General features: G+C 41.8%; 2 protein-coding genes across 5 annotated transcripts; one reads left to right on the top strand and one right to left on the bottom strand.

The window, feature by feature from the left end:
• Positions 1 to 45,394: 45,394 nt before the first annotated feature.
• mettl15 (methyltransferase like 15) lies at positions 45,395 to 105,984 on the bottom strand. The gene is given in 7 exon segments (XM_041870197.2): positions 45,395 to 46,825; positions 46,828 to 47,142; positions 52,174 to 52,352; positions 55,463 to 55,654; positions 61,718 to 61,854; positions 105,066 to 105,314; positions 105,583 to 105,984. Coding segments are annotated over 6 exon segments (1,182 nt in total). The 5' UTR covers positions 105,312 to 105,314; positions 105,583 to 105,984; the 3' UTR covers positions 45,395 to 46,712.
• Positions 105,985 to 106,068: 84 nt separating this feature from the next.
• kif18a (kinesin family member 18A) lies at positions 106,069 to 132,019 on the top strand. Of its 4 annotated transcripts, none has more exons than XM_041870194.2 (18): positions 106,069 to 106,128; positions 106,565 to 106,897; positions 107,213 to 107,370; positions 107,551 to 107,655; positions 107,799 to 107,909; positions 108,033 to 108,230; positions 110,772 to 110,951; positions 111,193 to 111,267; positions 111,464 to 111,573; positions 112,404 to 112,566; positions 112,768 to 112,932; positions 114,098 to 114,219; positions 116,674 to 116,942; positions 119,847 to 119,906; positions 127,166 to 127,571; positions 128,010 to 128,099; positions 128,207 to 128,304; positions 131,278 to 132,017. In XM_041870194.2, exons 2-18 carry the CDS (start codon positions 106,588 to 106,590, stop codon positions 131,412 to 131,414), a joined length of 2,757 nt encoding a protein of 918 aa, XP_041726128.2. In that variant the 5' UTR covers positions 106,069 to 106,128; positions 106,565 to 106,587; the 3' UTR covers positions 131,415 to 132,017. The 4 variants fall into 4 exon arrangements, with proteins under 4 accessions (XP_041726128.2, XP_045073102.1, XP_041726129.2 ...); XM_045217167.1 differs by having other exon boundaries at positions 106,102 to 106,186; positions 128,210 to 128,304; positions 131,278 to 132,019; XM_041870195.2 differs by having other exon boundaries at positions 106,102 to 106,186; positions 110,775 to 110,951; positions 131,278 to 132,018.
• Positions 132,020 to 144,179: the final 12,160 nt, after the last annotated feature.

Genomic DNA, 144,179 nt, shown 5'->3' with positions numbered 1-144,179 from the left:
ACGTTTGGCCCAAGTTAAACAATTTAAAGGCAATGCTACCAAATACTAATTGAGTGTATGTAAACTTCTGACCCACTGGGAATGTGATGAAACAAATAAAAGCTTAAATAAATAATTCTCTCTACTATTATTCTGACATTTCACATTCTTAAAATAAAGTGGTGATCCTAACTGACCTAAGACAGGGAATTTTCAGGAATTGTGAAAAACGGAGTTTAAATGTATTTGGCTAAGGTGTATGTAAACTTCCGACTTCAACTGTATATTCACATCACCAAATAATTGATTAAAACACACTGTTTTGCTATAAAGGTCTACAGTAGCCTCAACAGCACTTTGTAGGGTAGAACCATGGTGTAGCCAGAGGACAGCTCATTTCCGTCCTCCTCTGGGTAGACTGACTTCAATACAAAACCTAGGAGGCTCATGGTTCTCACCCCCTTCCATAGACTTACACAGTAATTATGACAACTTCCGGAGAACGTCCTCCAACCTATCAGAGCTCTTGCAGCATAGACTGACATGTTGTTCACCCAATCAAAGGATTGGAGAATGAATCTAGTACTGAAAGCATAAGCTACAGCTAGCTAGCACTGTAGTGCATAACATGTGGTGAGTAGTTGACTCAAAGAGAGAGAAAGACAATAGTTGAACAGTTTTGAACAAATACATTTCTTTAAAAAAAATTAAGGAGAAGTAAGAGAGAGAGAGAGAGCGCGCTATATTTTTTGCATTTTTTGTTCGCTTTCACATTTACTTAGCTAGCGAATGCAATTAGCTAGTTTAGCCTACTCAAACACCCAGCTCAAACAGATAGGGATGCTATGTTAGCTAGCTGGCTATGGCTATCCAACGCTGGTCAAGGTCAATATAAATTTATTGCCATAGGGGCCCGCCGGTGTAACTGCTAAACTGCTTGCTGACTGTACACTGTACTGCATGATTGTATCGGGTTTACTAACACGTTAGTTCTAGTAGCTACAATGATGTAGGTAGGCTGTGTGTAGCGGTTAGCGGTTATGATATGAAGGTTGGAAAGATTTTTTCGCCTGGTCACAGACAGCTGGGGGCAATGCAAATAGTCCGGGTAGCCATTTGATTAGCTGTTCAGGAGTCTTATGACTTGGGAGTAGAAACTGTTAAGAAGACTTTTGGACCTAGACTTGGCGCTCCGGTACCGCTTGCCGTGCGGTAGCAGAGAGAACAGTCTATGACTAGGGTGAATGGAGTCATTGACAATTTTTAGGGCCTTCCTCTGACACCACCTGGTATTGAGCTCCTGGATGGCAGGAAGCTTGGCCCCAGTGATGTACTGGGCCGTACGCACTACCCTCTGTAGTGCCTTGCGGTCGGAGGCCGAGCAGTTGCCATACCAGGCGGTGATGCAACCAGTCAGGATGCTCTCGATGGTGCAGCTGTAGAACTTTTTGAGGATCTGAGGACCCATGCCAAATCTTTTCAGTCTCCTGAGGGGGAATAGTCTTTGTCGTGCCCTCTTCACGACTGTCTTGGTGTGTTTGGACCATGATAGTTTGTTGGTGTTGTGGACACCAAGGAACTTGAAGCTCTTAACCTGCTCCACTACAGCCCTGTCGATGAGAATGGGGCTGTGCTCAGTCCTCCTTTTCCTGTAGTCCACAATCATCTCCTTTGTCTTGATCTCGTTGAGGGAGAGGTTGTTATCCTGGCACCACACGGCCAGGTCTCTGACCTCCTCCTTTTAGGCTCTCTCATCGTTGTCAGTGATCTGGCCTACCACTGTTGTGTCATCGGCAAACTTAATGATGGTGTTGGAGTCGTGCCTGGCCATGCAGTCATGGGTGAAAAGGGAGTACAGGAGGGACCCCCATGTTGAGGATCAGTGTGGCAGATGTGTTGTTACCTACCCTTACCAAATGGGGGCAGCCCGTCAGGAAGTCCAGGATCCAGTTGCAGAGGGAGGTGTTTAGTCCCAGGGTCCTTAGCTTAGTGATGAGCTTTGACGGCACTATGGTGTTGAATGCTGAGCTGCAGTCAATGAATAGCATTCTCACATAGGTGTTCCTTTTGTCCAGGTAGGAAAGGGCAGTGTGGAGTGCAATAGAGATTGCATCATCTGTGGATCTGTTGGGGCGGTATGCAAATTGGAGTGGGTCTAGCGTTTCTGGGATAATGGTGTTGATGTGAGCCATGACCAGCCTTTCAAAGCACTTCATGGCTACAGACGTGAGTGCTATGGGTCGGTAGTCATTTAGGCAGGTTACCTTAGTGTTCTTGGGCACAGGCCACTAGGAACGCGGCCTCTGGATAAGCGTTTTCCTGTTTGCTTATGGCCTTATACAGCTCATTGAGTGTGGTCTTAGCGCCAGCATCGGTTTGTGGCGGTAAATAGACAACAACGAAAAATATAGATGAAAACTCTCTAGGTAAATAGTGTGGTCTACAGCTTATCATGAGATACTCTACCTCAGGCAAGCAAAACCTTGAGACTTCCTTAATATTAGATTTCATCTATTTTGTTATCCAATCATTGGCTAATCGGACTAATGGTAGAGGCAGATTACCCACTCGCCGTTGGATCCTTACAAGGCACCCTGACCTACGTCCCCGATATCTCAGTCTCTTTCTCTTGCAAAGGACGGGGATTTGGGCCTTGTCGGGTGTCTGAAGTAAATCCTTCGGGTCCGACTCGTTAAAGAAAAAAATATTCGTCCAGTACGAGGTGAGTAATCGCTGTCCTGATATCCAGAAGCTCTTTTCGGTCATAAGAGACGGTGGCAGAAACATTATGTACAAAATAAGTTACAAATAATGTGAAAAAACACACACAATAGCACAATTGGTTAGGAGCCCGCAAAACGGCAGCCATCTCCTCCGGCGCCATTACTTAATAATGGTAAAAGTGATGTGAGTGTAGCCCTTTCCTGCCGTCAAATGACCAAATCGCCATCTAGTGGCCTCATGGGTGGAATGTTATTAATATTTTTCCAAATTTCATTATTAATAAACATAAATTTTTTTAAATAGCAGAAAATGCAGTTTTTCTATGTCAAATGGTTTTGTTATATTTTAGTATTCTGTGATGTGATAAAGTGTAATATTGGGATGCAAACTCAAAATTGCATACATTTTAACTCTATATCTGACATGCTACAGGTGTCTTATTTTTTTTAAAGACCACAACCATGTGTGTGAGGTGTATATTTCTGTTTCAAAGTAGATTTGTTCAAGACTACCAATAAATACTCTGTGTGACCCTGATTTAGCCCACGGCAGTAAAAGGTTAGCCCCAGTGACACTTGACCCAGGAAGAGTTAAGAATTAAATCAAGGAGGAACGACTTAAGAAATGGTGAGGTATGAGGCTGAGGACGTCCTAAAATAGACACTGTATTTAATTTTCAACTATTTTGGTTAATACTGATTTAGTTGTTCTTCCTTGTGAATGTTGGTTTTCCTTGTGAAGGTTATCATCAGTTTCAGATGTTTTCTTTTTTTCCCAACCACATAGTCATAAAATGTGTGTTCTATATACAGTCCAACAATTGGATGGACAAGAACCTCAGGGCAAGCTCAACACACCCATTGAGGTGAAATTAAGGTTTATGGTGTATTGGAAAATTACCTTCAAAGTCTCTGTCTGCTGGTGTGCAGAAGAACACATTGTTCAGAGGTTAGCACAGCAGGTGACTGACCCAGCATACTGTAAGTGACAGACCACCTACTGTACAGAACACGCGAAGCTAGGGTTAGGGTTAGCGCTAGTTCATTTGTCATGAATCTTACAACATATTTTCTAAGAAAGAGCTAATAATAAACTGTTGAGTAAGAGTTATTAAATAATCACTTTGAAATGTGTATTTAATGCTGGCTTTAAATTCCATTAATTATAATTGTAATATATGGTAATTATACTCCGAAATTATAATTTTTGGGCAACACTTTTTTAATGAGGGAAAAATGATTAATCTAGTTAGAAGTTACCTTTGGACCACGCAGATCCCCTGTGCCCATGAATCAGAGGATGAGTCATCTTCATTTATAAAATGCTCTGCTACAGCATTAGGAAATGTGGTCTGTGAAATGAATTTAAATCTCATACTTATTATACCAAAATCATAGCCTTGTGATGCACTCAGGGTGAAGTCAACATCTGACACGGTGATTCAAAAAGGGACGGAAACACACTCATATTGAGGAACAACACAATACATAAACATAATCAGGAAATAATACATGATTCAAGGCGAGTTCTAACATGCAACATTAGATTACCTCTGTCGTTGCCAGTCTAAGAATAGCAGCTACTGTATAGGATACTGTATATACTGAGTAGCAGCTACTGTTTACATTACATAGAGTGATTCTAAACAGTATCACTTGATTTCTTAACCATGAACAAAACATTTATATCATACCATTTGTGGCAGCTGCAGGTGAAATCATACGCTGTAGATTGTCATATTGCTCATTAATACTGCAATGTTCTCCAATATGTACCTAATGACTTAATGATACTGTATTGGTAGACTATTTGGAGTGAATTATGTATTCTATTTCTAGATTAGAGACATTGTTGTGTCTCACTTCAGACAATTTTGACGCATGACTTTCACAACATGGTTAGTAAATACTAGTGTGTATACCTTGCTAGAGATGAAAATAAGAACAAGCTCAGGCATATTTCATGAATTGTTAGCTTTAGCTAACTTATTAGTTCCACACTTGTTAAACAAAAAATACACGAAAAAAAACTGTTACATCTTTTCAACACTCATTATCATATTTCTAATGAGCTGCTGTAGCAATGCATTCATTTACAAAGTAACGTAACATTTTTTTAAAAATGTTCTGCATTCAATTTAAGTCTTGTTAGTTCCAGGATGACGCCTTACCAGGTCCCAGAGGCAGGGTGAGCTGCTGCATTTCTCTATTTATTTTCTGAATGAAAAGCTAAAAATACACATCGTATTTTATGAATGAAAGGCTAAAAATACAGCTCACATTCATCCATTCCCTGCTGCCTCCTCTCTCTCTCTCTCTCTCTCTCTCTCTCTCTCTCTCTCTCTCTCTCTCTCTCTCTCTCTCTCTCTCTCTCTCTCTCTCTCTCTCTCTCTCTCTCTCTCTCTCTCTCTCTCTCTCTCTCTCTCTCTCTCTCTCTCTCTCTCTCTCTCTCTCTCTCTCTCTCTCTCTCTCTCTCTCTCTCTCTCTCTCTCTCTCTCTCTCTCTCTCTCTCTCTCTCTCTCTCTCTCTCTCTCTCTCTCTCTCTCTCTCTCTCTCTCTCTCTCTCTCTCTCTCCATATCACTGGAGCTCTAAGATCCAATGGATGACACTCTGCAGCTCACCCCCAGACATATTAATTTCCTTGATGTACGTATACATTATCACCTGATCTATAAAGACCCAGCCAGCAGTACTAGTCCTCAGGGCCTGCAGGGAATGAGAAACTTGTAAGTTTCCATCGCTGTGTCTGTAGTTTAAGCACATGCCCATATTCTTAATAATAGCTGCATGCCCTGCCTCTCACATTCATCTTTGTGATTGGGCAGAGATGCTCAGTTTGCACAAATTATTGTAATTTCCCTCCTCATGCAACCCATTAAATGGCCCTTTACATTCCTGCCTCCTGTAACTACTACAGAAGAGACTTCCTGTGGATGACAACAAGGATCAGACTAAATACTGGAATAGCTAGTGGGGATTGTATGGCCTGCATTGTCAATATTAATTAAGATTAATCCAAGATGGCATAGCAGTGCGGTCGTGTACTATGTTGTGTCCTCGTGTAAATAGCCTGTTTCTTTGTTTTTTTAATCTTTTTTCGTATATATTTCTCTATCTCACTTTCCATCCTTAACTAAATATACTTTCCTGCAACCCGCCTCACCCAATGTGGAACGGATTCTATTATTTCTTCATACCTTTTATCAAGAACCCACGGCTGAAACTAGCCAGCTAGCCAGTTAGCTAGCTACTTGCTATTAGCTATTCCTATTAGCCACCATTAGCGGTCTTCACCACCGTGGCCTGCACTACCTACCAGCCAGCTCTAGCCTGGACAATTATTGGCCAGTCTGCACAGCGTGCTATCGACCCAGAGCATTTAGGATTTTCTGCCGGAATCACTGATATCCACCTCTCTGTCAACCGGACGGGACCTCCTAGTGTCGACACGGAGCCCCGCCGATCCATCACGACTGGTCTGCCGACGTAATCGTCTGATGTGGTTTCAACAGGCTTCCCGTTGCGACGACCACGAAGATCCATCTGCTAGCACCGGCCCACTAGCACACGCAATCATCAGCCGTGCCTCCTGCTCGCCTGTGCTGTAGCAGCCTACGAACTGCTCCCGGACTTACCGATTGCTGTTCACTGGACCTTATGATCACTCAGCTACACATCTGATGGCCGCTGGACTGTTCCTTTACACGGTACCCCATCCTGTTTATCTGTTTAGCCTCAGCCCAAACTTTCGTCGCCATTACCAGTTGTTGTCTTAGCCCTCTCGAATAACACCTGTGATCGCGTTATGCCTCTCTCCCATGTCAATATGCCTAGCCTATTGCTGTTTGGGTTAGTTGTTATTGTACTATTTCACTGTAAAGCCCCCAGTCCAGCTCAACCTGCCTCAGTTAGCTTCTTTGATGGATATTGACCTCATTCCATCAGTAGAGGATGCCTGGATGTTCTTTAAAAGTGCTTTCCTCTCCATCTTAAATAAGCATGCCCCATTCAAAAAATTCAGAACTAAGAACATGTATAGCCCGTGGTTCACCCCAGACTTGATTGCCCTTGACCAGCACAAAAACATCCTGTGGCGTACTGCATTAGGATCGAACAGCCCCCGTGATATGCAACTTTTCAGGGAAGTCAGGAACCAATATACACAATCAGTTAGGAAAGCAAAGGCTAGCTTTTTCAAACAGAAATTTGCATCCTGTAGCACTAACTCCAAAACGTTTTGGGACACTTTAAAGTCCATGGAGAATAAAAGCACCTCCTCCGAGCTACCCACTGCACTGAGGCTAGGAAACACTCTCACCACCGATAAATCGAGAATTTCAACAAGCATTTTGCCACGGCTGGCCATGCTTTCCACCTGGCTACCCCTACCCCGGCCACCAGCTCTGCAACTTGCCCATGCCCCCCCCGCTTCTCCTTCACCCAAATTCAGATAGCTGATGTCCTGAAAGAGCTGCAAAATCTGGACCCCTACAAATCAGCTGGGCTAGATAATCTGGACCCTTTCTTTCTAAAATTAGCCGCCGATATTTTCGCAACCCCTATTACTAGCCTGTTCAACCTCTCTTTCTATCGTCTGAGATCCCCAGAGATTGGAAAGCTGCCGCGGTCATCCCCCTCTTCAAAGGGGGTGACACTCTAGATCCAAACTGTTACAGACCTATATCCATCCTACCCTGCCTTTCGAAAGTATTTGAAAGCCAAGTGAACAAACAGATCACCGACCACTTCGAATCCCACCGTATCTTTTCCGCTATGCAATCTGGTTTCCGAGCTGGTCATGGGTGCACCTCAGCCACGCTAAAGGTCCTAAACGATATAATAACCGCGATTGATAAAAGACAGTACTGTGCAGCCGTCTTTATCGACCTGGCCAAGGCTTTTGACTCTGTCAATCACAGCATTCTTATTGGCAGACTAAATAGCCTTGGTTTCTCAACTGACTGCCTCGCCTGGTTCACCAACTACTTTTCAGATAGAGTTCAATGTGTCAAATCGGAGGGCCTGTTGTCTGGACCTCTGGCAGTCTCAATGGGGGTGCCACAGGGTTCAATTCTCGGGCCGACTCTATTCTCTGTGTATATCAATGATGTCGCTCTTGCTGCTGGTGACTCTCAGATCCACCTCTACGCAGACGACACCATTTTGTATACATCTGGCCCTTCATTGGACACTGTGTTAACAAACCTCCAAAGGAGCTTCAATGCCATACAACACTCCTTCTGTGGCCTCCAACTGCTCTTAAACGCTAGTAAAACCAAATGCATGCTCTTCAATCGAACGCTGCTTGCACCCGCCTGCCCGACTAGAATCACTACTCTCGGCATGTCTGACTTAGAATATGTGGACAACTACAAATACCTAGGTGTCTGGTTAGACCGTAAACTCTCCTTCCAGACTCACATTAAGCATCTCCAATCCAAAGTTAAATCTAGAATCGGCTTCCTGTTTCGCAACAAAGCCTCCTTCACTCATGCTTCTAAACATGCCCTCGTAAAACTGACTATCCTACTGATCCTTGACTTCGGCGATGTCATTTACAAAATAGCTCAAAACACTCAACTCAGCAAATTGGATGGAGTCTATCACAGTGCCATCCGCTTTGTCACCAAAGCCCCATATACTACCCACCATTGTGACCTGTACGCTCTCGTTGGATGGCCCTCACTACATATTCATCACCAAACCAACTGGCTCCAGGTCATCTATATATCACTTCTAGGCAAATCCCCGCCTTATCGTAGCTCATTGGTCACCATAGCAACACCCACCCGTAGTATGCGCTCCAGCAGGTATATCTCACTGGTCATCCCCAAAGCCAACACCTCCTTTGGCCGCCATTCCTTCCAGTTCTCTGCTGCAAATGACTGGAACGAACTACAAAAATCTCTGTAGCTGTAGACACTTATCTCCCTCATTAACTTTAAGCATCAGTTGTCAGAGCAGCTTACCGATCACTGTACCTGTACACAGCCCATCTGTAATTAGCCCACCCAACTACCTCATCCCCATATTGTTATTTACATTGTTATTTATTTTGCTCATTTGCACCCCAGTATCTCTATTTGCACATCATCTTCTGCACATCTATCACTCCAGTGTTAATACTAAATTGTAATTATTTTGCACTATGGCCTATTTATTGCCTTACCTCCATAACTTACTACATTTGCAGACACTGTATATAGATTTTCTATTTTCTATTGTGTTATTGACTGTACGTTTTTGTTTATTCCATATGTAACTCTGTGTTGTTGTTGTTTTTATCGCACTGCTTTGCTTTATCTTGGCCAGGTCGCAGTTGTAAATGAGAACTTGTTCTCAACTGGCTTACCTGGTTAAATAAATAAAAAATAAAAATAAAATATCATGAAAATTGATATAATTATCGTGTATTGCTTTTTACCACACGATACCATCCCAGACTGATTTTTGTTCTCATTGAACTGCACTGCACACCATAGTGCTTTATTCTTTATTTGGTAGCCAGTTGTTGTAGGGGTTAATAGCCCTAATTTAACTATCCTCCTACAATTCAATATGTCATGCAAGTGACGCATACCTATCAGGGTTGGGGTCAATTCCATTTCCATTCCAGTCAATTCAGAAAGTAAACCAAATTCCAAATCCAAATGTTCCTCATTGAAAAGCATTGAAAATAATTTGAATTTGAGTGTACTTCCTGAATTGACTGGAATTTAAATGGAATTTACCCCAACTCTGGTTCCTCCATCATACTTCCGTGTTCATGTCCCTGGTCTTTTGAATGGGCTTCAAGATTATATCATCAAATTCATGAAAACGTGGTCATACACTGAGTATACCAAACATTAGGAACACCTTCCTAATACACCTTCCCCACACACACACACACACACTCTTTTGCCTTCAGAACAGCCTCAATTCGTCGGGGCATGGACTCTACAAGCTGTCGAAAGCATTCCACAGGGATGCAGGCCCATGTTGACTCCAATGCTTCCCACAGTTGTGTCAAGTTGGCTGGATGTCCTTTGGGTGGTGGAGCATTCTTGATATGCACGGGAAACTGTTGAGCGTGTAAAACCCAGCAGTGTTGCAGTTCTTGACACAAACCGGTGCATCTGGCACCTACTACCATACCTCGTTCCAAGGCACTTACATTTTTTGTCTTTCCCATTCACCCTCTGAATGGAACACATACCCAATCCATGTCTCTCTCAAGGCTTAAAGATCATGTTTTAACCTGTCTCCTCCCTTTCGTCTACACTGATTGAAGTGCATTTAACAAGTGACATCAATAAGGGGTCATAGCTTTCACCTGGATTCACCTGGTCAGTCATGGAAAGAGCAGGTGTTCTTAATGTTTTGTATACTCAGTGTATAAGATATATATACAATTATATTCATGTTTGTGGATGAATTTACTTCTGCTAGATGCTTTTAATGACGTTTTTATGCTGAAGAACATTCAAAAAGCCTACAAAATTTGTAAAACTACAAGGCTACTTGCCACGTCACTTGCATGGCGTATTGTCTCTTAAGATCAATATGCTAAATTCAATGTAAATTCATTCAATGACCTTTAAATCAAGTCGGTACACTCTGCACAACTGCACACATTACGAACATAACTTTGGTTAAATTTTTTTCATCTTAATTAAGAGAACATATATGAACTCAATCCCGTTTAATTTCTAACCTCTCTCATTACTTGTGTATGAAGACATGGTGCCTAAAGGTTCTGTTCCTGTAATTAAGTTGCCATTAGCAATACAAACCGAGACACCATTCCAAAGGCCTGATGCATGGAAATATTGTTGGAGGGAGAATGTAAAAGTACGAAAATATTTAAGTGCTCAGGCTTGCATAAAAAAAAAATATTTAATGAAAATCCCTGTCCTCTGTGTTAGCTCTCAGTGTGGGTGACACACTCCAATGCTGGCATAACATACTTCCCTTGACCCAGTTGATCTGAGGGTATTTACATAAGACTCATTCAGAAATATATTTCTCAGTCCTGAAAAATGTAAACTGTCATTAGCTGGCCTTGGCTTGCTGTGCACAATTCAGTATGCCTTGCCAGATCCCACTACATAGCATGACAAGTTTCAATATTTACATTCCTCATTGTCATAAAAAATGCCCCAGACTCAACAAAATGGAGAGTACATTGTGTGGAGCTCTGGCTATGTTCTTAAAAAGGAAACTGTTCTTTCCAGGCAGTCATCTTCTGAATGTGGAGAATGTTATGATGTCACCTTGAGGAGTCCAAGGAACCCAGGAATGATCAATCTCTGTCTTGTAACCACTTCAATGTCTTTGGTCAATGCTGTATGCCTTATTAATTCTGAGAATACTTGTCTCAGTTACTTTAATTGTCTTCTGAGGTAATCTCCTGAGATAAATTTACCAGAGACTTGGTGAGGATTAGGTTTAGTATGTGAACACTAATGGTAATACATAAATCAAACATGTTTATTGTGTTTTTCCATTAATTCCGAATGCATTAGGTTGAAGTATATGTTCACACATATATAAGCAAAGATGATCTGTTGTATATACTGTAGTGCTTTTTCACTGACATTTGTCTTGCAAAACTAGGACGTTCCCAGAAACAGAATATCACAAGAGACAGACTATTTACAACTGGGACAGTCCCCTAAAATCGGGACAGCCTGGTCAGCCTATTTTCGTGGCGTAGTTGGCAGTTCTACAGAAATACTCTGTTATAGGTCCATAAACACCACCATGCTCTAAACATGGAATCCATTGTAGAGTTAAACTGCAAAAGTGATGATAGATCAACATTTCTTTATGATTTACAATAAATACAAGTTCTTATATTGTCCAATGCTACATGTACAGTGCCGTCAAAAAGTATTCATGCTCCTTGACTTATTCCACATTGTTAAAGCCTTAATTCAAAATGGATAAAATAAAAACATGTCTCACTCATCTACACACAAAACCCCATAATGTTTTTAGAAATGTTTGCTAATTTATTGAAAATGAAATACAGAAATATCTCATTTACAAAATAATTCACACCCCTGAGTAAATACATGTTATAATCACCTTTGGCAGCGATTACAGCTGTGAGTCTTTTTGGGTAAGACTCTAAGAGCTTTGCACACCTGGATTGTACGATATTTGCGCATTATTCTTTTCAAAATTCTTCAAACTCTGTCAAATTGGTTGTCGATCACTGCTAGACAACCATTTCTTGCCATAGATTTTCAAGCAGATTTAACTCAAAACTGTAACTCGGTCACTCAGGAACATTCACTGTCTTCTTGGTAAGTAACTCCAGTGTAGATTTGGCCTTGTGTTTTAGGTTAATGTACTGAGGAAAGGTGAATTCATCTCCCATTGTCTGGTGGAAAGTAGACTGAACCAGGTTTTCCTCTAGGATTTTGCCTGTACTTAGTTCCATTCCATTTCTTTTTTATCCTGAAAAACTCCCCTTAACGATTACAAGCATACCCATAACATGCTGCAGCCATCACTACTGTATGCTTGAAAATAGGGATGGTGGTACTCAGTAATGTGTTGTATTGGATTTGGCCCAAACATAACACTATGTATTCAGGACAAAAAGTGATTTGTTTTGCCACATTTCTTGCAGTATTAATTTAGTGCCTTGTTGCAAACAGGATGCATGTTTTGGAATATTTATTTTCTGTCCAGGCTTCCTCCTTTTCACTCTGTCAATTGGGTTAGTATTGTGGAGTAACTACAATGTTGTTGATCCATCCTCAGTTTTCTCCTATCATAGCCATTAAACTCTGTAACTGTTTTAAAGTCACCATTGGGTTCCTTCTTCTCCCGCAACTGAGTTAGGAAGGACACCTGTATCTTTGTAGTGACTGAGTGTATGATACACCATCCAAAGTGTAATTAATAACTTCACCATGCTCAAAGAGATATTCAATGTCTGCTTTTGTTTGTATTTTTACCCATATACCAATAGATGCCCTTCTTTGCAAGGCATTGGAAAACCTCCCTGGTCTTTGTGGTTGAATCTATGTTTGAAATTCACTGCTCGACTGAGGGACCTTACAGATAATTGTATGTGTGGGGTACAGAAATTAGGTAGTCATTCCAAAATCATGTTAAACACTATTATTACACACAGAGTGAGTCCATGCAACTTATTATTTGACTTGCTACAAACATTTTTACTCCTTAACTTATTTAAGCTTGCCGCAACAAAGGGGTTGAATACTTATTGACTCAAGAAATTCCAGCTTTTCATTTTTAATTAATTTGAAAACAAATTGAAAAACATAATTCCGCTTTGACATTATAGGGTATTGGGGTAGTGACAAAAAATCTCAATTTAATCCACTTTAAATTCAGGCTGTAACATAACAAAATGTGGAAAAATTCAAGGGGTGTGAAAACTTTCTGAAGTCACTGTATGTTTTTTCCTCTTCTATTGGCTATATTACCTGCACATTAATATTGCCTGACCCCCCAAATCTGTCCTGTTTGTACTGTATTTGCGTATTTGCATGGGTCAGCATGCACCCACGCAGAGGGTTTAACAAACGGAAAGCCTCTGAAGCAGTTATGTGTTTCTCAGCAGATGGATAGCTTGTGCAAAGTATAGCATGAAAAAACCATAGAGTTTGAGGTAGTTTCTGCCAACCATAGACTGCTGGGAAACTGGAGCAGGAGCCATCAGGAACATGGGGGGGGGGCCTTAGAATGCAGATTTTGAAGTCAGCCAAAGGAGAAAAAGTAAAAAATGAGAGGTCTGGTTTGTAATAAGTCCAAGGCCTCCTGCTCAGGATGTTCACACAGCTTCTGCAAGCTGTAGGGTTTCTGGAACCACTTTGCTAGTTGGCCCTCTCAAAACTTCATACACTTTTTTGCTGATCTTTAGTTTCTTTAACAACTATGCCGTTGTGCGTCCACAGAGGTTTCAAACGCCCTTTGAGTGTGCACTCTGACAGACCTTGATGATAGCTTACTAAACACCTACAGTCATAATCATCTGACTTATCGGTCACAGGGATTCCATTGGTATTTCATAGGTGGTGGATTTGTCCCCAAAATTGGTAACTTTTCCGTAAGCATATTAAGAGCATCTGTTCAATCCCCACTATGATGTGCCTTATATTCAAACTATTATTGAGAACTATAAGAACATTCTACAGGACACAGCTAGTCGTTCAATGTGAACTGAATGCATAAGATAAATAACAACAATTTATGATTCAATTGTTGTAGCATTGTGGCCATACACCAGGCTGACAATAAAATCCAATGTTCTCTGGGGTTCTATAGTTTGAAGTCTGATTGTGTCTTGACAGCATCTACAGTAATATGAAAGTTATTAGTATTCCACCAGAGGTCATCACTAGGTTTTGACCTCTTGGCATAATGGCTTACTGTAGGTGTTGGACTGAGAGATGCAGGGTTGCAGATTCGAGTCCAGCTGGGTGTGAGGAACTTGACATAATGAAGAACGGAGATGCTGTGTGGCGTGGGTAGTGAAGCGTGCGTAGCACAACACCAGCAACTTTCTCAATGGCTGACGTACGAAGGGTCATCAAGCATGGTCCTCTATGTTTTCTACCTTTGTTCTCTCAATTAGATATACACGTTGTGTTCAGCAAAATGACTGTATTGGATTATTTCATAATCTTCTATTTCATGGTCATTTCTATTTTCTATTGATGTTTAATTATTGTTATAAAAGTAGTTTTTCTCTCACTGGGGATGTTTGTTTGCAATTGAATGGTAATACACCCTACCAGAGCTTCTCCTTCCAGTCACATAGATGGTGTCTAGTGTGCTGTATGACTCATATCTAAGCCCCACTGCAGAGTATTGGATGTGATATGAATATTTATCAAGTGAACAATTCCTAAAAGTCACCCATGTCTAGTGTTTGTCCTCTTACCATTGCATCTTCAGAACTGTCTGCTTGCGTAAGCCACACCAGTAGAAATGTATTTTAGCTCTTCTGAACCATACCCTGCTTATAAACATTTGTTTATGGAACAATTTTGTTTGTGTTTATTTTTACCTGCACATTACTGTATAAGAGACTGTGGCACCTATTTAACGTTTATGTGGATGACGTCAAAAATGAATATAGGATCGATCTGTAAATGTTTTTGTTGCTTGCATCAAAGTTGAATCTATATGCTGGATTGAGGAAAAAAGCATGAAACCTATTAGCAATTAGTCTGCAATTTAGTTACATCAAATTGAAAGGTGACCAATCTGATACAATCCTCATAAAAACATAGAATATTTGGTACCTACATGATCTAAATCTGACCAATGTTTTATCTTTATATTTATGGCTCAATGTATTTACAGCACATGATTCATCACCAGACAAAAAGTCTACAAATAGTCTACATACCCAAAATATCAAAACAGTATGTGACTCATTTTAAAAGCAATATTTATTCTATAGTTCCTCCAGTTGAACCTAAAAGTGAACACTATTCTTGTGTTTCTGTGTATCTCTTGAGATGGGAGGATGAAACTGACCAACTGAAATAACTGTTGTTTGACGTCACTACTTTATTTTTAGACAGTAATATTTGGGTGTGGAAGTGCCTTTTCATGTCAGTACAAATGCACAACATACACACTCAGATGCACACATCTTTCACTCTCTGACTCACACACAGACAGACAAACAATCACACACACAACCACACAAAAACACAGGTCAAAAATGATTGTATAAAATAAATAATAAAACTACTTATTGTATGCTCGAATTCTTTTTGAAAATTATATTATTTTATACTAATACAATCGCTAAAATAAGTAATCATTTATTTCTCAAAAAGATAGTGATAAAAATTACTGGCACGTCTGTTTTCAATACCTTTTAATACCTCACCTTGCGAGGATAATGGCACTAAGCCTTTTTAAAAAATGTATACGTTTGGAGAACACATTAGGAGGGATCTTAGACCATTCCTCCATAGACAGTTGAAGTCGGAAGTTTACATACACCTTAGCCAAATACATTTAAACTCAGTTTTACACAATTCCTGACATTTAATCCTAGTAAAAATTCCCTGTCTTAGGTCAGTTAGGATCACCACTTTATTTTAAGAATGTGAAATGTCAGAATAATAGTAGAGCGAATGATTTATTTCAGCTTTTATTTATTTCATCACATTCCCAGTGGGTCAGAAGTTTACATACACTCAATTAGTATTTGGTAGCATTGCATTTAAATTGTTTAACTTGGGTCAAACGTTTCGGGTAGCCTTCCACAAGCTTCCCACAATAAGTTGGGTGAATCTTGGCCCATTCCTCCTGACAGAGCTGGTGTAACTGAGTCAGGTCTGTAGGCCTCGTTGCTCGCACACGCTTTTTTAGTTCTGCCCACACATTTTCTATAGGATTGAGGTCAGGGCTTTGTGATGGCCACTCCAATACCTTGACTTTGTTGTCCTTAAGCCATTTTGCCACAATTTTGGAAGTATGCTTGGGGTCATTGTCCATTTGGAAGACCCATTTGTGACCAAGCTTTAACTTCCTGACTGATGTCTTGAGATGTTGCTTCAATATATCCACATAATTGTCCTTCCTCATGATGCCATCTATTTTGTGAAGTGCACCAGACCCTCCTGCAGCAAAGCACCCCCACAGCATGATGCTGCCACCCCCGTGCTTCACGGTTGGGATGGTGTTCTTCGGCTTGCAAGTACCCCCTTTTTCCTCCAAACATAACAATGGTCATTATGGCCAAACAGTTCTATTTTTTGTTTCATCAGACCAGAGGACATTTCTCCAAAAAGTACGATCTTTGTCCCCATGTGCAGTTGCAAACCGTAGTCTGGCTTTTTTATGGCGGTTTTGGAGCAGTGGCTTCTTCCTTGCCGAGTGGCCTTTCAGGTTATGTCGATATAGGACTTGTTTTACTGTGGATATAGATACTTTTGTACCTGTTTCCTCCAGCATCTTCACAAGGTCCTTTGCTGTTGTTCTGGGATTGATTTGCACTTTTTGCACCAAAGTACGTTCATCTCTAGGAGACAGAACGCGTCTCCTTCCTGAGCGGTACGACGGCTGCGTGGTCCCATGGTGTTTATACTTGCGTACTATTGTTTGTACAGATGAACGTGGTACCTTCAGGCGTTTGGAAATTGCTCCCAAGGATGAACCAGACTTGTGGAGGTCTACAATTATTTTTCTGAGGTCTTGGCTGATTTCCTTTGATTTTCCCATGATGTCAAGCAAAGAGGCAATGAGTTTGAAGGTAGGCCTTGAAATACATCCACAGGTACACCTCCAATTGACTCAAATGATGTCAATTAGCCTATCAGAAGCTTCTAAAGCCATGACATCATTTTCTGGAATTTTACAAGCTGTTTAAAGGCACAGTCAACTTAGTCTATGTAAACTTCTGACCCACTGGAATTGTGATACAGTGAATTATTAGTGAAATAATCTGTCTGTAAACAATTGTTGGAAAAATTACTTGTGTCATGCACAAAGTAGATGTCCTAACCGACTTGCCAAAACGATAGTTTGTTAACAAGAAATGTGTGGAGTTTTAATGACTCCAACCAAAGTGTATGTAAACTTCCAACTTCATCTGTATAATCTTTCCAGATCCTTGATATCCTTAGTCTGCGCTTATTGACTGCCCTCTACAATTTCAACCGCTGAGATGGCCATTGCAAAATGTTGATTTTATGGTCAATTAACCATTTCTTTGTGGATTTTGATGTGTGCTAGGGGTTATTGTCTTGCTGGAAGATCCACCACTGGTGTGCGTGGCCAAAGAGATCTATTTTCATGTCATCCAACAAATGTAAATGCCTGGAGATTTCTAAATGGCATTGTCATAGCCACAGAAAATAGGGGTGCTGAGGGTGCTGCAGCAGCCCCTGATAAAAAAATATACATATATACATTACCAGTCAAAAGTTTGGACACACCTACTCATTCCAGGGTTTTTCTTTATTTTTTACTATTTTCTACATTGTAGAATAATAGTGATGACCTCAAAACTATGAAATAACACATATGGAATCATGCAGCACTCCATCACTCTCCTTCTTGGTCAAATAGCCTTTACACAGCCTGGAGGTGTTTTGGGTCATTGTCCTGTTGAAAAACAAATGATAGTCCCGCTAAGCGCAAACCAGATGGGATGGCGTATCACTGCAGAATGCTGTGGTAGCCATGCTGGTTAAGTGTGCCTTGAATTCTAAATGAATCACAGACAGTGTCACCAGCAAAGCACCCCCACACTATAACACCTCCTCCTCCATGCTTCACGGTGGGAACCACACATGCAGAGGTCATCCGTTCACCAATCCTGTGTCTCACAAAGACACGGCGGTTGGAACCAAAAATGGAGGGACAGATTTCCACTGGTCTAATCTCCATTGCTTGTGTTTCTTGGCCCAAGCAAGTATCTTCTTATTATTGGTGTTTATTTGCAGCAATTCGACCATGAAGGCCTGATTCACGCAGTCTCCTCTGAAGAGTTGATGTTGAGATGTGTCTGTTACTTGAACTCTGTGAAGCATTTATTTGGGCTGCAATTTCTGAGGCTGTTAACTCTAATGAACTTATCCTCTGCAGCAGAGGTAACTCTGGGTCTTCCTGTCCTGTGGCGGTCCTCATGAGAGCCAGTTTCATCATAGCGCTTGATGGTTTTTGCGACTGCACTTGAAGAAACTTTAAAAGTTCTAGACATTTTCCGTATTAACTGATCTTCATGTCTTAAAGTAATGATGGACTGTTGTTTCTCTTTGCTTATTTGAGTTGTTCTTGCCATAATATGACTTGGTCTTTTACCAAATAGGGCTATCTTCTGTATACCACCCCTACCTTGTCACTACACAACTGATTGGCTCAAACGCATTAAGAAGGAAATAAATTCCACAAATTAACTTTTAAGACCTGTTAATTGAAATGCATTCCAGGTGACTACCTCATGAAGCTGGTTGAGAGAATGCCAAGAGTGTGCAAAGCTGTCATCAAGGCAAAGGGTGGCTATTTGAAGAATCTCAAATATAAAATATATTTTGATTTGTTTAACACTTTTTTGGTTACTACATGATTCCATGTGTGTTATTTCATAGTTTTGATGTCTTCACTATTATTCTACAATTTATAAATTGTCTGGTAGTGTATATATAATGTTATTATTGTTAGTGCACTAGGCCTTTATTACTCCTGTATGAGCAGAGAAAAATACTTGTCAACAGAGTGGAGAAAAATACTCCTTACCACTCCCGTTTTCTTGGTAACATGTTTTTTTCCCACCACAAACACCCACGAAAAAAATATTTCAAAAATCCCACAAAAAAAATTTGGGTCTCAAGGAGGATATGAAGAAAATAACCCCATACCTACTGTAAAATATGGTGGTGGATCTTTGGGGCTATTTTGCTTCCACTGGACCTGGGGCCCTTGTTAAGGTCAACGGCATCATGAACTTTACCAAGTACAAGGACATGTATAGTGTAGAGAATGATTGTACCATCTAAACCGCTGTGAAATATCTTGTCAATAACCAAAAATATGGTATTTTCAGCTGTTTGAAGCTGGTGTACAAAACCAAAAGTAAAAGACGCAAAAACGAAACTTAAGAATGGGAAGCATAGAAATAGTGCACAAAGAACAGATCTACCGCTTCAAAGAACAGATCGACTGCGTTCAATGAGGATGACAGATCTATAACTCCCATTTCTATGTGAATTTGGTCGGTTATTACTGACTGTATATACAGTACACAGTGCTATTCCATCTATTTAAATGTTACACTTACTGTATTCCAATCAACTTTGCTCACTGTGAGTGCTTTTATCAGAATCATATGCCCTCCACCTTTTTTAACTTACTCTTCAGAATTTAGCGGTCAAAATCTTCAAAACTGACACCCTGTTCCATGTGTGGGTCTGGGGTTTGATTAGCATAGGGGCATAAATTGACAACATAAAACAGCCCTTGGAAACCCTATTGCACCAATCATTTGACTAAAATAGTAACTGTATTGTAGACTATTCTAATGCGGTGTGCTCAAAAGACCCTTGTCCCTTTTTGAAAATGAAATGTTCACTTCCAGAGAGAGGGAGTTTTTCCAGGTCTCAGAATGTCAGTCATCTTCCTCTTTCCTCTCTCCTTTTCCCGCTCCTATTTCCTCTATTCCTGGCACACTATTCATACCTCAGCAACACTTTTCACTTTCCTGATTAACAGTCCAACTGAGAAACTCAGTCTTTTCTCCCCCCGTCATTTTTAAAGAACCATTCCTAAGCCATATGCAGTACTTGTTTGTGTGACAGCTCAGTGTGTGTAATTGTAAACTCCCTGCGTGTCTGAGTCTTTGTGTGTGCATCTCACCTAAATGGAATAGTAGACCAGAATGGATTTCAGTCAGTAGGGGGAGAAAACACTTCACCCAGCTCTCAATCGCCAAGCACTTCTTCCTGTGTCTCTCCCCTCTTCATTCTCTCCCCACCACAATAGGCAACACCATGAGTCAGGAAAATGTGCGTTATCACAAGTGGCATGGCGAGCCTCACAGGCAGACTCAGAGTGTGTACGTGGTAAAAACATGCTTGCTATCCCTTACTTTATAATAAATGAGAAACTTCCCTGACAATGGTTGTGTTTGAGCGTTCCATTTTGCACCTCTGGGAACTGATCTGGTGGGTTCCAAGAGGACCTTAAAAGTTATTTGTCCTCGCTGTTTCTTAGTGGTTGTCTCACACACACACACACAACACAATAATGGTGTGCCTCTGAACACACTATACGTGTATGTTCGACACCAACCAACACACTGCTGATTGGTGTATCTAAATTTCACAGTGCCTCCGTTACACATCGTTTTTAAGTCAGTCGCTATGGAGTTTTGTTTCCGCTATAAAGACAAGGTCTTATGTGTGTTAACTCATTGCATCAGTCATGTAAAAAAACTTGAACACATTCTGGTCTTGTCTAAGATGAGGAAGTTGTCTCCTTGCCTACATACTGTACATGATAAAATCAATGCGCTCATCCAGCTAACGTAAAGCGCTCATCGTGTCAGACTGATGAAGTATGGATGGAGTAGTCACCCCACTGCCTGAGATGATTGATCATGATGGGTGTAATTCTCTTTGGCTTTGAAACCCCTCATCCAGCCACTGCCCCATATTTTCTTCTCCTCTCCAACCTGTTTAACTGTGACCCAAACACATTAGCTCTTAGCCTAATTGACTCCCTCAGCATAACGCTCACTTGCAAAGTTTATAGAATGAATTATGATGTGGTCTGGAAACATGAGGACTATGGTTGATTAATCTCTGACACTCATTCATTTTCGACGTATGTTTTCATAAGGGCCTCCTGCCAAACTGCTCCTGTTCAGAGGCCTATGCTCTGTAAAAACAGGGTTATTTGTATTAGTCAAAGATACCATTTCTTTTCCATACACCGTTTGAGGATATTTTGTAACTTCTATTTCCTTTTATTGTATTGCAAATGTTTTCTTTTCTTCAGTATTGCATATCTCTGGCTCTCTGGCTGAGCGGCTACTATAAAATGGACATTTGTATTAGAAGCATTGTTTTACCTCTCCTGGGCTGTTGCACACTTGTGTGCGATATGGAGATTTAATTGCTAGCTAATTTTTTTAGATGACATTTCTCAATCAAATGCGTTAGTCATCCAAAGTGCCTAACAAGAACCCAGGCCTATACCTTAAAAGAGCAAGCTGAAGGGCCAGGGGAGGGCAGAGGATAGGAGGCAAGGCCAGCTAGAGGGTAGAGCTGGTGTCAAGGCTGGGTCAGGGGCAGCTTTCAGGGCAGGAAACAGGAAGCAAGCAGGGCAGTGCAAGACCAACCGGAGGCAGAGTAGGCAAACTAATCACGCCAAGGTTATAGTTGTTAAGCGTCTCTGGTCACACTTTACATTCAGTGGCCCTAAAACCTGTGTATTTACATAATAATAATAATGTGGGTACACATTGTTACATAGTTGGCCTACTTACAAACTGGCTTGCAGAATTTCAAGAGCATCTTTGTTCGAACGTTTGATAGCATTGTCAGTAGGGAATTTTATGGAATGTACCTTTAGGGCTCCATTTTAACAAACCTAACGCAATGGTAAATCTTAGCGCTGGCAGTAGCATTATGGGCGCAGTAGCTGGTGGTGACGCGAAAGGGATGGGTTTTGATAAATAAACAAGTTGTAGGTGTGTCGAGGCTTGGCCCCTTACTGGCCAATCAGAACGTGCTCCATGGCTAAATACAGTATGTGGTTGCTTCAAGTTGTGTATTTATGGTCTTGTATTGTGTTGTCAACAACTCCAATTCAAATGTCCATTATAGACTAGTTAGCAAATATGGGGCAGGCTATTTAACTATGTTAAACATGTTTGCAGTCCACATTGTTCTAATTGCATCGCTTCAATATGGAAATACATTGTTAAACATAGGCTATAGCATTCGCACTGATATATGGGCTAGGCCTACTGTAAATTGCAGTCTGGACATGGATATGCCAAATGTAGTCAATAAGCAAGATTAAATTCACTAGGCTATTGATAAGGCCTAAAAAGATCATAGTGTATAATTCTCATTTTAAAAAAATGTGTTGGTATTTTACCCCCTTTTTCTCCCCAATTTCTATCTTGTCTCATCGCTGCAACTCCCCAACGGACTGTGGAGGCGAAGGTCGAGTCATGCGTCCTCCGAAACATGACCCACCAAACCGCGCTTCTTAACACCTGCCCGCTTAACCCGGAAGCCAGCCGCACTAATGTGTCGGAGGAAACACCGTTCAACTGACGACCGAGGTCAGCCTGCAGGCGCCCGGCCCACCACAAGGAGTCGCTAGAGCGCGACAAGCCAAGTAAAGCCCCCCTGGCCAAACCCTCCCCTAACCCGGAAAACGCTGGGCCAATTGTGCGCCGCCCTATGGAACTCCCGATCACGGCTGGTTGTGATACAGCTCGGGATCGAACCCGGGTCTTTGCGGAGGCCCCAAATTATAATAAAAACAAAACAACAACTTGTTATAGGCTGTGTCTAAATACAGTTAGAGGCACCATAATTGCTCCCTGTGGTCGTATAATACAGACAAGGCAACTTAGACTATGGACAGTTTTACAAAAATACTAACTTTTCACAGGAGCTGGAAGGATAAAGATCCAATATAAAGAGAAAGGGGGAATTCCACTCACCATTATACTGCATCATGGAACCATCTTACAGATCATATCTGCAATTCTCCAAAAATAGCAGACAAAATTGCATTCAAGCCATGTACGTTCTCACCATAAACCCATGGACAGTGAATCTTTCGAATAAGTTTGGTTTTTAATCAAATTAAACGAAAAACAATCAATCCGTTTTTTTTTACCAACTACAATATTTCTAAATAGGATCGGGTCAGAAGCATGATATCATAAATCGCTTCTCTCGTTCCATGGCACCATGTGCACACGTAGGCCTAAATGTCTTTACGCATTACATTCACACATCTATACAAAATAATAAGCTCCTGTCAATTGTATCGTTGCCTATGTGCGAGGCAGATTCTCAAAAAAATCTGAAGTTGATAAACAGACGCACCAACGCTACAAAACCAGCCTTGATTAAGGGGAGGGTCGGCTATTGTCACGCCTACTCCTGCTCCCTCCCTCCGGTGCTCGACATTGCCGGTCTACTAACCACCGTTCCTGGCAACCCACATTGCGCACACCTGGCAACATTCATGGCGCAAACCTGCTCCCCATCGTTAAGCACACCTGGACTTTATCACCACCCTGATTACTTTCCCTTCATATAGCCCTCAGTTGCCAGTTGGTTTGGTTACGTTCAGTACGCATCTCCTGTTTTGTATTATCTTTATTATTATTATTAATAAACTCACCTTCTGCACCTGCTTCCTGACTCCCTGCGTATACATTACAGAATACTGCCTCAGAAATTATGGAACCAACAGAAGATTACACCATCTTCAAGACGGTCGAGGAACAGGGTCATCTATTCCACCAACACCACGACCAGCTGGCTCTACTGGGTACGACCATGAAGGAGGTCCTCCGTGTTCTCCACTGCCTCGACACCACCAGCAAGGTTCTCCATACCTCTGATGGAGGGCCTCCTACCACGGGTCATCACAGTGAGCCAGTCCCCCAGCCTACCCAGCCGTCCGCCCAGGTCAGCGATGCCGGACTGTCCCTTCCGGAGAAGTATGACAGCACTCCATCAAATGCCGTGGCTTCCTACTCCAGTGCTCCCTCTATTTCACCTATTAGACGGAGCCCCCACCACCGAGAGGTCCAAGGTTGCCATGGTAATTTCCCTGCTGACCGGAAGGGCGTTGGAGTGGGCTACGGCTGTCTGGGAGAGAGGAGAGGAGGAGCTGGGTTCCTATGAGAGGTTCATGGCTCTGTTCAGGGTGGTCTTAGACCATCCTCCAGAGGGCAGAGAGGGAGGCGAGCAACTTCTCCAACTCCAGCAGGGTGCCCAGACCACTGCAGAGTACGCCCTCACCTTTGGGACTGTGGCAGCCTCCAGCGGATGGAATGAGCTGGTGCTCCGCACTCTATTCCGCAGTGGACTACGCGAAGAGGTCCAGACTGAGTTGGCATGTCGGGATGACAACATATCCTTGGATGCTCTCATACATCTGGATAACCTTCTTCGGGAGCGCCACTCACCTCCCTCCTTTGGCTGTCCTGAGACAGAGCCTGAACCAATGGAGGTAGGGGCCACACACCTCTCCTACAGCTCTAGTGGACTCCGGTGCCGCAGGGACCAGGCCCTCGCCTCCTCCCTGAACTTAACTTCACACCTGCTCTCCTCTCCTTTTCCTGTCCAAGCCCTGGATATGCAACCATTGGGATCCGGCACAATTACGCACATCACAGCACCACTCAACGTGGGACCCAAGCACCAGGAAAGCCTTCCCTTCCTCATCACCGCACCCATACACAAAGTCATCCTGGGCCTACCGTGGCTCCAACTTCATAACCACACCATCTCCTGGTCAAAGATGATAATCACTGCCTGGGGACCAGGATGCCGGAGGACCTGCTTTCCCACACCCTTTGGTTACATGTCGGTGGAGGGCCCTGTGAGTGTCCTCCAGCCCATCAATCGGTCCTCCCGTATCATTGGCCCCGTGTTTTGCCCTCCAGAGCGCATCTACATCCCCACGGAGGTGAGAGATCGGTTGTTGACTTTGGCACACACATCCCTCACCGCTGGACACCCAGGTATCACCCGCACCATCCAATCCCTCTCCGATTAAATAGCGGTGGCCCACTATGTCAACTCATGTTCGGTATGTCCTCAATCCAAATCTCCCCGGCACGCTCCAGCAGGGAAACTACTTCCCCTTCCCATGCCTCAGCGGCCTTGGTCACATCTGTACATAGACTTTGTAACGGATCTCCCCCTTTCTGATGGTTTTACCACTATTCTGGTTGTTGTTGACAGATTCTCTAAATCCTGCCATTTTATCTCTCTCTGGCCTACCCACCGCTCTCCAGGTCGCTGAGGCACTATTCCAGCAGGTCTTCTGGCACTATGGCCTTCCGGAGGACATCGTTTCCGACCGTGGTCCCCAATTCACGTCGCGGGTCTGGAAAGCCTTTATGGAGAAGCTGGGGCCATGGTCAGCCTCACATCCGGGTACTGGCCTCAGTCTAAGGGGCAGGTGGAGAGGACCACCCAGGAGCTGGGGAGGTTCCTAAGGAGTCACTGCCAGGACCGGCAGGGGGAGTGGGCCCGGTTCCTTCCCTGGGCGGAATATGCCCAGAACTCACTTCGTCACTCCTCCACCGGGCTGACTCCCTTCCAGTGCATCCTGGGATATCAGCCGGCCCTGGCTCCGTGGACTTCAAGCCAGACCGAGGCCCCTGCAGTGGACGAGTGGTTCTGGCGTCAGAAGGATCAGGCTGACTGTCACCGCAGTGAGGCTCCCGTGTTCCATCCTGGTGATCATGTCTGGCTCTCCACCAGGAACCTCCCTCTCCGCCTGCCCTGCCAGAAGCTGAGCCCCCAGTTTGTGGGGCCCTCAAGGTCCTCCGGAGGGTCAACTACCGGATCACACCCTCCTCTCATGTTTCCCTCAGGCTGGTGGTTCCTGTTCCCCTGGCTGATGTTGTCCCCCGCGACACCCCTCCGCCTCCCCTGGACGTTGAGGGGACTCCTGACGTTGTGGGGGTCGGCTCCAGTACCTGGTGGACTGGGAGGGGTACGGTCCTGAGGAGCGCTCTTGGGTCCCGGTGGCAGACATCCTGGACCCCAACATCATCTGGAATTTCTATCTCCACCGACCGGCCCGCTCCTCGCCCTCGGGGCCGTCCTCCTGACTGGCGTCGTCCTGCGGCTGGAGCCGCGTGTCAGGGGTGGGGGGGGTACTGTCACGCCTACTCCTACTCCCTCCCTCCGGCGCTCAACGTCGCCGGTCTACTAACCACCGGTCCTGGCAACCATCATTGCGCACACCTGCTCCCCATCGTTAAGCACACCTGGACTTCATCACCACCCTGATTACTCTCCCTTCATATAGCCCTCAGTTGCCTCAGTCATCAGGCAGTATTGATTTTGGTTACGTTCAGTACACATCTCCTGTTTTGTACTATCATCATGTTTATTATTGTTAAACTCACCTTCTGCACCTGCTTCCTGACTCCCTGCGTATACAGCTATGCTGGGTTGTTAATCAAATTAAATTAAATGGGGGGAACCCAACAGTTTTTTATGTTTCTAAATACTAGATTCACTGACACAAGTCACATCTCTCCTTCCATGGCACTGTGCGTCATGGCTGGATAGCCTGTGCTTCCATCTCTCAAAATCCATCACATTATAAACTGTGTTACTGTTACGACCTGCTTTTTGTGGGTCTTAACTTCCCATTAGCGCTGCATGAAATTCTCACTTTTGGCTTGTTAAGGACACATCTCAAATATTACCACCCCTCCCACCTCAGCGCAAGCAAGCTGATGTTACTGTAGACTGGTAAATTGCTGAACCTGGCGTTAGGGCTGGAAAATACCAGTGTGCCAGTTTTTACATGACAAATTGTAAACTAATGTGCGTTTGACACTTGCGCCTCCTTAGCGCCAGCTGAAAATATAGCCCTTAAAGTGTTATGTAGTTGTTTAGGGCATTCCAATTTTAAGGACTTCCCTACTAATAGATTAAGGACACAAGTCATTTGTAACCGAGCGGCTATGTATGGAAAGACATTTAAGAAAAGTGACACTAGTATTTGGAATGTTTTGCATTCTGTTACCTTACATGAACGGAATGCATCCTAAATCACATGGAGGCATATACATAGATAGGGGTTACGTAGCATCACCCCTCACACACATACATACACATCCTCTGCCATCTTCTGCATTTTAATTGTCTCGCTGTTTGAAGTAACTCAAAGTGAATATGTGATTTGTCAATTGATTTTTTTCCTCCCAGGCTATGAATAAAACACTTTAATTATTGATGTGCTGACGTCAGACGTCCGTTTGAATGTTGTATGTGGTGCAGACCTCTTTCTCCGGGCTGGCTACTTCCCCTCCCCTCACATACTCCCCCTATCTGACACCCCTACCTGGCATTAATGGAACTCTCAGCGCTTACGTTGCAGGCAGCTTGCAGAGAGGCATCAACCAATGAGAAGGCGGCGCCAGGCACGAGGAGGACGGGGCATTCACAAGCGTTGAATAATAATAAAAAATGAGTCTCTCTCTGCTGCATTCCCCTCCGCTAGAGGCTTGTCTATGCCATCAGAGTGGTGTAACTCTCTGGAGCAGCTGGCTCCTATGGTAAACTGCATCTCAAAGAGCACTGCTATGATTTGGCTGATTATGATTTCTCAGATCATAGCATCATATTCTCTGGGACATACTTATTTTCCCCTAATGTTTTTTAGAAAGAAAAAAGTGGATATGGCACAATGAATAAAATCAAGAACACTTCATCTATCTGTTCATCTTTTATTCACATGCATTTTACCTTTGGTCAACACATTTAATATGTTATATTACAAGTTACATTGCCTCATTATGTTATGCAATCATAACATAATGAGGCAATTGGCAGAAAAAGTTTCCCTTCACTACAAAATGCTAACATTTTGTTAATATCAAAATGTGATTTTTGTTATTCACTTTGAATAACTGAAATATATTTGAAAGATTCCATTTGAATATCTGAGGGATGTTAGTGTTGAATGGCCAGCTTAGCAATGCATGCACCAGTGTGGAAATTGGGGGACAAATGATGAATACCAAATCTGTCAACGGGATCAATGGGTGACATTCGGCCAATAGGGTGCGTGTGAATAATTGACTGGGTGAAACATTAGGCCTAGTTCTTGCTCGGTCAGCGTGCCTTGTACAAACTTCAGGTGGAGAGAAGAGTAAGCTCACAAAAATGCACTCTTAACACATACCTATCTCTAAGATTGATATTCAGAATATCATTTTGATGTTGACGTGTCCTTTAAAAATAATAAAGAATGTTATCTACCAGCTGGTTTTGATTGGAAATAGTATACAGTGATCTGCACATACTTCCTTCTTTCTAATGAATGACATGGCCATTTATGAGAGAGAGAGAATAAGAGCTCCGCTTAGATCCCCCAGACATTCTGGCAAGCATATCTGTGTGTCTGTACATTTTTATTTGTGTGATTTGATGCTGCGGTCAATTTGATGAAACATAGTGTGTGTTTTTGTTTTGTGTGTGTGTGTGTGTGTGTGTGTGTGTGTGTGTGTGTGTGTGTGAGAGAGAGAGAGAGAGAGAGAGAGAGAGAGAGAGAGAGAGAGAGAGAGAGAGAGAGAGAGAGAGAGAGAGAGAGAGAGAGAGAGAGAGAGAGAGAGAGAGAGAGAGAGAGAGAGAGAGAGAGAGAGAGAGAGAGAGAGAGAGAGAGAGAGAGAGGTGGTTAAATTCTACCACCTAAAAGGAAGCGATTCCCAAACCTTCCATAACAATGCCATCACCTACAGAGAGATTAACCTGGAGAAGAGTCCCCTAAGCAAGCTGGTCCTGGGGCTCTGTTCACAAACACAAACATAATTCACAGAGCCCCAGGACAGCAACACAAATATACCCAACCAAATCATGAGAAAACAAAAAGAGAATTACTTGACACATTTGAAAGAATTTACAAAAAATCAGAGCAAACTAGAATGCTATTTGGCCCTAAACAGAGAGTACACAGTGGCAGAATACCTGACCACTGTGACTTACCCAAAATTAAGGAAATATTTGACTATGTACAGACTCAGTGAGCGTAGCCTTGCTATTGAGAATGGCCACCGTAGGCAGACCTGGCTCTCAAGAGAAGACAGGCTATGTGCACACTTCCCACAAAATGAGGTGGAAACTGAGCTGCACTTCCTAACTTCCTACCAAATGAAAAGAACAAAAGAACAAACACCATCGTAAATACAACCTATACTTATGTTTATTTATTTTCCTTTTTGTACTTTAACTATTTGCACATCATTATAACACTGTATATAGACATAATATGACATTTGAAATGTTTTTATTACTTTGGAATTTTTGTGAGTGTAATGTTTACTGTTAATGTTTTATTGTTTATTTCACTTGCTTTGGCAATGTAAACATATGTTTTCCATGCAAATAAAGCCCTTAAATTGAATTGAATTGAAATAGAAAAATTGAGAGAGAGAGAGAGAGAGAGAGAGAGAGAGAGAGAGAGAGAGAGAGAGAGAGAGAGAGAGAGAGAGAGAGAGAGAGAGAGAGAGAGAGAGAGAGAGAGAGAGAGAGAGGAAGATATAGACTGACAACTCCATCCACTACAGATAGAAGGAAGGTAGAAGTTTATAGTTGTTGCTTTTAATAGGTTTTGAAGAGCCTATTCAGAGCTCATAGAAAAACCAGACTCATTTCATTCTGCTGCCCAGTCCCAATAAGACCTAGGATTGGAGAAAAGAATGGAATGTTGTTCCAAGGTCTCGTGAATTAGACGGATAAGAAATAGGGGAGAGGAAAGTGGGAGTGAGCAAAAGTTTGAGTTACAGCACAAGTACGCAACTATGTTCACTATTTCACATATTAAAGGTGTGATCCATACGCTTGCCCCGGCCGACACTTTCTATAAATAACTTGATTGCATAATGAAACTCAATCGCGTTTGAATTGTCTATAGGTGTTTAACTATGTTGTTACTGTAGCACCATAATAAACATTTTAACCTCTTAAGGATCTGACCCTTTTTTTCAATTTTCGCCTAAAATGACATACCTTACATAAATTAATGTAGGAGAATATAACACATTAGATCTGGTAAAAACCAAGGGTTAATCGCTGCATAGCATTACTTTTTACAGTTGTAATAAACAATGGCAGAAAGCTGCATCTTTTTAGATGGCCTGTCTGTAATGAGGACTGCAAGGCCCTCTATTAAACATAATGAAAATAAACACCAATTAGGGCATTTTACACACTCAAGATAGAGATGGGCTCTCTGAAATAAGTGATGAAGGAGATTCAAGCACTTAAAGGACTGTTGAGGAGAGCTCATAAAAATATGCTAAACAGGCTGAAGGACATATGACAAGCTACAGATGCTGATGATGAGTAATCCTGGAGTCAATCATCTTTTTATCCTTTTATATTCATTATTTACAATCAATGGCCGGCTCAGGGAAAACTGTTCTGAGGGGCGGTGGGGGTGAGAAGGGAGGGTTATGTGTCTGTGCTTGTTTTGAAAGTGCCTATCTCTGTTAATGATGGGTGAATCATCCCGGCCCCCCCTTCCCACCACTAGCAGCATACAAGCTACTAATGAGCTCCTTATCAGCATCAAGTTTTTATTTTATTTATTTTTGTCATTTTAGCAGATGCTCTTATCCAGAGCGACTTACAGTTAGTGAGTGCATACATTTTTCATACTGGCCCCCCATGGGAATCGAACCCACAACCCTGGCGTTGCAAACGCCATGCTCTACCAACTGAGCTACACGGGACCTGAGCTACACTCTGGTCACATATAAATGTGCATTTGCTCTCTAACCTGGTAAATCCATAGAAATTCTGACTGGAGGATAATATGTTGGCTGTTGCTGTACATATTAACATCTAGCCATCAGCAGCAACATGAAGGGTGTCCCAGCTAGCACATTTGGTTCTTCGGAAGTTGTGGGAACGTATGTTTTTAGTTTCACACTGGTTGAGGGGACGAAGCCATACGTTTCCTGACAGTAAAACTGAACATTTTTTAAACGTTCTGAGAACAGAAGTGAACATTTTGCCTGTTCTGGGAATGTTTATTTTTAGGTTGCAGGGAGGTTCTGAGAACGTTTTACTCTGGTCCCTTGAATGTTTTCCTGGGAGGTTTAATCTACACTCTGAGAACGGAAATTATAGGTTATTTGGAGGTTTTTGAATAACGTCCTTAAAACTTTTACAGAATTTTTCAATAAGACTTTTAATAACACTGTTAGCTTATTTTGGGTTAACATTTTTGAACTCCAAGCACAGATCGGACAAATGGAAATGCATTTCCTTAGGCATTAATCATTTATTTTTTATTGTGACAGCATGAGTGAGATTCAAACCTATAATCTTCTGCTCTCTATAAATGGAATTAGTCCACTGCGCCACCAGAATGGAACTAGCATGCCATGTTTCTTCACGCATACAAAGCTGTTCATTTCAGTCTATTCTAACAGACCCCATTTCAAAGGAAACAAGCACTCATTAAATGTGCAATATGCAGAAATTGCTCTGCCATTTCCTGGTTGCTAAAATTCTAATAGTTCGCCTAATTTCAGTTTATGTGACAAAACAAGCAATGGATAGTGTTGAGAATCATTGTACCATTTAAACTGCTGTGAAATATATTTTCAATAACCAAATATATTGTATTCTCAGCTGTTTGAAGCTGGTGTACAAAACCAAAAGTAAAAGACACAAAAACTAAACGTAAGAACAGGAAGCATAGAAATAGCGCACATAGAACACATCTACCGCTTCTTAGACTTGCTTTCGATGAGAATTACATATTTATAACTCACACTTCTATGTGAATTTGGTCGGGTCGCCCAAAAAGTTACATATTGCAGCTTTAAGATCAGGTGGGGCCAATTAGTGGGTGCGGCCAACACACCTGAACACACTTAACAAGCTAGAGAGTTTTGTTGATGCTGAGAATGGAATGTATATGTTTTTAAATAACATTCTTAGAACATTCTCCAAACATTACTACAGTTTTCTTGTGGTTTTTATGGAAAGTTTTCTTAAAGTGCACTGAACAATTTGAGAACATTACTTTAAATAGAACAATGAGGAAACCTCTAGGAAACACTGAAATTCCCACAGAAGAATGTTGTTTCTTAAGTTTCTCTGAACTATTTGAGAACATTCCCAATGTCAAACCAGTTGGAGAACGTTCCTAGAACATTACCAAAATTAAATGTAATCATATTTGAACTTTTAGAAAATGTTGTGTTAAAGTAATGAAATACCAAGAAAATTGTTTTTTTTGTCAAGTTCCTTAAATGTGCTGAGAATGTTCCAAAGCCACCAACTATCCTGCACCTTTCCCAGAAAGTAATAATAAGACAACCACTCTCTCAGCAAGCTCTAAACGTACAATCATCACCTTGAAAATGAAGATTAGGGGCTTGATTCAATCCAAGCCGGAAGGCAGTATTTACCGCTCTTGTTCCAATGGTCAAATTCACTCACAGATTGGTCTTGGGTACTGTATAAAAACCTACAACTACTACCAGGACGACTCCTCTCACAGGTATGCTTTCACGTTTCAGAATTAGAAGTGGGTGGGCACGGGATGAATATTGTCAATAAAGGATTTGAAAAAATGTATACAGTACCAGTCAAAAGTTTGGACACACCGACTCATTCAAGGGTATTTCTTAATTTTTACTATTTTCTACATTGTAGAATAATAGTGAAGACATCAAAACTATGAAATAACACATATGGAATCATGTAGCAACCCAAAAAAGTTATATACAAATCAAAATATATTTTATATTTGAGATTCTTCAAATAGCCACCTTTTACCTTTATGACAGCTTTGCACATACTTGGCATTCTCTCAACCAGAGTCACCTGGAATGCTTTTCCAACAGTCTTGAAGGAGTTCCCACATATGCTGAGCACTTGTTGGCTGCTTTGCCTTCACTCTGCCGTCCGACTCATCCCAAACCATCTCAATTGAGTTGAGGTCGGGGGATTGTGGAGGCCAGGTCATCTGATGCAGCACTCCATCACTCTCCTTCTTGGTCAAATAGCCCTTAACAGCCTGGAGGTGTGTTGGGTCATTGTCCTGTTGAAAAACAAATGATAGTCCCACTAAGCCCAAACCAGATGGGATGGCGTATCACTGCAGAATGCTGTGGTAGCCATGCTGGTTAAGTGTGCCTTGAATTTTAAATAAATCACAGACAATGTCACCAGCAAAGCACCCCCACACCATAACACCTCCTCCTCCATGATTTACGGTGGGGACTACACATGCGGAGACCATCGGTTCACCCACACCGCGTCTTACAAAGACACGGAGGTTGGAACCAAAAATCTCCAACTTGGACTCCAGACCAAAGGACACATTTCCACAGCTCTAATATCCATTGCTCGTGTTTCTTGGCCCAAGCAGGTCTCTTCTTATTGTTGGTGTCCTTTAGTAGTGGTTTCTTTGCAGCAATTCAACCATGAAGGCCTGATTCACACAGTCCCCTCTGAACAGTTGATGTTGAGATAAGGGGTGGCGGTCTGTGTATATTTGTAAACAACAGCTGGTGCACGAAATCTGATATTAAGGAAGTCTCTAGGTTTTGCTCGCCTGAGGTAGAGTATCTCATGATAAGCTGTTGACCACACTATTTACCAAGATAGTTGGTATATTTTTCGTAGCTGACGCAGATGTTAAGCTACAGGACTGTTTTGCTAGCACAGACTGCAATATGTTCCGGGATTCTTCCGATGGCATTGAGGAGTACACCACATCAGTCACTGGCTTCATCAATAAGTGCATCGATGACGTCGTCCCCAGTGACCGTACGTACAGTTGAAGTCGGAAGTTTACATACACCTTAGCCAACTACATTTAAACTCAGTTTTTCACATTTCCTGACATTTAATCCTAGTAATAATTCCCTTTCTTGGTCTGTTAGGATCACCACTTTATTTTAAGAATGTGAAATGTCAGAATAATAGTAGAGAGAATGATTTATTTCAGCTTTTATTTATTTCATCACATTTCCAGTGGGTCAGAAGTTTACATACACTCAATTAGTATTTGGTAGCATTGCCTTTAAATTGTTTAACTTGGGTCCAACGTTTCGGGTAGCCTTCCACAAGCTTCCCACAATAAGTTGGGTGAATTTTGGCCCATTCCTCCTGACAGAGCTGGTGTAACTGAGTCAGGTTTGTAGGCCTCCTTGCTCGCACACGCTTTTTCAGTTCTGCCCACACATTTTCTATAGGATTGAGGTCAGGGCTTTGTGATGGCCACTCCAATACCTTGACTTTGTTGTCCTTAAGCCATTTTGCCACAACTTTGGAAGTATGCTTGGGGTCATTGTCCATTTGGAAGACCCATTTGCAACCAACCTTTAACTTCCTGACTGATGTCTTGAGATGTTGCTTCAATATATCCACATAATTTTCCTTCTTCATGATGCCATCTATTTTGTGAAGTGCACCAGACCCTCCTGCAGCAAAGCACCCCCACAGCATGATGCTGCCACCCCTGTGCTTCACGGTTGGGATGGTGTTCTTCGGCTTGCAAGCCACTCCTTTTTCCTCCAAACATAACGATGGTCATTATGGCCAAACAGTTATATTTTTGTTTCATCAGACCAGATGACATTTCTCCAAAAAGTACGATCTTTGTCCCCATGTGCAGTTGCAAACCATAGTCTGGCTTTTTTATGGCGGTTTTGGAGCAGTGGCTTCTTCCTTGCTGAGCGGCCTTTCAGGTTATGTCGATGTAGGACTTGTTTTACTGTGGATATAGATACTTTTGTACCCGATTCCACCAGCATCTTCACAAGGTCCTTTGCTGTTGTTCTGGGATTGATTTGCACTTTTCGCACCAAAGTACGTTCATCTCTAGGAGACGCGTCTCCTTCCTGAGCGATATGACGGCTGCGTGGTCCCATGGTGTTTATACTTGCGTACTATTGTTTGTACAGATGAACATGGTACCTTCAGGCGTTTGGGAATTGCTCCCAAGGATGAACCAGACTTGTGGAGGTCTACAAATTTTTTTATGAGGTCTTGGCTTATTTCTTTTGATTTTCCCATGATGTCATCCACAGGTACACCTCCAATTGACTCAAATGATGTTAATTAGCCTATCAGAAGCTTCTAAAGCCATGACATAATTTTCTGGAATTTTCCAAACTGTTTAAAGGCACAGTCAACTTAGTGTATGTAAACTTCTGCCCCACTAGAATTGTGATACAGTGAATTATAAGTGAAATAATATGTCTGTAAACAATTATTGGAAAAACTACTTGTGTCATGCAGAAAGTAGATGTCCTAACCGACTTGCCAAAACTATAGTTTGTTAACAAGAAATGTGTGGAGTGGTTGAAAAACTAGTTTTAATAAATAAATAATAATATGCCATTTAGCAGACGCTTTTATCCAAAGCGACTTACAGTCATGCGTGCATACATTTTTGTGTATGGGTGGTCCCGGGGATCGAACCCACTACCTTGGCGTTACAAGCGCCGTGCTCTACCAGCTGAGCTACAGAGGACCACAAGAAATGTGTGGAGTGTTAACAAGAAATGTGTGGAGTGGTTGAAAAACAAGTTTTAATGACTCCAACCTAAGTGTCTGTAAACTTCCGACTTAAACTGTACATACCCCCACCAGAAGCAGGCAACATCTGCACTGAGCTAAAGGGTAGAGCTGCCACTTTCAAGGAGCGGGACTCTAACCCGGACGCTTACAAGACATTTCTTGAACTGCATTGTTGGTTAAGGGCTTGTAAGTAATCACTTCACGGTAAGGTCTACACCTGTTGTATTTGGCGCATTTGACAAATAACATTTGATTTTATCTGATTTAGCTCTAGAGAAACTGTGCTATGTGCATATTGACCTCACAGAACCGCTAGCGTTTCATCATTCCATCGCCATACCGTTTATTGCAACACTTAGACATTTCTGTTTCATGTTTGATACAATACATTTTCATTTACCATTTCTTACCCTCTGAGTGGGTGGGATGTTTATTGTGCACATGAACGTTCGCAAGACTCATGAGGTAGAAGTTATTTATTTACACTGAACAAAAATATAAACTCATGTTTGTGCCCATGTTTCATGAGCTGAAATAAAATTTCGCAGAAATGTTCTATAAGCACAAAAAGCTTATTTCTCTCACATTTTGTGCACAAATGTCTTTACATCCCTGTTAGTGAGCATTTCTCCTTTGCCAAGATAATCCATCCACCTGACAGGTGTGGCATATCAAGAAGCTGATTAAACAGCATGATCATTACACAGGTGCACCTTGTGCTGGGGACAATAAAAGGCCACTCTAAAATGTGCAGTTTTGTCACTCATGTTTTGAGGGAGCATGCAATTAATTTCTCAACAATAAGCCGCCTCCAACGTCGTTTTAAGAGAATTTGGCAGTATGTCCAACTGGCCTCACAACAGCAGACCACGTGTATGGCGTCGTGTGGGCGAGCGGTTTGCTGATGTTAACGTTGTGAGTACCCCCATGGTGGCAGTGGGGTTATGGTATGGGCAGGCATAAGCTACCGACAACGAACACAATTGCATTTTATGCACAGAAATACCATGAGGAGATCCTGAGGCCCATTGTGAGGTAATTTTTTAAAGGTATCTGTGACCAACAGATGCATATCTGTATTCCCATTCATGTGAAATCCATAGATTAGGGCCTAATGAATTTATTTAAATTGACTGATTTCCTCATATGAACTGTAACTCAGTAAATTGCGTTTATATTTTTGTTCAGTATAATTTCCTTTGTTCATATTTCCCAGGTTATGTTAAGAGTTACGTGTGTCTCTGTCATTCTGGATGTGCATAATAGGAGTGCCTGCGCACTACGCTTTGGAGCTTTCCGTTGAATAAGATACAATTATTGTTCCATGTATGAATGGTGATGAAATATCATTAATAATCATAAATTCTGATTAAGATTAATGTACCAATGTAACAATGGATGTGGAAATTGTATTTTACATTGTAGAACCAGTTTATTGGTTGTAATTGCCAAATGGGTAATTGTATGGTCCTGGGAGGGGCCAAGTGCTTATGTACTGTACCTGTTTGAGCTCCTATTAGACAGATTCGATTTGGTTTCTCAAGGGGAGGCTCCAACTATGGGTAACTGCATACTTGGAGCGTGTCTAAAAGTGGGCATTGCAAAAGAAGTGGGTGGCTCAACAGCGATGGGTGTAAAATCAGCGCTCCATTATTGGTTAGGCCGGCCATAGTTAGGTGCACCGCTGTTCAGCTTAATGTTTACGTAGCAGGTTAGGAGAATTAACGTGGCAAGTTATGATAATTAATGTAGCAGGTTAGGATAATTAATGTAGCAGGTTAGTATAATTAACGTGGCAGGTTAGAGAGTGAGGTTAAGGTTAAGAAAATGGTTAGGCGTAGCTAAAATGCATAGGATGTTAGGATAATTAACGTGGCAGGTTAAGAGAATGATGTTAAGGTTAGGAAAAGGTTTAGGATTAGGCTTAGCTAAAATGCTACAGTTTTCAACAAATCGACTTTAGCCACGCAAAACAGTCTTGAGTGGTATCAAATCTGCCCAATTAGCTGATTCGCTTTCCATACACCCACTGCTGTTGACATGCCCACTTTCAGACACACTCCATGTATGCAGTTACCCATGACTCGGAGGCTGTGCACCCTTTACCTGTGTCTGTTCAGATAGAACAGGTTAAGCCTGATACAGATGCTATTTCTTTGGCTATTGCCCATGTATATTTTGTAAATCTACTTGTATATTTTGTATCTGGCACTTTCACTATTGGATCACCAAGACCTATAAATAAATCTACACTCTGAGCACGTCAACCTGCCTTGCCTTCTGCTGATTTCATCCCCTTACGACTGCTACAAGGTCCCTATTTTACAATTACATAATCAAAATGTGCTGTAGACAAAATAATCAAAAGGGCTGTATGGTAGCCTCAATAAATAGACAAAGATTTGTAGTCGAACAAGTCATTGCATGTATAGATTTTTTTTTTACTTGACTTGAAAAAACTTGTGACAACTTGACTTGTGCTTAGAATGCACGACTTGGACTTCACTCAACTCGACCCGTTTTACTTGCGACTCGGACCTTGTGACTTGGTCCCACCATACTGAACCCCTCCCTTGACATGATGTAGAGTCATCACGATTTCAATGGTAGAGTTGAACCGCTAGGGGCAAAAAGAGCTAGATTTACTACAAAAATACCAATATATATCACTTTTGCAAGGAACTGTCAAAATGAAGACCAGAATTGACGTCTGGTTTTCCATTAATTTATTTTCCATTTTTATGAAAGTTACTCTTTAAGGCCAGGATTCAATCAGATTAGAGTTAACCCGTGATAACCAACAAACGCATAGCATATCATTGCTTTTGTTTAGGCGATGTCGGAGGTTTAACTGCTTTGGAGCTGTCAAATCAGTGAGCGGCTGCTGTTGCGGTCATTGTGACGAAACCACACCCATCCTTATATCCCACCCGCGTTAGAAGTTCAGAATGAGAACGTGTAGGATATACAGAAATGACACTCAAATGTAAAATCATGAAACAAAATAAGGATTTATATCAGCCTAATCGAGGTGTAATGGCCTAATATTCTGAACAATAACCCCTCCAAAGATTGAAAGGTAGCTGTAATCATCGGAAGGCATATGAATCCCAAAACATCAGCAGAACAACAAGAATGGATGGTAGTCATGTCTCAGTATGCACTTTGGGCTGCAAAATGTTCCATGACGGGTTCTTCACAAAGAATAAATGTAAAATAAATATCCAATATGGAAAGCACCTCCACACCACACCTGTCAACTCCCACTGCTTGCCCTTCTACAGTACATTTAGTGTTTTAAGCAGAAGGGTACAGCACACACCTGTATTCGAGTGTGATACGCTCTGGATAAGAGCGTCTGCCCAGAGCGTCTGAATGACTAAAATGTAAATGTAAACGATACAACGCGTCACTCAATCAACAGCTATTACCTAACACCTGAAAACAATGAAACATCCTGTCAAGCTCCAGATATTCTCTTTTGTTTTTAGCAGTGTCCTCACTTTTTGAGCTCCCAAACAGAAAGTGAACAGCTTGAGTGCTGGCCTTGAAGAATAATAAGGACGGGGAGGCTGATGTGCACCTCTCTCCCCTGTGAGCTTGCCTGCCTGTGAGGAGGAGACGGAGAGAGATAGGACTGGCGTACGCCACAGATGAAGTGATCCTCGTGAGGAGGAGGAGGCACATTGAAGCAGATGCAGAGAAATGTGAGAGGGTGTCAGTGAGACTGGTGATGACGCGCTCATGGCTGCGGAGAACTGGCGAGGCCGCGGACCTGGCTCTGACTCACCTCATCCCCACGAGGCCTCCTGGCTGACGTCACTCGGCGCGCTGTGGCATTTTCTCTGCTTCAACTTCACTTGCAGGCAGGCACACTTGAGCCCTCGCCTCTAAAAGACTCACACAAATGTGTACACTCCCTCCTGCAGTCTCACTCACTCACAGCCTCTTCGTTTTTCTCTGCCATATTGCTGTTTATTACACGTGCACACTCTTTCTGTCTACCAAATGATTCCCTCTTAACCCTGAGCCAAAACCTTTTGGCTGCTGAGTGCTGGAAACACGTGAATGGCTGGGTATATAGCCATTTTACCATGTCTACAAGATCAAATTAAATGAAAAACAATCACACTGGACTAGATCACCAACTGTTTTCTCCAAAAAATTTACAGTTTTAGTCCGTTTGCCACCTACGCACAGGGCTCATGATGCAATAGTTGCATCACATGATTCAATAGGGTTTGGGCTGACCAATTTGGTTTATACCTTTAGTAAGTTGGGGAGAACGTCACTGGTTTTACTACTCAGGGGAAAGTGAATGTGCTGTGCATCAAAGGACCATGATGCTGCAGGTTTGTGTACATTGGTGGCCTCTCCTTTTGAATGAAAACTATGCAAGAGAACAACACACACAAACATCACATGTTAACAAAGCATAGAACAGTAAGAGGCAGGGGTACATTGCAATTAAATCATAAGTGGGCCTCCTCAGATGTGGAAATTGTACATTATTATCTCGCCTGGCAAATAATGCATCAGTGGTAATTGCAGTTGCACTTACGACTTGTTTTGATCAATTACTTGTAATCAGCAATAATCATATAATTTGCCTGGTAGAAACCAGAAATACCAACGACTATTCCGCTCTCTCTTTTTGACCTACCTCTCTCCCTCCCTTTTTCTTTCTTTCTGGTAAAATGTCAAGCATGAGGTAAAATAACCAACTGCCTGATTCAATGGTAATTGTATCTGTTAATAATTAATAAGGACAGTCTTAGTCATGCTGCTGGGCTGCAAGAGTGAATGTATTGATGTGGAATATTAGACTAAAAATCATTGTGTTAAAACTGTGATGGAAATACAGTAGTTGTAGCTGTGTGTGTGTGTACAAGTGTGTGCATGTGATTCAGTCAGAGGAGGCTAGTAGGAGGAACTATAGGAGGACAGGCTCATTGTAATGGCTGGAATGGAATAAATGGTGGTTTCCATGGAATAAAATGGGTTACATATGTTTGATGTGTTTATACCGTTCCATTTATTCCATTCCAGCCATTACAATGAGCCCATCCTCCTATAGCTCTTACATTTACATTTTAGTCATTTAGCAGACGCTCTTATCCAGAGCAACTTACAGTTAGTGAGTGCATACATTTTTCTTTTTTTTCATACTGGCCCCCCGTGGGAATCGAACCCACAACCCTGGCATTGCAAACGCCATGCTCACAGGACAATTATTTATTTATGTCCCGACTCATTTACATTTAAGTCATTTAGCAGACGCTCTTATCCAGAGCAACTTACAAATTGGTGCATTCAACTTAGGATAGCCAGTGGGACAACCACTTTTTTAAACATTTTTATGGGGGGTGGGGGAGGGGTAGAAGGATTACTGTTATACCATTCCATTATTAGTTTTTGACCAATCAGGATCACCCATCTCTCGGCGTCGGTTACAAAGCGGAGAGCTTAATTTCATTTGGGGCAGCTGTTGGTTTGTGCTGTGACTCAGGCCTGTGGCGGCCAAGGAGCCGATGACCATCTGGCCAAGAGGGTCCTCATTGGTCATGTTTATTTGTCCTCCACATTTTGACCAGTGAAGGCTGCTGAGGGAAGGACGGCTCACAATAATGGCTGGAATGGCATGAATGGAATGTCATGAAACATGGAAACCTTGTGTTTGATACCATTCCACTCCAGCCATTGCCACAAGCTCATCCTCCCCAATTAAGGTGCCACCAACCTCCTGTGATTTTGACCCATAGCAAAAAAAATTTTTGGTCTTTGACACTTGATCATGCTGTCCCATGAATCATTTCAGCTACACCATGCCCCACAGTGGAATAACATAGAACTGATCTCAAGTGTTTCAATTCACCTGGGACCAGATTGATTCTGGTAACCCCGTGGATCAAACAGACAAGGTGACAATGTAAAATGAGGGAGGAGTATTCATAAATACATAAAAGTTTTAACAGAGGAGTGGAGGAATCATAGGAACCTTCCCTCTCATCATCTAATTAAATGCTCCATCACAGCTCAGAAATCCAACACCAGGGATCATTAACAGTCTCTTTGGCCCTGATTAAAAAGGAATCACCCTCCCCGCTAACTGCATTAGAGTTCACTAACGATGAGAGACAGATGTCGTGGCCATTACAGACAGACCACAGGACTCCTGTTCGTACACTGCTCCAGCAATCTGACACACCAACAGGGTAGCTGCTGATAAGATGCCAGGAGAGACCAGTTTGAGGAGGACTCCATTTGGGCCGTACAGGAGGATGTGCTGCTTGGTCTGGAGTAAATGACACCTTCAACAAACCCTGTCATTACCTAAGGGTGATTGTTTTGTCTGCAACCTCCAATTCACTGTCATCTTAAAATGGTGCGTGGTGAGAGCCCATGGACTGCCACTGGGAATATTACAGACCGCAGTGCAGACGTGATAATGGAGCCAAAGTGGAGGGGCCGCAGGACTGAGTCAGAGGCCCCCACTGTGAGGAAGATTATTTTATTTTGCCGCCACTATCCAATACGTTGCCTCATTGGTGTTGATTACTGATAGCTCCTGGTTTCTGGGCTTTGTCATTCCCCACTGTGCCAAAGAAACCTCCTGTCAGTGTGATTTCCTTTATAGCACCGGACTATTTTGTTATTTTAACAAACAACCAATAACAAAAATAACCCATCTCAATTTATCTATTCCCATGTACGAAAATATATAGCATTTTTCAGAACTCAAAATTCAGAAATTGACTTTGGTGAAGCCTTAACCCAAATACTTTTTCCTTGAGAATAGACATACTGTGTTTAAAAGCTAGGGCACATCTAGGACTAAGAGTTTTTCCTGACTACGTAACCTCAGGCCTGGAGAATTTACTGATGAGGAAAAACTCCTGGCCCCAAATCCTATAGTAATGTCTGTGCCCTGTGTAAATTACTGTTATAGACTGTGCACAAGGTTTTCCTCTAGCTCTGGGACTTCTCAGCCTGTCCAGTATGTTGATCATTATTATATGAGCAGAGTGGTGTGGAATTCAATCCATTCATACAGTCCACTGGGGAGTCGGTGACCTGTCTCCAGGGTATCTACTCTCCTGAGACGAGACCATACTACCTCAGGTCACTATGTCATCTGACAATGCAGAGAGGTGCATTCTATTACAGGTGAGAATAAAATAGATTATTTGAGAACGGACTGAGTCAGAGTGGGGATATTTATGGTTGGGTTCAGGGCATTAGCTATGCATTCTCAGGAGGGGGAGGACTTCATAAACTACTATTTGAATTTAATATTTTATTATCCATATCCAAGTTTTTAATTGAAAGTCAGCAAAATGAAGCAGAAGCCTCCCCTACAGTAGCTGTGCTCCCCGGCTCTGCTTCAATATGTCTGTCTCCTCCCACAGCCCCTGCGTCATTCACAAAAATCATTCAAATGGCTTTGACCTCAAAGCCTTTTTCATTGAGAAATCTTTTTATAGCAGGAGCAAGAGAGACGGGCGGGGAGTGAGTGAGTGAGAGCAGAAGGGTGGGAGTTGTTGGGGGGAGGGGGTTCGGAGACTGTGCTGTCCCTACCTGACTAGCAATGTACTCTGAGCCACTGCTTCTCTCTATCGCTCAGAGGGGGAGCCATTGGCCGGCACGTGTGTCTGTTTCATCACGTGTGACGAGCTATTAGCCAAGATACATATCTCTTCTGCCTCTGATAGTGAAAAATTGTCTGGAGCAAGCAACAGTCAGACTGTTCAACTATTGAACAGTAAGCCATTGGCTGGAATAGCCCTCTGTTTACGGATTGGCTAGAGAAGGCTTTTTGGCTCAAGTTACAGCAGTGCAGACAGGTTGAGTGAAACAGTGAGCTAGTCTCGGAAACAGGCTAAAATACTTCAGCTCCTTTGTTCATCTCCCAAGCATGCACAGCACACACACGTATGTACTGTAGAGCTCAGATTCCATTGGTGGGCCCCGTGTAGCTCAGTTGGTAGAGCATGGCGCTTGCAACGCCAGGGTTGTGGGTTCGATTCCCACGGGGGGCCAGTATGAAAAAAATTATAAAAAATGTATGCACTCACTAACTGTAAGTCGCTCTGGATAAGAGCGTCTGCTAAATGCCTAAAATGTAAATGTAAAATGTTGGGTCATGGGCATGTCTTCAATCATTGACGTTTTCCCAATTTCAAGAGGATGTCATTTTTTCAGCCATACGCATTGAATCTTAACAGGATTCTACATGCTTGTGAATGCAATTTTTTCATTAAATGCATATTTCATATATTTTATTTTCTTTCATTCTATACTCCCTTTCTCAAAGCTATGGCTAGTGTTCCAAGACTTGTTATTATAAATATAATTTCCCTTTTCCAAGGTGACTCGACAGCAGGGATCCAGCGTGCACACCCCACCTCCACAAATAGCCTACCCCCCACCACCATACCATCTCCACTCAGCCCACTCAGGATTTCACATAATGGACAAAAGGTGTCTAATTATGGCTAATTAGAATAAATGCAAGCATGATTCTCATTACTAGCCCATTTATTCTGTTGACTCACAATTTTAATTGGTACATTAAAAGAAACACTGCACGCAAAGTCAGGGTGGAGTTAGGCGATGAATGTATTACTTTTGGTCTAGAATGAGCAGCCCAAAGCGAATGCACAGAGCAGGAAACAGGAAGTGCTACTAGGCTCACGTGTTACTAGGCTCACGTGACAAAACTTTCATTGTAAATGTAGCCAAATTTGTGGAAACATCTGGAAAAGTGTCAAATCATTGTTAATGTAGAAAGCATCCAGATCCATTCATATCCTTATCCTTTGGCTCCGGACAGACAGACTTCATCCAATATTGTCAAGGCTCTCTAATCTATTCCTTATTTTTTAGACGTATACCAAACAACCAAAGCATTCACAGAGAAAGGGACTGGATTTCATTTTTTATTTGCATTCAGTTACAATTTCCCTCTGTAATACCTTTCTCAGAAAACTGAGGTGAGTTAAGAAATCGGTTTTGTGAGTTTGTTCCTATGGCAACTTACCCAATACACACCTTTTGTTAGTACATGGGGACGGACGTGTGTAACTCTGAGAGACTTAGCCAGAAACGGGCTCTGAGAATTGATTAACATCTTCCTGGTAGGTATTACTTATTACTTGGTAGTAATTCAATCCATGGATTGATACATGGCTGTTAATAATAGAGCAATTTATCCCAACGACTGTTTACTTAAGCCACTGTTTCCATGGTAATTGAGAACATACAGGCACAGGTTAGTCTCATTTACAACCACTGACATATCTCCTTTATGCTCATCTCCCTCCACACAAGATTAACTCAATTGATGTTCACAATGTAGTTTACAAGTCTTAATGTTACCAAATCAGGATCCATGACCAAGAGCATGTAGTGTAAAACAGAACACTGACAACAATTGTTGACAGCTATATGTAATACAAGAGACTTGTTGATAGATTTGAGTGTAAAGAAGAATGTGGAATTTGCAATATGTTTCAGAGGGGTCACTAGTAAAATACAAAAGGTGACACAGGTTACGAGACGTGGGGAGAAACAAAGAAAATATTGTTAAATTGGTTGGACAAACTTGGAGTACTGAAGAAAGATTTAATTTGGTCAGGTGGCAGAGAGGGTGTACAGGAAGGAGGCAGATGATGGCGTGATGATGTGTACAGGTGCTGGCGGGTGGATATCTATAGAATAATTTATGGTTGGAATTGTATCCAGTTGCACGATTATGAGTCAGTTATATTGTGGTCATCAAAGGGAAAGAGTCACATTTTGAGTTTTGTTTTTTGAATTTCAGATTACACACACCAGGTGTTCCATGTCTGAATAATTCCTGATTAGAGGGGAGGAATGAAAATCAGCAGAACCTCTGACCTCAAATTCCAGATTGTAGAGTAGGGGGTCTTCAGAGTAAGGGGCTTAGAACCCTTGGACCATCCATTAAAGAACAGATCAAAACCATTCTTATTTCAAACTGAATTCAAATAACCCTGACGACTGTGTGACGTCGACCGACCTCAAAGGGAGGGGCGTCCAAATTCTACATACGCCATCGTTTCGCAGAAGATTAAAACAGCAAACACATTTAGACACAGTTAAATGTTACTTCTGCTGTTTAGTTTCCAAGGTAACAAGAAGTGTATATTTAGAGTGTACAGAACGAGGCAGAGGGGAAGAAAAGTGTTGATCCTCTTGATGGAACAATTACAAATAGACAAAGTCCAATAGTACAGATCAAAACACCTTATCTGTTAACAGTTGGAGAAGGCTCATGAACGAAACAGTCATCCGCTCATTCACCGCCACTTGTGACAGTTGAGTCACTTGGTATTTAAAGACATTACTGATTCATGCAGTGCAGTGCAGTACAGTACACATTTGTCCAAAACTACCTAGGAAGTTGTCATCTCATTGCTGGGGAATACAGACATCAGTGAGGGAGGTTAGTGCCTACATCCGTTGATCTGGCTACTCACCATTCGGTTGGAGGCAACATCGTTCTGATTAATTCATTAGTCAAAAGAGCAAAGACATTATGGGTTCAGCCAACGGGGAGAACTGAGGAAACTCAGAATACAAGACAGAACTGTTACTGTATGCAACTGTGTCAGCTCATCCATAAAGTAATGTGTGAGTGAGAGAGTGAGTGAGAGATTGAGAGTGAGAGAGAGACTTTTGTATTTTGTGTCTCTGGCTTCAGCCAGGTTGAAGATACCCAGATTAGAATCTTTCAAAAAATAAAACAGACTCATGGAACCAGCGCCGTTGCTAACTAGCATAGCTGGCCCCTTTGTTTTTGAATTATTTCTCATTTATGCAAAGAGTTATGGGATACTAGAATCCTCGTCTTAACCTTTATCTTCTTCAACTTGGGCTTTAGCACAATTGTGTTTCCTATATTTCAAGTAGTGTACACAAGTCACTTAAACTAAATTAAATACTCAGTACCAACACACAGTATACGATGAACTAAGGAGCACATGCCTAGATGGATTGTTGACTGTTAGTGCATGGCAGTTGAATTCCAGTCAGCCTCAGTGTTCCACCATTAACAAGGCACTTGTTCTGTATGTCACCCGACCGACACCAGTGAGACCGTGCCTGGATATGATCAGTATGGTGGTGTCTGACAAAGACCAGCCTGGTGGTTCTGTGGTTCAGTCAAAACAAGGAGGATTTAATTGGTGCAGGTTGAGGCCAAGTTCCAGAGGGTTATTGTTTGAATGCTGCCCTGAGTTTGGCTGAGCGTCCTCGTGGGTTCTCCAGTACATCTTCTGCCTGTGGCGTCAGCACCCCTCTCTGCAGGTCAACCCAGTGACCACTGTCCCTTTCCCCATCTTTCTCTTCTTCCTCTCTTCCTCCCATCGCTTGACTCTCTGACGGAGATTCCGACGGGGTGGGGCACCTAAATCCTCTCCATGGAGAAATCGCTTTACCAAGCGGTCCTCTAGTGAATGGAAGGTCAGCACACAGAGCCGGCCGCCAGGTTTAAGCATAGTCTGAGCAGTGCAGAGTCCAGCATGCAGTTCATTCAGCTCATCGTTGACAAACATACGCAGCGCCTGAAATGTCTTGGTGGCAATGTGCGAGGGCCGCTGAAGCCGATCTTTGCGGGCATAGAGAGCGCCGGCTGCAAAAGATCCTAGAGACAAAGAAATGCTTTTATTTTAAATAAATCAAACAAATTACATGACATCAATCAAGCATGTTATTCATCTGGAGAGCAGCATACCTGAAATGTTTCACATTCTATCCAGGAGACTCATGGTTCTCAGCAACAGACCAGAAACAGAAGTCTCACAGCTGTGTAATGACTCTTAGTTTTTAACCACACTTCCAGTCTGAATAAGCCCCACTCACAGCCACATTTTACCATATCCTGTCCAGGCGGCAGCTTTAATATGTGATTGACAATGACAGTAAGTAAAACCTGTAAATAAACAGGTGCTTGTGATAATACTTGAAAATAAAGTTGTGGCTCTCTTTCAGATTACTCTCTCTTCATCCCCCCCTATTGCTAGAAATGGCCTATAATGATTGCCTTTGCTTGTACTGTTTGATGACGCGGTGTTCAGACAGACTGTGTTCAAACAAGCTCAGATGGTCATGTTTGCATTTTGTACTGTTTGAAGTGCCACAAAACAATCTGTGCTGGGTTAAGAGCACAACCACTCCTCCCTGCTCCCTGGCACTGATTGACAGGGAAGGGCTCCAGACTGCAGTGCCTTCCAGGCTGCTGAAGCACTGCTCTGTTTCCTATCTGGAGCTTTGGTGTCCCCTGTCCAGAGTAATGCCAGCATTGACGTAGGACCCAGCCCATGTGTGTATGTGAGAGGAGAAGACAGGAAGGGAGGGAGAGGAGAGAGAGGAGAGGAGAGGAGAGGAGAGGAGAGGAGAGGAGAGGAGAGGAGAGGAGAGGAGAGGAGAGGAGAGAGAGAGAGAGAGAGAGCGGGAGAGAGACCGCAAGCAAGAGGGAGAGAGAGAAAGAGAGAGGGGGAGGGGGAGAGGTGGCAAGGGAGAGAGAGCAGTGTGGCATTTCTCTCCTCCTGCGCTCAACAGCACTGAGTGTGAGTCACCCAGCAATCAATAGAAAAACCTGCTCCCCGGCCGTGGCCCAGCCTCACCAAGTTGTGCTCTCTCTCTCTAATTCATCTTTCAAGGGTCCCACAGCTAGAGCGCATGAGAAAGAAATAAGCAAAGATGCCACAAAGCAGCAGACTGGGAAAAGCAAACACAAATCTAGCTATATCCAAACAATCTCATTGATCAACTGAACAGGCTGAACAAATAGCATTGCCAAACAGACACCAAATCCTCCAGACCTGTTGGAGGCAGCGGAGCTCTAAAACCCCTCTGGGATGTAGTGGTTATTCCTTTTTTATAAGACTGATCACTTTGTCTTCATCGCTAATGGATAAATAATAGTCGAAAAAATATACCTTTGTCTAATGTTATTCGATACAACCATGACATAAAATCTGGAAGAATGCCAAAAAAAAGGGAACTTTGGCAAGATCGAGCAGAATTGGTTTAAAATAGATACCAAGACGAGTTTTCACTTGCTGAGTTGCAAGATTATATAGAGTGCGAGGAAACAAGTTAAAAGGATGCTGGGTGGAGCGAGTGGCACCCAACCACTGGTGGTCTTGGTGACTCAGCTCTCCAAGGAAAACCATCGCCATAGTCAGTGCCATCACCTAATCTATCATTCCACTGACTCTTAGCTAAGGACTGAGAAAGGATGGCAACACACTAAGTAGCAGTTAGAATAGCCAGGTAAATGGATGCACACCGGGATATCCTGCTCCAATAACTGTAGCACAGCTCATTATTAATGAAGAATTTAGTCTAAGAAACAGAAGAATGCCCTTGTTTAAATACATTTTTTCTCCAGGTGATGTTACCCCTGGTGATTGTCTGGTCTGAAGGCTGACATGATGGAGTCTATGTCTTGCTATAAAATGAAAGGGTATCGCTGCTGGTTCACTACTGTTGAGCTGTTTAGACTCAAGGTAGATGTTTTTTCCATCTTATTTGTGTTTCTATAAAGGGGGTCAGGGAAAGGCATTCACGTCACAATCATATTACAGCAATTACTTCTCAATAAGGACAGTATTGCACTGTGGAACAATACACCACTAAATATAAGATGGATCCAAATTACATGGCTTCATTTGGAGTCCTGGAAGAACCATTCCTAGGCAGCCATTCGCTGCATGTTTATGCACAAGAGTATTTCAGAGTGATGCTTCATTATTAGTTCATAAATCCTGTGTTCTATAAAGCAGTGAGGCACTTGAGGATGTATTACATCATGAATATTGTCAGGGCTTGAGGCATGAGTGCAATTGACTGCTCGTGAACTCTCCATGGAGCTTGGGCTTGTGCCGTGGTGATTATTAGTTTTTGTGAGCTGAAACCACCACCTCATTCACGGTCTGTGGTTAGTGAAACACCAATGCCAAATGTCACCAAGTTGCAGACACCAACATCGCTAGGAATGATGGCTCAATCATCACATGCAGATGACGATTATTTTGAGGTTGTTTTACATTGGAAAGTGTGATTTAGAAATCAACACAGTGTTGCAATGCTAAGGGATATTAATTTGTAATTGAAGAAAACAAGGGTGTCCAATTAGCTGGGCAAACTTCACACTGACACACTGCATTTATTGCCAGGCTAACAGCCATTACTAACTGCATCCATCACGAGTGAATGTTGGGTTGGGGGGTGAAAGGCCGCACACTCCTACAACAGTCAATCATGTTATCCTCACTAGCTGCGTCCATCACCATATCAAGCATGTGCCTGTTCACTCTGCTGCATTAACTCTCAACAACTTGAGTCCATTTGAGATGCATTTCCCAAGAGGCAGCCAGTGAGCCCCATGCACTCTCAATGTTTAGTGGTTAGATACACCACTCTGACCCACTGAATAACAGAGCCTATATGGCAGGGGTAGGCAACTAGATTCATCCGCGGGCCTATTTGTGTCGGAGCGGATGATCAGAGGGCCGGAACATTATTATTATAATTTTTTACACTGCAGATTGACCACATCTAAGACTAAAAAGAGATTGTATTTTAAAATAACAATAATGTCATACCTTGATTACATTGAGACATGATCACATAACTTGTTCTATTTTCGTGGGAATTAAACTAATTTTCAGCTGAATTCCTGGTGATTTTACAGTGTTATTTGACAAAGAACCCCCCCCAATTTAAAAATTTTTTTTTTACTAAAAACTTGTTGCTGACCAATAATATATATGGGCTAAATGGCTTGCTCTCCATAATAATATTGTTAGAAGTTCTTTCAACAAAAAAATATATATATATTTAAATGAGGGAAAAATTCGCAATTCCATGGTAGGGCTGATGTGACAGTCATCCCCCCAATTATTATTTTTTGGGGACCTCAGTCAGCCACAGCTGTGTGGGTTTACACAAAGGAAGGAAGAGAGAGACAGGGGGATGGATGGAGGGATGGAGTGAGTGAGTGGGGGGAGCGAAAGGCTCCCAAGGCACCTGTCATTATGGTGTCTCAACACCTTCAACAACCCAACCACCACTGCTTCATTTGTAACAAAATAGATGCTGGGGTGCAAGCGAGAGGGGGTAGGGAGGGCTCATTAGGCATTACTGTTGACTCTGGCAGGGAATGGGGTGGGGGAGGGGGACAATCGGCTTAGAATGTATATATTGGAGCCATAACTGAAGCAAAACTGCATGATTGTGTTATGCAAATGTAGGTAAGCAAAACACACAATTATTTCAAATAGTCTAATATTTCATCTGTTAGTGGATTGTTGCCATTGTTTATCACACCCCAAACATGTATTGTTGTATTCATATCAATTTATATAAACTATGGGTCGGTTAAGTCATATTTATTTGACTGCTTTGTCTATTTCTGTATTGTTTTTCTCCTCATGACATCAGACCCATGTCCTTTAGCTAGCTTTGCTAAACAGGAATACAAACAGATTCATCAAATTCAAAAACATTTAGGAATTACGTTCAGTACACTCTGAATGGCTCTATTGAGGCAGGAACAACTTGATTTAGTACGTCTCTACATTTTCATAATACAGGCCAATGGAAAGGAGATGGAGGAGGCGGGGCTACTACTCCTTATAGAAGAGCTGCAGAGCTATTGGTAGCAAACACAGACAGTGGCAGTGTTGAGCCCTGGCTCAAAATAAGCCCTGCACCCCAACATGGCCAAACAGTCTGGAAGTCTTCCTGCCACTGTAGTCTATGGGGCTTAAGAGATCTGCACCCAGCTCTAAGTGTGCCTGCAAAAAGGTTGACAGAGATGGAGAGAGAAAAAGAAAGAGAGACCCGTCCAATAACCCTATAGCACACTGTCATTATGGTCCTGAACACCCCCAACCGTCACGCTACAAAGTGTGCCCCCTTCCACAAATACAACCTCCCCCCTCCGCCCACATAGCATTCTTCCCTAGGCAACGGTGTCACCAGCAGCCTAGCTGACCCGCTGGGACCCACACGAGTCAGGACCTCTTGGATTGATTGGAATAAAGATTGCTGGTGACTCGCTCTGCTCTTCAAAAGAGATCAAACAACTGTCCTTCCTCACACCTGTTCTCCCTGTGTGACGCACGTAGCGGCGTAACAGCCATTGAGAAGACCTCTCTTTCGAGCTCTCAGAGGGAGGCAAAAAAAATACATTTACAAAATGCATTAAAAAATTATGATCCATCCTCAATCTGTGCATGAGTGTGTGTGCATGAGTGTGTGTGCATGTGTGTGTGTGCATGTGTGAACGAGACGGGGTGCGGGGATGGGTATAAAATGAGGTAGGGTGGGAAACGAAATCAAAAGCAACAAAGGGGAGGAGGAAGACGGGAGGGAGGGGATGGGAGAACGGGGGGGCTCGTGTGAAAAAGAGAAGTAGTCACTCTCTCTTGTCAGAGAGGCAGCCGCACCCTACGCACCTCTCTCCTCCTTTTTAATAGTAATCTCATCAGGAAAGGGGTGTGAGAGGCGTCCAAAACCCAGACGGGAGAGGATGATGCTTGAGATTAGAGCCATCGTGATTTTTGCCCAGACAAATAGGTCCCACAGGGAGACGGGGGCTTAATATTTCCCTACCTTTTCTGCCCTGAGCCTCTAAGACGATGTAGGGAATTAATGAGGGTACCTGCCACCACACTGGCCAGCTGCTGTGTCCGGGTGATGGGGTAGACACTGCGTGCCTCCATCATGGCCGAGGCTATTTTCCTGGCGTGCCTCTCTTCCCCATAGGCAGTGAGGATGGACGCAAGAGCCTGTTGATCTAAGCCGTTCACAACGTCAGCGGCGCAGGGCATGTCGGGGTACCTACGCACAAAGAAGAGCCCAATTAGGCTGCTTGACGTCACGTCCTTGCTGACAGCGGCGAAGCCTGACAACTCTCAGACACAGCTGAAAACCTCTGTGGCTAACAAGAGAGATGTAGCCAGTGGCAGAGCCATATGTCTATTTGCCAGTTCATTTGTCTCCATTTAGTCATCGACAGATTCTCGGTACATCTCATTAGAGAAACATAATTAGTGTGGATAAAAATACATAAATATAACTACAAAAAACTGTTGGGAGGACAATACATTTAACGCTTTAGATGAATAACGTGCCAATGATCATACATATGATGTGTCGTTTTAGTTGGTGCTGGAAAACAAGTGCAAACGGTTGTCACAGGAAAAATGAATGCTGACCTCCGCATTTTAAAATTCTACATACGCCTCAACAGATTTGAATGCAAAGAAAAGGAGCAGGCATACAAACATCACCTGCACAGTAGACCCTGAAATAGACAGTGTAGACTACAATCTCTGAACTTGAGATCTGCCATATGAACAATTATTTAAAGGGGTTCATTGGTCATGTCAACTAGGGTAACAGAACGAGGGTAATATAATATGAAATATAAATATTTTTTAAGGAATATGAATTACAATAAAATGCCTTAATGAGTTTAGTACAACTGTCATACCTTATCATAACCTAAAAACGAAGGATATTGTGCTCCATGTCTGTTTTTGTTGTCATACGATACTTTAAAATATGTAGCTTCAAATAATGTTTAAAATACATTGCCTATGAGGTTCCTCAAATGGGGCAAAAATAAAACACATAATTGACTGAGATGGGTTTTTACAGTGTAAATGGGACGTAAAGGTAAAAAACGGATCTAAGCCCTAATATGTTGTTCATCTACCACAGCAAGAGTGACTCATTCCTTTATCCAACACTAACATGAGATACTAGTTTATGAACCACTCTGCTTTGCCACCGTGAGATGTATCGCTAATTTTAATTTTGCTGCTGCAAGGGTTGGCTGATGCGGCGGAATCCTACTGATTATACAATAACAATTGCCATTCCTTTCCTCAGAAACATAATACCTGTCAATTTGAAAAGCTCACGTCAAATCACTATCAAAGTCCTCGGAGGCATGGATAGATTGACTACAAATTCCAGGCCTTATGAGTGCTCAATGTGCACATACAGTTGAAGTCAGAAGTTTACATGCACCTTAACCAAATACATTTCAACTCCGTTTTTCAGAATTCCTGACATTTATCCTAGTAAAAGTTCCCTGTCTTAGGTCAGTTAGGATCACCACTTTATTTTAAGAATGTGAAATGTCAGAATAATAGTAGAGAGAATGACTTATTTCAGCTTTTATTTATTTCATCACATTCCCAGTGGGTCAGAAGTTTACATACACTCAATTAGTATTTGGTAGCATTGCCTTTACATTGTTTAACTTGGGTCAAACGTTTCGGGTAGCCTTCCACAAGCTTCCCACAATAAGTTTGGTGAATTTTGGCCCATTCCTCCTGACAGAGCTGGTGTAAATGAGTCAGGTTTGTAGGCCTCCTTGCTCGCACACGCTTTTTCAGTTCTGCCCACAAATGTTCTGTAGGATTGAGGTCAGGGCTTTGTGATGGCCACTCCAATACCTTGACTTTGTTGTCCTTAAGCCATTTTGCCACAACTTTGGAAGTATGCTTGGGGTCACTGTCCATTTGGAAGACCCATTTGTGACCAAGCTTTAACTTCCTGAATGATGTCTTGAGATGTTGCTTCAATATATCCACATAATTGTCCTTCCTCATGATGCCATCTATTTTGTGAAGTGCACCAGACCCTCCTGCAGCAAAGCACCCCCACAGCATGATGCTGCCACCCCCGTGCTTCACGGTTGGGATGGTGTTCTTAGGCTTGCAAGCCATCACCTTTTTCCTCCAAACATAACAATGGTCATTATGGCCAAATTTTTGTTTCATCAGACCAGAGGACATTTCTCCAAAAAGTACGATCTTTGTCCCCATGTGCAGTTGCAAACCGTAGTCTGGCTTTTTTATGGCTGTTTTGGAGCAGTGGCTTCTTCCTTGCTGAGTGGCCTTTCAGGTTATGTCGATATAGGACTCGTTTTACTGTGGATATAGATACTTTTGTACCGGTTTCCTCCAGCATCTTCACAAGGTCCTTTGCTGTTGTTCTGGGATTGATTTGCACTTTTCGCACCAAAGTACGTTCATCTCTAGGAGACAGAACGCGTCTCCTTCCTGAGCGGTATGACGGCTGCATGGTCCCATGGTGTTTATACTTGCGTACTATTGTTTGTACAGATGAACGTGGTACCTTCAGGCATTTGGAAATTGCTCCCAAGGATGAACCAGACTTGTGGAGGTCTACACATTTTTTCTGAGGTCTTGGCTGATTTATTTAGATTTTCCCATGATGTCAAGCAAAGAGGCACTGAGTTTGAAGGTAGGCCTTGAAATACATCCACAGGTACACCTCCAATTGACTCAAATGATGTCAATTGGCCTATCAGAAGCTTCTAAAGCCATGACATCATTTTTCTGGAATTTTCCAAGCTGTTTAAAGGCGCCGTCAACTTAGTGTATGTAAACTTCTGACCCACTGGAATTGTGATACAGTGAATTATAAGTGAAATAATGTCTGTAAATAATTGTTGGAAAAATTACTTGTGTCATGCACAAAGTAGATGTCCTAACCGACTTGCCAAAACTATAGTTTGTTAACAAGACATTTGTGGAGTGGTAGAAAAACAAGTTTTAAATGACTCCAACCTAAGTGTATGTAAACTTCCGACTTCAACTGTACCTATGGGAATAAATTGTTGACCCAAATGACATTCCTCTCATGCCAGTTACAGAAGAAGGGAAATAAAATTGCCAATTCAGATTATAACATTTCCCAGCATGCAGTAGGAAGGAGATGCCGTATGTGTGTTGAGGAACACAAATACTATGTTAGAGTAACCTGGGCTGACGGTAGTTCAATGTATCCTCCTGACACATAGGCCTATATCATTACTATTCACTGACGCTACCCTATAATACATAGTGATGGACATAAAATGACAATAATGCTTTGTGCGACTGTGTAGCGGTGATTATGCGTGGTCCCACCTGTCTGCATCCATCCTCATGTCCAGAGGGCCATCCTTACTGAGGGAGAAGCCTCTCTCGGGACAGTCCATCTGCATGGAGGAGCAGCCAGCATCCAGAAGAACAGCATCCACACTACCTGGCTGCAACCTCAGTCTAGACAGCAGGGCTCCCAGCTCACTGAAACGCCCCAGTAATGGGTGCACCTGGCCACTGGGGGGGGGAGGGAGGGAGGGAGGGAGGGAGGGAGGGAGGGAGGGAGGGAGGGAGGGAGAAAACCTTTAATCAGATAATTAAATGTCAGGAAAGAGACATGGAGAAATGGGTACAGATTATGTAAACACATTCAACACAGGTCAGAAATACTGTACAATAATTTGTACAAGAACTCCTGTTGACACTTCCTGTTTGTTATGAATGCTAATGAGAAGAAAATGCACTATAAAAGTAACCTTTTAAGCTAAAGTGGTTGACAGAAAAAGTCACCCTTTCCTTGCTGTTCAACACCCGTCTCCTCTGAACCTCATGCCCATGCAAATCCTTCCTGTACAAGACACAGCCTCCTGCCTCAACACACAGCCTCCTGCCTCAACACACAGCCCTGTACAAGACACAGCCTCCTGCCGCGCACACAGGTGGTGGGTTCTTCCCATCACAGTCATGCATTTTTCATGTGACCTTTTCAGACAGTGAGCACAGAGATGATGGCTGGTGTGAGCTAGAGGGGCAGCCATAAATCAGCCTGAGGGGCCAACAGGGCCACCCAACACTGGCAGACAGAAAGGGACAGGCAGAGGAGGGGTCTTAGACACCACACCAACCTGACTTATAACGTCTTCCGCATCTCAGCACCGCAGACAATTGCGATTCCTCCGCATCTAACCTCCTCTAGTCTCCTCTCAATAGAATCTTATTAAAATGAAATAAAAGACCCCCATTGCTGCAATAAAGCTATAATAGCAGTGGCCATCTCGATAAGGTCTCTCCCACTAACTGCTTAGCAAGGGGCGTTACCAAGCAGGCCTTGGGGTCCTTGTGTTTATACACCCACTGACGCTTGAGAGGCCAAGGGTTGAGGGGAGCATCTCGCCCGCGCTGTCAGGCCAGGGCTTTTCCTTATCATGCTCTAGAAGTTTTTCATTCTTCGCTGCAGTCGTTAATTGCTGTAAAATCTATAGCGAGGCATTCTCCACACCCACGTGCCTCACAGACCCGTCCACCCCCTCCCGGTCCCATCTCAACAGAGCAGTGCCCCCAGACAGAGCAACCATGCCTACTGTGTACCGATGCAGTATACAGTAAGACCTTATGTCAATATGCTGAGAATTTATGGCTTCAGCAGCTCATTGGTTTAAGACTGTTTTCGTCAAATCAGGACTCTTGATGTATTTCACTCCCTTCAGAGACTGAAGACCCCTAAAAAGTTACATTGGGTATAAATTGTAATAAAGTGTAAGGAAAACTGAAGGGATATCATATCCATTGGAGGGATATCATATTATCCATACATTGTTTCATGGCCATAAAAGCAACATTTACAAACCTTTGTTATCCCACTAATTCAATTAAACTTGGTTACCATGGTAAACTATACTGTGTGTGGAGATACATTTAATTTCATCCAGGTAGTTGACTTGTTTAAATGCATCGTAAGGTTTAATCAGAAACTTGGTTTGGTACAGATGGTGTCGTGTCAACTCTTCTAGCCTCCTCCACAAATCTTACATTGTCTTCAGCAATAAGGCAGGCAGGCTAGGAGAAGAGGTGGATTAAGTAATGAAGAGAGAAAGACCCTAACAAACTCTTCTTATAGTAGTTATGGCAAAAATGTGTTGAACTACAAAAGATTATGATGGAGCTTTCTTAGTAAGGGATTTTAATCTATGGACTTCATTAATTGATAATTGCAAGAGATGAGACACTGGCCAAGTTGGCAATTTCCTTATCATTAGTTACCATTTTCAGTTACTATATTTAAGTTCCTGGTACTTTTTTCTACATGGCCATAACACTTGTGGAGCTCAACACCCTCAGCTATGCGGGTTGAACTCACCTTCCCCTACACACTGAGGAGGCTCCGATGCTCGGTTTCTGTCAGCCACAGAAGGATTTAAGAATATGCTAAACAGTTACACAACGTTTTTTAATTATTAACTTCTTTATGTGGCTTAGACACAGGGTTGGATATATACATGCCTTATATAAGGTGTTATATTATTAAACAGGACCAGTTTCAGTAGTGTGTGTGTGGTCCAAGTATAAGCTTAGAATTGCTTTAGAAAACGGATCTATATATAAATTAGTTGTGCAACCCACAACATTGACATCATTCTTAACTTATAACTGAATAAAAGGTTGTTGTTGTTTTAAATGCCATCTCCCCTGGCCCACCTACAACATGTTAAATGATTGAAGAGAAGACCACATTGGGGCATATGGTGGATTTAATGACCTTAAGTAATGCTGGAGGATGCCCTGCCCTGCTGAGTGAGGTAAGAGGGCTCCAGGCAGGTCAACCTTGTTTAAAAAAACAAATATGAACTGGTTATTGTTACAACCACTCTCCTTCACGCGCATGTGTCAAACTAGGGCCAGTAGGGGCACTCTTCCCTCTGGACAAAGTAGACCCAAATGCCCCAGGGTGGTGACTAGGGATACTGTCCTGCAAAGACTACCATTCTTCAGATGAGATGTTAGACTGACTGTCTGTAGTCACTGCAACTTCCATGTCACGTATCACATTAAAAGGGGTTTTGGGAACTGCTTCCATTTAAGTTCCATTAGGGTCTTCAGGAAGTGTGAAGATAGGCCATTAAAACTGCGAAACTTCCGTCTTTCAAAATCAACATGTTCCAATTTCATATTTCTGGCAAGGTTTTCCACAAGTGCTCAGCCTGCATCTATTTTTGCTACTCAGTTTGCTCCAGCAAATGTCCCCAGTTGTCCACAAATGTTAAAAAGAGAGCCCTTCCCCTGTCTGTGTACTGTAGGCCCATCCTGGAAGTAAGTATTGGTGGTAGTATTGGTGCCCTGGAGCAGGACCTTGATAAAGGAAGGGAGCTTTGAGCTGCTGCAGTCCTCTTCATATGAACGTCTTGTCACTTGTTTTCTGGATTTGAAGTAGAGCAGATAAAGTTTTCCTACAGATATTCCTTCGTTGGTTTGTTTCATCTTTTAAGCGCTTCCTCTGGCGGATGAGACAGATGTAGAGTTCGGATGTACTGTGTAAAGATTGTGTCCTCTGTTTTCATGACTGTAACCTGAACTATACACATTCCACAAAAATTCACTATTTTCAGCAGCACTTGAAAACACACATCCTCAGATGCCATTCCCCTGCCCAATGCCCCATCTTGAGGTAAAAGTGCCAGGAGTCCTCACCGTTGAGTGCTAAGTGTGTGTGTGTGTGTGTGTGTGTGTGTGTGTGTGTGTGTGTGTGTGTGTGTGTGTGTGTGCGCGTGCGTGCGTGCATGCGTCTCCACAAATCAAGTCTGAAATATTCCCCAGTGCTGACCTGCTCAGTTCCTCTACCTGCGTCACTAAGGCCTAAGACAAGATGCTGATTGATTGCTTTCAGCAGGGGAGCAGTGATGAAAATATCTACAGGACATGAAAAAAGAACACACACAAAGTACCACCGGCGAAAGATGCTTGTGTTTGGTTTGGAATGTGAACTTAAGCAACCTCAACTCTAGAAGTTTAAACTAAATTTAAAAAGACAGAAATGTAGCATGATGTGTTTAAGATGTAAGCCTAAGACTAAAGAGAGTAAGAGCTACGTAGATTCTCAGTAGAGTGCCACAACTAATGTCGCTGCCTCTTTCTTCTCCCTGGCAGGCCTGTTCACCAGATTTCTTATGGATTGTCGCCCTAGGAGAGTGGAATGGTGTCTATAGTAAACACGATACATCAGGTTTCTTGCTAAATGCTAATCACCCCCTGCAAATCAATGACATGCAGACACCAATCACTAGTAATTGACTTTCTTTTTTTTTCCCCAGATGTGGCTTTTGTTCATTTTCTACCTAAAAGTTGCACACACATAAAGCCCCCTTTATGTAAGTAATAGCAATAACAAAGATATCTCTGGTAATAGACTAGTGCATAGAATCTCCACAATATTGTCACACTCAGAATAGAGAATTGCGTCTCAACATTAGGGCCAGGACAATACCAGTATCGCGATACTCATTAGTGTAGTGGCAAGGAAACAAAACACAAAGCGGATTTACCTTCTTTAGGAACACAGCCCTAATGTTGGAAACAAACATCATTATGATGTCCTTCAGAGTTACATTTAGAGATTTTTCAAGCTAAAGCACACAATATTTTACTTACAGCAGGTTTTTAAAGGACCAAAGAGTTTGATCTGCTTCGTGTTTTCATTTTTGGCCTGGAAAAAATATTGCGATACTGGTATCGTCCCGGCCTTCTTTCATTTTGATTTTGGCACAAATGAAAACGTGGCACTGACTCGCCCATGGATTGATGTTTCAGCATTGTCTCAATGAAGAGTTTGGTGTTCGACTAGCCATGTGTGACATGCACACCAGTTACAAGCCTGCAAGAGTTAGCGGCAGGCTTCATACCGTAGTAGTACGGATGAAGCCTGAGCTGAAATCTGAAGCAAATTGAAGCAGGTTAGCTTTAGAAAACCCTGAGTAGAGCTAGTTTCCTTCGTAGGATACCCCTCCGACCACTGCACCCAATGTGAAAGTTGTCCAGGCGACTACTACGCTAGAAAATCCCTTCCTCTGGGCTGTAATCTAAGCAATTACATAAATGCAGATTTACATCGCTCTTCAATAGTTTGCATCAAGGCTGTACTTTCTGCAAGGCAAAAGAGAAGTGAAATCAGTGATGGGAGGATAGAGAGAGAGAGAAGAGAATGCTCTCCAGCCCTGTTGTGAGGAGGCATTGCGTGGGCTGCAAGGGTCTTTTATACAGGCTTCCAATAATATTGGCTAATTGCTCGATTTCTCTGGCTTCTCTCAACTCACATCGTGAGTGGGTGTGGAAGGGTTTATAGCCGGGGTATATTGCTGCTGACAGAATGCCGTACTCTGATTTTCTCTCTTCTGTCTCATCCCCCTCTCATAGGCGCATTGCTGTAGCAGACAATCCCCCCGAGAGAGGTTTCCCCAGAATCTACGTAAAAGGATTCCTACCCACGCCATGGTCTTAGGAACATCTCATTTTCATCCTCCCTCATGCGCTCTCGCTCACTCTCGCACACACTCCCTCTCTCCCTCATTATTAAACACAGTGTCCTGGTGTCTCCCTCCTCTCTCTCTTCTAAGTTTGCTGGGCTCTCCTCTCTCTTTACCTCCCACTCACGGAACCTCAGTGGGAGGCAGCATCTCCCTCACACTGGGGCCGTGGGGGCCCCTGTTCTGACAAATGAGACGCCAGGCCCACCAGCTAAGCGTGGGGGGACTGGGTTTAAGTCTCCCTGACACAATGGATGTGGATGGATTGTGAAACGAGGGGCTTTAGCAGCAGTTACTCAGTGATGAGTTTCTTTTCAGGGTTTGAGGGTTGGCAGGGAGGTGGAGAGGGTTGGGAGGTGGGATGTATGTGAAAGGCTGTATCGTGATCTAGCTAACCTTCAATCTAAACTATGATCCAGAAATTGTTGACTGTATAACTTTGAGGGAAAATAACCCACATAACAGCATTAACAATGCAAGCACATACCAATCACATTTGGCAGTTGAGCTATTGTGGATGAGACTTTACAAGAGTGTCTATTCTGTTTTGTAGTCTCACTTCAAATAAGTGTCTCTAAAGCATGTATACATTAATCAATGTAAGCAGGTACAGTGTAATGAATTGCATTGTAGGTAGCCTACACATTTTACAATTACTTTTATGTGATTGCACATTAAGATGTGTTAAAGGGATCCTTTGGGATTTTGGCAATGAGGTCCTTTATCTACTTTCCCAAAGTCAGATGAACTCGTGGATACCATTTTTATGTCTTTGCGTCTAACGTTAGCACAATTTGCGCTAATGTGATTTAGCAACTTCCTTCAAACTGCACGCAGACATAAAAATGGTCTCCATAAGTTCATCTGACTCTGGGGAAAAAAGAAGGGCCTCATTTCCAAAATCCGAAGAAATGTCAATGATGTTCATTGACATTTCTACATGCAGATTACATTCGCAAACAAATGTATTTACATTTGACTTGCAAATCTGTGAAATGTGACTTTTAAGTACAATTTGTACCCATATTATACATACCACTGTAATTATTATAAAAAAGGCAATCACCTGTGTTCCTTGGCCAGCTGTTGAGCTAAGCTGAATGCTGTGGGGTCTCGGTCTAGGGCCAGCACTGTCACCTCAGGAGAGGCCCTCAGGATGGCTTTGGTGTGACCTCCACCTCCAAAGGTCATGTCCAGAAAAACCTATGGACACAGACAATAGGCTATAGGTAGGCTGATGTCAAGGACAGTGCTTTCAGAGGCCTCACAATGACAACCATCTATCAGTTAGCCTATACATAGTGCTAATTTCTAAGGTGATCGTTCAGAGAATGATTAGTAAGTATACCTCAATTCCTAATGCTCTACTACACTATAACATACAAAATAATCATGAAATGTCCAATGATATAATTGAAATTATATGATATATTATTGCCATTGTATTAATAGCTATCATGCACTTAAACATAGTTGTGAACATTTGATGAACCTTTTAACCGTACTGTTTGTGTCTCTTTTATAAAACACACACCAGCTCGACTAGGGGCTCCCGAGTGGCGCAGCGGTCTAAGCACTGCATCTCAGTGCTAGAGGCGTCACTACAGACCCTGGTTCGATTCCAGGCTGTATCACAATCCGGCCATGATTAGGAGTCCCATAGGGCGGCGCACAATTGGCCCAGCGTCGTCTGGGTTTGGCCGGGGTAGGCTGTCATTGTAAATAAGAATTTGTTCTTAACTGACTTGCCTAGACAAATAAAAGGTTAAATAAAAATATAAAAAATAGACACCCAAAAGTCAATGTGTGAGTCATCCTTGCCCCTCTTGAAAGATCTTTCTCAACTCAGCCTGCAGTCCAAGCTACACCCCAGACCCCAATTCCCTGGACGATCTAAGCTACGCCCACACATCACACAATATGTGTCCTGATAAATACAAATGCCACTGAACAATAAAGACTTATCCCCAATAGTACCTTGTATAAATATTTACAATTAGTTTTACTGCCAATCTCCTTCTGGAGTTATAAGCTCAGCCCTTGCACATACTTTATCACTCTCTGCATCATCACTGGGGATGGGGATGGGGATGTTGGGGGAAATGGCTGTCTGTGCATGAGCATTTAACTCAACAAATGGTAAAATTGTTCAACAAATCAGAGTAAATAAAAATTATGACATTTGTCAAAAGTATTTGTGCCTGTAGAAATTACCCATTGATTATTGTCTGAGAAAATCACTACCTAGTTTTGTAGAAATTACCCAATGATTATTTCTGAGAAAATCACTACCTAGTTTTGTAGAAATTACCCAATGATTATTTTCTGAGAAAATCACTACCTAGTTTTGTAGAAATTACCCATTGATTATTTTCTGAGAAAATCACTACCTAGCTGTTTCTCTCTTTTACTTCTCAGTGGTTTGTAAAATAATTGAGTCATCCAGACATCTTTTTAAAATACCTACAGAGTTGTTCTCTTCCAGTGAACAAAACACAATGAGCATGAACCAGTTAAGAGATAACTTGTTTTATCAAGGTAATTCGCTTATAGATCAGTCTGTTTTTTATATATTTGTAATTTATTTATTTATTTATTTCAGCTTAATTTATCCAGGTAAGCCAGTTGAGAACAAGTTCTCATTTACAACTGCGACCTGGCCAAGATAAAGCAAAGCAGTGCGATAAAAACAACAACACAGAGTTACATATGGAATAAACACAACGTACAGTCAATAACACAATAAAAAATCTATATACAGTGTGTGCAAATGTACGGTAGTAAGTTATGGAGGTAAGGCAATAAATAGGCCATAGTGCAAAATAATTACAATTTAGTATTAACACTGGAGTGATAGATGTGCAGAAGATGATGTGCAAATAGAGATACTGGGGTGCAAATGAGCAAAATAAATAACAATTTAAATAACAATATGGGGATGAGGTAGTTGGGTAGGCTAATTACAGATGGGCTGTGTACAGGTGCAGTGATCGGTAAGCTGCTCTGACAACTGATGCTTAAAGTTAGTGAGGGAGATAAGTGTCTCCAGCTTCAGAGATTTTTGCAGTTCGTTCCAGTCATTTGCAGCAGAGAACTGGAAGGAATGGCGGCCAAAGGAGGTGTTGGCTTTGGGGATGACCAGTGAGATATACCTGCTGGAACGCATACTATGGTGGGTGTTGCTATGGTGACCAGTGATCTAAGATAAGGCGGGGATTTGCCTAGAAGTGATTTATAGATGACCTGGAGCCAGTGGGTTTGGCGACGAATATGTAGTGAGGGCCAGCCAACGAGAGCGTACAGGTCACAATGGTGGGTAGTATATGGGGCTTTGGTGACAAAACGGATGGCACTGTGATAGACTACATCCAATTTGCTGAGTAGAGTGCTGGAAGCTATTTTGTAAATGACATCGCCGAAGTCAAGGATCGGTAGGATAGTCAGTTTTACGAGGGCATGTTTAGCAGCATGAGTGAAGGAGGCTTTGTTGCGAAATAGGAAGCCGATTCTAGATTTAACTTTGGATTGGAGATGCTTAATGTGAGTCTGAAAGGAGAGTTTACGGTCTAACCAGACACCTAGGTATTTGTAGTTGTCCACATATTCTAAGTCAGACCCGCCGAGAGTAGTGATTCTAGTCGGGCGGGCGGGTGCTAGCAGCATTCGATTGAAGAGCATGCATTTAGTTTTACTTGCGTTTAAGAGCAGTTGGAGGCCACGGAAGGAGTGTTGTATGGCATTGAAGCTCGTTTGGAGGTTTGTTAACACAGTGTCCAATGAAGGGCCAGATGTATACAAAATGGTGTCGTCTGTGTAGAGGTGGATCTGAGAGTCACCAGCAGCAAGAGCGACATCATTGATATACACAGAGAATAGAGTCGGCCTGAGAATTGAACCCTGTGGCACCCCCATAGAGACTGCCAGAGGTCCAGACAACAGGCCCTCCGATTTGACACATTGAACTCTATCTGAAAAGGAGTTGGTGAAACAGGAGAGGCAGTCATTTGAGAAACCAAGGCTATTTAGTCTATTCTATGTAGAGTCTATTCACTTCCCAACTGTTTTGGCTAACAGCTACGGTTCCCAGCTTGAATTGAAGACTCTGGGGTATCGGGTTACATATCCACATCCATTGGAGGCTGGGAAGTCCCGCCTAAACTTTCATTCGCTGGTCAGACTGACCGTACATTTTTGGTGGAAGGATACGTCGCACCCTCATATGCAACACAGCGTTGGAAAGCTAAGAACCTTCCACATAGATAGCAACTAGCTGTTCTATGACAAACACAAATGGTTTTATAACAAATTATATTTTAAAAAATGAACAATTTGTAGAGAGCCATAATTCGTAATTCATTACAGCAGGACAAAATGTGGAGAAAATAGGAGACAAAAGCTGAGATCGTAACAAATTCGTAGAGTCACTAACCAACTCTGTGCGGTGTACAGGAGGGGAGGAAAGAATGAATCAAGGCAGTGCTGCAAGAAATAAGGATACTTTTCCCAACCCATTAGTTATATGAATTATTACAGTAATAAGGCAGCTGAAATCTTATTGGATGTCATTTGTAAAGTTGATAGTATATATATTTAGATTGTATTTCTTATTCAGGCCATATTCACCCATTTTTCATGAACAGGTTGTTGAATAGGTTGTTCAAAGCATATGAAATCGTAAAATGTCCTCTTTACTATTTATATAAATAACATTGGTCTATTAAATCCTGTAATATTCATCTGTATGCAGATGATACTGTTATGTATGCCATTGCACCAACTGTTGACCAAGCTATGTTAGAGCTGCAATGTGATTTTGTAACATTACAGAAAGCCCTTGTTGATTTAAAACTTGTACTTAATGCGGGCAAAACTAAATATATGTTGTTCTATAATTCAGGCAAGAATGTCACAGATGGACTACATATTTACTCATTGGATGGTTCTCTCATCGAGTGGGTTCCAGCCTATAAATATCTGGGCGTTTGGATTGATAAAGATTTTACTCTTAAAAAAACATACGGAAGAGCTAGTTATAAAGCTAAGATTTAAAGTGGGTTTCTTTTTTAGAAATAGATCTTGCCTCGCTCTAAACAGCAGGAAGCTGATTGTACAATCACTTTCCATCCAGTTATGGACTATGGCGACACCATTTATCAAAATGCCCTTTTGCTTTGGGGTCTCAGGCCACCATTGAAAATGAGACCCTGGTCTCAAATTGGGGTCCCCTGATTAAATAAAAGTGAATAAATAAATAAAATAAAGCAATCAGTAAACATCAATTGATAATGTATTTTCAGATACAGTGGGGGAAAAAAGTATTTAGTCAGCCACCAATTGTGCAAGTTCTCCCACTTAAAAACTCAACTATGACAGACAAATTGAGAATTCCTCTATTGTTTTTTAATGAATTTATTTGCAAATTATGGTGGAAAATAAGTATTTGGTCACCTACAAACAAGCAAGATTTCTGGCTCTCACAGACCTGTAACTTCTTCTTTAAGAGGCTCCTCTGTCCTCCACTCATTACCTGTATTAATGGCACCTGTTTGAACTTGTTATCAGTATAAAAAGACACCTGTCCACAACCTCAAACAGTCACACTCCAAACTCCACTATGGCCAAGACCAAAGAGCTGTCAAAGGACACCAGAAACAAAATTGTAGACCTGCACCAGGCTGGGAAGACTGAATCTACAATAGGTAAGCAGCTTGGTTTGAAGAAATCAACTGTGGGAGCAATTATTAGGAAATGGAAGACATACAAGACCACTGATAATCTCCCTCGATCTGGGGCTCCACGCAAGATCTCACCCCGTGGGGTCAAAATGATCACAAGAACGGTGAGCAAAAATCCCAAACCACACGGGGGGACCTAGTGAATGACCTGCAGAGAGCTGGGACCAAAGTAACAAAGCCTACCATCAGTAACACACTACGCCGCCAGGGACTCAAATCCTGCAGTGCCAGACGTGTCCCCCTGCTTAAGCCAGTACATGTCCAGGCCCGTCTGAAGTTTGCTAGAGTGCATTTGGATGATCCAGAAGAGGATTGGGAGAATGTCATATGGTCAGATGAAACCAAAATATAACTTTTTGGTAAAAACTCAACTCGTTATGTTCGGAGGACAAAGAATGCTGAGTTGCATTCAAAGAACACCATACCTACTGTGAAGCATGGGGGTGGAAACATCATGCTTTGGGGCTGTTTTTCTGCAAAGGGACCAGGACGACTGATCCGTGTAAAGGAAAGAATGAATGGGGCCATGTATCGGAGACTTTGAGATTTTGAGTGAATCAGCATTTCAAGGTCCTGGAGTGGCCTAGCCAGTCTCCAGATCTCAACCCCATAGACAATCTTTGGAGGGAGTTGAAAGTCCGTGTTGCCCAGCGACAGCCCCAAAACATCACTGCTCTAGAGGAGATCTGCATGGAGGAATGGGCCAAAATACCAGCAACAGTGTGTGAAAACCTTGTGAAGACTTACAGAAAACGTTTGACCTGTGTCATTGCCAACAAAGGGTATATAACAAAGTATTGAGAAACTTTTGTTATTGACCAAATACTTATTTTCCACCATAATTTGCAAATAAATTCATTAAAAATCCTACAATGTGATTTTCTGGATATTTTTTTCTCATTTTGTCTGTCATAGTTGACGTGTACCTATGATGAAAATTACAGGCCTCTCTCATCTTTTTAAGTGGGAGAACTTGCACAATTGGTGGCTGACTAAATACTTTTTTCCCCACTGTACGTGAGGGTAGCCAGATCCATTTGTCATGTAGCTAGATAGCTCAAATACTTATTTCCCTCATTAAAATGCAAATCAATTTATAACATTTTTGACATGCGTTTTTCTGGATTTTTGTTTTGTTATTCTGTCTCTCACTGTTCAAATAAAACTAACATAAAAATTATAGACTGATAATTTCTTTGTCAGTGGGCAAACGTACAAAATCAGCAGGGGATCAAATATTTTTTCCTTCACTGTATACTTGTCAGGCATGGTTAACTTTTATATCATTCAAATATCCTATTAATGGTGGCCAATATTGAGAGATATCGTGTGGCTACCCTCACTTATCTGAAATGACCAATTTATGTTTACTGATCATGAAAAGCATTCAGTTACTTGCTGTAGGCCTATAACTCTCATGATAGAGCTAAATGTGTACCAATTATTTTGCATGGAATAATCAGAAATGTGTAGTTCTGACTATGCTCTTCAAGAGGTGATGGATGATATTACAAACAAATAGTTAACATTTATTTAACAAAATAGCACGCAGTTGTCAATTGTTTTAGACGAGCTGCAGGTTTCCTTGGCCCCCCCAGCAGGAAAGTCGAACGCTCTGCACCTTAATGTGACGTTTTATTGATTACGACCTACAGCCACAAAGTTATAATTATTGCTAAACCACACCAATTTCTACAATTTATCTTCTTAAAAATGTTATTTGAAACGTAACCCTAACCACAGTGCTAACCTTATGCCTAACCCTTACCTCTGCCGAGTCCCCAACAACCGGATGTTCCAGTTTTCAGGGGAAATGGAAAGGATAGAGAGAGCCTGTGACAAGACTTCTGCTTTTGGACGTTAACAAGGTGACACTCCATCTTAACTCCTCCTCCACATTTACTGGATTGGTTGAACAGTGTAGAAGAGAACCTCCCCTGACAGTTTTTTTTCCTTCTCGTCAAAACCAGTATGTAGGGGATCTAGTTTCAGGTGTTTCTTTTACGCTTGCTATGTTGGGTTAGCGTAACCCTAACCTTAAATTAAGACAAAAAAAGCAAAATGTTTGATTTAGACAATTTTGACTTTGTGGCTATATAATCTAGTGGAAACCACTATGCCTGCTAACAGTTCGATCTGAAATAACACTGTGCCTCCATAAGAATTTCATCATGTTCACATTGCTGTCCAAATCACCTATTGTATTTATTTTTTCCAATTGCACATTATTTCCCCTTGCTTCCAGCCTAGCATTTAGTTTGGTATAGCAGGGGTTAATATAAGCCTGGCAGTCTGCCTGTCCGGCCTCTGAAGATTTGTTTCACTTTTGAAATGCAAACTCCCCTGGAGCCTACATAAAGTGCGGACTGGTGTCCAGCCAGGCGATATCACGCATCAACGTCATTATTATGGATATATCCAAGTAAATGCCAATAGAAAAGAAGCTAAAACAAATGAAAATGCAGCTAGTGTACTATCATTCCAGGAGCAATGGTTGATGACTGAGTTAGCTGAAGTTGGCTAGCTAGCTAGAAATGGTCAGGAACGTTAGTCAGCCTGCATAGCAACCATTTTTGTTAGAACGGATGACCAGTCCTTTTACATAGTAAATATACAAAAATCATTAACGACTGGAGCGCATCTGTAGCAACAGGACGAAAATAACTAACGACCAGACTTCTGTCAGGACTATTTCCTCTGGTGGAAGAATTTACTTTATTTATATATTTTTTATGAAAATGTGTATTTTATTGTTGTTTTAATATGTTGGTAAATGTTTTATAAAAGCAATAAGGCACGCGAGGCAGTGCTTTATTGCTTTCGTGTAGGGCGAAACAACGCCATTTACCTTTGACCTTATTCATGATACAGCACTGAAGAAAAAAAATATTTGGGCATAGCAATACAGGTACAAGAATTAGTCCTGAACAGGTTTTAAGGCCTAAGCTTGGCATCCTTTTCCATTTTCTAAACGACTGATTTAAAGAATGTGCTACGCAAAAACCTTACGCAAAATGCGCCATAGCATTGGAACGTCGACCGGCAGAAAATGAATGGCGGCGAACCAATATACACTTACTTCCAGGTTGGAACCAGTCTACCGGTAACCTACATCATCAGCCAAATGCTTATTTGTTTCGTTTTCAAGCTAATTTTAGAACATAGAACAATTGATAAAGCTCTCTTGTAAACAACTACCACAAACAGTGCCGTGAAAAAGTATTTGCCCCCTTTCTGATTTTCTCTATTTTCTCTATTTTTGAAACGGAATGTTATCAGATCTTCAACCAAAACCTAATATTAGATAAAGGGAACCTGAGTTTACAAATTAAAAAATATATACTTATTTTATTTATTTAATTAGCAAAGTTTTGCAACACCCAATTCCCCTTTGTGAAAAAGTAATTGCCCTCTTACACTCAATAACTTGTTGTGCCACCTTTAGCTGCAATGACTGCAACCAAATTCTTCCTGTAGTTGTTGGTAAGTCTCTCACATCGCTGTGGAGGAATTTTGGCCCACTCTTGCATGCAGAACTGAGCGACATTTGTGGTTTTCAAGCATGAACTGCTCATTTTCAAGTCCTGCCACAACATCTAAATTGGGATTAGGTCTGGACTTTGACTAGGCCATTCCAAAACTTCAAATGTGTTGCTTATTAGACATTTTCATATAGACTTGATTGTGTGTTTTGGATCATTGTCTTGCTGCATGACCCAGCTGCGCTTCAGCTTACCTACGGATTGCCAGATATTCTCCTGTAGAATTCTCTGATACAGAGCAGAATTCATGGTTCCTTCTATTAAGGCAAGTCGTCCAGGTCCTGAGGCAGCAAAGCTTACCCAAACCATCACACTACCACAACCATGCTTGACCATTGGTATGAGGTTCTTACTGTGGAATGCAGTGTTTGGTTTTCACTAGACATGATGGGACCCAGCTCGTCCAAAAAGTTGACTCAAGTTTGCCAAAAGGCACCTGCAAACACCTGGATGATCATCAAGACTTGGAAGTATGTTCTTTGGACAGATGATTCAAAAGTATTACTTTTTGGACTACATGGGTCCCACGGTGAAAACCAAACACTGCATTCCACAGTAAGAACCTCATACCAACGGTCAAGCATGGTTGTGATAGTGAGATGGTTTGGGGATGCTCGGGTGCCTCAGGACCAGGACGACTTGCCTTAATAGAAGGAACCATGAATTCTGCTCTGCATCAGAGAATTCTACAGTAGAATGTCAGGCTATCCGTCTGTGAGCTGAAGCGCAGCTGAATCATGCAGCAAGACAATGATCCAAAACACAATCAAGTCTACATGAAAATGGCTAAAAAGCAACACATTTGAAGTTTTGGAATGGCCTAGTCAAAGTCCAGACCTAATCCCAATTGAGATGTTGTGGCAGGACTTGATATTAGCAGTTCATGCTTGAAAACCCACGCTGAATAAAAACAGTTCTGCAATAAAGAGTGGGCCAAAATTCCTCCACAGCGACGTGAGAGACTGATCAACAAATACAGGTAGCATTTGGTTGTAGTCATTGCAGCTAAAAGGTGGCACAACCAGTTATTGAGGGTAATGGGGCAATTACTTTTTCACACAGGGGAATTGGGTGTTGCATAACTTTGTTAATTAAATAAATAAAATAAGTATAATTTTTAAAAATATATTTGTAAACTCAGGTTCCCTTTATCTAATATTAGGTTTTGGTTGAAGATCTGATAATTTAGTATAAAAAATATGCAAAAATAGAAAAAATCATTAAGGGGACAAATACTTTTTCACGGCACTGTCATAAAAATACAAATTTGATGTAAGGATTTTAGATGTAGAGGATTTTAACTTGGCTATTTAGCGATGTACCGTAACTGCGCAGTCCGGAGCGATGTTGCTGCAGAGATGGTTGTGTAACTAGTGTAGGTCTAATTGAGTAAGAACACTCCTGGAAATGTTGGCTACCTTTTCTAGTTCTTTGCAGAGACAGTGATTTTGACAGTAACAGCAAAGAGAGTCACCAAATTTGTATTGAAAGCTATGAACTCCAAGTCCAGTTGAGTAGGCTATTGAACGATGTTGCCGATAGCAGCAGTTTTTTTCTACGTAAGGTTTTTGCACATGCACAGAACGTTAGGAGGTTTAGAAAACAGGAAAAGGATAAACAGGACTCCAAGCCACAAATAAAAAAAATATACAGTGGGGAGAACAAGTATTTGATACACTGCCGATTTGGCAGGTTTTCCTACTTACAAAGCATGTAGAGGTCTGTAATTTTTATCATAGGTACACTTCAACTGTGAGAGACGGAATCTAAAACAAAAATCCAGAAAATTACATTGTATGATTTTTAAGTAATAATTTGCATTTTATTGCATGACATAATTATTTGATACATCAGAAAAGCAGAACTTAATATTTGGTACAGAAACCTTTGTTTGCAATTACAGAGATCATACGTTTCCTGTAAGTCTTGACCAGGTTTGCACACACTGCAGCAGGGATTTTGGCCCACTCCTCCATACAGACCTTTCAGGTTTCGGGGGCTGTCGCTGGGCAATACGGACTTTCAGCTCCCTCCAAAGATGTTCTATTGGGTTCAGGTCTGAAGACTGGCTAGGCCACTCCAGGACCTTGAGATGCTTCTACGGAGCCACTCCTTAGTTGCCCTGGCTGTGTGTTTCGGGTCGTTGTCATGCTGGAAGACCCAGCCACGACCCATCTTCAATGCTCTTACTGAGGGAAGGAGGTTGTTGGCCAAGATCTCACGATACATGGCCCCATCCATCCTCCCCTCAATACGGTGCAGTCGTCCTGTCCCCTTTACAGAAAAGCATCCCCAAAGAATGATGTTTCCACCTCCATGCTTCACAGTTGGGATGGTGTTCTTGGGGTTGTACTCATCCTTCTTCTTCCTCCAAACACGGCGAGTGGAGTTTAGACCAAAAAGCTCTATTTTTGTCTCATCAGACCACATGACCTTCTCCCATTCCTCCTCTGGATCATCCAGATGGTCATTGGCAAACTTCAGACGGGCCTGGACATGCGCTGGCTTGAGCAGGGGGACCTTGCGTGCGCTGCAGGATTTTAATCCATGACGGCGTAGTGTGTTACTAATGGTTTTCTTTGAGACTGTAGTCCCAGCTCTCTTCAGGTCATTGACCAGGTCCTGCCGTGTAGTTCTGGGCTGATCCCTCACCTTCCTCATGATCATTGATGCCCCACGAGGTGAGATCTTGCATGGAGCCCCAGACCGAGAGTGATTGACCGTCATCTTGAACTTCTTCCATTTTCTAATAATTGCGCCAACAGTTGTTGTCTTCTCACCAAGCTGCTTGCCTATTGAGTGTGTGGACAGGTGTCTTTTATACAGGTAACGAGTTCAAACAGGTGCAGTTAATACAGGTATTGAGTGGAGAACAGGAGGACTTCTTAAAGAAAAACTAACAGGTCTGTGAGAGCCGGAATTCTTACTGGTTGGTAGGTGATCAAATACTTATGTCATGCAATAAAATGCAAATTAATTACTTAAAAATCATACAATGTGATTTTCTGGATTTTTGTTTTAGATGCCGACTCTCACGGTTGAAGTGTACCTATGATAAAGATTACAGACCTCTACATGCTTTGTAAGTAGGAAAACCTGCAAAATGTGCAGTGTATCAAATACTTGTTCTCCCCACTGTATATACATGTCAATGTTTTAAACCCTCCAAAAAATACATCTCTACATTTTGGAAAGGAAACAAATTGCCAACTTGTGTGTCTTAAAAGTTGTCTGCAAAGTCTGGGTGAGCGACCATCAAATTCTAGTCTTGTCTCCTCTAACTGTTTCACACATGATCCGCTCTATTGCCCTAAGTATGAAAATGTATACACTCACTAACTGTAAGTCGCTCTGGATAAGAGCATCTGCTAAATGACTAAAATGTCAAATGTAAATAAGGAAGATCAGGGGGGCAGGGGTTGAACAGGGGTTTAAACGTCACTAGGTATGTTTTTTATTTGATCCTGTCACAGAGACAGAGCTTTCCCCTGTCAGGACATGCTTGCCTTTTTTGTGTGACTGTCAAACAGAAGGTGTGGGCCAACCTGTCCACATAAACTGTGACAAAAGGTTATTTTACTGCCTTTCCATTCATTTTCTTTTTCTACTATAAAAAATGCTATGTAAAAATTATTGATGTAGTGCACAAATTCCCAATTACAGAGCTGCCTACAGTACAATTATCTACATTACACTTGCATCCAATTACAGCAGCTGTGGTCATATTGTTATGCTCCCAATGTAATGGGGTATGGCCTTGAAAAACATTATGAAGGTAGAAAGAAAACAGCAAGCATCTAATTTTTTGATTAGACCACAAATCCCTTTGAATAGAATTTGTTTTGATAACAGGAATGTGTAGATCCCTACCAACGTATTCAGTTCATCTGTATGAGCTGGTTCATGATGGTTGTCTGATGAGTAACTTTGCCTGAAGACTTATGTTAGCTCCCAGAGTGAATGCCTAGGCTTTAGCTCAGTGGGCTTACAGTCTTGTGGCATGCAAGACAGCCAGGTTTTAACCTATTCGTTGACATTGGTGCCATGTCTCAGATCGGTCTTTGCAATAAGATCGTCAAAGGGGGTAAAGTTTAATGAAGATGGTTTGGTAAGACATGCTTGTGCATTGCCTGAGAGTTGAAGACTTGGATTCAGCTCAGTGAGCTAACACAGTCTTGTGGTGTGCAGGAAACCGGGTTCGAACTCAGTCGGTCACATGTACATAACCATAAGTGTTCAGTAAACCCAAAGTTTAGCCGTACTATACTTTCAATATATTATTTTATTCCTGTGCCTTTACAACCATATATCTATTTATTTTGGGTTGGAAGGGAAATTGTTCTCAGTGTGTCTCAACTGTCAACAGCGGATGCTCCCTAACCATTGCATTTTTTAAGAAAGGAAAACATTGCAGTCAAGTTGTCTGTGGCTTTGACTTCTGCCTTTTGTCACATTGCAACAACAAAAAGGGCTTTTTGGTGACCAACAGCATTGAAAATGACAATGGGAAATGTCTTCCCTTCCCCACAAAAACATTAAACATGCCGATCGATAGTGACGTCGGAGGTGGGGTGTGTGCGTGCATGTGTGAGAGAAGAGGTGATCAATGGCGTTTCCCTCTCCCATCTAAAGCACAGCAACAGATGGGGAGGAGGTGTGGGCTAGTGGGATGAGTCACGCGCATAATGAACTCGCCTGTTCAATACAATACAAAAAAATAAAAACAACAAAATTACAAACTGCAAAGTCTGCTACCCCTTAACCAACATTCTTTATAAGACAACATCTCATGGCACAATAAGGACTGTGAAATGACACACACAGACACTATCACACACACACATTCTGTAGTTGTATTGTTTGTATATTGTTGTATTTAACATTTGTGTGACTATTCTTGTCTATCAGTGTATCAGTGTTTTGTTACTTGTCATGTTTTGTTTTTGTGTGGACCCCAGGAAGAATAGTTGCTGCTTCGGCAAAAGCTAATGTGGATCCGAATAAACCAAACGTTTCTCAAAACCAAAAGGGTAAGCATATGCTACTGAAAGGCAAACTAGTTATTACACAAGAGACAAAATTCACAAATTCTACAGCACAACAGCAGAGTCATGTCTTATGTGTAAACCTAACATTATAAACTGTGTGTTTCGAGCCCTGAATGCTGATTGGCTGACAGCCGTGGTATATCAAACCGTGTACCACGGGTATGACAAAACATTTATTTTTACTGCTCTAATTACGTTAGTAACCAGTTTATAATAGCAATTAGGCACCTCGGAGGTTTGTGGTATATGGCCAATATACCACGGCTAAGTGCTGTATGAAGGCACTCTGCGTTGCGTCGTGATTAAGAACAGCCCTTAGCCGTGGTATATTGGCCATATACCACACCCCCTCGGGCCTTGTTGCTTAAATCCAAAAGTTATGGGCGGAGTTAGAAAGTTGGCTGTCAGAAGTATTACAATGTAAATGTACTTTTAAACCGTTTGTCTGCATATTTCAAGACATGGCATATGAGGGTGCAGTAAGATACCTGATGGGTTGGGCGATTCTTTTCTCGTCAATCATCTTGAAAAAAAATATACTTAAAAACTGGAAATCAACCAATCTGCCATCGTTAACACAATGGAAAGGTAAAATGCTTTATTATCTAAAAATGTTACGTGTGTGGACGACGGAGAGAAACAAAATGGTGCAGTTTGAGGCCATGTGGCAGAGAGTGATACGGGCGCTGGAGATGGTTGTGTGAACAGGTGGGTCTGGGCAGGGGTGATGTTGTGGATGTTTGTGTGCGTCTGTATGTTGTCATTTGTAAGTGGATGTTTTGGATTGTTTAAAAATAGAATCTTACAAAAAAAAGGCAAACTAGTCTTCTATTGGGGCAAGCAGAGGATCTAATCTTATCAACTCTACCTCAGCTCAGCTAAAGCCTCCTAAATCTTTCGAGCTGTGGCCATAGGAGCAACAATACTGGTCATGCCTAGGTGATGTGGACTACTGAAGAATGAAGTTGAATGTGATAGGCTATGTGCCAGTTTTGGAATCAGAGTTAGATAAGGAGGAATCCATCTATGAGCATCAACTAATATTATTTTATAATGCCTTCTAATACAGTACTAACCTGAAGCTAGTAAACCTGCTCATGTAATCACAGCACAACCCACTCCAGTCTAGACACCAATCCTCATGATGTCTCCTAGCCCAGTCTAGGATAACAAGGACTGCCTCTGGGCATGAACAGATAATCTATGACATTTTTAATCCATGCTTTAGATGTATGATGGGAAGATCACCACCATGACTGCTCATTGTTGATTAGGCATGTGAACACATGGGACCTTTCAAGCTTCGGGCACCAAATGCACTCAACAGTCCATTTCTTTTATTTTATATATACTTTTTCGGGATGGTAAAACATTTTCAGTGTAAACTAAATAGACTAAAACCAGATATAAACTACGTAGAACTAACAATCACTGTATGCAATCAGGAGTATTTTTTGTCATGGCATGATTTTTTGATAATGTTTGAGTCACTCAGATAGCATAAGAACAAGGCATAAACCATGCCAAAATGTGTAGAATTGCAGGAAAGCCCCTCCACTTGTGTCATATCATGAGGATACCTGGACCACCTATTGAGATGTGCCTTTTGTTAAGTAAATCAGGTGATAGAGGAGCTGAAAAGGAGACTGGAGTAGGACTTTAAAAATGCAATTTTTTCTCCCTGCCTCATGGCAAAATGTGTCGAATTGCAGGAAATTGGCTTCAGAACAGCAACATTTTGTCTCTATGGCCAAGGGCCGCAAAAATGTAGCCCACTGCCCGACCCACCCACAATCTAAGCCCCATTTTGATCCAGAAAGGACCAGTATAAAACCATCACGAAGCCCAGGATACAATCTCTACGCAGGGAGTACTGTCCTTGCAACAAGTCTAATGATCCTTCTTAGATCATGGGTGTCATATCATCTGTTCGAGCCACGACTCTCCCTTTCCAGTCAGGCATGCGGGTCGGTTTTGAAAAAGAAGCTCACGACAAAAACATAAAGCAATATGTAATGCCTTGTGTACCATGTTCCAGAGCGCATAATCCCTATGATGATCCATACGTACAAAGAACATCCCTGTTAGTAGCATTTCTCCTTTGCCAAGACAATCCATCCACCTGACAGGTTTGGCATATAATGGGCTGGATTTGATCGCATGATCAAGACACTAAGCTGCACCGAGCTGGGGACATACAGAAATGGCTACTCTAAAATGTCTGCAGCTGTCACACAACACAATCCACAGGTGTCTCAAGTTTTGAGGGAGCGTGCAATTGGCATGCTGACTGCAGGAATGTCTACCAGAGCTGTTGCCAGATAATTTAATGTTCATTGCTCTACCATAAGCTGCATCCATCGTCGTTTCAGAGAAATTGGCAGTCTCTCCAACCGGCCTCACAACCGCAGCCCACGTGTTTGGCATAGTGTGGGTGAGCGGTTTGCTGATGTCAACGTTGTGAACAGAGTGCCCCATGGTAGTGGTGGGGTTATGGTACAGGCAGGCATAAGCTACGGACAACGAACACAATTGCATTTTATTGATGGCAATTTGAATGCACAGAGATACCGTGACAAGATCCTGAGGCCCATTGTCGTGCCATTCATTCAGCATGATAATGCACGGCCCCATGTCGCAAGGATCTGTACACAATTCCGGGAAGCTGAAAATGTCCCAATTCTTCCATGGCCTGAATACTCACCAGACATGTCACCCTTTGAGCATGTTTGGGATGCTCTGGATCAACGTGTACAACATCGTGTTCCAGTTCCCGCCATTATCCAGCAACTTCGCACAGCCATTGAAGAGGAGTGGGACAACATTCCACAGGCCACAATCAACAGCCTGATCAACTCTATGCGAAGGAGATGTGTCGCACTGCATGAGGCAAATGGTGGTCACACCAGATACTGACTGGTTTTCTGATCCACGCCCCTACTTTTCTGTGAGCAACAGATGCATATCTGTATTCCCAGTCATGTGACATCCATAGATAAGGGCCTAATGAATTTATTTCAATTGACTGATTTCCTTATATGAACTGTAACTCAGTAAAAACTTTGAAGTTGCAGTGATGAAAATTGTCAAGCTCAATGGCCCATCTAGTGTTCAAAGGTGTTTCACTACGAAGGCTGTTTACTGTGGATCAATGCTTAACTTTGTGGCTTTAACAGATCAGGCCCACAACGCTCTTTTCCATGAACTGTAACTCAGTAAATCTTTGAAATTGTTGTATGTTGTTTATACTTTTGTTCAGTATACTTTAAAAAGACTAAAACCAAATCAAACAGTGTAGAAATGATAATGGACCTACCTTTATACAGTTTCTTGACTGTGTCCAGCTCACTAATAATCACCGAAATGAAAGCTACACAGTCGGGGAGTATAAAACATTTCAAAAACGATGCAAGGAAATATTTTGACGGCAAGGAAATATAACCCATTTTCAGTGCGGCCCCCCGGACCTCGTTGAAGATCGAAGGTGGCCCCCGGGACAAAATTAGTTTGACACCCCTGTCTTAGATTAACATACTCAGAGATGAGACATGCAAATGATGAGGTTGTAATCTGATTTGACAAGGCAGGAGAAAAGGTAAAGCAATCATAACAGGTGAGACATGTATCTTGAACCTTAGCCTTGTGAACGAATGATCGTCAAACATACAGAGTTGCATGCATGTCCACAAATTAAGGCATGTAATATCTGCCTTTTCCAGCAGAGGGAACAGGAGAGTCAGGAGTGCCCCAAGTGTCGCAGTTGGGCATTGAAACTGCAAGGCAGTGGTAGCTTGCAGGGCAGTTGGGCACAGTCACCTCACTGCATTCCTCTAAACACCTTCTATGCTCAACATCCTAACAGATGCTAAATGGTAAAGTTACACAATAGCCTATATGAAAATACTTCAGGGATGCCCTTGCATTTTATCAAATGTTTTTACATATTCAAATCAAATGTATTGGTCACATACACATACTTAGCAGATGTTATTGCGGGTGTAGTGAAATATATTGAGTTCATTAGTGAAATTAGTGATTTAGTTCATGCAGACATTTGATGGTCTCTGGCAATATGGAAAAAAAGGCCACATCTCGATCGTCTTCCTCTTCAGATCATTAGGAAAAGGGGACAGGAACATGAGAGATGGCAGAGGACTCACGTAAATCCTACTTGTGACTCCCCAGCCCGGGTCAGTTACAGTGAGGGATCTAAAATGTCATTGAGGGGAGTTTTTAAATATCTTGTTACACTAACAGACAGACCATTAGGGAGACCGATCCACTGGTACAGGATCGCGTTCCTTGTCGCATCCGTTGCCATGACAGGGATGGGGGAGTGGGTTTGCATTTCCCCCGTCACTCAAAGTTCAGAGCAAGATTAAGTATACACACATTTGTCAATCTTGTGATGGAGCGCGTGTATTTTATGTAGGGCACTCTGTGTCTTCAATCGCTAATAAAGGTGCAGAATGTGATGGGGGTGAGGACAGATGTCATCGACTGGATGGCTTTACGGTTGAGTAGCAGAAGTGTCTCCTGTATAGCCGTTGCCCATGGATTCACTCAATTGCACGGAAGGCAGGCAGCCAACTGGCACTCTTACTGGTTAAGGCTATTAAGAAGCTGTAAACTACTGTTAAACATCTACATTTACACTGAATCTTGAAGACAGGAGATAAAATCTTGAAATAAGGTCAATGTGCTTTGCAGAAGGAGATGTTTTGTTTATTAGAGCCAATATTACCCTCTCCTCATCACAGACACGTGCAGATCTCACAAAGAAAAAACATCTTAGTGCTTAAATCGGTATTTCTCGCTGCACACCTGTTCAGGAATTAAAATAAGTCCGGGCTGAACATAGGGAGGGAATCAAATATAATAATGAAACAAAGATGTATCTGGACAAGCCAATTGGCAGGTAGCCTGGCGGGTAGGAGCGTTGGGCCAGTAACCGAAAGGTTGCTGGATCGAATCCCAGAGCCAACAACGTTAAAGAAAATTGGTCGTTCTGCCCCTGAGCAAGGCAGTTTAACCCCCAACAACAACTGCTCCCCGAGCACCGATGATGTGGATGTCGATTAAGGCAGCCCCCTGCACCTCTCTGATTTAGAGGGGTTGGGTTAAATGCGGAAGACACATTTCAGTTGAATGCATAAAGTCGTACAACTGACTAGGTATCCCCCTTTCCCTTTACTTTAAACCAAGTGCACATATAATTTACAACCCAGCACACTGAAACAGAGTTCACACTTAATTTAAAATAGGTCTGAAGAACTTGCACTAATACACAGTATGGACTTTGTACCACAAGATGTTGTATCTGCACTTCACATTATTAATCAAGGTCAGACTAATCCCCACTAAGATAACTTACTTTCTACAAACGCGTCACAGAAACTCTTAACGGTGTCCAATACAAACCAAGTGGAAGTTTAAAATGTTGCAGAAAAAGAATTGCAAGCTACCTCAGAAAACAAATAATTGTCTGGGCATCAACTCCATACACCAAGGCTTGAGCAGCAGCAACGCAGAAGGCAAATGAGAGGTGAATATCTCATGGACAAGAACATTTCAAGCAATTACTCTGTCAAGACTGAGGTTATTATGTTGATTAGGATCATTGATGTTCGTGGCCAAGACACATGTGGTCTCTTGCCTCAACTGTCTCTACAGGCTTTGAGTAGACCTACCTGAAAAAATGTCTGTCTGTCTGTGTGTGTGTGTGTGTGTGTGTGTGTGTGTGTGCCGCCTGACAAAAAATGAGATGGCAAGAGGGCCGTCTTCTACTACCTTGCTGTATGTAGAGGTAATCTCCCTTTTGTAAATGGAATGCAGTAAAGTTACAACAAATACAAACATTCTTTGTCTATTCAATCTACAGAGATTTTAAGTAAAGATTTTTTTTAGGAGAAAGCTTTTAAGCTAGCGAGGACAAGAGGGAACTGCACGAGCCAAAACATTTGTTACAATAACCACCCCGTCTGAGTAGGTTTAGGGAATATTTCCCAAAGAAATGAATACATTAGCAGCTGAATTCCATCAGGAAAATGAGTCAGAGGCCCAGAGCACACAGTTTTTGGGACCCTACCATAACCCCTCTATGGAGAGTCCGGCCAATGGCTGCCATACTAGAGATCTAACCCATCCTAACCTCGGAACCCATTAGCACATCTCTCGCCAGGTAGCTAGCTAATGCCATCTTCATATTTATATGAATGTCTGTTACGAGAGATTAGACCCATCACGATCTTCATAAAATCATAACTGCCTTTTGCAGACCAAGTCAGATTTTTCAGACCGAAAAGTCAGCAGGTAAAAACTAAATTGCTTGCAAATCAATTGCAAAACTGACGTCCTGCAATGTAACATTATTTTTTAATAAAAACAAGTTAGATTTCTTTGTGATTCTACGGATTAAAGAAATTGACTTAGTGTGCAAGAGGAACTGTACCCAGGACCCGGAGGTGAAATTAGCTATACAATAATGTTTCAGTTAGTGAGTTCTACCTAGCACACACCGTCAGTGGAGGAGCTCTACCTTCTTTCGCCCTTTGCTAGCAAGGAAAATAGCTGAATTTTACTACGCCACATAGGCTATTCAAGCTGCATAAAAAGAATAACAAATATTTGCACTTAATATTTTTTCATTATTAGATGGTCTCAACATAATCAATTCAATCAATGTGAATTACTTTAGGGCTTAGGGTGAGGGATCTAGTGCCTTTTAAACTAATTGGCATTGCCCTTATATCAAATCAAATCAAAATCAAATTGTATTTGCCACATGCGCCGAATACAACAGGTGTAGACCTTACAGTGAAATGCTTACTTACAAGCCCTTAACCTTAACCAACAATGCAGTTTAAAGAAAAATAAGTGTTAAGAAAGTATTTATTGAAATAAACTGAAGTAAAAAATAGATAAGTAAAAAATAAAAAATAAAAATAGAAGAATAACAAATAATTAAAGAGCAACAATAAAATAACAGTAGCGAGGCTATATACAGGGGGTACCGATACAGAGTCAATGTGCAGGGGCACAGGTTAGTTGAGGTAATATGTCCATGTAGGTAGAGTTAAAGTGACTATGCATAGATAATAAACAGAGAGTAGCAGCAGCATAAAAGAGGGGGTGGGGACAATGCAAACAGTCTGGGTACCCATTTGATTAGCTGTCCAGGAGTCTTATGGCTTGGGTGTAGAAGCTGTTAAGAAGCCTTTTGGACCTAGACTTGGTGCTCCGGTACCACTTGCCGTGCGGTAGCAGAGAGAACAGTCTATGACTAGGGTCTCTAGCCTAATATCAAACCACATAGGCCTACTTCATCCTCCTCAAAATCACAGGACATGGTGAGAAGAAACCAAGAAAAGATTCAAAGGTTTTTTTTATGGCAACCAATTCAGTCATAAATTCATGGCTTGTTAATTGTCTCATTGGGGTGATCAACTCTTTAATGATCCTACAATCACTTGCTGTTTTACAGATCATGAGGCTTCCACACTGTGTCCCCAAGCCACACTTGGAGGGGGACAGAGGGAATTGGGAGATAAGATTTATCTCTCCATCAACGCCCCCAAAGATGTTTCTAGATGTTAGCAATGCCATGGACAACTCCTGTCCGAGCCTCCTCTTCATAAAAGCCCCTGCCAACCCTGCCTCCCACGGCAGGTGCCCTGAGACTGTCTTAACTGATACGGTGGTGGATGGAAAAGTAAGGAGGAGCCTGTATATGAAGCACTTCATTCTACCGTTAAAATAGTCTGCAATGAATCACATACTGAACTTGTTGTCAGCAAAATACAATGCTAGACAAATGTCTGAGCTATATCTGATGTGAAGATTCTTTTTTTCCTCTGTCAAATACAAGCCACATCAAGTAGAGACCCAAAATGTTTCACAGGTAAAAGTCCAATATGGTGGCAATCTAGTCTGGAGGCAATGACAGCAGGTAATTAGTTATTTGAATATTGCAGGTGAGGGAGAAGGAGCAAACTCTAAGTGTGTGCATGAGTCATCACCCCATAGACGGAATTCTAGACTGATTTTGCCCTGTAGGTTAGTTATTCACCGAGCACCACTTCAGCTTATTTCCAAACAAATGTGACTCACTCATTTATATCATCCTCAGCATCATCACCATCATCCTCAGCATCATCACCATCATCCTCAGCATCATCACCATCATCCTCAGCATCATCACCATCATCATCAACATCATCCTTAGCATCATCATCAGCATCCTTAGCATCATCATCGCCATCAAATAATATGGAGATTAAAAAATAAAAAGGCTTGTGAAAAAGTGTGGTGACAAATGTACGCAGACATCACTCGACTGAAGGAAGTGTTGATTTGAAGAAAAAAAGAAAGTCTAACGAGAGTGAAATCTGATGAGTAGGCTGAATCCAAGCCATAGCTTTGAGGTACGGAAAGGATGTTAGTCATGCCTGCTGTCTCTGGGAGGGGGTGGAAGTGAGAATATCAAATAATTTATTATAAAGCTTGAACTAAGGGCGTAGCTTAATATTGCGCCAAGATATTTTGATTGCCATTAATTTGAAATATTTCTTGCCACTAGAGATATTGGAAAATTTCCCGAGGTTGGGGGATGAGGGGAAGGATTTAAAAGAAATGGGCAATGCCAAAAAGCTCTTCTTAATTCATTTTAACAAGAACAAAACAAAAACAGGGTCAAACATGATACAGCGGATCCATTCAAAATGACTATGCGGTCGGTTGGTGCCCATTTTAAAAGACTCCACTTTGTCAAATGGACGAGAGTGTAACAGTATTGTCAACACGGCGTGCAAAGGAAACAATGCAAACTATTTATAGCCCAAATGAAACCAAATTGAAAGGAGGGGATTCGGGGGTGGAATCCTCCAACCAGTATATTCACAAAATGTAAAGAAGCAGCGGGAGAAATGGCTTCCCTCCTGAAGGTGAATTTCATGGTACTAAAGGAAGACAAAAGAAGAACAGGGCCATGTCCATTAGTATGTGTCAAGTGTGGCGTCAAGCTAAATGAAGACCTCCCAGTGAAAGAGTAGTCATAGAAAAAAAGATCTAGAGGCATATGAAGAGATGCTTCCGGTAGTTGAAGGCTGCTTTCACAATAACCGATGAAAGAAATATAAATGGGGGGAGGGAGGGTTGGATGGGTTGAGAGACTGAGCCATCCTTCATCATGTACTGCAACGGTTTAAAGATTTCCTGATAAAGTGGATGCCCCAGGCAGTTTGATGACTGGAATTATCATCAGTCCATAGCTAGCTATTTTGTATACATCTAGCTGTTAGAAAGGGGGTGGGGGTGTAGCCTACTAAGTGCACAGCATTTCTAGTTCAGCCTCTCAGACTAGACTCAGACACTATCTTCACTTTCTAAGCCTTGTGCTTAGAAACCCCCTGAAATGGGTAAGTCATTAAGGCACCAAAACACCCTCAGATCTTGATCTATTATCTTTGTTTTGTGTCTTGTGTCTTATTTGTTTTGTATTGTATAGTTGTATCATTTAGCAATATGCTAAATGACACATATTCAATGTTGGCAATAATATGCAGAGGTTTGCGTTCCTGGACGTGCTATGGGATTAGGCAGAATATGCAAGGAGTAGGATGGAAAAGAGCGTTGTGGGCCTGATCTGTTAAAGCCACAAAGTTAAGCATTGATCCACAGTAAACAGCCTTCGTAGTGAAACACCTTTGAACACTAGATGGGCCATTGAGCTTGACAATTTTCATCACTGCAACTTCAAAGTTTTACTGAGTTACAGTTCATATAAGGAAATCAGTCAATTGAAATAAATGAATTAGGCCCTAAAATATGGATTTCACATTACTGGGAATACAGATATGCATCTGTTGGTCACAGATACCTTAAAAAAAAAAAAGTAGGGGCGTGGATCAGAAAACCAGTCAGTATCTGGTGTGACCACCATTTGCCTCATCCAGCGCGACATATCTCCTTCGGATAGAGTTGATCAGGCTGTTGATTGTGGCCTGTGGAATGTTGTCCCACTCCTCTTCAATGGCTGTGTTAAGTTGCTGGATATTGGCAGGAACTGGAACACGCTGTCGTACACGTCGATCCAGAGCATCCCAAACATGCTCAATGTGTGACATTTCTGGTGAGTATGCAGGCCATGGAAGAACTGGGAGATTATCAGCTTCCAGGAATTGTGTACAGATCCTTGCAACATGGGGCTGTGCATTATCATGCTGAAACATAAGGTGATGGCGGAGGATTAATGGCATGGCAATGGGCCTAAGGATCCCGTCACGGTATTGCTGTGCATTCAAATGGCCATCGATAAAATACAATTGTGTTTGTTGTCCGTAGTTTATGCCTGCCCATACCATAACCCCAACGCCACCATGGGGCACCCTGTTCACAACGTTGACATCTGTCAGGTGGATGGATTATCTTGGCAAATGAGAATGCTCACTAACAGGGAGGGGAGACTGCATGTGTCCAGATTCCCGGTCTTCCCTTCCAAGGCTCTTGTTTGTTTGTTTGTTTGTGTTGGAATAGTGGATTGGTCTAGCTCCAATTCGGGAAACGGAAAGGGGGATACCTAGTCAGTTACACAACTGAATGCATTCAACAGAAATGTGTCTTTCACATTTAACCCAACCCCTTTTGAATCAGAGAGGTGCGGGGGGCTGCCTTAATCGACATCCACGTCATTGGCGGCCAGGGAGCAGTTGTTGTTGTGGGATAACTGCCTTGCTCAAGGGCAGATTCGAACCAGCGACCTTTTAGTTACTGGCCTTAACCGCTAGGCTACCTGCCGCCCTTCAAGGCTAGTGCTCTAAGTGGTTATTGGACAACTAAAAATACTAAAACGTCTCAGAAAATCTAATTGTGACAGATTCTGGGTGTGCCAGATTCCAGGCTTGTTTGAAAATTAACTTCCTTTGAAACAGACTTTTGAAGTTGACAAAACATATGAAACCATATTATAATTATAGTACAAATGTAGATTTCTAATACTTAGCTGGCAGGCACATTAAATCAGACTGAAGACTGCTTGTTGACAGTGTGTTGAAAGCCCTGCTGCACCTGCCCTTTACTACCCCATTCCTATTTTTCCCCAATAACAATAACAGCATCATCCTGGGAATGACAGAGCCAACTCAACCCCACCTACAAGCCAAATACGTGGCACTTCACTTCCCTTCACTAGCAGAGTGTTTATTCTGGGGCTGTTTGAGCTGCATTAAGTGTGCTTGTACTATGACACAGATACAATGCAAACAGATGACCTACCCAACTAACAATAAGCAACGATCACAGTGCATACTGGGAGCTCTTTGAGCCGGTTTCGTACAAGCTAAGGCAATGTGTGTAGAGTAGACCATTCATAACTGGTACTAGTCCGGTTGCCCCAATTTCCGTTACACAACAATATATGCCTACCGAGAGATTACTCGTTTGTCACGTTGAGCCTTGAACATTTACAATGTTGGAAACCCAAAATGTTCTACTTTGGCTTGGGAAGTCCTAGCTTTTGCTTTGGTGGCCCCATTGCAGCTATATCTGCATATCAAATCTCACGTCTTTCGTGAAGCAACCATTTGGGTTTGTGGGACATAATTTATGAGGACTAACTTCTGCTGGTGAAGACTGCTTCGCCACGTATTCCTTCATTCTGGTTTTGCCAGGGTGAGAATATAAACAGTACCAGTCATTCCAGGGTTCTTCTTTATTTTCTACATTGTATAATAATAGTGAAGACATAAAGCTATGAAATAACACATATGGAATCATGTAGTAACCAAAAAAGTGTTAAACAAATCAAAATATGTTTTATATTTGAGATTCTTCAAAGTAGCCACCCTTTGCTTTGATGACAGCTTTGCACACTCTTGGCATTCTCTCAACCAGCTTCATGAGGTAGTCACCTGGAATGCATTTCAATTAACAGATGTGACTTGTTAAGAGTTAATTTGTGGAATTTCTTTCCTTCTTAATGCATTTGAGCCAATCAGTTGTGTTGTGACAAGGTAGGGATGGTATACAGAAGATAGCCCTATTTGGTAAAAGACCAAGTCCATATTATGGCAAGAACAGCTCAAATAAGCAAAGAGAAACGACAGTCCATCATTACTTTAAGACATGAAGGTCAGTCAATCCAGAACATTTCAAGAACTTTGAAAGTTTCTTCAAGTGCAGTCGCAAAACAATCAAGCGCTATGATGAAACTGGCTCTCATGAGGACCGCCACAGGAAAGGAAGAACCAGAGTTACCTCTGCTGCAGAGGATTTCATTAGAGTTACCAGCCTCAGAAATTGCAGCCCAAACAAATGCTTCAGAGTTCAAGTAACAGACACATCTCTACATCAACTGTTCAGAGGAGACTGCGTGAATCAGGCCTTCATGGTCGAATTGCTGCAAAGAAACCACTACTAAAGGACACCAATAAGAAGAAGAGACCTGCTTGGGCCAAGAAACACGAGCAATGGACATTAGACCGGTGGAAATCTGTCCTTTGGTCTGAAGACTCCAAATTTGAGATTTTTGGTTCCAACCGCCATGTCTTTGTGAGACGCAGAGTAGGTGAACGGATGATCTCCACGTGTGGTTCCCACCGTGAAGCATGGAGGTGGTGGTGTGATGGTGATTTGCTGGTGACACTGTCTGTGGTTTATTTAGAATTCAAGGCACACTTAACCAGCATGGCTACCACAGCATTCTGCAGCGATACGCCATCCCATCTGGTTTGCGCTTAGTGGGACTATCATTTGTTTTTCAACAGGACAATGACCCAACACACCTCCAGGCTGTGTAAGTGCTATTTGACCAAGAAGGAGAGTGATGGAGTGCTGCATCAGATGACCTGGCCTCCACAATCACCCGACCTCAACCCAATTGAGATGGTTTGGAATGAGTTGGACTACAGAGTGAAAGAAAAGCAGCCAACAAGTGCTCAGCATATGTGGGAACTCCTTCAAGACTGTTGGAAAAGCATTCCAGGTGAAGCTGGTTGAGAGAATGCCAAGAGTGTGCAAACCTGTCATCAAAGCAAAGGGTTGCTACTTTGAAGAATCTAAAACATAAAATATATTTTGATTAACACTTTTTTGGTTACTACATGATTCCATTTGTGCTATTTCATAGTTTTGATGTCTTCACTATTATTCTACAACGTAGAAAATAGTTTTTAAAAAAAAATAATCCCTTGAATGAGTAGCTGTGTCCAAACTTTTGACTGGTACTGTATATATATATTATTATTTGATTTTCTTCCACAGCTGACTAGTTGCAGGTGTAATTCAGCACCACAAGGAGTAATGCATCCTACCCCACCTGAACCCTGGGCCACTAAGCAGCCTGAGCAGGAACAAGGCCAACACCGCAGTATAATCCTACTATCAATGGGCTCAATGTAGAACATTTAAAGCACTGGAAAACCATTATTTAACTTTGACCCAATCATGTGCATAGTGAATGCATATGATTGTATGAGTTTGTAGATAAATCCAACATATGTTATTGTTGCCGTTAGTATCGATACTGTATCGTATCATTGTGGATATTGAATTTGTATCAGAAACGTGTTTGTATTGCAGATAAAATATTGTCATCATATTGGTGCATTAAAGCCCAATGCGGATTGACCAAATCCCTGCTATAATCTTTTCAGGGATTTTATTGAATGTGAAACATGTTATCGTATTTGATCTGAAGGTGTATTGAAATGTTTATAAAAATTCACCTACATCAGTACTTTTTAACATTGCTAAGTGAAATGAATTTTCTCTCAGAAAATGGTCTCCCTGCTCATTATGAAAGTTGCAATTTTTTTTATATATCACTAACAGTGGAGTGATTCCTTATTTTTCCCTGACCATATTTTTAGCTATGTTCTACATAAATAAATTAGCCATGTATTTAATTAATCAATTAGTTAATTCCCATTAGATAGTGAGCTGTGTGGGAGCTGACGGCTGCTGCTTAGAGAACTAACAAGACACAAGTTCAGGAAAATTCTGATAAATAGGCAAAAGTGATGTACGTTTATCAAACACTCAACCATCATTCAAGTACTATCCATTAACTCAATACAGTCATGTAGAGCAGTGTTTCCCAACTCCAGTCCTCCAGTACCCCTAACAGCACACATTTTTATTGTAGTCCTGGATAAGCACACCTGATACAACTTGTCAACTAATCATCAAGCCCCAGATGAGTTGAATGAGGTGCGTTTGTCCATGGCTAAAACAAAAATGTGTACTTTTGGGGGTACTTGAGGACCGGAGTTGGCAAACACTGATTTAGATGACATGGGCTGTGTTTATACAGGTAGCTCAATTGTGATATTTTGTTTCACTAAATTGGTCTTTTGTCCAATCAGATCAGCTCTGAAAAAGATCTGATGTGAAAAGATCTTATGTGATTGGTCAAAGGAACAAAATACATTGTTGAATTGGGCTCCCTGTGTAAATGAGACAAAGTCAGTCTGGTATAAAGTAGGTTTGTCATCACACTGTAGACTGAAGGTCATGCCAAAATGACTACATTATGTCAACAATCAGTTCAACTTGGTTTTATGGCAAATTCATGTAATGTTTTACATCAGTGATGAGTTTAAAATGTTGACTTTACTGATATTTGCTAATAATATACCGTAATTTTCTGACTATAAGCCGCGCCTTTTTTCCCATTTTTCGACCCTGCGGCTTATATAACGGTGCGGCTAATCTATGGATTTTTACAGCTAACGGCCACTAGAAGACCTCCTAAATCTATGGATTTTACAGGTTACAGTCCACCAACTTTAACTCTATGGGCTCTATGACCGGTCCGCGCCCCCCACCTTTAAGCGGCGGGCTCCAGCAGGAAAAGCTGGAGGCCGGAAAAGAGTGAGACAGGTAGCGCGCAAAAGTAAAAGTGGAACCGAGAGTGGTACGAGAGACAGAACGAGAGACAGAACGAGAGCAAGACAGACAGACATTACGAGAGCGAGACAGTTTGTCTCTTTCCCGACAATCCCCTCTGTGCACGAACCCTTACATATGGTAATTAAACATTAAAACACCTGCGGCTTATAGTCCAGTGCGGCTTATATATGTACACATCATTCAATATCATTCAATTTAGCTGCTGCGGCTTATACTCCGGTGCGCCTTATAGTGCCGAAAATACGGTAATTGCAGTTGTACATCAATAACCAATGATGATTACAGTGCCACTATGTTTGACATGTTCTGTATGATATGAAAATGACAGCAGTGTTAGGGAGGGTCACAAAATGAAACAAGACAAAATGACAGGCTTCTCAACTCGCCCCCTCTGAACTTGCCTCAGACAAGAGAGCTAGTTTTATTTCCAGCGCTGTATTACAAAGAACTACAATTGTTTCATATGCCTACCCAAACCTCTGTGACCTGTGTATGCACTATACACAGGCCCCATTACTTATGAATGCATTTATTGGGTCAATGCATTGTTAGCTGCCCCCCACGACTGTCAAAATGAACACATACAGCTAGAGGAATCCATGATGGCATGAGCATACCTGCAACAATAAATAAATAAATAGGGGTACATACTTTGAGGACTTGTCAATCAGGTGAGGGGCTAACAACTCCACTTCAATTAAATCTGAGGCTGTTTCCCATTACTTAGGCGAGGGCAGGAAAGCTCGGAGTCAGGGAGGCTGACTCATTCCCCAGCAAAAACTTTTTAAACCTCCCTCCCCACTTCCTCCTCCCATTCCGTTCAGAAAGACAAATATCATCTGCAACAGATCCGTCAAAGATAAGATCATTTCCTTATCTAACACACTTAGCCTAGTTCTACCAATTAGATGCTCCCCAGCACCTTGATTAGCTAAATCAGGCGTGTTGTAGTAGGGATGGAGCAAAACCATGCAGCTCTCCAGGAGGAAGGTTGGCCACCCCTGCTTTACCCTTTCTATGTTCACAGGTCTAAACGGACTGGATAGGTGCAAGCAGTATGTGACCAACTCTAGGAAAATGGGGTGTATGACTCAAAGGCTGCGTTTACACAGGCAGCCCAATTCTGATCTTATTCCCAATTATTGGCAAAAGTTCTGATTGGTCAAAACACCAATTAGTGGCAAAAGCTCAGAATTAGGCTGACCATGTAAACGCAAGGGATCCCCCTCTGGTTAAAAAAAAACGTACAGTAATCAGGGGCGTAAAACAGACACCCTAAATGTTTTAAGAATTTGGTATACAAAATAAAAAAGCAGCAAACCAATATTTGTCATTGAAGAAACATGAGGGTGAATTATCATTTCCTGCTCTAACAGCAGACACCCAACCACAATGTTATGTTTACAAGTACACCACGTGAACTGTCATGCCTATAGTTGTGCTAACAATTTCATGTGAGGTGTGTGTGCTTCACCCCAGTGTTTCTCCTAGGATTTATTTCTGCAGCAGTGGCATGAACGACTGAAGGTCACTTCTGGGGCCTTTTTTTCTTTTTAAAGGACATTCTACTCCAAAATGCATGAAAATTCAATGATGTTCTCTTCCTTTGAAACTTATCAGAAAATCGAGGACAGTTTAATTTTATCTCTTGATCTCAATGACATCACCAGCCAATTCTATATTAGCTAGGGGTGCATCTTTCCCTTTCAAGACGATACGATACAAGAACTATATGTTATTGTTTGAAACGATTCGGTGCGATTCGGTTTGACTAGAGAACAAATCAATGTGATACGATGCACTAACATTTGTTGCATAAACGCATACATTCAAATCTGCTGCTGAAGCTCACGAGCTGGGCGTGCGTGTGTGTGAGTGCGCGTGTGAATTATGCATGTCTATGGTGAATGTACTATGTAGGCACCTGAGCTGAGCCATAAGGGAGACTAGGCATCTCCCACCCCACTATCAGATTAGGTGGTGTAATGTAGCCAGTTTTTTTTTGTCCGCCCACTTTGGTTCTGAAATCACCATCACCCACTAATTAACTTGTCATTTTTGCAGTTTAAGTGTTTGAGCTAGTAATGTATCAATATTTATAGTTTAGAAATGAGCTATGACATAGCCAATGAATATATAGCACAACTTTGGATTTCACCCCCATCTCAAAAAAGTTTGGACGTTTGGCCATGCAGTGTGCCTCGCAAAAGTGATTGCTGTCCTCGTTATGAAATTATCAACTTTACCGTGTATATAAAACAATTAATATACAGTCGTGGTCAAAAGGTTTGAGAATGACACAAGTATTGGTCTTCACAAAGTTCGCTGCTTCAGTGTTATGAGATATTTCTGTCAGATGTTACTATGGTATACTGAAGTATAATTACAAGCATTCCATACGTGTCAAAGGCTTTTATTGACAATTACATTAAGTTTACAGTGGGGGAAAAAAGTATTTAGTCAGCCACCAATTGTGCAAGTTCTCCCACTTAAAAAGATGAGAGAGGCCTATAATTTTCATCATAGGTACACGTCAACTATGACAGACAAAATGAGAAAAAAAATCCAGAAAATCACATTGTAGGATTTTTTATGAATTTATTTGCAAATTATGGTGGAAAATAAGTATTTGGTCATCTACAAACAAGCAATATTTCTGGCTCTCACAGACCTGTAACTTCTTCTTTAAGAGGCTCCTCTGTCCTCCACTCGTTACCTGTATTAATGGCACCTGTTTGAACTTGTTATCAGTATAAAAGACACCTGTCCACAACCTCAAACAGTCACACTCCAAACTCCACTATGGCCAAGACCAAAGAGCTGTCAAAGGACACCAGAAACAAAATTGTAGACCTGCACCAGGCTGGGAAGACTGAATCTGCAATAGGTAAGCAGCTTGGTTTGAAGAAATCAACTGTGGGAGCAATTATTAGGAAATGGAAGACATACAAGACCACTAATAATCTCCCTCGATCTGGGGCTCCACGCAAGATCTCACCCCGTGGGGTCAAAATGATCACAAGAACGGTGAGCAAAAATCCCAGAACCACACGGGGGGACCTAGTGAATGACCTGCAGAGAGCTGGGACCAAAGTAACAAAGCCTACCATCAGTAACACACTACGCCGCCAGGGACTCAAATCCTGCAGTGCCAGGCGTGTCCCCCTGCTTAAGCCAGTACATGTCCAGGCCCGTCTGAAGTTTGCTAGAGTGCATTTGGATGATCCAGAAGAGGGATTGGGAGAATGTCATATGGTCAGATGAAACCAAAATAGAACTTTTTGGTAAAAACTCAACTCGTCGTGTTTGGAGGACAAAGAATGCTGAGTTGCATCCAAAGAACACCATACCTACTGTGAAGCATGGGGGTGGAAACATCATGCTTTGGGGCTGTTTTTCTGCAAAGGGACCAGGACGACTGATCCGTGTAAAGGAAAGAATGAATGGGGCCATGTATCGTGAAACTTTGAGTGAAAACCTCCTTCCATCAGCAAGGGCATTGAAGATGAAACGTGGCTGGGTCTTTCAGCATGACAATGATCCCAAACACACCGCCCGGGCAACGAAGGAGTGGCTTCGTAAGAAGCATTTCAAGGTCCTGGAGTGGCCTAGCCAGTCTCCAGACCTCAACCCCATAGAAAATCTTTGGAGGGAGTTGAAAGTCCGTGTTGCTCAGCGACAGCCCCGAAACATCACTGCTCTAGAGGAGATCTGCATGGAGGAATGGGCCAAAATACCAGCAACAGTGTGTGAAAACCTTGCGAAGACTTACAGAAAACGTTTGACCTGTGTCATTGCCAACAAAGGGTATATAACAAAGTATTGAGAAACTTTTGTTATTGACCAAATACTTATTTTCCACCATAATTTGTCTCAAATAAATTCATTAAAAATCCTACAATGTGATTTTCTGGATTTTTTTTTCGTTTTGTCTGTCATAAGTTGACGTGTACCTATGATGAAAATTACAGGCCTCTCTCATCTTTTTAAGTGGGAGAACTTGCACAATTGGTGGCTGACTAAATACTTTTTTCCCCCACTGTATGCAAAGAGTCAATAATTGCAGTGTTGACCCTTCTTTTTCAAGACCTCTGCAATACGCCCTGGCATGCTGTCAATTAAATTCTGGGCCACATCCTGACTGATGGCAGCCCATTCTTGCATAATCAATGCTTGGAGTTTGTGGGTTTTTGTTTGTCCACCCGCCTCTTGAGGATCGACCACAAGTTCTCAATGGGATTAAGGTCTGGGGAGTTTCCTGGCCATGGACCCAACATTTCGATATTTTGTTCCCCGAGCCACTTAGTTATCACTTTTGCCTTATGGCAAGGTGCTCCATCATGCTGGAAAAGGCATTGGTCGTCACCAAACTGTTCTTGGATGGTTGGGAGAAGTTGCTCTCGGAGGATGTGTTGGTACCATTCTTTATTCATGGCTGTGTTCTTGGCTGAGACGCAACCCCACACATGAATGGTCTCAGGATGCTTTACTGTTGGCATGACACAGGATGCTTTACTGTTGGCATGCTTTACTGTCGCATGTCTTCTCCGGACAAGGTGTTTTCCGGATGCCCCAAACAATCGGAAAGGGGATTCATCAGAGAAAATGACTTTACCCCAGTCCTCAGCAGTCCAATCCCTGTACCTTTTGCAGAATATCAGTCTGTCCCTGATGTTTTTCCTGGAGAGAAGTGGCTTCTATACTGCCCTTCTTGACACCAGGCCATCCTCCAAAAGTCTTCGTCTCACTGTGCGTGCAGATGCACTCACACCTGCCTGCTACCATTCCTGAGCAAGCTCTGCACTGGTGGTGCCCCGATCCCGCAGCTGAATCAACTTTAGGAGACAGTCCTGGCGCTTGCTGGACTTTCTTGGGTGCCCTGACGCCTTCTTCACAACAATTGAACCTCTCTCCTTGAAGTTCTTGATGATCCGATAAATGGTTGATTTAGGTGCAATCTTACAAGAAGCAATATCCTTGCCTGTGAAGCCCTTTTTGTGCAAAGCAATGATGACGGCACATGTTTCCTTGCAGGTAACCATGGTTAACAGAGGAAGAACAATGATTTCAAGCACCACCCTCCATTTAAAGCTTCCAGTCTGTTATTCTAACTCAATCAGCATAACCGAGTGATCTCCAGCCTGGTCCTCGTCAACACTCTCACCTGTGTTAACGAGAGAATCACTGACATGATGGCAGCTGGTCATCATGAGGTAGACGGCCTGTTCTTGCACATCTGTCTGGCACCTTCAGCATCCTTTTGTGGCAGGGCTGAAATGCAGTGGAAATGTTTTTGAGGGATTAAGTTCATTTTCATGGCAAAGAGGGACTTTGCAATTAATTGCAATTCATCTGATCACTCTTCATGACATTCTGGAGTATATGCAAATTGCCATCATCAAAACTGAGGCAGCAGACTTTGTGAAAATTAGTATTTGTGTCATTCTCAAAACTGTTGACCACGACTGTATACACTGATTGTTTAAAGCAAAACCTGAACAATCAAAATAAAACCTATTATAAGCCCCGTTCAGCAGGTATAGTCTCCGGTAGATTACTTTTATTCAGGTAAAACACTATTTTCAACAGCTAATAGATAACAAACTAGCAAATTACATAGATTGTCAACTAATAAAGCCAAATATCATGCAAGCCATTTTAGCATTTGAATGCTGAAGGTGCCACGCAGATGTGCAAGAACAGGCCGTCTACCTCGCGTCGGTCAGCGAGCGAAGCTGGGCACAGTGCGCAGTTTGACTCGGCTACTGGGGTTGTTTGGCATGCAAAAAGACTTGTAGATCAATGACTGTCAACACAGTTACATGCAGTTCGACACTGAAGTAGAGGACGCATCAGTTGTCACAAAAGATTAGAGGTATTTTCGAAATGTAGAAAGGAAGCATTTTTGTGAACCGGTAATTCGTAACGTTTAAATAGATTTTCTGACTGATGCATGCTACATTTGGATCGGTTTGGGGTCCACAGACCGATGCACTTATATCTTAAACATTTGAATTGGAGACCGATGCGTATCGGTAAAATCGTTATATCCCTAATATTAACCCCCAAAATAATTTATCTTAGCTAACAATTATTACATACATATTTTCATATGGTTGGCTCATAGAGATAGTTAGAGGACGCAACATTGTATATGTCCCATTATGGCGTCTGTGAGAGCATGGGCAGATGAATTGAGGCTATCTCCAATTTGAAGTAGCACATTTTCTTCTTCTACTACTTCTATGGAGTTGGTAAACAAACTGAAAGGGTGCATACTGCCACCTGCAGTGTGGTGTTTGAACAGGTAAGACGCCAAGGTTGGCGATTTACTGCCACCAGCAGTTATGAAATGTTTGCTCACGAGTATAAATGATTGGCTGATCCCTCCTGATGACCTGGATGGAATTATGTGATCGTTCCTTAACCCATAGGAAGTCCCAACCAGTTGACTACTTCAAAATGGTGAAAGTCCTCAATGGCACTGCCCAATCTAAAACAGGCTTTTGGGCACTAGAGTCCTCTATCCATCTCTATGGGTTGGCTACACTTCCAGGATTACAAGCTAGCTAGTAACCTACCTTGGAGGTTTCTCTGACAATCTGATGAGAATATGAGGAAGATATGTAATTTGCTGTAACTTGTCACTCTGATCTTAAAAGCACGTCTCGGCAGAAATGTTAAATTATTATTATTATTTATTTATTTTTATGTGCAGTGCGCCGCTGCTAAATAAATATAGGGGAAACACTGAACCCCATACACCCCCTCACCCCAAAGAAAAACCTAATCTCCTGACAATAAAGGACATTTTAGTGGACATAATGATAACATTCAATCCACAAACATAGCGGGAGATGTACTTTTTCAGAAAAAGTTTTCATTCTGGAGATCTACTGTAATACATTTAAGAGAAATCCTCACTCAAATAATGCAGTTTTTGAGCCCTCATACAAACCCCAATCAAGGACATGTTGCAGGGATGAGTCATCATCTCAATCCAGCTGTCCACGGGGCATACATCTGATTAGCATACCCACGCTCACACACCAGGCGCAAATGTAAATATTGTAATAAAACCCTCCGTAATAACATTGCTCCCGTGTCTTGGAAAGGCTTTGCTTTGTTTATTTTTCCCACTTTCAGCAATATTGTATGACTGTGAGCAAGTACTCAAATAACAGTTATTAAAACCGGATTTCAGGTACAGCTTTCTGAGATCCTTCTACAGGCAGCCTCCCCTCCTCTCTATTCTGTGCCTTATGCTCTCTCTCCTGCCATTTTCATCATTAGTATAAATATCATCCTCATTTTTGACAACAAGAGTAACCATCAAGGCAAATGTTCAACTGTACATTTTGATCTCAAGATATTAATAACTGAGGTCAAATTCATGGAACCTGTTGACAAAACAAGCTAATTCTGCACACAGTAATGTTCTCATGTGTAATGTAATCAAATAAAACAAACTGGCAAAAGGATACGTTTGGGTGTGATATGATCAAAATGGCTATATTCACACATTATGGCCTTATGCCACTCATAGTTTGCATGTACAGTACATTGATGAACATGTATTTAAATGAAACTAGAGCCGCAGACTGTGTAAGATGAACGGGTTAAAGTAGCTCAACATGACAGTCTGGTGGAGCACCCACAAGGGGGTTGTCTGCTCAGCAATGCTGAACCACCTGGTGCTCTATAGACTCAGGCAGCCCATTTGGCTAATGAAGTCCCAGACTCTCTTTCACACCACGCCCCCATCACCACTATGAAATGGTCTACTCATGAAAGTAATGAGCCAGGGAGGGAGAGAGACTCTGCTGGCCACTGATAACCTCAGACTAAACTTGCAACCTTACGAGACAAGGGCTTAATATCTGGCCGTCAATCAGCCCCGGCGTCCCTAGCTGGAGTGTTTAATTACAAGGATAAATTATTCACCAGCCTCCTCTTTCACTACTCTGTGAGCCGAAAAACAATGGAGGAGTGAAAAAAAAACTGAGGCCATGGCCCACAGGGGGGCCCAATTTTACCCCCTGCTCTTGTACATACACCGAGTGTACAAAACATTATGAACACCTTCTCTTTCCATGACATTGACTAACTGACCAGGGGAATCCAGGTGAAAGCTATTGATCTCACTTGTTAAATCCACTTCAATCAGTGTAGATGAAGGGGAGGAGACAGGTTAAAGAAGGATTTTTAAACCTTGAGACAATTGAGACATGGATTGTGTATGTGTGCCATTCAGAGGGTGAATGAGCAAGACAAAATATTTAAGTGCCTTTGAACGGGGTATGGTAGTAGGTGCCAGGCGCACCGGTTTGTGTCAAGAACTGCAACACTGCTGGATTTTTCACGCTCAACAGTTTCCCAATTTGTATCAAGAATGGTCCACCACCCAAAGGACATCCTTTGTCTGTGGGAAGCATTGGAGTTAACATGGGCCAGCATCCCTGTGGAACGCTTTGACACCTTGTAGAGTCCATGCCCCGACAAATTTAGGCTGTTCTGAGGGCAAAAAGGGGGTGCAACTCAATATTAGGAAGGTGTTCCTAATAATGAGGTCGTTCGACCTCAAAAAGCACAAGAAAGAGGATTGACACCCACCATCTCAGATTGTTCTGAAATTGTTTCTGTTGTTATTAACAGATAAGATTTGTAAGTCGCTCTGGATAAGAGCGTCTGCTAAATTATGTAAATGTAAATGTAAATAAGATATTGTATACTCGTTGATAGGGTGGGATTGGCGTAGGGTGCGGGGGGGTCCGTGGGTGGCTTTTGACAATTTATTTGGATTCCTCATGTCCTACTCACTGTTAGAAAAAAGTTTGGTCCAAATCAGATGTTAGGTATTTATTGAATAATATATGAATCCTATAAATAAAAAATTGCCAATTTGGGTGCAATCAATTAGCTTCATTTATCAGAGATGAAATTATATTGCAACAAAATAATGTTGCAGGAATGCTAATCTTATCTGTTCTAACTACGGAAATTATTTCAGAACAATCCGAGATGGTAGGTTTGCAGACAGTCATTTGCATGGTTTTCAGTTTTTTCACTAGGATTGTTTTCAGCAGCGGTGGCAAAGTTAGTGTGGGTGCGGCGAGAACTTCCTGCAAAGATAACATTTTACAGTTTTAAAGCTAATTTCCTGCAATTTTACACATTTTGCCATGGCTTATGCTGTGTTCTTATGCTATCTGAGTGATTCAAACATTATAACAAAATCAATGGGGGCTCCATGCCATGCCATATTTTAATTCTCCCTGACTGTCTAGTATTTATATAGTGATTGATCATGATCTTATAAAAAAATATATATATATATATATATATATAGCTCCATTATCTTTTCTACATACTTTATATCTGGTTTAGTCATTTAAGTTTACACAGAAAACATTTTACCACCCCCCCAAAAAAAAACAAATCTTTTTTTTGGAGTGGAGGCAACGATTTAGCAGAGGTGGCCTTGATGTAAATGGTGCTCTTTACGTAAATGCATAGACAAACAGTTGCAGAAGTCACAAAAACAAACAGGAAAAGAGCCATTTAGGTCATCCATTTGTTCACTTTTTATTATATTTTTTTATGAACAGACTGAACTATAGGTTTACATGTATTTTGTACCTATGTAACTATTTCTGCTGAGTAAGTTGAATCTCTGCAGTTCAGCACATACACTTTCCTGTCTCCCTGTTTTTCAAACAGCCGAAAGTATAAGGTGCTTTGATTATATAAAAGTCATTTCATTATTTGGCTAACAAATTTCATTGGAGCTAAATCACTCTTGTAAAAGGACATTGTCCTTGTTAAGTATTTAAAATTAGGTAAGGAGAAGGTGTAACACGGGAGGCCATTTTAATTCCACAAGGGGGAGTGTGGTGAGACTGCAGTGGCCACCTTGTTTTTCCCTGCAAAAGCAATAGTGGAGATTTCCCTGGACACCCAGTTGACAGCTCATTAATCTGCCCTGGCGGAGGTCCCCAATCCTGGCACCAGAGAAAAGGATTCCCCACACCTTGTCCTCACTCTCGCAATTCCACCTGCCTGGGCCAACCACTGACATGAGGAGGGGACGAGGGCCACAACAACGAGACGGGGATTCCTGGCAGCATAAAAACAAAGAAATAACTTCCTGCCCGTGGAGCCACCGGGATGTCCTCTGTGAGTGGGCGTGTGAAAGCAGGGGGAGGGGCAAAGGAGAAACAATCACCCACTATCAGTGGGCTGGTAATGAGGGATGCTGGAGGAGAAAATCTATTGCAGTGGTCGTGGGTGGACCTGACAAAAAGACAAAACACTCAACAATATCGAGTTCCGGGGCTGCGCGACAGGCTTTTAGTCCATACATTTTGAAAAGATGTCTCTTTTCCTAAGAGTGATTGGGGAGGTCGTGAATGGATGAATAACTTGTTCAACTTGCTGAGAAAAGTAAAATCGTATTCTTTCTTTTTAAACATTGTATAAAAGCTATGTTCTACACTTGCAGAGAACACTTGTACAAGACAGTTTTCTTCATTGTTTCATTCAAATAATTAGGTTACAACAAAGGGAGTGTCAGGGATGATGCAGGGGGTTTCATCAACGCTATTAACTTAGCCTGAGTAATAAAGCCTAATTGTATCATCAGCCAGGGTGTACCACAGTGATTTATGATTAATGACTGATGGGCTAGGAACATAGAGATATTCTCTGTATGTTCCTAGCTGACGGGGCAGCCCTGACATTATGTGGTGATGCTGACTGACACTACCTTCTCTAGTGTATTATGATCAGTCGTTAAACTAATGACTTGCAAGTATCAAAAGGAGTGACACAGTAGGGGGATACTGTACTGTGGACTTTTAAAATATGGCCATCCTATTCATCCATTTCAAAATCTTAGTGGCACTTTGTTAGTGTTACCAATCTTCTGACACCTTCTTCCTTTGATTCAATTGGATTTATTTGAGTCATTTCCATAGCAATAAGCAGCCAGAAATCCTGTCCCTGCATGTAAAGAAAATACCCTATCCTCCAGCTCCTCCTGTCTTAAGTAAAGTAATAACCTCCAGGTCAGGAAAAGCCTGATTCTGCCCTGAGAAAGGATATCCTTCTCCAAGCCCCCTACCTCGACCGCCGTCTTCCCACATCACGGATTATAATCACGCTTTAGGCCTCACACTGCCCATTATTCAATTAGCCAAATGCTACAATTGCATCAAGATGGTGAAGACAATTAGGTTAAAATGGTTATCCGGCTCGCTAAGCACATCCACGTTCAAGGTGAATAGAAAAATATTCAATTGTACAAACTGTAATCTTTTAAGAGCTAATTTGGTGGTTAATGAGGCCAATCTAGTTTGGGTAATTTATGGTTGATGGGAAGGGCAGGAAGGCCAGCAGGAGAGCAACACTGTGGCTGCTTGAGATAAAGCTCATTTCTGGAGTATAAAAAGGTTTTACAAGGTCCATCTCTACACTTATCAACTATCTCTAGACTGATCAGCACAATTAAGACCTAAGCCCACAACCTTATCGTCATTTTGTAAGGAGTACAATCACTTGTTATTTTAAGGGATGTGCATGTGCAGCACTACTAGCCCTGACAGTGTGAGAAATATCACAGTGTAACTAGTCCACCTGTGTAGATATCTGCGCTGGACTTCATGCGTGGGAAGCAGCAGGGCGCTGAAAGGCTGCATTGCCATTTACCCACTTTGGTGTAATTGCAGCGTTTGCTCTCAGATACCCATCATCTCCCTAAGTGCTCCATTCATACACACTCTGCTTAGCCTGACAAGAGCAACTACGCAGGGTTGATTGCTTTACAATAGCAGTTCAAAATATTAATCTGACTCAGTTCAGTGATTTAAGTGAGTATTTGGCTAACATGGAGGGTGGGTTTCCTCCCCGTCATTGACTTGTCAGTGAAACCCCCACTTAAACAAACAGGGTCTGTGATTACACTACCTAGCTGCTCTACAGGACAGCTGATGGAAACAGAGTGCAGACACCTGATTGCCTGACTGGTTCAGGAACAGAAATGGTGGGGGGATTTCACATGGGGAATCGCTACCATAAGGATTTATATTGTAAGAGCGCTTAAGTGTTTACATGTCCTGTCATTACTACATGGAAATGGAAACATAAAAACTAAATTGCTGGTAGCTGTTTATTTACATGTATACCTTGACCAAGGCTGCACTTAGAGGCTATTACATATAGCCTAATAGACCACATGAATGAATAAACATTTTATTTATTAAGAGCATGTTTGTGAAACCTTACATTACAGTTTATAAACAGTTGCCATTGTCGTTGCAATGTTCCAGCGAGCTGTCTGAACATGACGCATTTGAAATCTCCATCAAAGAGAAATTACAGTAAGAGCTGGATTCAATCAAACATGCCAAAGTAGGCTTAGTGTTTATGCAGTTTCTGTTTCCACAACTAGCCTACTTCCTGCAAACACAAGTGACTCAGTCTGAAAGTTGAAAAGGTAAGATGGATGTGCAGTACCCAAAAAATTCTGCTAGTGTATTTGAGTACAGGTGAGGGGCCTGAGTACGCCACTGTGTATATACTGGAATGCTGGTTTGACAACGTTGCTACGAGTGTAATTACAGCATCACACACACGTAAGCACAACTGTGACTACTACTGTCACTACTACATCCCCTTTTGGCCTTTTAAATGGATGATTCTTGAAGAATATACCTTATAAATTCCTCAAGAGCTTAGTTCAACTGTCATACCCCATCAGAACCCAAAATATTGCGAGTGGTTACATTTCTCCAGCCCCAACCCTCAACATTTTACCAAAACAGTGGCGGGGTGTTATTTTATTATTGTTTTACCAGCAGATTCCTGCTTTAATGTAAAGTATTACAGCTTTTAATTATTGTGCTACGTTGCCGGTCTTCCAGCTTTTAATATGTTGTATTTCAGCATTTGGGGTTGAAGCAATATACAATATTATGGTATTATATAAAGCAATACCGTAATATACAGTACCAGTCAAAAGTTTGGACACACCTACTCATTCAAGGGTTTTTGTTTATTTTTACTATTTTCTACATTGTAGAATAATAGTGAAGACATAAAAACTATGAAATAACACATACGGAATCATGTAGTAACCAAAAAAGTGTTAAACAAAATATATTTTATATTTGAGGTTCTTCAAAGTAGCCACCCTTTGCCTTGATGACAGCTTTGCACACTCTTGGCATTCTCTCAACCAGCTTCATGATGTAGTCACGTGGAATGCATTACAATTAACAGGTGTGCCTTGTTAAAAGTTAATTTGTAGGGGTCTTAAGGTAGGGTTGGTATACAGAAGATAGCCCTATTTGGTAAAAGACCAAGTCCATATTATGGCAAGAACAGCTCAAATAAGCAAAGAGAAACGACAGTCCATCATTACTTTAAGACATGAAGGTCAGTCAATCCAGAACATTTCAAGAACTTTGAAAGTTTCTTCAAGTGCAGTTGCAAAAACCATCAAGCGCTATGATGAAACTGGCTCTCATGAGGACCGCCACAGGAAAGGAAGAACCAGAGTTACCTCTGCTGCAGAGGATAAGTTCATTAGAGTTACCAGCCTCAGAAATTGCAGCCCAAATAACTGCTTCACAGAGTTCAAATAACAGACACATCTCAACATCAACTGTTCAGAGACTGCGTGAATCAGGCCTTCATGGTCGACTTGCTGCAAAGAAACCACTACTAAAGGACACCAATAATAAGAAGAGACTTGCTTGGGCCAAGAAACACGAGCAATGGACATTAGACCGGTGGAAATCTGTCCTTTGGTCTGAAGACTCCAAATTTGAGATTTTTGGTTCCAACCGCCGTGTATTTGTGAGACGCAGAGTAGGTGAATGGATGATCTCCGCATGTGTGGTTCACACCGTGAAGCATGGAGGAGGAGGTGTGATGGTGCTTTGCTGGTGACACTGTCAGTGATTTATTTAGAATTCAAGGCACACTTAACCAGCATGGCTACCACAGCATTCTGCAGCGATACACCATCCCATCTGGTTTGGGCTTAATGGGACTATCATTTGTTTTTCAACAGGACAATGAACCAACACACCTCCAGGCTGCGTAAGGGCTATTTGACCAAGAAGGAGAGTGATGGAGTGCTGCATCAGATGACCTGGCCTCCACATTCCCCCGACCTCAACAAATTGAGATGGTTTGGGATGAGTTGGACTGCAGAGTGAAGGCAAAGCAGCCAACAAGTGCTCAGCATATGTGGGAACTCCTTCAAGACTGTTGGAAAAGCATTCCAGGTGAAGCTGGTTAAGAGAACGCCAAGAGTGTGCAAAGATGTCATCAAGGCAAAGGGTGGCTACTTTGAAGAATCTCAAACATAAAATATATGTTGATTTGTTTAACACTTTTTTGGTTACTACATGATTCCATATGTGTTATTTCATAGTTTTGATGTCTTCACTATTATTCTACAATGTCAAAAATAGTAATAATAAAGAAAAACCCTGGAATGAGTAGGTGTGTCCAAACTTTTGACTGGTACTGTATGTGCAATAAGGCTACACCCTAGATAGAGCCTCTCATTGTGCAGTGACTAGAATTACATAAAAAATCCATCTAACACTTGTTTTTAATGGCAAGCTCTTGGCAAGCTTTCTTGGGACAGTTGGTCAATGGGCGGACAGTGAAGGAGTTACAGTAAGAGGCGCTAAAGTTCAGGCAGGAGTGTTGCAGGCAGCACTCTATGTCCTGCCAACAGCCTTACGGTGGCGCAATGCCTGACTAAGTTGTTGACCCATGGCCCCCACCTGCCCTGTCCGTGCAGCATCTCTCGGCCACCCAGGGGGCCCATCAAGTCTCCCTCCGCACTGCCCACCAGAAACAGAAGGCCTTTGACTCATGCCCATCTGTCCTGGTAGTATGTAAGGGAAAGCCAAGGTAGTGGGATCCTGGTGACTTAATGTGCCCTCTCAAGAGAAGTAGCCCATCTTATGAACTGAAAAGTGAAGTTTGGCCACAAACAACCTTTCAAAGAATGCAGATTTCTCTATGACTCATCATAGGGGTAAAAACTGGCAAAGTGCACAACAAACTTCCCTGCTGTTCCATTGAATTTTTAACCATCAAGGGCTCACTAAGAAAAGGTGCGTCGACACACACACACAGCGTGTTAGAGAAGCAAGACTTACCTGGCCAGGTTGAATATCTAAGCAGCGGAGCACTTCTTTAAGCATGACAGGTGTGTGCAGTGTCTGTTCAGCCAAGATGATGGAGTCCTCTTTACGTCTGTCCTGGTGACCAGGCTCCAAGGGAGCAAAGCCCGAGTAGGACAACCTACTCCCCTTCCATGGCTGGCTGACTCTACAAGCAGCATCAAGACCCACTCTCCATGATGATCTCAAGGTGAGACAAGCAGACACATGCTGGCATGCCATGGTCTGTGAAGAGAATTGGAAGGGGACATGATGAGAGTGACATGACAAACACACAGCAGCTTTATAAGATACTGTTCTAGCTAATGGCTAATGCAATAACGGCCACTAATTGTGGATGACAGAAAGAATGGTATTAGATAGCTACAATATGTAGCTAACATAAAAGATAAGCCATTGATCCGTTATTTCTATTTAGTTATCCAGCTACAGTAAATAGTTAGCTACTTAGCCAACTACACAGTGATCCAAATCAAAGTGGGCTACAGGGCACCTTTTTACAGTAGAGTAGAGTACTCCGTAGAAGAAGACCACGTTGAAGAGAGCTCTGCGATGCAGTCTGGCAGATTAGAGCTGGCTATCTAATGTCAAAGTGGAGTAGTGCGAAACAATGTTTTGTTTAGCTAACTTGGCAGCTACTAGCATTAGACAGCTACTAGCTAGCTATTCTCAGGCGCATCTTCATAAAAAACTATCGGGAAAAGTGTACGGACATGTGCGTTCCGTTCAGCTGTAGTAGCTAGTTAGTAGTTTGTGTTACAACACCTTGAATAGCTTGCAACTGGACGATGCAAATTGTACTTAGGATATTGGTCTTGACGCAATAATGCTAGCTCTGTGCCATAATGGTTTCAATTATATGATACAAACCAAATTTGCTAGATAATAGCTGGCATACGAACAGAGTTTTTAAACCACTTCTTCCTCATGCACTGTAACACCAACCTCATCGACGTCACTCGCAGTGCATAGCCAATCAGCTGTTACGAAGGAAGAGGGGGCTTGTTTTTGAAAAGACGCGCTGGTCTTGGGAGAAAAGGTAGCCTTGGCTGTACTAGCTAGCCACAATTGCAAATGTGAAAACATTATAGTCAAAGGTAAGCTGTGGATGTATTATACTTTGCTCCTGAGCAGAACTAATGTTTACGATGTATTTTAAACTCGCAGTACTTGCTGTTTTCGCTCAGAGGGGAGCTTATATGGCTCTTTGTTGACTGCTAATGTTAGTTAGCCAGTGACTAGGCAATACGGGCGACGACTACACGACACATTCAAGTCGCCCTGTTCTGAATGTAACAACATATTTGTATATGTTCACTGCTTAAAATGTAATGTTGTCGAATGCAAGTAGTTAGCTATGTTATTATTACACAAAGCCTGGTCTCTGCTCCACTCCGTTGGTGGAGTTCATCAGAAACATCCTTCACCGTGGAGTTTAGTCAGCTAAAGCCTCTTCCTTGTGATCTCTCAACTAGATCAATACACAGGGAGAAGAGTCATGGACGTGTGCAGCCATGTCAAAGTGGTTGTTCGTGTGCGGCCAATAAACGACAATGAGAAGTGCGAGAACTTCAGGAATGTGGTCCAAGTTGTGGACAACCACATGCTAATATTTGACCCCAAGGAACAGCAAATTACATCTTTCGGGGGACCAAGAGTTCGAAACAGAGATGTCAACAAGAGAGCCAATAAGGACCTGAAATTTGTCTTTGACAATGTTTTTGGGGAGGATTCTTCTCAGGTGGATATTTTTGAGAACACCACTAAAAGGATACTTGATGGAGTGTTGAATGGCTTTAACTGTACAGGTAATAAAATGGGCCTAAGCCTACTAATCTATACAGGAATACACCATCTGATTAGTAGGCCTATGGCTATGTGCACATTGAGACAGACTTCGTGAAAACAGTGTTGCAAACAGCCTGATTTAAATTAATGTCATAGTATAGAGGCCCATTTTAGAAATGTTAATTAGTATGCTGCACTAGCCTACATCTTTATACCCCAGTTAAATTCCAAAACATTTGGTTTCACATTTAAACCTACCAAAATCAGATGTATTTTAATTTGAAGTGGAAGTTTTGATATTGTTTAATTACTAATCCTTCTCTGAAACGTTGCAGTCTTCGCTTATGGCGCAACAGGAGCAGGCAAGACACACACCATGTTGGGCTCAAGCAATGACCCGGGTGTGATGTATCGCACCATGACGGAGCTCTTCAACCGTATGGATCAAGTCAAGGAAGAGAAAATATTCGATGTAGCATTTTCTTATCTTGAGGTGACTCTTTGGTTTTGTCTGTCTGATATTTTCAGTTAATAAATGTACACAGAAATCAAGGAAAAATATTCCTCCACCATACCTGGGAATTAAAGAAACATTTTATTAATGAATCAGAATTTGAATGTCTTTAAATTGTCATTAGAAAGAAGTCACGTTTTTGTCATAACTGGTTTGCAGGTCTATAATGAGCAGATCCGGGACCTCTTGGCTAATGTGGGACCTCTTGCAGTGAGGGAGGACCCCTCGAAAGGAGTGGTTGTCCAAGGCCTTACTCTGCACCAGGTTAGTGAGAAACAGGTTATTTGTTGTCTGTCAGCTGTGTTTGTTGTTGTTTTTCTCCTTAGTTGAATGAATTTACATCTATTTTTTAATGTATGTGTACTGATTTTATTTGTTTAAATGGAGCCATGTGACCTCTTCTGTAGCCTAAGTCTGCTGAGCACATCCTTGAAGCTTTGGATTATGGCAATCGGAATAGAACGCAGCACCCCACCGACATGAATGCCACCTCGTCACGATCCCATGCTGTATTTCAGGTAGGCTATTTCAATGGAGTGGAGTCATCTACCTTTCCTCATTTTACCAGACGGCAAGCGGGTTTACCCACTGCAGTCACTGGACAGGTGAAGATGAAATTGTTGGTGTTCTTGTCCCCCTAGATTTACTTGAAGCAACAGGACAGGACGGCCAGCCTTAATCCAAATGTCCGTGTGGCCAAAATGAGCCTGATTGACCTCGCTGGCTCCGAGCGAGCAAGTGCCACTAACGCAAAGGGAGCACGTCAACGGGAAGGCGCAAACATCAACCGTTCACTCCTTGCCCTGGGAAATGTCATCAACGCTCTGGCTGACCCTAAGGTATGTGTAAAGCATCTTGATGCATGTTTCTGATTGAATAGGACCTTCAATTATTCAAAGAAAATGTTGCCGCGCACAGACTTCAATATAATTCAAAAAGGTGGTTGATCTTTTGACAATACCACCCACAGGCATTTCGGTGTGACTCGTAAGCAATGTTGAACAGGCCTGGATGCTGCTACCTCACTACTGAGAATACACAAACTTATGTCTAGATTTAACTCTAAGACAGGGGTGTCAAACTCATTTTGCTCCGGGGGCCGCATTCGGTCTTCGAGGTCCAGAGGGACGCACTGAAACGTATATTCCCTCACCGTCAAAATTTGCTTAAGATAGTCCTCTATCCATATTTTTTTGCATTTTCAATGCTCCTGGGCTGTCTGGCTTTCATTTTGGCGATTATAAGATAGCTGGACACAGTCAAGAAACTGTATGAATGTAGGACCATTATCATTTCTACACAGTTTCGATTTGGTTTAAGTCATTTTAAACTATTGAGTTTGTTCCCGAACTCATGCGTGCATACATTTTACGTATGGGTGGTCCCGGGAATCGAACCCACTACCCTGGTGTTACAAGTGATTTACATTTACATTTTAGTCATTTAGCAGACGCTCTTATCCAGAGCGACTTACAGTTAGTGAGTGCATACATTTTAATACTGGCCCCCCGTGGGAATCGAACCCACAACCCTGGCATTGCAAACGCCATGCTCTACCAACTGAGCTACATCCCCTGATTTCATATGTTTATCTCACCAATGAATGGTATTAGGGTTATCCCTTGCTGAAGTTCATTTTCTCTGTGCCAGTTGATTCCTGTTGTCACCCTGTGCATTTTTTAAGATTCTTTTTTTCTTTTGGAAATTTAGGGTGGTCTAGTCTAATTTATTCTGCCTTCATTTTGTTTGTATTTTGTTTCATTGATTGCAATTTTACATCATACACTGGCAGCTACACTCCCCTGCTCAGTTGTTGCCATAAAAAAAGTGAGCAGCTCCCTGTGACTCATGGAGTCTTGCTTGGTCTGTTAGCTAGCCAAGTATTTGGGTAATATTTCACTCCAGTTGCATATATTAACCTGTCACTGAATCGTCTCGGTTTACCACTGTCCCTGCGGAGTCCACAAGCAGGCCACTTGCATTTAGGAAATGCTGCACAAACGTGCCACCGCTGTTCCTAAATGTTTTTATTTATTTTTCATGCCACCGTTGTTCGCTTTAGGGAATGATAGGACTGGTCCCATGGCCATGAATTGCAGTTGCACATTTAGCCTTTGTGGTTTTCTCCACTGGCCCATTTCCTCTCTCTCAGGCTGTTTCTCTGTACATTGTAAATCCTGCTCTGCCGAAAGACTCGCTCTGCTTAATTGGGACAACCTCCTTTTAGCTGCAAACTTTGAGCTCCCATAGGATCGACTGGAAATATAAGGGTTTCCTGAATCCAGATGTAGGGTTCGGCCAGGGAGAACAGCTGGGCAGCCCCCAGCTCATTGCAGATCACTTTTCCTCTGCAAGTTCCTGGTAATTCCTGCCATTTGAATCTCCATGAGACTGTGACTCACCTGAACAGATGTAATGTACTCAAGATGCATCTGTGCCATTAGTGAAGCCAGGATGAATTCAGACCTAGCACATTCACACCAGCAGAAGATAATGTGATTGGGAGTTTTCATATTCTATAGAAATTAAAGGTATCCGTCTGCCAGAAACCTGTTTATGGAAACAAATAGTTAGTCTGCCAAAGTAAAAAAAAAAAAATAATGTCTATATACAAAACATTAAGAACACCTTCCTAAAATTGAGTTGCAATATTTTTTGCCCTCAGAACAGCCTCAATTCGCTCGGGGCATGGACTCTATAATGTGTCGAAAGCGTTCCCACAGGGATGCTGGCTCATGTTGACTCCAATACTTCCCACAGTTGGCTGGATGTCCTTTGGGTGGTGGACCATTCTGGATACACATGGGAAACTGTTGAGCATGTAAAACCCAGCAGTGTGGCAGTTCTTGACACAAACTGGTGCGTCTGGCACCTACTACCATACCTCGTTCAAAGGCACCTAAATCTTTTGTCTTGCCAATTCACCCTCTGAATGGCACACATACACAATCCATGTCTCAATTGTCTCAGCTTAAAAATAATTATTTAACCTGTCTCCTCTCCTTCATATACACTGATTGAAGTGGATTTAACAAGTGACATCAATAAGGGATCATAGCTTTCACCTGGTCAGTCTGTCATGGAAAGAGCAGGTGTTCTTAATATTTTGTACATTCAGTGTATATGACTATTCTAAAACGGCCCACTAGACAGCCTTATTAGTGTGTTGTCCCATTGTCACTGGGCATTTACTGTATGCTAAGCTAAGGGGTCATATGACTGTTGGAATGAATTGGTATAAATAAAAAAGCATTTTATGTTCAGTGAGGTTTTTCAGACCTTTCCCCACCCCAAACCTGAATGTGTAGGTCTAACCTTTTCCTGTTTTCCGCTTTTACTCTTTTCGCAGGCTAATGTTGCTTTTGCTTTATTTATTTTAGCAGAGTAAGAAAGCCCACATACCATACAGGGACAGCAAGCTAACACGACTCCTTAAAGATTCTCTGGGCGGGAACTGCAGGACGGTCATGATCGCCAACATTAGCCCCTCCTCCAAATCGTATGACGACACCCACAACACACTGAAATACGCCAACAGGGCCAAAGAGATCAAATCATCGGTCAGTAAACTACTCACCCATCCCAACAATGTTCTAGGATTTACTTAGGCCTCTTTGGCTGTGCTCCCTCTTAGTGGACCTTCATCTGTAATAAGCTCTGTGTTTTTTAAAAGCCGAACATGAGTTCAGAGAGGTAGTTTTGACAGTGGAACTTGTACTACATGGCATTTCTTAAATATTTCTCTGTTTGTAATGCCTTTCTCCCTCCTTACATCTTTACATGCATCCACCTGTCCTTTAGCTCAAGAGGAATGTTGTCAGCTTGGACAGTCACATCGGCCAGTATGCAGTGATATGTGAGAGGCAGCGAGAAGAGGTAATGGAAGACGAAGCACCCATCTCTACTACACTGACTGGAGGCCCTTAGGGTCAGAAAATGTGTGCATATACATTTCGCTGTCCTCTTTTTTTTTTTTTATGGCCTTCCTCCTCAGATAAAAGACAGATACTTTGTCTTGAAATAGGTGATTGTTTCTACCTGACCATTTTATCTACGGTTTATGCCGTTTCAGATCGTTCAGTTGAAGAAGAAGTTGAAAGAGTATGAGGAGAGGAAGATGGACCCTCTTGTTCCTGGAGGCCCTAATACCATCTCCATTCAGAACCAAACAGAGATTCACAAGTAAGCACTTATTTCTTGTGCCAGTGTGCATGCAACAAACAAAGGCAAAACATGTATTTATACAGTAATATAAGTTCTGTTATGCATAATATGCAACCACACTTGAGTGTTGTCCTTTAAACTTGTAGACTTTTAATTGAAATCCATAGATAATTTATAATGACGAGGAAAAGTACAAAGCCCAAGGACCTGGTGGGTGGAGAGTTTGCTCTGCATTTTTGATAGGGGCAGCTGTGAGCCACGTAAAAAAACAACAAAAAACATTTACACATATCTATATTAGACACCCCAGAAAGCTAAAAACTTCCTTCCTTCACTCCCCTCCAAGGGCTGCAGTGGCATCTGTTTAAAAAGGGAGAGGGGGGGGGGAGCTGAATGAGTATCATTCCCACGCGTTTCATTCACCGGCATCAGAATTCACAACTCGCACAATGTGAGGCTCTGAAGAGAGGCAGCACGCTTCTCACACTATTAAAAATTCATCAGTCTGGCAAGGCCACGGCGGCTCCTACGTCACAGGGGTTACATTGGAGAGTGCAGTCACATCTCAGCGGCAGCTCTCCACTGTCTGTCTATTTATTTATTTACCTGCATACCCCTCTTCCTTTACCAGAATGAGACATTGTTGCAAGGCCTCTGCCTTATTGGGTAAAAGCTGCTGAGGGTGATCCAGGGCAGCAGCCTGATTTGAACACCGTTCAACCTGTTGAGTAGTACAATAACATGACATAGGATTTTTATTGAGGAAAGGCAAACACTAAAAACAGTATTTTATTAAGCAAAGACTCCATTTAACGATAACTGGCTGGTTGCCCCTTTTTTCTGGACAGGGTGTCAGAGTCCCTGCAGAGCATTTTCTCCAGCCGTACTCAGATCAGGAGGGAGCACCTTGTTCTGGAGCGGCAGCTGAAGGAGAATGAGTTACGTCAGCGCCACAGCGAGGAGTGGAACCAGCAGGCCCAGCTCTTCGGTGCCAAAGACAAGACTGAGAAGGTCTGAAAAAGGACCTGCTTTATATCACCTCACTTAGAAGACTCCCTCCCTCCTTATCAAATGTTATCACTGTCATTTTAGCCAGAAAATGGTTCCAGAAGGAGCATGTCTTTTACGATGTATCAGCGATAGATGGATGTTTAAAGCGCATACACTCCTTTGTCATATCCCCATCTGACAGGCTCTGTTGTTGTTGAATAGGCCACCTGCAAGCATGAGCGCAAGCTGGCCTCCCTCCTCACACAGCAGCAGCACATCCGCAAGAGGCTGGAGGAGGCTGAGCTGCGCTTCCTTGAGAACGACGGCTGGCTGCACCGCATGGAGAATGACATGAAGCTGCTGGGACAGGACTCCCAGCCACCAGAGGTGAGGGATCAGGAGATATGGTAGCGCTTGACCCAGGGGTTGGGGTGGTGTGGTATATGGGTTATTTTGTTCATGTAGTGGTAGGTGGAGCTGTAGAGGAAGACTCCCTCCAGGATTCCCGTGATTCTGCGATCTCAATTTTTTTAGCAAAATCAACAATTCCCTGCATATTGTGCGAGGGTTTGCAAATTTGACCAATCTCCGCACTATTTCCACATAAAACAGTAAAATCGTCACATCATTAACGCATAAAACAGACCTGTCACCGCAGTACAAAAAGAGGGCTTGCAATTTCAACCAATCGTGGCACATTTATAGCATAATATGTTTCAACCAAGCCACACGTCAACACACTTTTTCCCTCGTCAGCGCATTGTTGCCCACAAATATCACAGAAAATCCTTGCAAAATCCTGAAGGGATTGGGAATATTTATTGACAATGCTGCTAATTGTAAACTACCTAAACTAAGCCATCTTTTTGGTTGCTGACACGCTGGATCGGAGTCATATAATAAACGACTTGCTAATTATACATAGAAATTGTCCTATTTACGGTTAAGGTGAACTATCCCTTTAAATATGTTATTTTCCATCTCCCAGAGTAAATTTTTAAAGGGATGGAACGCGTCACAGGAAGTTAGCTCAATGCTACCTTTCTTTGTGTGGGGGGGTGTTTGTTCTTGCAATTATGTCCCAACTGTTGTTGTGACAGTTTGTTTTCTTCCATCTGTTCTCCTGGTAATTAGAACTGTGCTTATTTTATTGCTCTTGTTCACTGGTGGATGACTGAGGTGAATGGATCAATGGTCTTTACGCATCCCTCACACAGCCAGTTACCTAAAACCATGTAGATGTTTTTTTTCTTTTCTCATCCCTCTTCTAGGAAGTGGCACAGGACAATGATTCATCCGCTTGTCAAATGTTCTCTCTGCTGTCGTTTCGTATAGTCTTTTACGTCAGAGGTGGATGACAGCTTTTCTTTTTTACCCAGAAGACAGGTTCTCAGAGATGACGCATGGCACAAAATGAACTCCTCAAGACTCATTGTCTTGTGCGTCACTGATGACTCCCTGCCAGCTTGTTCTCTAGCTGTGGTCAGGGTTACTCAATATGTTCCCTCGTGGTCATTTCACCAGCTCTTCCACTTTCCCCTTTCCCCCTCAGGTACTCCAGAAGGACCTTCGCTGCCACAGGCTCCAGCTACAGGTAGAGGACCTCAAGCAGCACATTGAGCAAATGACCCACCTCATCAGTCTCCAGGACCAGGAGAACAAACAGACTAAAAAGTAGGTCATTTTTCCTATTACAGGGTTAAACACGTAATGTTGTCACCATACCAGAATTTGGACTTCGATACCAATATTAATTGTATTATTTGGTACTCGGTACCCCAGTGATACCACGGTAGAAAAATACCTCACTTACTGTATAAAACATGTGGCCAAGCCAACGCTCCAGCTGGAGAGCTACTGGGTAGGCAGGCTTTTGTTCCAGCCCTGCTCAAAAAGATCCTGTTGAGCAGCTGATTGCAAGATTCTGGTATGCTACAGCAGGGCTGGAACAAATGCCTGGCATTGCATGTCAGAGTTGAATCATCCACGTGTATCCACTGAAGACAGAGAGTGGAAATGCAGTGATATTAACATAAGATGGCGTTGGGGTTTGTCAGACCTTTCAGACCAATAAAGTAGACTTAAGTCAATCTGAGCCCTGTACTCCACAACATCTGTTGTACAGATATTGCTACATGTTTTAGAAGGAATCTTCCGGCCTCAATCCTACACGAATGGGCAGATATGGTCAGGTAGACGGACAGGCATATTAAGATGGGAATGATATGAAATAATATTTATGAATAATTGAGTATCAGTCATGTGACTCACACTGTACTATGTGAGTATGAATGGCTGTGCGCCGTCCATACCTGTGTCATACATTACCTCCAGAGAATGTACAGTGTTGTTGTCGCTTACTCATATGAATTAGTGAATAGAGAGTATTAGTCATATGAATCATACTGTACTAGGTTTTGCATACATATGGAACATACAGTGGGGGAAAAAAGTATTTAGTCAGCCACCAATTGTGCAAGTTCTCCCACTTAAAAAGATGAGAGAGGCCTGTAATTTTCATCATAGGTACACGTCAACTATGACGGACAAAATGAGGGGAAAAATCCAGAAAATCACATTGTAGGATTTTTAATGAATGTATTTGCAAATTATGGTGGAAAATAAGTATTTGGTCAATAACAAAAGTTTCTCAATACTTTGTTATATACCCTTTGTTGGCAATGACACAGGTCAAACGTTTTCTGTAAGTCTTCACAAGGTTTTCACACACTGTTGCTGGTATTTTGGCCCATTCCTCCATGCAGATCTCCTCTAGAGCAGTGATGTTTTGGGGGCTGTCGCTGGGCAACACGGACTTTCAACTCCCTCCAAAGATTTTCTATGGGGTTGAGATCTGGAGACTGGCTGGGCCACTCCAGGATCTTGAAATGCTTCTTACGAAGCCACTCCTTCGTTGCCGGGCGGTGTGTTTGGGATCATTGTCATGCTGAAAGACCCAGCCACGTTTCATCTTCAATGCCCTTGCTGATGGAAGGAGGTTTTCACTCAAAATCTCACGATACATGGCCCCATTCATTCTTTCCTTTACACGGATCAGTCGTCCTGGTCCCTTTGCAGAAAAACAGCCCCAAAGCATGATGTTTCCACCCCCATGCTTCACAGTAGGTATGGTGTTCTTTAGATGCAACTCAGCATTCTTTGTCCTCCAAACACGACGAGTTGAGTTTTTTTACCAAAAAGTTATATTTTGGTTTCATCTGACCATATGACATTCTCCCAATCCTCTTCTGGATCATCCAAATGCACTCTAGCAAACTTCAGACGGGCCTGGACATGTACTGGCTTAAGCAGGGGGACACGTCTGGCACTGCAGGATTTGAGTCCCTGGCGGCGTAGTGTGTTACTGATGGTAGGCTTTGTTACTTTGGTCCCAGCTCTCTGCAGGTCATTCACTAGGTCCCCCTGTGTGGTTCTGGGAATTTTTGCTCACCGTTCTTGTGATCATTTTGACCCCACGGAGTGAGATCTTGCGTGGAGCCCCAGATCGAGGGAGATTATCAGTGGTCTTGTATGTCTTCCATTTCCTAATAATTGCTCCCACAGTTGATTTATTCAAACCAAGCTGCTTACCTATTGCAAATTCAGTCTTCCCAGCCTGGTGCAGGTCTACAAATTTGTTTCTGGTGTCCTTTGACAGCTCTTTGGTCTTGGCCATAGTGGAGTTTGGAGTGTGACTGTTTGAGGTTGTGGACAGGTGTCTTTTATACTGATAACAAGTTCAAACAGGTGCCATTTAATACAGGTAACGAGTGGAGGACAGAGGAGCCTCTTAAAGAAGAAGTTACAGGTCTGTGAGAGCCAGAAATCTTGCTTGTTTGTAGGTGACCAAATACTTATTTTCCACCATAATTTGCAAATAAATTCATTAAAAATCCTACAATGTGATTTTCTGGATTTTTCCCCCTCATTTTGTCTGTCATAGTTGACGTGTACCTATGATGAAAATTACAGGCCTCTCTCATCTTGTGGGAGAACTTGCACAATTGTGGCTGACTAAATACTTTTTTCCCCCACTGTAATTCACTTTGGCACCTTTACACTATAAATTGTGATACTGACTCAACAGAATGTCATTTAAGCCTGAGTTTCATGCTTTCTTCCATTCAGAATGGTGCACATGCTGCTGCCAGCCTACAGCAGACAGTACTGGACGCTGAGGGTGTCGGGCCTGGTCACAGCTGCCGACGAGGCTGAGAACCAGGACCTGGAGCACCTGGTCCTCAGGGAGAGGGGTGTGGTGTGGGCCGATCAGGAGAAGGGAGGGGAGCAGAAGGATGAGGAGACCCAGGCTGAAGGTTCTAGGCTTAGGCCAGAGCTCGCACCCATCCTGTCATTCTCACACCTCATCTGTCCCCATCAAAACAGTCCCTGCAGTAGTAAGTCATGACTTCACACCTTATGTTGTCTTAAAAATCCCAAAATATTTGAGTGTGTGTGCACCGCAGAATTGTTTGGCCAATTTGCTTGAACTCCCAGTGGCAATGATGACATGTCCTTTCCCCCTGATGGGGTATACTACAAAGCAGGATCAATGAGTTAGCCATCTAACTTTGATAAACAACCAGAAATAACTATTGATTTTCGGGTTCATTAAGAAAGCTAAAGTTAGATATGGGTTTTTGGTTGTTGATTTAATTAGACTGTGCCCATTTCATGCTCATCTTTCTAGAAAATCTCAAGTTAATTCAGAATATTTTTGCAAGTTAGCTGGCCATAGATCTTGCTTTGTAGTATTACCCCCCTGGTCGACTGTTTAATCATCTGTTGTAGTGCTTTATTTTCAGGCCACCAGTGGCCATACAGCAATATCTGGTGGCCCTGGGCTATTGGGCTCTATTTACTGTTGATCATGGGAGCCTACACACACGGGAGCCACCATTCTCCATGTCCTATCACACCCTTTATAACCCAGCACCAGTGCACCATCAGGCCTCCTTTCATGACATTCAGCCCCTAGGAGACAATGGAGCGTGAACCAAAGCTGGCCAGCAATACTTAATTACTATGTTGCTGTCCATCATATGTCAGCAGGTGCACCCCGCACCTGTCCCCCTGCACCCGTCACATGCTTGTTTCCCTGTGTCTTTTATTTAGTATTTTTGGCCTTGTCCACTTGTGCTTGTAGTTGAGTGATACCCTGTAATTTGACCCTGCTTTCACAAGCCATGAGCAGAAACGTATGATACCAGATCTCAATAGGTCCCGTCTGTTTGTTCTATTCCCTCCGTTTTCACCTTGCAATGACTATCCTGAAGACTACTGTTATTATTTATTTAACGCTACATTTATTTAAAGGCCCAGTGCAGTCAAAAATGTGATTTTCCTCCATTTTATATATATTTTTACACTGAGGTTGGAATGATACGATGAAATTGTGAAAATTATGATAATAATTATAATAATAATATGCCATTTAGCAGACGCTTTTATCCAAAGCGACTTACAGTCATGCGTGCATACATTTTTACGTATGGGTGGTCCCGGGGATCGAACCCACTACCTTGGCGTTACAAGCGCTGTGCTCTACCAGCTGAGCTACAGAGGACCACACATAATGCCCTTTTAGTTTAAGAAAATACCACCAGAAATGTCTGCCTGTTTTGATGGCATTTTGGCCTGCCTGGTGACATCACCAAATGGTTAATTAGTTAATAAGAAACCGTTCCAAACCTCTCTGCTAATAACAGCTAGTTTTCTCTGCCAATAACCTCATTCGACCACTCCCAGACAGTCCACTAGCAAACTTCTTGCTTGAGAAATTGCTCTTTGCTAAAAAGCCATTTTTTGTTTGTTTTCAATTAAAATGGTCAAAAATAATCACAGTAAGGAACTTAATTGTTACCCTGAAATGATTTCATATTTAGATTAAAATGGATGCATTGGACCTTTAACCCTTACCCTTGTGGGAATTGGATAGGGCTAAATTGAAATGTTTCTCACAGAATAAATATGGAAATGCATAACCATGGTAGAAATTAAAAGGGAACAGTTTGGAGATTATGGGAAAATGATTAGACTAAAGGTGAGGGCAACAGTTCAGCTGACACAAGACTGAATCCAAACATTACACTGTTGATTTTATGTGCATTTTACATTTACTGTCATTTTCACCGCATTAGTTTTTTAACCAAATCTGAAAAGACTCTGCAGTAACATGATAAGAATATTATTGGGAAATTTGAGGTAGGTGCAACATAAGACAAAAACATTTCAAGTTTTTTGAGTGAGAGGTCTAACTGATGTTTCCAAGTAGCCACACCTCTCAAGTGTGCACAGTTCCAAAGTAATTTCAATGCAGTTTTATGACTCAGTCCTCAACTATAAGGTGCTTTTTTTTTGCTCTCCTAGCTGTGCCGTTTAGGAATTAGAGCAAGCACACTGGTAGTTGTTTTATTTGGAATATAGCCCTGCATCCTTGCCTTTACACAATTACTGTTGTTTACGCAATCCAAACACGGTCAATTTTATAAATCACAATCTGGGTCAAGTGGGCAAAATGACTAGCAAAATTATAAAATACAATCTTAGTGTTAGGCTTTCACAAGCCAATTCAGAGAAACAGATTGTAATTTTGGTGCGCATGGAATGGATGCACGAGTGCATTCAGATGCGTGGTCCGCCGCAAGTTTTCTTCACAATACAACAAATAGGCTCATTCTGTCCAGGACAACCCAGGGTATAACGCCATGTTATCTTGTAACTGTACATCAAACATAGTCAAACAAAGCGATATGTATTATAATCCTTTATCGTCTCATCTTTCAAAATACATAGAGTCCTCGTACTTTACAGCATTTCACTCACTCAGACATGTTTTCTAAAGTTGCTCAATTAGCGGGAGGGATGGGGGCATCTTCTTGTCGTGTGCGGTGCTCAAGTTCAGAACAGCTGTCAGTCAAAACCCATACAGCGCTGTGAAGCTCAGACCCTGAGATCTGACGTCATGTATAGCATGTTACTGTACAGCCACTGCGTTCCAATTTAGGTGCTTATCAATGTTCAAATCTGCCATTTTCAACCCATATACGGGTACAAGTGTAAAGGGCTACCCATTCTTTAACCAGGCAAGTGTACAGCAGCAGACGTTGCTGCACAGCTCATGATGACTATTCACATTTGCCACAGCCAAATGCTGAGGCACGATTGTGTCTGTTCTATTGATAACTGTGCCGGCTGAGCTGTGACGCTAGTCATGCTGTGTGTTGTGCTGATAACTGGGGGGTGGCATGGTAGTCATGAAGGAGGCTGTGTTGTTGAACATACTGTTGTCTGTCACTCAGGTGCTGAGAAACATAAGAGGAGAGTCTCGCTGCGCCTTCAACCCAATCCATCATGGAAAGGTAAACCTGTCTTTACTCTCCCACAGGCCTGCTAACCTGGTCATTAATCTAACAGCTTGCCACATGGAATCCTTCATAGTGACTGTCGGAGGGGATCAAACATGTCCATCAAAGTCATCACTCCTGTGGTAAAAGCTCTGTTTCAGCTGTTAAGTGTTCATCAGCAATTTCACAGTTGTGATAAAACTTGTTTCAGGATTCACTAGTATAAACTTGATGTTAACAAAGACTGGAATGGTTAAAATAATGAACTGACAATATTAAACATCCCCACTGTAATGGTCAAACAGAAGTGAGAGGCCATGAGTAATATTGATCTGTGAATTAACAATGTGTTTTTTGTTTTATTCCCACTGATCACTGGTGTTTAGTGTAACAACTTAATTTCCCTTCTGCCTTCCTCAAGAGATGATGGGATATCAATTGGCACTTCAACTGATTCTTAAACTAGGAAAAATAGGCAAACTGTTACAGAATAAACTACAAAAGTATTCCAATATTAAATAGAATTTGATTTCCAGTTGTGCAGCACTGCAGACTTCCTGGTCTGGAACTAAAGATATTTTATGGAAATGAAATAACACTCAAGACCCCTTTTAGAGAAAGAAAAGGACTGGGAAAACCTTTGGGAAATACAATAAGGAAGTATGTGAAATATGGCCGTCCAAATTGGCTGTAATGATATTTTCTGCTGAACAGGTGGTCTACATTTGATTGAAACACATTGTGGGAAACGTCGGCTACATTTGAAAGAAAACAACACCAGACGACCACAGTGCAACAACGGAAATGGCTTTAAAAACACTTTTTACTAATAACCTTCATAACCATTTAAAACGTAAAAAAAATTTGGGCGGATGACTGAAGACTGGGTGGCCGGGCATTTGTGCGGTTGAGTCTGTTTCTGCGGTAACATGGACTCTTAACAATGTGATTAAACTTTGTTGCTCCTTGCTGAAACAAGCAAGGTGTTGTAGCAAACATGTACTCGGTTGCCTAGGCTACAGCCCCTCCCTGCAGCAGCAGCACATGCAGTCAGGAGCAGAGCAATGTGCATATTTTATTTTGCTATTTGAGCAGTAATAATGGTGACCGGTCATTTGGCTGACCAATAACCATCATCCAAAATTCTATGACCGTCACAGCCCTACTTTTTGCACGTCTTTCTTATCTAGTTCAGAATTACTTTTTGTGATTGTGAATTACATGAATGTCCTTGACTTAAGGGTCATCACACATGACCCTCTCAATAGGGTTCTACACCCCGCCAGTCCAATGCCTTGTACCCATCCCTTTATCTCCCCTCAGCACAGCATGGCCCACACAATTTCAATCACTCTTCACTCTCTCCTCCAACCTCGTTCTGTACCAGTCTTACTTATTCCTGCTCGATCACACTCTACCTCCTTGCCCCCCTCCCCCTTTCCTCCATATCTTGTACTCAGTCAATCCAGCATCCAGCCCTCCCAACCCAGGCTGCTCAAACCTCATTCATGAAAATGCAAATTCACTGCAGGGAAAAGAAGGTAGGCGAGGCAAGCGTAAACGCCCCTGCCCCGTCAGCGAGAACAGTAGCAGTGCTATAAAGAGAGAGGCAGCAGCCAAGCGACCCTAATACGGCGCGGTCTCCACCAGAAATAGCACCTCATGCATGTATTAATCCTACAAGCCAAAAATATGTGATTGAAAGAACTTGGCTGCCATTTATTGCCGGGCCAGATCTCCATCAGAGAAGCAGTACCATTTATCACTGTCCCCTCATCCTGCCTTGTTATCTGAGCTGTGACTCAAATTTCCTAAATATTGCATTCTGCTATCCACATTAATAAATAGGTCCATTAATCTTACATATTTCCCCCCCCCCCCCTTTTATGATACGCAAATATGTTGTTAAAAATGTGAGCATTGTCACTTAAAAGCTTCTACATTAAACAATTAGTTGCTTGTTCTATTTTGTCTGTGGGGGGGTGATGTTTGAGTTGGCAAATTGATATATCAAATCCACCACCTCACATTTCTGGGAATTGCCTCCTCAGTAAAATGTAGGAGGTAGGAAGCAGTGTCACAGATCTGTGGTCAGCAGCATGTAAATGATGCATCTGCAGTGTCTCACTGAAACAAGTGAGTCTGCCTCCTCATGCTGTGATGCAACGTGCTCTCCACTTTACTTTTACACACCAGCGTTTAACCTCTAACAACCCTGCTTGTGTATGTTATTTTGGTGACATCATCCTCAATCTCAGCCAGGTGTTATCATAGTCTAGCTATTCCCGTAATTTGTTTAATTTATGAATGTTCATAAGTTTAAGCTCTTTTATTACAGAATTAAATCCCAAAGTTCTGTTCATAACATTTATAAAATATAGCTAGGCCGGTTAATGGAAGACACGTTTATATTAAAACGACTTTGGTGTATATTAAAAATAAATTGTGTAGCCTATAACAATTATTCCCATTTAATCAGTTGTATGTAAAGTTAGTTGTATCTAAATTGGTCTTGATCAAATGTCCAATAATTAACAGTATGTAGCGTGTATGACTCATCCTCACTGATGACTAATATGGTGACCATTCAGTGTAGCTGTATCTTTTATGCGACAGGTTGTTCAGCGTGAGTCATCCATCATGGCTAGTGATTGTGAACCACTTATACCATGAAAAATTTTGGCCTAACATAGGATGTGTCCACTCCTGTTTTGTCGGCCATAAGTTGTTTTCCCTCATTCCCTGCTTTGTGTTCCATAAGGATTTTATGTGGCCTTGTTATGTTTGCTTGATTGGTTAAAAGTCCAATGCAGCAGTTTTTATCTCAATATCAAATAATTTCTGGATAACAATTAAGTACCTTACTGTCATTGTATTCCATTAAAATGGTCAAAAATAAACAAAAATAGCTTCTTAGCAAAGAGCAATTTCTCAAGCAAGAATTGTTCTAGGACTGTCTGGGAGTGGTCTGAGTGGGGAGGGGAAAACTGAAAACAAGCTGTTATTGGCAGAGCGGTTTGGAACTCTCTTATTGGTCTATTAACTAGTTGACTGTCTGGTGATGTCACAAGGCATGCCAAAACTCCATCCCACCAAAACAGGCTGACATTTCAGTATTTTCAAACAGCTCTTATTAAACTAAGAGGGCATTATAATTTTCATAATTTCACAGTATTGTTCCAACCTAATAATGTGGAAAATATACACAGTATACAAAACGTTATGAACACTGACCAGGTGGAAGCTATAGTCCCTTATTGATGTCATTTGTTAAATCCACTTCAATCAGTGTAGATGAATGGGAGGAGACCGGTTAAAGAAGGATTTATGAGACGATTGAGACATGGCTTGTGTATGTGTGCCATTGAGGGTGAATAGGCAAGATAAAATAAGTGCCTTTGGACAGGGTATGATAGTAGGTGCCAGGCGCACCGGTTTGTGTCAAGAACTGCAATGCTGCTGGGTTTTTCACGCTCAACAGTTTCTAATGTGTATCAAGAATGGTCCACCACCCAAAGCACATCCAGCCAACTTGACACAACTGTGGGAAGCATTGGAGTCAACATGAGCCAGCCTGTAGTACGCATTCAACACCTTGTAGAGTCCGTGCCCTGACAAATTGAGGCAGTTCTGAGGGCAAAAGGGGGTGCAACTCAGTATTAGGTGTTCTTAATGTTTTGTACACTCAGTGTATATAAAACACAGGAAAATCATGTTTTTGACTGCACTGGGCCTTTAAGTCTTGGTTTCTTTGAAACATCTAATTATTCTATTTTTCTTTTGCCTTATTCGATTTGATTCATTTTTTTCTTTCCCTTACTTAGCCATCTTCCATGTCACAGTACCTGGGCTTGTGTCGGGGCTGGTGAAACTCAATTTGTGAGCATGAATGTGTCCAGGCCCTTACTCCCTTACACCTCTGATTTAATGTCTGCACTGTGTAAAGGTCACCAGGTTCACTTTCTTTGGGTACCTCTACACTTCTCCAACTGCCAAAAGATGAGAACCCATATTAGGCCTACTGCAGACACTTCTCCTTTCAGTATTTTTACAAAAAGGTTATTCCTCTGTCTGTACTCCTGAGTGGCGCAGTGGTCTAAGGCACTGCATCGCAGTGCTAACTGTGCCACTAGAGATCCTGGTTCGAATCCAGGCTCTGTCGCCGCCGGCCGCGACCGGGAGACTCATGGGCGGCGCACAATTGGCCCAGCGTCGTCCAGGGTAGGGGAGGGAATGGCCGGCAGGGATGTAGCTCAGTTGATAGAGCATGGCGTTTGCAACGCCAGGGTTGTGGGTTCGTTTCCCACGGGGTGCCAGTATAAAAAAATATATATATTCACTAACTGTAAGTCACTCTGGATAAGAGCGTCTGCTAAATGACTAAAATGTAAAATGTCTTTCAATGGTGGTGATACTCTGTATCTTCTTTTTATACCGGCGCCACCTAAGATCTATTCAGATGTGATTTATTTTCTTTAAAAAATGATTATTGTGCTCTAACACACGGTAAGGCCATGCAGAGGTTAAAGTTCTCCGGAGGGTGATTATTTTGGGGTAAAAAATTTTTTTTACAACTCTCCAGACAACACTTGACCGTCTAAGACTAGATAGAAAGTATGTAGAAATTGTAATGGACATACACTACCGATCAAAAGTTTTAGAACACCTACTCATTCAAGGGTTTTTCTTTATTTTTACTATTTTCTACATTGTAGAATAATACTAAAGACATCAAAACTATGATATAACACATTAAATCATGTATTAACCAAAAAAGTGTTAAACAAATCAAAATATATTTGAGATTCTTCAAATAGCCACCCTTTGCCTTTGACAGCTTTGCACACTCTTGGCATTCTCTCAACCAGCTTCACCTGCTTTTCCAACAGTCTTGAAGCAGTTCCCACATATGCTGAGCACTTGTTGGCTGCTTTTTCTTCACTCTGCCGTCTGACTCATCCCAAACCATCTCAATTGGGTTGAGTTCGGGGGATTGTGTAGGCCAGGTCATCAGATGCAACACTCCATCACTCTCCTTCTTGGTAAAATAGCCCTTACACAGCCTGGAGGTGTGTTGGGTCATTGTCCTGTTGAAAAACAAATGATAGTAGCTCAGTTGGTAGAGCATGGCGGTTGCAACGCCAGGGTTGTGGGTTCGATTCCCACGGGGGACTAGTAGGGGGGAAAATAAAATAATGTATGCACTCACTAACTGTAAGTCGCTCTGGATAAGAGCGCTCTGCTAAATGACTAAAATGTAACAGTCCCACTAAGCCCAAACCAGTTGGGATGGCGTATCGCTGCAGAATGCTGTGGTAGCCATGCTGGTTAAGTGTGCCTTGAATTCTAAATAAATCACAGACAGTGTCACCAGCAAAGCACTCCCACAACATAACACCACCTCCATGCTTTACGGTGGGAACTACACATGTGGAGATCATCCGTTCACCCACACCGCGTCTCACAAAGACACGGCGGTTGGAACCAAAAATCTCCAATTTGGACTCCAGACCAAAGGAAAAATCTCCACCGGTCTAATGTCCGTTGCTCGTGTTTCTTGGCCCAAGCAGGTCTCTTCTTCTTATTGGTGTCCTTTAGTAGTGGTTTCTTTGCAGCAATTCGACCATGGAGGCCTGATTCACACAGTCCACTCTGAACAGTTGATGTTGAGATGTGTCCATTACTTGAACTCTGTGAAGCATTTATTTGGGCTGCAATTTCTGAGGCTGGTAACTCTAATGAACTTATCCTCTCCAGCAGAGGTAACGCTGTGTCTTCCATTCCTGTGGTGGTCCTCATGAGAGCCAGTTTCATCATAGCGCTTGATGGTGTTTGCGACTGCACTTAAAGAAACGTTCAAAGTTCTTGAAAATGTCCATATTGACTGACCTTGATGTCTTAAAGTAATGATAGACTGTCGTTTCTCTTTGCTTATTTGAGCTGTTGTTGCCATAACATGGACTTGGTCTTTTACCAAATAGGGCTATCTTCTGTATACCACCCCTACCTTGTCACAACACAACTGATTGGCTCAAACGCATTTTAAGAAGGCACACCTGTTAATTGAAATGCATTCCAGGTGACTACCTCATGAAGCTGGTTTTGAGAATGCCAAGAGTATGCAAAGCTGTCATCAAGGCAAAGGGTGGCTATTTTGAAGAATCTCAAATATAAAATATATTTTGATTTGTTTAACAGTTTCTTGATTACTACATGATTTTATATATATTTTTTAGTCATTTAGCAGACGCTCTTATCCAGAGCTACTTACAGTTAGTGAGTGAATACATGTTTTTTTCATACTGTGTTATTTCATAGTTTTGATGTCTTCACTATTATTCTACAATGTAGAAAATAGTAAAAATAAAGAAAAACCCTTGAATGAGTAGGTGTTCTAAAACTTTTGACTGGTAGTGTATATATTTTCAAATAACTGCCCTTTTTCATGCCCGCAAATCGATTTTGACAAAAGATATGTGCTGCAATTCGTTGAATTTCGAAATCCCAATGTGTCCCTCAAGCCAAATAGTTTCCCGCTGATCTGAGATCAACTTAAGTTTCAGTCATGGGATTTTAAAAAACTTTAATCCCTGGGCCATGTATGACATTGCTATGGCAAACTGCTGCCATGTTGTTAGTGAATACCCACATGCTGATGCTGACAGGCTGCTGTGATTTAGACTGGATAATGCGTTCTTATCTTGTTCTTGAGCTCAAACTAGTAAACCATGTAGGAATGCCTCACCAACCACTAACAGAAAAGGTGTATTGCTGAACAGGATGAACCCTGGACCCTGTTCAGGAAGAAGCAAGGTTATAGAACTCTCCCATATGAATGTGTGTAGAACAGATGTGAATGTTTGTCAAGTAAAATATGGAACTCTTTACATTTTATATCCGCAACATTCCGAAGGTCTTACCGTACTGAATACATCCAAGTTGTATACACTTCCATGTAAGTGCTTGGTGGAGGATGTTTTTGAATGACTTTATAGAAATTAATTGTTGTTATTTATATAAGTCAGGGTTGGGGTCAATTCCATTTGACCTCTATCAATTAAATTAAGTGATTTGAAGAGCTAGGCCTAAATTGAAACATCCTCTAATTGTCAATTAGCAGTACATGGATTGGACTGTATTAAAATGGAATTGACCTTGATGAAGTGTGTTGTGTAACTTGTTTTGCACATTTATTTGATAATGTAAGGCCTAAATTTGTTAGGTTCTTTGTGGCTTCTTCATAAAATAGAAATCCTATTGGTGTTGTTTTCTAGGTCCAGCGGCCCAGGTGACAGTGATGGAACCCATTCCCAAGAAACCTACCAGGAGGAAGCTTGCAGTGTCTCCACCAAACCCTGTGAGTGTTGTCTCCGCTTCAGCACAGGGTCCCATGGTCCTCCAGGAGGTGTTGAGACAGGAGGGGATGTTTCCACTGCTCTACACTCCAGAGGCCAGCGGTACACTCAACAGGCCTTCACTCCTGCCTCTCCAGCACTCTGCAGTCAATGACCCCAACATGACGTTTGACATTGAAGATGAAGACAATGAAGCAGCTCTTGCCAACGCTACCATCGTCCTTTACCAATGTAGTCCCAATCATCAAGCTGAGTCTTCATGCCCCTTGGGTCCAAGCCAACAGCAGGCTCCCCGAGCCAATAACATGAGCAGACCCCCCAAAAGGTGGGTGTGGTATTGTCAAAGATGGTCATCATACTCCGTAATTCCAACAGTCCAATTTAATATTAGCTGCTGAACAATGTAAAACAATACATACATTCATAGATTTAGACATTCTCAATAGAAATCCTTTTTAAGCCATGGCTTTGCCTCTCTTACCATTTCAACGATTCACATTTTTATTTTACACATTTTGTCCCAGGAGACAGACTGACAGAAATTGTATTAGAGTTCGAGCCCCTCCAAGTACGTATTTCTAAACCTTGAGCTGCCTTGTCTCTTAAGTTTTAGGTACGAGCAAGTGGCAGTGAGAGAGCTCAGAATTGTCTAACGTAACAGAGTGCTGTACTTATTCCAGTGTGTTTATTTGTTTTGGTCACATGTAAGAGACTGTTCAAATATTGAGAAGGAAAGTGACATTGCCAGTCTTGTGTCCCACAGACTGGAGATACCGTCTCTGTTAGACATCCGACGTGGCAAAACCTACATGACCATGACTTCGGCTGCACAGGGCAAACGCAAAATGAACTGGTGAGTGTGGTTGTGACATACTCTAAATACATTTTTCAGGGAAGGAAGTGTTGTACTGCTCAGATAGTCACGTATTTCATCTCTTGTGTTTCCATCTCCCCCTGTAGCAGCAGCAGAGAGCAGGAAAGCCTTTCAGCACCCAAGCGCATAAAGCAGGACCCCACAGTAGCAGCAAGCAGACCGCTAAGAGTGCGTCGCTTTGCTGGTGAGTGCAACAATACCAGTATTTCTCCCCTGAAGCGACCCAGCGAAAGAGTGTAATTGTCTTTCATTAACTATTTATAAAATATATTAAATGTGTGCCTTTTTCCCCATCTAAAATCCCCATGTTGATTTCAGCTAGTGGTGCTTACACACAGAGCTTAGGCCTACATCTGTCAGCTGCAACACAAAGTTCAGGGCAGGGCCAGAATATGCTTTTTTGAATATGCCTGTTATGAAGAACACTTGCTTTTAGAAAGCCAGGCTGTTTTTAATCTACAGTGAAGGAGCTTGTCTGCCTGTTACGTATGGCCCTTATTCTTTTATTTTGAAGGATTTTCTTTGGCTTTTGGACAAAACTGCAGAATTTGGTTTCTCATCAGATGGCATACTTTTGGTGTGATGTGTTTTTGACAGTGGTTAGTTTTGTTTGATTTATGTACAGTTGAAGTCGGAAGTTTACATACACTTAGGTTGGAGTCATTAAAACTCGTTTTTCAACCACTCCACAGATTTCTTGTTAACAAACTATAGTTTTGGCAAGTCGGTTAGGACATCTACTTTGTGCATGACACAAGTAGTTTTTCCAACAATTGTTTACAGACAGATTATTTCACTTATAATTCACTGTATCACAATTCCAGTGGGTCCGAAGTTTACATACACTAAGTTGACTGTGCCTTTAAACAGCTTGGAAAATTCCAGAAAATGATGTCATGCTTTAGAAGCTTCTGATAGGCTAATTGACATAATTTGAGTCAATTGGAGGTGTACCTGTGGATGTATTTCAAGGCCTACCTTCAAACTCAGTGCCTCTTTGCTTGACATCATGGGTAAATCAAACGAAATCAGCCAAGACCACAGAAAAGTCTGGTTCATCCTTGGGAGCAATTTCCAAACGCCTGAAGGTACCACTTTCATCTGTACAAACAATAGTACGCAAGTATAAACACCATGGGACCACGCAGCCGTCATACCGCTCAGGAAGTAGACTCGTTCTGTCTCCTAGAGATGAACGTACTTTGGTGCGAAAAGTGCAAATCAATCCCAGAACAACAGCAAAGGACCTTGTGAAGATGCTGGAGGAAACAGGTACAAAAGTATCTACAGTGAGGGAAAAAAGTATTTGATCCCCTGCTGATTTTGTACATTTGCCCACTGACAAAGACATGATCAGTCTATAATTTTAATGGTAGGTTTATTTGAACAGTGAGAGACAGAATAACAAAAACAAACACAAAAAAAATCCAGAAAAACGCATGTCAAAAATGTTATGAATTGATTTGCCTTTTAATGAGGGAAATAAGTATTTGACCCCTCTGCAAAACATGACTTAGAACTTGGTGGCAAAACCCTTGTTGGCAATCACAGAGGTCCGTTTCTTGTAGTTGGCCACCAGGTTTGCACACATCTCAGGAGGGATTTTGTCCCACTCCTCTTTGCAGATCTTCTCCAAGTCATTAAGGTTTCGAGCCTGACGTTTGGCAACTCGAACCTTCAGCTCCCTCCACAGATTTTCTATGGGATTAAGGTCTGGAGACTGGCTAGGCCACTCCAGGACCTTAATGTGCTTCTTCTTGAGCCACTCCTTTGTTGCCTTGGCCGTGTGTTTTGGTTCATTGTCATGCTGGAATACCCATCCACGACCCATTTTCAATGCCCTGGCTGAAGGAAGGAGTTTCTCACCCAAGATTTGACAGTACATGGCCCTGTCCATCGTCTCTATGATGCGGTGAAGTTGTCCTTTCCCCTTAGCAGAAAAACACCCCCAAAGCATAATGTTTCCACCTCCATGTTTGACGGTGGGGATGGTGTTCTTGGGGTCATAGGCAGCATTCCTCCTCCTCCAAACATGGCGAGTTGAGTTGATGCCAAAGAGCTCGATTTTGGTCTCATCTGACCACAACAGTTTCACCCAGTTCTCCTCTGAATCATTCAGATGTTCATTGGCAAACTTCAGATGGGCCTGTATATGTGCTTTCTTGAGCAGGGGGACCTTGCGGGCGCTGCAGGATTTCAGTCCTTCACAGCATAGTGTGTTACCAATTGTATTATTGGTGACTATGGTCCCAGCTGCCTTGAGATCATTGACAAGATCCTCTCGTGTAGTTCTGGGCTGATTCCTCACCGTTCTCATGATCATTGCAACTCCACGAGGTGAGATCTTGCATGGAGCCCCAGGCCGAGGGAGACTAACAGTTCTTTTGTGTTTCTTCCATTTGCGAATATTCGCACCAACTGTTGTCACCTTCTCACCAAGCTGCTTGGCGATGGTCTTGTAGCCCATTCCTGCCTTGTGTAGGTCTACAATCTTGTCCCTGACATCCTTGGAGAGCTCTTTGGTCTTGGCCATGGTGGAGAGTTTGGAATCTGATTGATTGATTGCTTCTGTGGACAGGTGTCTTTTATACAGGTAACAAGATGAGATTAGGAGCACTCCCTTTAAGAGTGTGCTCCTAATCTCAGCTCGTTACCTGTATAAAAGACACCTGGGAGCCAGAAAGCCTACAAACCTGACTCAGTTACACCAGCTCTGTCAGGAGGAATGGGCCAAAATTCACCCAATTTATTGTGGGAAGCTTGTGGAATTGACCCAAGTTAAACAATTTAAAGGCAACGCTACCAAATACTAATTGAGTGTATGTATATTAAACTTCTGACCCACTGGGAATGTGATGAAATAAATCATTCTCTCTACTATTATTCTGAGATTTCACATTTTTTAAATAATGTGGTGATCCTAACTGACCTGAAACGGGATTTTTACGAGGATTAAATGTCAGGAATTGTGAAAAACTGAGTCTAAATGTATTTGGCTAAGGTGTATGTAAACTTCCGACTTCAACTGTATGTTCAGTAATCTAAAAATAACCAACTCTTTTAATAATTTGATTTTTCACACCGCAAAGGAAACATATTATATTATAATCTCTCCATACAGATGGGGGCTCTAACTAAGCATTGTGTTTCTCCTTAGGGTCAGAGGAGAACGAGCCCAGAAGAGTTATGAGGAGTGTTTCTGAGGGGAATCTCCACCTCATGGATGTTCAGAAGAAAAAGTCCATATTCTATAAAACCTCCCAGAAATTCAAGAGTGTGACGAAGAGGATGTGAGACCTGCTTTTGGCCAGATGTTGCTCAATGCTTGTAGATATTGGGGAATCGTGTGTAGGTATGGAGAGAGAGAAATTAAGTCCTATGGATTTCTTGAATATGTTTTGCTTGAATTGTGTATGATTCTGAACTTGTACTTAGTTTTATTTCCTACATTAAAATTTTTTGTACAGATCATTTGCTATTGTTATTTAGTAATACAAGTTTTTGTTAACTAGTAATGTATGTGGTTGTTTTTACCATGAATATATCCACTCGTCCAATCATTCTTTTTTCGAATGGTTCATTTCTGGGCTTTTCCCTGTTTAGTGTACATATATTTCCTTTCAATATTTAAATTTAACGGAAGGGGTAGATTTAGTTATCAGACATGCAGTTGTACTGTCAAGTCATGTTGCCATGCATGTGAATGCTGTTGACATGGAGACTTGTGATGTTCGTTCATTCCGCTTGTAACCCATCTGTATAGGGAAACTCATTCACCTGTGAAACTCTTTTCACTGTTCAATATCAGGCTACACATAAACAGAAATGAAGGCTCATAAAATATTATGTTGAACAGTTAAGAATTCCTACTCACTGAGATTTAGATTTTAGTCATTTAGCAGACGCTCTTATCCAGAGTGCATACATAATTTTTTTATTTTTCATACTGGCCCCCCGTGGGAATCGAACCCACAACCCTGGCGTTGCAAACGCCATGCTCTACCAACTGAGCTATATCCCTGGCCAATCCTTCCCCTAACCTGGACGACGCTGGGCCAATTGTGCGCCGCCCCATGGGTCACGGCCGGCTTCGACAGAGCCTGACATTTTTTTCTGAGCTCTTGGCTGATTTCTTTTGATTTTCCCATGATGTCAAGCAAAGAGGCACGGAGTTTGAAGGTATGCCTTGAAATATATCCACAGGTACACCTCCAATTTACTCAAATTATGTCAATTAGCCTATCAGAAGCTTCTAAAGCCATGACATCATTTTCTGGAATTTTCCAAGCTGTTTAAAGGCGCCGTCAACTTAGTATATGTAAACTTCTGACCCACTGGAATTGTGATACAGTGAATTATAAGTGAAATAATCTGTCTGTAAACAATTGTTGGAAAAATGACTTGTGTCATGCACAAAGTAGATGTCCTAACTGACTTGCCAAAACTATAGTTTGTTAACAAGAAATTTGTGGAGTGGTTGAAAAACGAGTTTCAATGACTCCAACCTAAGTGTATGTAAACCTCTGACTTCAACTGTATATCTTCAGATAAAAAAAATCGGACTTACAATATGTCTGGAAAGAAGCCAACTCGTCACTTTGAATTCAGTCTTTCAGTTGCACAGCATCCAATGTGATCTTTATTTTTAGCCAGGAAGGTCAATGCCAGGTGCACAGATGGGTTTACCTGTGCTGAGCACACGCCCCTTTGCACTTCCAAACACAGAGTGACCTTTTGGGTGGTTGTATACAGTGCCTTCAGAAATTATTCACACCTGTTGACTTTTTCCATATTTTATTTTGTTACAGCCTGAATTTAATAGATTACATTTAGATTTTGTGTCACTCGCCTACACACAATACCCCATAATGTCAGAGGAATTATGTTTTTAGAAATGTTTACAAATTAATTAATGAAAAGCTCATGTCTTGAGTGAATAAGTATTCAACCCTTTTGTTATGACAAGCCTAAATAAGTTCAGGAGTATAAATTTGCTTAATATGTTGCATGGACTCACTCTGTGCAATAAGTGTTTTTACAATTTTTAAATGACTACCCCATCTCTGTACCCCACACATACAATGATCTGTAAGATCCCTCAGTCGCGCAGTGAATTTCAAGCACAGATTCAACCACAAAGACCAGGGAGGTTTTCCAATGCCTCGCAAAGAAGGGCACCTATTGGTAGATGTAAAAAAAAAAATTACGTGAATATCCGTTTGAGCGTGGTGCAGTTATTAATTACACTTTGGATGGTGTATCAATACACCTAGTCACTACAAAGATACAGGCGCCTTTCCTAACTCAGATGCCGGAGAGGAAGGAAACCGCTCAGAGATTTCACCATGAGGCCAATGGTGATTTTAAATCAGAGTTTAATGGCTGTGAGGATGGATCAACGACATTTACTTACTCCACAATACTAACATAAATGAGAATGAACAGAATACAAATATTCCAAAACATGCAGCATGTTTGCAATAAGGCACTAAAGTAATACTGCAAAGAAATTAACTCGTCCTGAATACAAAGTGTTATGTTTGGGGCAAATCCAACACTTCACTGAGTACCACTCTTCATATTTTCAATCATGGCAGTGGCTGCATCATGTTATGGGTATGCTTGTCTTCAGCAAGGACTAGAGAGTTATCTTTTTAGAATATAAGAAACGGTATAGAGCTAAGCACAGGCAAAATCCTAGAGTAAAACTTGGTTCAGTCTGCTTTCCAACAGACACTGGGAGACAAACTCACCTTTCAGCAGGACAATTACCTAAAACAGAAGGCCAAATATTAACTGGAATTGCTTACCAAGACAACATTGAATGTTCCTGAGTGGCCTAGTTAGTTTTGACTTAAATCGGCTTGAAAATGTATGGCAATTCTTGAAAATGTCTGTCTAGCAATGTTCAACAACCAACTTGACAGAGCTTGAAGAATTTTTTAAAGAATAATGGTCAAATATTATACAATGCAGGTGTGCAAAGCTGTAATCGCTTCCAAAGTTGATTCTAACATGTATTTTGGAAAAAGTCATGGGGTGTGAATACTTTCTGAAGGCACTGTATACATATATTTTTTAATCGTTTTTGTTGTTGTTCTGAACCCACTGCCCGCAAGTCGTCATGGGCCTGTTGGTCTGCCCTGTATAGAGCTCCGCCCGCCTGTTTTCCAGTCTGCCCTGTATGGAGATTGCGCACGCCCGGTATCCAAACGTGCATTGCTTGAGATGCGTTTACCGGTCAAGTGTGTGTAGCCAGCTGCCACAGCAGCATAACATTTGATTAACACTTGATAACACTTGATTTACGTCATCATCAATATTGGGTCTGGTTGGCTGATACGCGCAGCAGAGAGACAGAAAGACAGAGAGAGGAGCGGCTGAATCAACGACCCTCCGACTCAACTCCATCCCTTATTCAGTCGGGAGTTGCACATGTGTGTCAGGGCAGCAGCAGCAACACAGGTAGTCTAGACTCTAGCTAACCACCACTCAAATATCCACACAAGCCACCAGCCAGCCATATATCATGAGTTAGAAGATTATGAATATTATATTATGAAGTTATTCTTTTAAAACTTTTAATTTTGAGCACCTACCCACTGAAAGGTCTATGCACGGCGTTGCTCAATGCAAACATCAGCACTCTACTGTGTAAATACTGACGCCTCTCTCATTCACAAGAAACTCTTCATTGTGTTTTTTTTTTCTCCAAGAGAGGCAGGTCTTGACTAAAGTGAGCCAATGAGGTGACAACTGCGTTTTACCCACTGACCAATGGGACAGATTGAGAGGTTGTAGGTGGATGTTGCTTAGCAACTGCAGGTAGAATCTAGGATCATGTTGGTATCATTGTCTTATCTTACCTCCCAGAGCGACATCACGTTATGTGTTGTGACTTTTAAGATTACAAAATGTGAAGTTCTTAAGTCTGTTTTTTTATACTTAAATTAAAACCTTATTGCCTTTCATAATGTCACTGCGCAGTGTCCCTTTAAGGCAGACCACTTTTAATTTAATAAGATAAATACCCAAAGCCTATACTGAGTGTACAAAACATTAAGGACACCTGCTCTTCCAATGACATAGACTAACTGACCAGGTGAATCCAGGTGAAAGCAATCATCCCTTATTGATGTCACTTGTTAAATCCACTTCACTTACTGTAGATTAAGGGGAGGAGTCAGATTAAAGCCTTGAGACAGTTGAGACATGAATTGTGTATGTGTACCATTCAGATGGCGAATGGGCAAGACAAAATATGTAAGTGCCTTTGAATGGGGTATGGTTGTAGGTGCCAGGCGCACCGGTTTGTGTCAAGAACTGCAACGCTGCTGGGTATTTCACGCTCAACAGTTTCTTGTGTGTATCAAGAATGGTTCACCACCCAAAGGACATCCAGCCAACTTGACACAACTGTGGGAAGCATTGGAGTTCCTAATGTTTGGTATACTCAGTGTATACTGCCAACCCATTGGAAAATGCCTTCCTTAATTGAGAGGTAAATGTGTTATAGTACTTAATCAATGACCAGATTTTCTACTGGAGAATAATGAGGCATGTCTACTATTATCAAATGTATACTGCTAACTGCTGTAGTTATAGTTGTGCTATTAAAAAACATTAATATGACTAAATGAAACCTTTATTCACATACTTTCCTTGATCCTATGTTCTTTATCGTCAGGTTGCATCTTGTATAATTGTATGATTTTCCAGCTGAGGGGAGTTTGGCTGGACCTTTAAGGGAGGCTAATACTGATATAGCTGAGCGCGAGAGAGAGCATGATTTGGCGGGTAGATGCTGAAGTTTAAGACAGATTGCAGCTTGCTGTTTTCCATGACTGGTAAGCAGGAAAACATGCACAGACTCCCACACAAACATACGCACTCCCCTCCTACAATGCTGCCGTCTCCCACAAGGCAGCGCGTCACAGCTGTGATCCTTTTGTCTCTTCACTAATTAGAGAAACTGAAGTCTTAAGACTTCTTCTTGAGTGGAGGACTGCTTTTTATTGTTTGTCATCCCCCTTCTTTCTTCCAATAGTTTTTCAGCTCTTACTTTTACTTAACTACACTTTTCTCTGTGGAGTGTCTTGGTTCGGTTTATCTTTGTAGGTGGGTGTGTTTCTGTAAGTCCGTTTCTCAACCCAAGTCCAAAAAGGATATATTAAATGTAGAGATCAGGCAAGGTGACATAATACTATTTGTAGGAGAGACATCATCACCCAAAAATAAACACAAATTGTAATTATCAAAAAAGAAGGATGGAGAAAACCTCTTGAGATTCACTCAGGAGGGTCCAATACAAGTATAAAAAAATCCTCTTACACAAGTAATATCACAGTAATGACAATCATTATAAACCACAAAACAAGAGCATGTCAACAGAACACAAACTCACCTACAGACAAATAGAAGTCAAGTTCTTCAATGCACCTTGTGGAAACATAATCTAGTCATAAATGTCACTACAGAATACTAAATTACTCTTTGCTTGCATACACTTAAATACATTAAGACTTTGGCTGCCATTCAAGCTAAGCCACTCTGCAGAATAGCATTCTATCGGCAGTATAGAAATGAACAATGCCATTTTTCTATAGTGATTGTGAAGGTAGGAATGGTAATCATGGAGGGCAAACAGACAAAATAGTATCAAGGTTTTCTCTTGCAAGCTTAAAATCTACTTTGACCCGTTTTTTAATCAGTAAACTTATTTTCTCCTGAGCCTAAATAAACGTTTTGCACTGGATCCTCTCTGCTGGCCTTAGCTCTATCCCAGCATCAGCACCAAGCAAACAGCTTTGAGCCATCCCTGCCAAGTAGGGGGCCTACCATCCTCCCTTACGGTCTCAACAACACCACACAACTGTGATGCTGGGTTTTTGTAAATCTCTTCAACTGTAGAGAGATTGGAACTGTTCACATTTGAAATTCAATTGCCTGCACTTAACTCTGGCTTCTATATAGCCTACTGTGTTGGCATTTGTTCTCTGATGCTCATTAACCCTGTGAGACCCAACATTGTAAAAATATCAGCCAGGTCACCCGTGGTACAAGTCAGTATTCGACATCCAACCATGTCTGAGGACGTCGAAAGAGGACTTGGAAACCGGCCACTAGGGGCAACAGTGAGCGCTGTTACCTTCAAGTAGGTTTCGGTTTTGCTAGGGCATTGTGGACGGGGATGGTGGATGGGCATAAAGGTTGCAAGTTTGAATCCAGCGATAGAAAGCTTTTGATATTTTTGTTTTAAGCATATCCCAAACCTTAACCCTTACTTTAACCATTCGGAATTAATGCCTAACCTTAAACATTTGGAGTTAATGCCTAAACTTAACCTTAAACAAATTTGACGTTTGGAACAACTTTGAAATTTGACGTTTGAGGAACATGGATGAACATCTAATTCTGACGTGAGACCATGAGAGCTGGTAGCAGCATGCAATGTTTTCTAAATTGCATCCTGCAATCATGTCAACCACTACATAGTGCATCTCCTTAAACCCAGATGTATCTTTCAATAATGTTTTTACAGTGTCAGTACGATTATTGTAGCATCAGTAGCCTCTGAAACATTAGAAAACTGTCCACTCGCCTGACACCACACTGGCCCCTTCACAAGCATATGTTGTTGGCCATCCATGCAAGTACATGACATGAAATATGTCTGTCTTCTCTAAGATGTAGTGATTATGTACAAAAAAGAAAATCTAAAAACAAACATTCTGAATCAGAGTTAGAGGTAGTTTTGTAAATGTTGCAAAAAGGCAACATTGGGTTTAAAGGGTTGATACACTGATAGATCAACTCTTAGAAAAAAAGGTGCTATCTAGAGCCTAAAATATATTTTCGGCTGACCCATAGGAGAACCCTTTGAAGAACCCTTTTTGGTTCCAGGTAGAACCCATTTGGGTTCCATGTAGAACCCTGGGTTCTACATGGAACCCAAAAGGGTGCTACCTAGAACCCAAAGGAGTTATTCTATGGGGACAGCTGAAGAACCATTTTGGAACCCTTTTTTCAAAGAGTGTAGGGCCACAGTAATATTTTGATAGACAAGTTATTCTGCAAATATGGACAACCAAATACTTCAAGAGTAACTTTGATGCCCCCTCTACACATCAAAATAACAGAACTGTATATATTTTTTTATGTGTGGTTTATGAGGTCAGAATACTGCCGTTGACTACCATTAATTTTATGGTAAAGAAATTAGATTGAAAGTTATCTCTACAATTTAAGATAGAAAAAGGACGATCAGATATTACTAGAAGTAAGTTAGATGTTCTCCATACACAGAAAACCCACAAAATAGTTTGTACTTTCAAAAATATAAAAATGTGGATTGGTCAAGTTGATCAATTTGGCTATTTCAGACAAAATATGACTTCATTTTAAATGGATATACCATTAGACAATATTTTTTATTGTAAATGTAAATGCTTTTGATCCATTTTGATGTGATTTTAATATAATTTCTTACCACACATTTTTGCTACCATTAAAGCCCAATGTTGCATTTTTGCAACATTTCTAGAATGGACTGTTTTCATAATCAGAGGACTATTAGTATTTCTGAAGTTTTTTTCCCCTCATCCTGATCTATGCTTGGGTCTCACAGGGTTAGTATTTTCTTGGTGGTGTATTGTTAGGGCCCTTTTATGTGTTTCTACTGTATAAAGTGTCCTTCGGATCCGGAAAGCCACAACACAAATACAATGTGTTCATTGTAGTATTCCTTGTTCAAAATGCAACAGGAAGTCTATCGTACATGTATATACATCAAAGTGAATGTTATCTTACTCTGCTAATATAATTGAAGGGTACTTTTTAAATGGTGACTAGTGGATGGAATGAGAATTTTCAGGTGCTGCAGCGCCACATTGGAAACTGTATGACATAAAGAAATGCATTTGAAAGGATGATGAAGAAGCTGAGGGTGTAAACCAAAGTCAAAAATACAGTATGATGATGTTTTATTACCATGTTTTAATTATCATTATCAATCCTATGAAACTGGCTTTTTATAAAGGGTAGCATTGGGCTCTGTCCCATGTTGCTTAATTTAAATATTTAAAAAGGGTTTATGGAAATTTCTGTCATGCACCCTTGATTTGAAATGTAAAGCAGGGCAGTAGAAGATGGTTGCTGGGACTCACTCCGTACTAACAGAACAGGACAGAACCCTGGCATTACTTTGATTTGGGGTTCTGATATATTATTTTCTGGATCTGGGCCTGCGTAGGAGATACTGCAGTCCATAGGCAGTTGCCTGAAAAGTAACTTTAGCTACAGTATAAGGTAAGCTTTGCTGCACAGATTCCTTTATGCTTGGATTACACAGGTGGAATAGCACCACAGGATCTTGTTTCACCAAATTTTATGAATCAAATATTTCCATGGTTTCCTGCCAAACTTGATAGTCTCAATGGAAATGTTCGTGTCTCCTTTTCAACTGGCAGCCTTGCCTCATAAGTACATGTTGATGAACTCAAGCCTCTGTAAAGCTTTTCTTTTAAACTTAGATCTGCTTTATCAATCAAGGTGAGTGATCTAAAGCGAGCTATACAGGTAACTGCCAAAATAAAGGAAACAACAACATAAAGTGTCTTAATAGGGTGTTGGGCCACCATGAGCCAGAACAGCTTCAATGCACCTTGGCATAGATTCTACAAGTGTCTGGAACTCTATTGGAGGGATGCGACACCATTCTTCCATGAGAAACTCCATAATTTTGTGTTTTGTTGATTGTGGTGGAAAATGCTGTCTCAGGCGCCGCTCCAGAATCTCCCATAAGTGTTCAATTAGGTTTAGATCTGGTGACTGAGATGGACATGGCATATGGTTTACATCATTTTATAATAATAATAATAATAATAATATGCGATTTATCATTTTCATGCTCATCAAATCATTCAGTGACCACTCGTGCCCTGTGGATGGAGGGATTGTCATCCTATTGGGGCATAGCCGTGGTAGCCAATATAATGGCCTGCCCAGCACTTTTATACATGATCCTAAGCACGATGGGATGTTAATTGCTTAATTAATTCAGGAACCACACCTGTGTTGAAGCACCTGCTTTCAATATACTATCAATATACTCATTTACACAAGTGAAGTGTTTCCATTATTTTAGACAGTTGTACATTTGCTTGTTAGTTGTTGTCAGTTTCTACTTTATATATTTATATTATGGTGCATGATTTCATTACAATGGATTCATTTCATTAGATTTAATTAATTTAGATTTTGATTTGGATCTCCTATTTGGTATCATCAGGTACCATGAACCTGCCTTGATTTATTGGTGGCTAATTTGCAGAGAGATCTGAGCAGGGTGTCTAGCTAGGAGATTGGCTGCACCAGCATTCAAATGGAATATATTGGCTGATTGGTTGGTTGGTTTGTTAGAATGGTTATAAGAAGGATATTCCTAATGCATATATTCAGTGTTTTGCCCATATATCCTGGTCCTGGACCATTGCTTAAAGGAATAATCCGCTCAAAACCATAACAACTGTTGATAGAGTCCCAAAATGTGTTGCATGTCGGCAATCAAGTTTTCAAGATATTTAACTTTTCAAAAAGAAGGTTGTTGCCACATCATCATCATGATGCGTTTAACCAAGCCAATGTTTAATCATAATGCGAGCATACACTTTTGAAAATCGGTATGTTACCTCACTTTAATAAACAACTATTGAATAATTGAATTCCTTCATCAACGTACTGTTGAGCACTGTGTGATGGCGATAGTGGGGTGTGCATAGGTGGGGTGGTTACAAATATTCTCCTTACCAGGTAACGTCTACTGTTGTGAAATAAAGTGACATAAAATCACTATATAGCTGTGATGGCTCAGCAGTGTGCTCAGCTCCGCTACCTCTACTCAGTAACTCAGCCAAAACACACCCAGAATGTATAGAGCATGTGGATGACTCACCCTCAGGGGAATGTGTTGTATTGTGCAGGTAGCCTTGCATATAAGCACTACAACTTTACCCCGAGTTTGGTAAGCCACAGTGTTGTTCACCATCTAAATCGTGCCATCTGAGTATGAGTTTCAGATTGATAAGCGATTAGGTTTTGAATAAGGGATCTTCAAAAATACATGCTAGACAAAATAGACTGAAAGCTATGCAGCTGATGTCTATATTCGGCCATATTTATTGGAAACGAAACACATTCACCTGGTAAAGAGGCTCTTTGTGAAAGGAAAACCGAATCTGAAGCTGTAATGATGGCAGATGTGCCACAAACACAGTATATTATATGGTTTCTACCTCAAGGGGAGTTTGACGCAGGGATTACGAACTGGTTACTGTTCAGAGCCCTGTTTCTCAACCTCAACCTTCAACCTTTCCTTATTTAAATAGTGTAATAACAAAAACACCTGACCTTCTCTATCCAATTACAATGTATTTACTAAATTAACATGTAACATGGTAATACAATGTTGTTACTATTAATTACTGCTTTACTACAGAGGTATAAGCGTAACTTAATGTAAAGTGTTACCAAAAAATCAGATATCCAAAAGGAACAAAATAGGCTGATATAAGTAAATTGTATAGTAACAGGGCAATATGTATTTATATTTCATCAACATTTATTCATAATGCATGCACATTTGGAAAGATGAACTGCTGTTGTACATGAACATTGTCTATCAAAACAGGTTAACCTTCATGTTGGCCAGCATAGGCCAAAGGTGCCTCTCAAAGAAATGGCGCAGTGCCAACACTGTGTATTAACTCTTCGTGTTAAGGTCATGATTGGAGTAGAGAAAGCTGATCTGAGAACAACCTCCAGTCCTATCAATCACTCCATGAAATACACAGCATGTTCCTCTATGCTCCAATTATGCCCTTAGTGTTAAACTTCCTTTTATACTTCCCTATTTATTGAAACCCCTCACACATAGAAAATAGCAACTGTTCCTAATATTCACTTTAGTAGAGACACAGGTCTAAGGAGTGATATTTAGTTGTTATAGAAGTTGGATTGAGGTAGCCTATCTGTACGATTTTAGTAATGAAGCTAGTGTTAGCCATCTTGGACTTTCGTTATGGAAACGTATGGTCTCATCCCTCCTAAAGACTACTTATAGGGTAAGAAAATGCTTCATGCAATTTGAAATTTGAGTGAACTATCACTTTAAGTCTCATCGATGGTGGGTGATGAAGGTAGAGTTACCTATTGTGTTGCCATGGCTGCCTAATTAAATCATGGCTTCACTAGTATTATTGGTGTGGAAAGGTCCTTATGTTTGACAGAACAACAAGAGAAGAATCTTTTGTCCATTACTTTTTGTCCTTGCATTGGCAAGGCTTTTTATGTGTACTTAGAATTGTAGAATACTTAGAATTGTGAAGGGAGAAGATGTCAGTTACTTTGGTTACGTAGACATCTGGGTAGCTCATGTCTTCATCAGGAGTAGCAGCCATTTGTAATTGTTGACATTTAACTACATTTGCAAGGTCTTACTGGAGAAGGAGGAGGGGGTGAAAATATTCTTATATGCTTCATTTTCCCTTCTTGTTTGGACAAATATAGCTCTCAAATAATAAAAACAATATCCAGCTTATATCTGCAAGTTAGTGAGACACCCACACTCATTTACAGCGATAGGCAAATGACCTTAATGATGACTCATAGCATTCACTTAAATACTTTTTTAAAGCACATTAAAAATCCTTTCATTCCAAGCCCAGGCGCCCCTGAGAAAGAAGAATGGTGTAAAGCTTTGCTGTGAACAGCAACCATGGGGCCATGGTTATTGTCCAAAATGCCCTCCCAAGTAAAATCCTTTAGAAACTCCTCTCATGTTCTAGTGTACAACAAACATATCAGTCATGTTTATAGAAGTGCAAATCATAAAGCCTGCATAAATAATGAGTCATTTCACAAACATGACATAGCAGCTTTGTAAATCATTCATAAGCTTGTGTCATACTTTGGGTAACATAGCTCATGCTGAGGTGGATACAATGGTATGACCACATACAGTGGGGGAAAAAAGTATTTAGTCAGCCACCAATTGTGCACGTTCTCCCATTTAAAAAGATGAGCGAGGCCTGTAATTTTCATCATAGGTACACGTCAACTATGACAGACAAATTGAGAAAGAAATCCAGAAAATCACATTGTAGGATTTTTAATGAATTTATTTGCAAATTATGGTGGAAAATAAGTATTTGGTCACCTACAAACAAGCAAGATTTCTGGCTCTCACAGACCTGTAACTTCTTCTTTAAGAGGCTCCTCTGTCCTCCACTCGTTACCTGTATTAATGGCACCTGTTTGAACTTGTTATCAGTATAAAAGACACCTGTCCACAACCTCAAACAGTCACACTCCAAACTCCACTATGGCCAAGACCAAAGAGCTGTCAAAGGACACCAGAAACAAAATTGTAGACCTGCACCAGGCTGGGAAGACTGAATTTGCAATAGGTAAGCAGCTTGGTTTGAAGAAATCAACTGTGGGAGCAATTATTAGGAAATGGAAGACATGCAAGACCACTGATAATCTCCCTCGATCTGGGGCTCCACGCAAGATCACAGCCCGTCGGGTCAAAATGATCACAAGATTGCTAGAGTGCATTTGGATGATCCAGAAGAGGATTGGGAGAATGTCATATGGTCAGATGAAACCAAAATAGAACTTTTTGGTAAAAACTCAACTCGTCGTGTTTGGAGGACAAAGAATGCTGAGTTGCATCCAAAGAACACCATACCTACTGTGAAGCATGGGGGTGGAAACATCATGCTTTGGGGCTGTTTTTCTGCAAAGGGACCAGGACGACTGATCCGTGTAAAGGAAAGAATGAATGGGGCCATGTATCGTGAGACTTTGAGTGAAAACCTCCTTCCATCAGCAAGGGCATTGAAGATGAAACGTGGATGGGTCTTTCAGCATGACAATGATCCCAAACACACCTCCCGGGCAACGAAGGAGTGGCTTCGTAAGAAGCATTTCAAGGTCCTGGAGTGGCCTAGCCAGTCTCTAGATCTCAACCCCATAGAAAATCTTTGGAGGGAGTTGAAA

The sequence above is a fragment of the Coregonus clupeaformis genome, unplaced genomic scaffold (assembly GCF_020615455.1).
Source record: "Coregonus clupeaformis isolate EN_2021a unplaced genomic scaffold, ASM2061545v1 scaf0950, whole genome shotgun sequence".
NCBI lineage: Eukaryota > Metazoa > Chordata > Actinopteri > Salmoniformes > Salmonidae > Coregonus > Coregonus clupeaformis.
This window is presented reverse-complemented; position numbering and strand designations above follow the sequence as displayed.

Excerpts from the sequence above, each read along its gene's own strand:
- kif18a (XM_041870194.2), top strand. The coding sequence starts at position 106,588 with ATGGACGTGTGCAGCCATGTCAAAGTGGTTGTTCGTGTGCGGCCAATA. Across the intron at positions 127,572-128,009 it reads ATGAGCAGACCCCCCAAAAG|ACTGGAGATACCGTCTCTGT; the intron begins GTGGGTGTGGTA and ends TGTGTCCCACAG. Across the intron at positions 128,305-131,277 it reads AAGAGTGCGTCGCTTTGCTG|GGTCAGAGGAGAACGAGCCC; the intron begins GTGAGTGCAACA and ends GTTTCTCCTTAG.